This window comes from Ranitomeya imitator, chromosome 2, assembly GCF_032444005.1.
Source record: "Ranitomeya imitator isolate aRanImi1 chromosome 2, aRanImi1.pri, whole genome shotgun sequence".
Lineage (NCBI taxonomy): Eukaryota > Metazoa > Chordata > Amphibia > Anura > Dendrobatidae > Ranitomeya > Ranitomeya imitator.
The window spans coordinates 532,112,843-532,257,021 of record NC_091283.1 but is presented as its reverse complement, the minus strand read 5'-3'; the positions used below and the strand labels follow the sequence as shown (position 1 = coordinate 532,257,021).

General features: G+C 44.6%; 1 protein-coding gene across 1 annotated transcript; it reads right to left on the bottom strand.

Moving 5' to 3' along the window:
- Positions 1 to 30,278: 30,278 nt before the first annotated feature.
- On the bottom strand, positions 30,279 to 97,679 carry ETV4 (ETS variant transcription factor 4). Its single transcript, XM_069751861.1, has 13 exons — positions 97,468 to 97,679; positions 96,295 to 96,386; positions 96,021 to 96,111; positions 94,902 to 94,949; positions 69,970 to 70,023; positions 57,245 to 57,368; positions 56,976 to 57,134; positions 56,524 to 56,777; positions 49,584 to 49,640; positions 49,094 to 49,162; positions 48,299 to 48,471; positions 46,340 to 46,441; positions 30,279 to 31,033 (listed from the first exon to the last, which is right to left on the bottom strand). The coding sequence occupies exons 2-13, from the start codon at positions 96,349 to 96,351 to the stop codon at positions 30,812 to 30,814; spliced, it is 1,410 nt and encodes a 469-aa protein (XP_069607962.1). The 5' UTR covers positions 96,352 to 96,386; positions 97,468 to 97,679; the 3' UTR covers positions 30,279 to 30,811.
- Between the last annotated feature and the right edge of the window lie 46,500 nt (positions 97,680 to 144,179).

Sequence of the window (144,179 nt, the reverse complement as noted above, 5' to 3'; positions counted from 1 at the left end):
CACCGCCAGTTGGTGCCTGGAAGTGCTGTGTGCACAGTCAACAGTCGCTCCTCTGTTATTGGGGTTTAGTAACGTCAGCTGATCCCCAGCTGTGTGTGCGGCAATACCTCCAATCTGCTCCTCCTGCTGTCCCTGGGCTCTAACACCGCCAGTTGGTGCCTGGAAGTGCTGTGTGCACAGTCAACAGTCGCTCCTCTGTTATTGGGGTTCAGTAACGTCAGCTGATCCCCAGCTGTGTATCCGGCAACGTGTCATGCAACCGCCACGCTGGCACAACTAAAATGTAAGGGGACCTGTCCCCCCCCCCCTAGGCGTTTGTTACTGAAAGAGCCACCATGTGCAGCACTAATACTGCACAAGGGAAAGGTCGCTCTTGAAATTATGCTCCTTGCAAACGCTGAACTACACACTCATGTAATGTGTCCCCTCACACCGTCCAACCGTCCCGGAGGTGGGACTTTCCTTTGTAATGTGACGCAGCACAGCCGTCATTGCTACCCCCTTGGCACCGTGCGCTGCCTCCTTAGCGTTGTTTGATTCCGTCATGGACCCTGCGCTGTTATGTTATCCCTTGGCCATGCACAGTTTGCGCTGCCCGTCCTCTGACATCATTTGTTGTCGTCCTGGCTGCGCCTGTGCGTCCACGCTGCCCGAAATCACACCTCGCAGTGTCGTCTAATGTGATCCCACAGTGGGCCTGGTATCCATGGCCATGCGCAGTGCATATACTAGCCTCTCACTCCCCTTCTTCACGCTTCTTCAGACTAGGCGGCGTCAGCTGATCCCTAATAGCATGCCACGGCCGTGACGCCGCACAGTCTGAAGAAGCAGGAAGGAGGTGAGTGAGAGGCGATGATATGCACTGCGCATGCCCATGGATCCCTGGCCCGCAGTGGGACTACATTAGATTACACTGCGAGGTTGGATCTCGGGCAGCTTGGACGCACAGGCACTGCCAGCCTGACACCTACATGATGTCAGAAGACGGGCACCGCTAACTGTGCATGGCCAAGGGATAACATTACAGCGCGGGCTCCGTGACAGAACCAAACAACGTTGAGGAGGTGGCGCACGGCACCAAGGGGGTTGGAATGACGGCTGTGCTGTGTCACATTACAAAGGAAAGTCCCACTTCCGGGATGGTTTGACGGTGTGAGGGGACACATTATATGAGTGTGTACTTCAGCGTTTGCAAGGAGCATAATTTTCGGAGCCACCATTTTCCATGTGCAGTATTACTGCTGTACAAGATGGCTCTTTCAGCAACAAATGCCTGGGGGCGGGGGGTTAAAGGTTCCCTTTCAACTTGCTCCACTGCAGGCTTTGGCCTACACTCTGCTCCTCTTTGATTCCCTGGGTTTCAACACTGTCAGTTGCCACCTGGAAGTGTTGTCTACACAGAAAAAACACTAGGTGATGTGTCAGTGGGGTTCAGCACCGCCAGCTGTTCCCCTGCTGTGTAGTCGGCAACGTGTCCAGCACAAGCCACGCTGCCACAACAGAACAAAAGCTGCCACCAGTGCAGGCTTCGGACTACACTCTGCTCCTCTCCTCCTCCTGCTGACCCTGGGCTCAAACACCGCTAGTTTTTGCCCGGAAGTGCTAGCTGCACAGAGAAAAACACCAGCCAATGTGTTAGTGGGGTTCAGCAACGCCAGCTGTTCCCCTGCTGTGTAGCCGGCAACGTGACCTGCAAACGCCACGCAGGCACATGAACTAAAATTAAAGGGAACCTGGCCCCACCCCCCCAGGTGTTTCTATGTATAACAGCCACCTTGTACAGCAGTACTGCTGCATTTGTACAAGGTGGCTGTTTTTTTATCCTTGCCCACGTAGAATTAAACACGTAAAATATGTGTCTCATTACAGACCATTACAATGTCCCTGAGGTGTGACTTTCCTTTTTAATGACACGCACCACCCCCCTTGGTAGCGCTGCCCGTCTTCTGACATCATTGGTTGGCTGCCTGTGCCTGTGCGTCCGCCCTGCCCGACACAACCCCCCTCGTTTCATATATTTTGGCTGCGAGGGTGTGATTGATGGGCATGTGCAGTGCATATGTTCGCCTGTCTTAACTCATCTCCTTCCGCCTTCTTCAGACTGTGCGGCCTCCTGGCCGTGGTAGGCGATAAGGGATCAGCTGAGGCCGCCCAGTCTGAAGCAGGTGTAAGGACATGTGTGAGCGGCAAACATATTTACTGCACAAGGCCACGAATCCCAGTCACGCAGTGTGATTTTTTGAAAACACACTGTGGGCCTGGGATTCATATCCATTGCTAACCGCAACGGCCAACATGAAATGAGGTGAGAAGACAGGCAGCGCTCAAAGCGCATGGCCAAGGGATCACAATAGCGCAGACTCCTGTACAGCAAATACAACGCTCAGGAATCTGCCCCCACCACCTAGGTGTAAATTTTGACACCTGTGCTGCGTCTCCTTAAAAAGACAAGTCACGCCTCGACTACTGTTTGACAGTATAATGGGCTAAATAGTGTACGTGTTTTATTCAGCGTGTGCAAGGAGCAAACTAAATAGAGCAACCTTTTACTTGTGCAGCATTAATGCTGCACAAGGTGTGGCTCTTGTACCTTGCAACACCTGAGGGGGGTTAAAGGTTACCTTTGAAATTGGTTCAACTAGGCTTCGGCCTACACTCTGCTCCACTCCTCCTCCTGCTGATCCTGGGCTCTAACACCGCTAGTTTTTGCCCGGAAATGCGAGCTTCACAGAGAAAAACAACAGCCAATGTGTTAGTGGGGTTCAGCACAGCCAGCTGTTCCCCTGCTGTGTAGCCGGCATCGTGTCCAGCACAAGCCACGCTGGCACAACCGACCAAAAGCTGTCACCAGTGCAGGCTTCGGCCTACACTTTGCTCCTCTCCTCCTCCTGCTGACCCTGGGCTCTAACACCGCCAGTTTTTGCCCGGACATGCGAGCTGCACAGAGAAAAACACCAGTCAATGTGTTAGTGGGGTTCAGCAACGCCAGCAGTTCCCCTGCTGTGTAGCCAGCATCGTGTCCAGCACAAGCCACGCTGGGACAACCGACCAAAAGCTGCCACCAGTGCAGGCTTCGGCCTACACTTTGCTCCTCTCCTCCTCCTGCTGACCCTGGGCTCTAACACCGCCAGTTTTTGCCCGGACATGCGAGCTGCACAGAGAAAAACACCAGTCAATGTGTTAGTGGGGTTCAGCAACGCCAGCAGTTCCCCTGCTGTGTAGCCGGCATCGTGTCCAGCACAAGCCACGCTGGCACAACCGACCAAAGGCTGCCACGAGTGCAGGCTTCGGCCTACACTTTGCTCCTCTCCTCCTCCTGCTGACCCTGGGCTCTAACACCGCCAGTTTTTGCCCGGACATGCGAGCTGCACAGAGAAAAACACCAGTCAATGTGTCAGTGGGGTTCAGCAACGCCAGCTGTTCCCCTGCTGTGTAGCTGGCAACGTGTCCTGCAAACGCCACGCAGGCACATGAACTGAAATTGAAGGAAGCCTGCCCCCCACCCCCAGGTGTTTCTATGTATAACAGCCACCTTGTACAGCAGTACTGCTGCATTTGTACAAGGTGGCAGACTTTTTCTCCTTGCCCACGTTTAATTAAACACGTACTAAATGTGTCTCATTGAGACCATTCCACTGTCCCTGAGGTGTGACTTTCCTTTCTAATGATACGCAGCACCACCCTTGTTAGCGCTGCCCGTCATTTGACATCATTGGTTAGCTGGCTGCGCCTGTGCGTCTGCCCTGCTCGAAACAACGCCCCTCGGTGTCTTATTTTTTTGGACAACGAGGATGTGATTGATGGGCATGTGCAGTGCATATGTTTGCCTGTGTTCACTCATCTCCTTCCGCCTTCTTCAGACTGGGTGGCCTCATGACCGCGGCATGCGATAAGGGATCAGATGAGGCCGCCCAGTCTGAAGCAGGTGTAAGGACATGTGTGAGCGGCAAACATATTTACTGCACAAGGCCACGAATCCCAGCCATGCAGGAAGCGCTCACAGCGCATGGCCAAGGGATAACAAGAGCGCAGACTCCTGTACAGCAAATAACAACGCTCAGGAAGCTGCGCCCATGCACCAAGGTGTTATTTTCGACACCTGTGCTGCTTTTCTTTAAAAAGACAAGTCACGCCTCCACTACTGTTCTACAGTAGAATGGGCTAAATAGTGTACGTGTTTTATTCAGCGTGTGCAAGGAGCAAAATTAATAGAGCAACCTTTTACTTGTGCAGCATTAATGATGCACAAGGTGTGGCTCTTGTACCTTGCAACACCTGAGGGGGGGTTAAAGGTTACCTTTGAAATTGGTTCAACTAGGCTTCGGCCTACACTCTGCTCCTCTCCTCCTCCTGCTGACCCTGGGCTATAACACCGCCAGTTGTAGCCTGGAAGTGCTAGCTGCACAGAGAAAAACACCCGCCAATGTGATAGTGGGGTTCAGCACCGCCAGCTGTTCCCCTGCTGTGTAGCCTGCATCGTGTCCAGCACAAGCCACGCTGGCACAACTGACCAAAAGTTGCCACCAGTGCTGGCTTCGGCCTACACTCTGCTCCTCTCCTCCTCCTGCTGACCCTGGGCTCTAACAACGCTAGTTTTTGCCCGGAATTGCTAGCTGCACAGAGAAAAACACCAGCCAATGTGTTAGTGGGGTTCAGCACCGCCAGCTGTTCCCCTGCTGTGTAGCCGGCAACGTGACCTGCAAAAGCCACGCAGGCACATGAACTGAAATTGAAGTGAGCCTGCCCCCAACCCCCAGGTGTTTCTATGTATAACAGCCACCTTGTACAGCAGTACTGCTGCATTTGTACAAGGTGACTGACTTTTTCTCCTTGCCCACGTGGAACTCAACACGTACAAAATGTGTCTCATTAGAGACCATTACAATGTCCCTGAGGTGTGACTTTCCTTTTTAATGACACGCAGCACCCCCCTTGTTAGCGCTGCCCGTCTTCTGACATCTTTGGTTGGCTGGCTGCGGCTTTGCGTCCGCCCTGCCTGAAACCACGCTCCTCGTTGTCTTGCTTATTTTGACTGCAAGGGTGTGATTGATGGGCACGAGCAGTGAATATCTTCGCCTGTCTTTACTCATCTCCTTCCGCCTTCTTCAGAATGTGCGGCCTCATGGCCGCGGCATGCGAGAAGGGATCAGATGAGGCCGCCCAGTCTGATGCAGGTGTAAGGACATGAGGGACAGGCGACAAAATTTACTGCGCAAGGTCACGAATCCCAGCTCTGCAGTGTGACTATATTAAAAGACACTGCGGGTCTGGGTTTCATGGCCATCGCTAACCGCACCGGCCAACATGAAATGAGGTGAGAAGACAGGCATCGCTCACAGCGCATGGCCAAGGGATAACATGAGCGCAGACTCCTGTACAGCAAATAACTACGCTCAGGAATCTTCGCCCAGCACCTAGGTGTAAATTTTGACACCTGTGCTGCATCTCCTTAAAAAGACAAGTCACGCCTCGACTACTGTTTGACAGTATAATGGGCTAAATAGTGTACATGTTTTATTCAGCGTGTGCAAGGAGCAAACTAAATAGAGCAACCTTTTACTTGTGCAGCATTAATGCTGCACAAGGTGTGGCTCTTGTACCTTGCAACACCTGAGGGGGGGTTAAAGGTTACCTTTGAAATTGGTTCAACTAGGCTTCGGCCTACACTCTGCTCCTCTCCTCCTCCTGCTGACCCTGGGCTCATAACACCGCCAGTTTTAGCCTGGAAGTGCTAGCTGCACAGAGGAAAACACCAGCCAATGTGTTAGTGGGGTTCAGCACCGCCTGCTGTTCCCCCACTGTGTAGCCGGCAAAGTGTCCTGCAAACGCTACGCAGACACAAAGCTGACTCCAGTGCAGGCTTCGGCCTACACTCTGCTCCCCCTGCTTACCCTTTGCTCCAACACCGCTAGTTGGGGCTGTAGGAAGACAATGTTTGATAGGCAAAGCATCCGGGTTCCAGCACCGCCAGCTGGTTCTCGGCAGTGTTTTTGTCACAGGTACTCCCTCGTGCCAAACCTGGTTTCAGCACCGTCAGCTGTTTCCGGGTTGTGTCAAACTCGCTGAGACGCCTATGCTTGCCCCGTCGTGGTGCGGTCGGGTTGGCCAACTCCAGGGTGCCTCCAGTTTAGGAGCTTCCTATGTGGGCTGCGTGAACTGGTAGTCAAGGCTGGTTCTGTAGTGCCAGTAGGCCCAGCTCCCCCTGTAGGACTGTTGGGGTTCGGTAACTGCGGCTGCCTCGCGGCCTAGCTGTTCTCTCCTCTCCTGTGGGCCTTCGGGTCCACCACCTGGTTCCAGCACCGTCAGCTGGTTCCAGGCCGAGCCTTTGGCTTAGGTGCCTCCTCCTGGGTATCCGAGTTCCGCCAACGTCAGGCAGTCCTTGGTAGTGCTTTTAAGCGCGGGCACCTACAGCTTAGTAACCGGGTTCCAGCACCGCCAGCTGGTCCTCGGTGCCATTGGCTCTTGCACACTGGGGCAACGCATCTGGGTTCCAGCACCGCCAGCTGGTTCTCGGCAGTGTTCTTGTCACAGGTACTCCCTCGTGCCACGCCTGGTTTCAGCACCGTCAGCTGTTTTCGGGTTGTGTCAAGTTCACTGAGACGCCTATGCTTGCCCCGTCGTGTTGCGGTCGGGTTAGCAAACTCCAGGGTGCCTCCAGTTTAGGAGCTTCCTATGTGGGCTGCGTGAACTGGTAGTCAAGGCTGGTTCTGTAGTGACAGTAGGCCCAGCTCCCCCTGTAGGACTGTTGGGGTTCGGTAACTGCGGCTGCCTCGCGGCCTAGCTGTTCTCTCCTCTCCTGTGGGCCTTCGGGTCCACCACCTGGTTCCAGCACCGTCAGCTGGTTCCAGGCCGAGCCTTTGGCTTAGGTGCCTCCTCCTGGGTATCCGAGTTCCGCCAACGTCAGGCGGTCCTTGGTAGTGCTTTTAAGCGCGGGCACCTACAGCTTAGTAACCGGGTTCCAGCACCGCCAGCTGGTCCTCGGTCGTGCCATTGGCTCTTGCACACTGGGGCAACGCATCTGGGTTCCAGCACCGCCAGCTGGTTCTCGGCAGTGTTCTTGTCACAGGTACTCCCTCGTGCCAAGCCTGGTTTCAGCACCGTCAGCTGTTTCCGGGTTGTGTCAAGCTCACTGAGACGCCTATGCTTGCCCCGTCGTGGTGCTGTCGGGTTAGCCAACTCCAGGGTGCCTCCAGTTTAGGAGCTTCCTATGTGGGCTGCGTGAACTGGTAGTCAAGGCTGGTTCTGTAGTGCCAGTAGGCCCAGCTCCCCCTGTAGGACTGTTGGGGTTCGGTAACTGCGGCTGCCTCGCGGCCTAGCTGTTCTCTCCTCTCCTGTGGGCCTTCGGGTCCACCACCTGGTTCCAGCACCGTCAGCTGGTTCCAGGCCGAGCCTTTGGCTTAGGTGCCTCCTCCTGGGTATCCGAGTTCCGCCAACGTCAGGCGGTCCTTGGTAGTGCTTTTAAGCGCGGGCACCTACAGCTTAGTAACCGGGTTCCAGCACCGCCAGCTGGTCCTCGTTGCCATTGGCTCTTGCACACTGGGGCAACGCATCTGGGTTCCAGCACCGCCAGCTGGTTCTCGGCAGTGTTCTTGACACAGGTACTCCCTCGTGCCAAGCCTGGTTTCAGCACCGTCAGCTGTTTCCGGGTTGTGTCAAGCTCACTGAGACGCCTATGCTTGCCCCGTCGTGGTGCTGTCGGGTTAGCCAACTCCAGGGTGCCTCCAGTTTAGGAGCTTCCTATGTGGGCTGCGTGAACTGGTAGTCAAGGCTGGTTCTGTAGTGCCAGAAGGCCCAGCTCCCCCTGTAGGACTGTTGGGGTTCGGTAACTGCGGCTGCCTCGCGGCCTAGCTGTTCTCTCCTCTCCTGTGGACCTTCGGGTCCACCACCTGGTTCCAGCACCGTCAGTTGGTTCCGGGCCGAGCCTTTGGCTTAGGTGCCTCCTCCTGGGTATCCGAGTTCCGCCAACGCCAGGCGGTCCTTGGTAGTGCTTTTAAGCACGGGCACCTACAGCTTAGTAACCGGGTTCCAGCACCGCCAGCTGGTCCTCGGTCGTGCCATTGGCTCTTGCACACTGGGGCAACGCATCTGGGTTCCAGCAACGCCAGCTGGTTCTCGGCAGTGTTTTTGACACAGGTACTCCCTCGTGCCAAGCCTGGTTTCAGCACCGTCAGCTGTTTCCGGGTTGTGTCAAGCTCACTGAGATGCCTATGCTTGCCCCGTCGTGGTGCTGTCGGGTTAGCCAACTCCAGGGTGCCTCCAGTTTAGGAGCTTCCTATGTGGGCTGCGTGAACTGGTAGTCAAGGCTGGTTCTGTAGTGCCAGTAGGCCCAGCTCCCCCTGTAGGACTGTTGGGGTTCGGTAACTGCGGCTGCCTCGCGGCCTAGCTGTTCTCTCCTCTCCTGTGGGCCTTCAGGTCCACCACCTGGTTCCAGCACCGTCAGCTGGTTCTCGGCAGTGTCTTTTGCTCTTGTACCTTCTGCTCCCCATCCTGGTTCCAGTACCGTCAGCTGGTTCCGGGCAGAGCCTTTGGCTTAGGTGCCTCCTTCTGGGTATCCAAGTTCCACCAACGTCAGGTGGTCCTTGGTAGTGCTTTCAGGCACGGGTACCTCCTGCTTAGTAACCGGGTTCCAGTAACGTCAGCTGGTCCTCGGTAGTTCCATTGGCTCTTGGACCTTCGGCTACCCATCCGGGTTCCAGTACCGTCAGCTGGTTCTCGGCAGTGTCTTTTGCTCTTGTACCTTCTGCTCCCCATCCTGGTTCCAGTACCGTCAGCTGCTTCCGGGCAGAGCCTTTGGCTTAGGTGCCTCCTTCTGGGTATCCAAGTTCCGCCAACGTCAGGCGGTCCTTGGTAGTGCTTTTTAGCACGGGTACCTCCTGCTTAGTAACCGGGTTCCAGTAACGTCAGCTGGTCCTCGGTAGTTCCATAGGCTCTTGAACCTTCGGGTAGCCATCCGAGTTCCAGTTCCATCAGCTGGTTCTTGGCATTTTCTCAGCTTTCTTGTACCTTCTGCTACATTTCCAAGTTGAAGACCCTAAAGTCGACGACCCGGAAGACCACCCCGATGACGACGACGACGACCCGGAAGACCACCCCGATGACAACGACGACGACGGCGGAGACGACGACGGCGGAGACGACGACGGCTGAGACGACGACGGCGGAGATGACGACACTGGAGACGACGACCCTGGAGACGACGACATGGAAGACCGAGAAGCAGAAGAACAAGAGGCTGCAGAACAAAGAGCAGAAGAACATTAAGCATAAGACTTAATATCAGAGCAAAAGATATTATCTAAATTATATGCAGAAGAAGACTAAGCAGTGTATGGGGGTGAGTCCGTTCCTCCTCGTGGTGCCCCTGGATAAAGCCTGATGCTGCAGGCCAAACTGAACGTGGACAAATGTAACTTTTGTGACTGGCAGAACGGAAGGTGTAATCTTCCAACTTTTATAGATAACAACTACGGGAATGCCTGTCACAAATGAGAATATGATGAAGAAGTAGAATAGGAAGAATAATAACAGTGGAATAAAAAGAATATGTAGAATAGGAAGAATAATAATAGTTGAATAAAATGAATATGAAGAATGTAATAAAAAAAAAAAAAGGTAAAGGATGAAGAAGAAGATGAATAAGGTGAAGAAGAAGTTGATGTCAAAGATGCTGATGATGATGAAGATGAAAGTGTGGGAAAAGAAAAAAAAAAAAAGAAAAAAAAGAAGGGGAAGGGCGTGGAATAGTGAGACATCAATATCTGACAAAATAAAATAAAAAATTTACATAGTCAATATCTTTGTCACTCCGAACGTCTTAAAAAAAAACAAAAAACATGCTATTCTATTTGATTGGGATAAACCTCTATGACTTTAATGTCTCCGCCACCTCCCCAAATACATCCGGCATTATTCTTAGTTGTTTTCCTTCATGTAGAATGAACCTACAAGGCAAGAAAGGGTTTATTTTAATTCCGATATTTTGGTCCCATTGACTTGCATTGGGATCGGGTATCTGTATCGGCGATATCTGATATTTTTTGAATATCGGCCGATCCTATCCGATACCGATACTTTCCGATATCGGAAGGTATCGCTCAACACTAATCCTGACCTGTTTCACATGAGACTCCCAATCATTGGAAAAAATCAAAATATCATCCAAATATACAACCATGAATTTATCAAGATAACTCCAAAAGATATCATGCATGAAGGATTGGAACACAGATGGGGCATTAGAGAGTCCGAATGGCATCACAAGGTATTCAAAATGGCCTTCGGGCGTATTAAATGCAGTTTTCCATTCGTCACCCTGCTTGATACGAATAAGATTATATGCCCCTCGAAGGTCAATCTTAGTAAACCAGCTAGACCCCTTAATCCTAGCAAACAAATCAGTAAGGAAAGGCAAGGGGTATTGAAATTTAACCGTGATCTTATTCAAAAGGCGATAATCAATACAGGGTCTAAAGGAGCCATCCTTCTTGGCAACAAAAAAGAACCCCGCTCCCAACGGTGAAGAAGATGGCCGAATATGCCCTTTCTCCAAAGACTCCTTAATATAGCTCCGCATGGCGGTATGTTCAGGCACAGACAGGTTGAAAAGTCGGCCCTTAGGGAACTTACAACCTGGAATCAAATCAATAGCACAATCACAGTCCCTATGCGGTGGAAGGGAACTGGATTTGGGCTCATCGAATACATCCTGGAAGTCAGACAAAAACTCAGGAACTTCAGAAGAGGGGGAAGAGGAAATTGACATCAAAGGAACCTGATCATGAACCCCCTGACAACCCCAACTAGTCACCGACATGGATTTCCAATCTAACACCGGATTATGTAGCTGTAACCATGGAAAACCCAGCACAATATCATCATGCAAATTATGCAACACCAGAAAACGACAATCTTCCTGATGGGCTGGCGCCATGCGCATGGTCAGCTGTGTCCAAAACTGAGGTTTATTTTTAGCCAATGGTGTAGCATCAATGCCCCTCAAAGGAATAGGGTTCTGCAAAGGCTGCATGGGAAAACCACAATGTCTGGCAAATTCTAAGTCCATTAAGTTCAGAGCGGCGCCTGAATCCACAAATGCCATGACAGAAAATGATGATAATGAGCAGATCAAGGTCACAGATAACAGAAATTTAGGTTGTATAGTACTGATGGCACTGACTAAAGGATCCAGCAAAGCTATATACCCCAGTCAGTTTTGCAATTAGTAGATACACCTGTCCACTCCTGCAGTCCAGGCATAACTGCATTACCCTCTACAACCACCGGAGGGAGCCCAAAAGCTGAATTCACAACACACTTCATTGTACTATGAGGGACCCTGTGCCAGTGCCGTCGCCCGAGAGTGGGCGCACCCACCTGTCCAGGCAAACGGCACTCGCACGGGTGCTTGCGCCAGGTGGTGACCACGGCCCTGTGGGAGGAGTCAGCCCATTTAGGGAGGTATAAAAATGGCCTATGGTGGACATTCAGCAGCTGCAAATGGCGGAATTGGAGAAGTCAGTAAGAGGAGGCCAAAAGCAAGACATTTTTCAGGCAAGCTACGTGTCAGCAGGAGAAGGTGGGGCAAAGTAATTTGAAATCCATGATTGGTTCTTTTTATTGAAGGTTAGATCATCAACATTCTGGGTAGCCAGACGTGTCCTTTTTTTGGTCAGTATTGAACCAGCAGCACTGAAGACTCTTTCTGATAGCACACTAGAAGCAGGGCAAGCGAGCTCCTGTAATGCATATTCTGCCAATTCAGGCCAGGTGTCTATTTTAGATGCCCAGTAATCAAAGGGGAATGACCTGTGAGGGAGAACATCGATAAGGAAGGAAAAGTAGTTCGTAACTATACTGGACAAATTCTGTCTCCTGTCACTTTGAATCGATGCAGTGGCAGAAAGTGGCTGGAAGATATATGAAAAAATACAAGGACTGTAGTACAATTTCAATCTCCCTACAATGATCTCAGGAAAAGTATGGCAGCAATAAAAAGGACTGCTGCACACAAAAGTGTGGACAAATTAACAAGATAACTGTGCAGAAAGGAGCAACAGGATTTTTGCTTTTAAAAAAGCAGTTGGTTTGCACAGCGGAGTGCAAAGAGCAAAGCAGCTATCAGGGAGCCTTATAATGCAGCCTAATAAGCTACAGAGCTGATGCACAAAAATATAGCCTCCACTGTCCCTGCAAACAATTGGTGGTGTTGGACAGTGGAAATCGCTACAGCACAAGCAGTTTGGGGGTTAATCTTCCCTCCCTAACTATATCCCTTCATCTGATGAAGCTGCGGCAACCTCTCCCTATGCTATGATCGGCAGAAGTAAGATGGCGGTCGGCGTGCCCCTGTGACGCCGCAGAAAGCAAGCCAATCACTGTCATGCCCTTCTCTAAGATGGTGGGGACCGAGACCTATGTCATCACGCTGCCCACACTCTGCGTCCTCCTTCATTGGCTGAAAAATGGCACTGAAAGCGTCATACGAAACGCGACTTTGGCGTGAAGATCGCCGACCTCATGGCCGATCCCACCCTAGGATCGGGTTGGGTTTCATGAAACCCGACTTTGCCGAAAGTCAGCGATTTTTGAATTTGTCCGATCCGTTTCGCTCAACCCTAGTCCTGAGGCATGAAAACCACGGCCTTCTGGGCCAAAAGGGGGCAATTACTATAACTCTGGCCTTGTCCTTCCTGATTTTCCTCACCACCAGAGGAAGTAGAGACAGGGGAGGAAAAGGGTAAGCTAGCCTGAAGTTCCAGTCTATGAGGAGGGCGTCTACTGACAGAGGATTTTCTCTGGGGTTCAGAGAGCAGAATTGTGTCACTTTTCTGTTTTCTTTTGTGGCAAAAAGATCTACGTCCGGTTGACTCCATCTTTCCACAATGAGATTGAAGATAGCGTCGTTTAGTGACCATTCTCCCTGCCTCAAAGTGATGCGTCTTAAGTAATCCGCCATAGTATTTTCTGCTCCCCTTATGTGAAGAGCTGTCATCGAGAGAAAGTGCTGCTATGCTAGCTGGAATAGACGATTTGCCACGTTCATTAGGGAATTTGGAACGTGTTCCGCCTTAATGATTGATATATGCCACAGTGACTGTTGTGAGTTCTGTTTTTGGGCTCCCTCTGGTGGTTACTGATGGTACTGGGTGATTTGTGTTCTGCTGTCTCTGGTGTCCACCTGTTCTATTAGGATTTGGGAGTTTCCTATTTAACCGGGCTTTCTTGTCATTTCCCCGCCGGCTATCAAGGTTATCAGAGTGTTTTGTTACCTCAGCTTCTGGCTTCAGTAATCTTCAGGACAAGCTAAGTTTTGATTTTCTTGTTCCACGTTTTGCTTTATTTTTGTCTTGTCCAGCTTGCATATAATTGTCTCTTTGCTGCTGGTTGCTTTAGTGGGCTGTAATTGCTCCTCATGTTCCATGAGTTGGAACATGAGTTCAAGTAATTACAGGATGGTTTTTTGAAGGGTTTTTTGCTGACCGCGCAGTTTACTTTTGTATCCTCTGCTATCTAGTTTTAGCGGGCCTCATTTTGCTGAATCTGTTTTCATACTGTGTATGTGCCTTCCTCTCATTTCACCGTCATTATATGTGGGGGGATGCTATTTCTGTGGGGTATTTCTCTGGAGGCAAGAGAGGTCTGTGTTTCTTCTAATAGGGGAAGTTAGATCTTCGGCTGGTGCGAGACGTCTAGGATCAACGTAGGCACGTTCCCCGGCTATTGTTATTTGTGTGTTCAGGTTTAGGGTCGCGGTCAGCTCAGGTTCCATCACCCTAGAGCTCGTTGGTGCTTGTCCTTTTGTGATTCCCTGCCATTGGAATCATGACAGTATATCCGGCCAAAATGTTTGGGCTGAAGTAGGAGGAAAAGTAGTCTGAGGAAGTTTTTTTTTTTTCTCTCCTCTGAGGTTGCTGCCTAGCCTTAATTGCAGCCAGGATGATTTTTTTTTTTTTTTCCTCCTCTTAATCCTTGAATGGCTCTGACCTTAGCTGTTTATCATGGACGTCCAGAGTTTAGCTTCCAGCTTGAATAATCTTGCTGCTAAGGTTCAAAATAAACAAGATTTTGTTGTACATGCTCCTATGTCTGAACCTAGAATTCCTATTCCAGAGTTCTTTGCTGGAGATAGATCTAGTTTTCTGAATTTTAGGAACAATTGCAAGCTGTTCCTTTCTTTGAAATCTCTCTCTTCTGGTGACCCTGCTCAGCAGGTTAAGATTATTATATCTTTCCTGCGGGGTGACCCTCAAAATTGGGCATTTGCATTGGCACCAGGGGATCCTGCGTTGCTTAATGTGGATGCGTTTTTTCTGGCATTGGGTTTGCTCTATGAGGAACCTAACCAGGAGATTCAGGCTGAAAAAGCTTTATTAGCTCTCTCTCAGGGGCAAGATGAAGCAGAAATATATTGTCAAAAATTTCGGAAATGGTCAGTGCTTACTCAGTGGAATGAGTGCGCCCTGGCTGCAAAGTTCAGAGATGGCCTTTCTGAGGCCATTAAAGATGTTATGGTGGGGTTCCCTGCGCCTACGGGTCTGAATGAGTCTATGACTATGGCTATTCAGATTGATCGGCGTTTACGGGAGCGCAAACCTGTGCACCATTTGGCGGTGTCTTCTGAACAGGCACTTGAGACAATGCAATGTGATAGAGTTCAGTCTAGAAGTGAACGGCAAAACTATAGGCGGAAAAATGGGTTGTGCTTTTATTGTGGTGATTCAGCTCATGTTATATCAGCATGCTCTAAACGCACAAAAAAGGTTGATAAGTCTGTTGCCATTAGTACGTTACAGTCTAAGTTCATTCTGTCTGTGACTCTGATTTGCTCATTATCATCCATTTCCGTCGATGCCTATGTAGATTCAGGCGCTGCCCTGAGTCTTATGGATTGGTCATTTGCCAAGCGATGTGGGTTTAGTCTTGAGCCTCTGAAAGTCCCTATTCCTTTGAAAGGAATTGACTCTACACCTTTAGCTATGAATAAACCTCAGTACTGGACACAAGTGACCATGCGTATGACTCCCGTTCATCAGGAGGTGATTCGCTTCCTGGTATTGTATAATTTACATGATGTTCTAGTACTTGGTCTGCCATGGTTACAAACTCATAATCCAGTCCTTGACTGGAAAACAATGTCTGTGTTAAGCTGGGGATGTCAGGGGGTTCATGATGATGCACCTCCGATTTCTATCGCTTCATCTACTCCTTCTGAGGTTCCTGTATTTTTGTCGGATTATCGGGATGTTTTTGAGGAGCCTAAGCTCAGTTCGCTTCCTCCTCACAGGGATTGCGATTGTGCTATAGATTTAATTCCTGGTAGTAAATTTCCTAAAGGTCGTTTGTTCAATCTGTCAGTGCCAGAGCATACTGCTATGCGGGATTATGTTAAGGAGTCCTTGGAAAAGGGACATATCCGTCCATCTTCGTCCCCTTTGGGAGCAGGTTTTTTTTCGTGGCCAAAAAGGATGGGTCCTTGAGGCCTTGTATAGATTGTCGTCTTTTGAATATGATTACCGTAAAATATCAGTATCCTTTGCCTTTGTTGACTGATTTGTTTGCTCGCATTAAGGGGGCTAAATGGTTCACTAAGATTGATCTTCGGGGTGCGTATAATCTTATACGAATAAAGCAAGGTGATGAGTGGAAAACCGCATTTAATACGCCTGAGGGCCATTTTGAGTATTTGGTAATGCCTTTCGGACTTTCTAATGCTCCTTCAGTCTTCCAGTCCTTTATGCACGATATTTTCCGTGAATATCTGGATAAATTTATGATTGTGTATTTGGATGATATTTTGGTTTTTTCTGATGACTGGGAGTCTCATGTTCAGCAGGTCAGGAAGGTGTTTCAGGTCCTGCGGGCTAATTCCTTGTTTGTAAAGGGCTCAAAGTGTCTCTTTGGAGTCCAGAAGATTTCTTTCTTGGGGTATATTTTTTCCCCTTCTACTATTGAGATGGATCCCGTCAAGGTTCGGGCTATTTGTGACTGGACGCAGCCTGCATCTCTTAAGAGTCTGCAGAAGTTCTTAGGCTTTGCTAATTTCTATCGTCGTTTTATAACTAATTTTTCTAGTGTTGTTAAGCCTTTGACGGATTTGACTAAGAAGGGTGCTGATGTTGCTGATTGGTCTCCTGCGGCTGTGGAGGCCTTTCGGGAACTTAAGCGCCGGTTTTCTTCTGCTCCTGTGTTGCGTCAGCCTGATGTTTCGCTTCCTTTCCAAGTTGAGGTTGATGCTTCCGAGATTGGAGCGGGGGCGGTTTTGTCACAGAGAAGCTCCGATTGTTTGGTGATGAAGCCATGTGCGTTCTTTTCTAGAAAATTTTCACCCGCTGAGTGGAATTATGATGTGGGTAATCGGGAACTTTTGGCCATGAAGTGGGCATTTGAGGAGTGGTGTCATTGGCTGGAGGGTGCTAGACATCGTGTGGTGGTCTTGACTGATCACAAAAATCTGATTTACCTTGAGTCTGCCAGGCGTCTGAATCCTAGACAGGCTCGTTGGTCACTGTTTTTCTCTCGTTTCAATTTTGTGGTTTCATACCTGCCAGGTTCAAAGAATGTGAAAGCGGATGCTCTTTCTAGGAGTTTTGTGCCTGACTCCCCTGGAAATTCTGAGCCCACTGGTATCCTTAGGGATGGGGTGATTTTGTCGGCCGTCTTCCCAGACTTGCGACGTGCTTTGCAGGAGTTTCAGGCGGGTAAACCTGATCGTTGTCCGCCTGAGAGACTGTTTGTTCCGGATAGTTGGACCAGTAGAGTCATCTCCGAGGTCCATTCTTCTGCGTTGGCAGGTCATCCTGGAATATTTGGTACTAGAGACTTGGTGGCCAGGTCTTTTTGGTGGCCTTCCTTGTCGAGGGATGTGCGTTCTTTTGTGCAGTCTTGTGGGGTTTGTGCTCGGGCTAAGCCTTGCTGTTCTCGAGCCAGTGGATTGTTGTCACCTTTGCCTATCCCGAAGAGGCCTTGGACGCACATTTCCATGGACTTTATTTCGGATCTCCCTGTCTCTCAAAGAATGTCTGTCATCTGGGTTGTGTGTGACCGCTTTTCTAAAATGGTTCATCTTGTACCCTTGCCTAAGTTGCCTTCCTCCTCTGAGTTGGTCCCTCTGTTTTTCCAGAACGTGGTTCGTTTGCATGGGATTCCGGAGAACATCGTTTCTGACAGGGGATCCCAGTTTGTGTCTAGATTTTGGCGGACGTTCTGTGCTAAGATGGGCATTGATTTGTCCTTTTCGTCTGCATTCCATCCTCAGACGAATGGCCAGACGGAGCGAACTAATCAGACCTTGGAGACTTATTTGAGGTGTTTTGTTTCTGCTGATCAGGATGACTGGGTTACCTTTTTGCCGCTGGCCGAGTTTGCCCTTAATAATCGGGCTAGTTCTGCTACCTTGGTTTCTCCTTTCTTTTGTAATTCGGGGTTTCATCCTCGTTTTTCCTCTGGTCAGGTGGAGCCTTCTGATTATCCTGGAGTGGACATGGTGGTGGATGGGTTGCATCGGATTTGGAGTCATGTGGTGGACAATTTGAGGTTGTCCCAGGAGAGGGCTCAGCAGTTTGCTAATCGCCGTCGCCGCGTGGGTCCTCGACTTCGTGTTGGGGACTTGGTGTGGTTGTCTTCTCGTTTTGTTCCTATGAAGGTCTCTTCTCCTAAGTTCAAGCCTCGGTTCATCGGTCCTTATAGGATCTTGGAAATTCTTAACCCTGTGTCGTTTCGTTTGGATCTCCCGGCATCGTTTGCTATTCATAATGTGTTCCATCGGTCGTTGTTGCGGAGGTATGAGGTACCTGTTGTTCCTTCGCTTGAGCCTCCTGCTCCGGTGCTGGTGGAGGGAGAATTTTAGTATGTTGTGGAGAAGATCTTGGATTCTCGTGTTTCCAGACGGAAACTCCAATATTTGGTCAAGTGGAAGGGTTATGGTCAGGAGGATAATTCTTGGGTGGTTGCCTCTGATGTTCATGCTGATGATTTGGTCCGCGCTTTTCATAGGGCTCATCCTGGTCGCCCTGGTGGTTCTCGTGAGGGTTCGGTGACCCCTCCTCACGGGGGGGGGGTACTGTTGTGAGTTCTGTTTTTGGGCTCCCTCTGGTGGTTACTGATGGTACTGAGTGATTTGTGTTCTGCTGTCTCTGGTGTCCACCTGTTCTATTAGGATTTGGGAGTTTCCTATTTAACCGGGCTTTCTTGTCATTTCCCCGCCGGCTATCAAGGTTATCAGAGTGTTTTGTTACCTCAGCTTCTGGCTTCAGTAATCTTCAGGACAAGCTAAGTTTTGATTTTCTTGTTCCACGTTTTGCTTTATTTTTGTCTTGTCCAGCTTGCATATAATTGTCTCTTTGCTGCTGGTTGCTTTAGTGGGCTGTAATTGCTCCTCATGTTCCATGAGTTGGAACATGAGTTCAAGTAATTACAGGATGGTTTTTTGAAGGGTTTTTTGCTGACCGCGCAGTTTACTTTTGTATCCTCTGCTATCTAGTTTTAGCGGACCTCATTTTGCTGAATCTGTTTTCATACTGTGTATGTGCCTTCCTCTCATTTCACCGTCATTATATGTGGGGGGCTGCTATTTCTGTGGGGTATTTCTCTGGAGGCAAGAGAGGTCTGTGTTTCTTCTAATAGGGGAAGTTAGATCTTCGGCTGGTGCGAGACGTCTAGGATCAACGTAGGCACGTTCCCCGGCTATTGTTATTTGTGTGTTCAGGTTTAGGGTCGCGGTCAGCTCAGGTTCCATCACCCTAGAGCTCGTTGGTGCTTGTCCTTTTGTGATTCCCTGCCATTGGAATCATGACAGGTGACCCGATTGTCGGAGAATATCCGCACGTGGTGGCCCTGTAGACAGACCAGGAGTTTTTTAACTGCCCGCTCCACCGCCATTAACTCCTTCAAATTAGAGGACATTTCTATTTGAAGCTGGTCCCAAAGTCCCTGAATTATAATCTCACCCATGTGAGCCCCCCAACCAGAAGGGCTAGCATCTGTGGTGATTATACGGGTTACGTTGTATTCCCAGGGAACCCCGGTGGATAGATTATTTTGGTCTAGCCACCATTCGAGGGATACAATAATGTTTTGGGACAAGGTCAGCTGGCTCTCTAGTTGACACCCCCAATTTTTTTGTTCTAATAACACCTAGCTCTGAAGTATCCTTGTATGATACTGGGTCCATTGGACCGCTGAAATGCAGGAAGAGAGAAAACCTAACAGAGACATCTCTCTTCTAAGGGACATGGTAAGGTTTTTGGAGGCGTTTAGCACTTGAAGGTGCAGGCGATCTATTTTCTCGTGAGGCAAACGGCATTCCTGATCCTGGGAATCCAAGGTCAGGCCTAAAAATCGCTGCACCTTCATGGGCTGTACCCGGGACTTTTTGACATTTAGTAACCATCCCAGACGCTCCAGGGCAGACATTACTTTTTGTAGTTGTTCTAAACAGTGCTCCTCTGTTTTACCCACTGTGAGGAGATCGTCCAGGTAGGGGATTATCAGAATGTCAGACTCATGTAGGTGGGCCATTACCTCAGCCATGACCTTAGTAAATACAAGGGGGGCGACCGATATACCAAAGGGAAGAGCCCTATACTGGAAATGTCTGACCACCCCATCTAACCGGACCGCTACCCTCAGGAATCTTTGGTGTCCTGCATAAATTGGAATATGGTAATAGGCGTCCTTTAAATCCAACACCACCATAAAACAGTTTTTAAACAGTAGTTTTATTGCGGTATTAACGGTCACCATTTTAAACGGTTGTATGGTCAGAAAATTTTTAAGAGCCCTAAGGTTGATAATAGTTCTGAAGAGACCGTCTGGTTTACATATCAGGAATAGAGGAGAGTAGAATCCTCTGCCCCGTTCTCCTTCCGGAACCTCTGATAGGACTTTCTTACTGAGCAGGTCATGAATTTACGTTTCCAGGGCCATCTGTTCTGCTGCAGAGGACCTGAGCGGGGTAACCCTGAAGAAATTATGAAGGATAGAGGAGAACTCTAGCCGTAGACCCGTAGCTATTATTCCCAAAATTCAATTGCTACTGGAAATTTTGGACCAGGCTTGGTAGAAGGCAGATAGTCTACCTCCCACCGGGGCGACTAGTCATTGGGGTGGCTTTTTGATCTCATGGGATGGCTCCTGACGTCCCCCACCTCCAAACATGAATCCAGTACCTCTTTTCTTTTTATCGTCCCATCTGCCCTGGTCCCTGGCCGGCCTTCTGCGAAAGAATCTTTTCCCTGTGAAGGGACGCCTATAAGAAGTGGTCGGTAGACTGGGAAATTTCTTTTTCTCGTCACCGGCCTTCTCCAGTAGTTTGTCTAGAACCGGACCAAACAGGTATTCTCCTTTGCACGGGATAGAGCAAAGACGGGACCTGGCCTGAATGTCGCCGAGCCAACACTTCAGCCACAGGGCCCTGCGTGCCACATTTGATAACCCTGCAGCCCTAGCTGCCATCCTTGCAGAATCTGCGGATGCGTCTGCGAGAAAAGCAGCGGCATTCTGGATTGTTGGTAGGGATTTTAATATGGATTCCGTAGAGGCTCCATCTTCTAGATTAGACCCTAGTTGGTCCAGCCAGACCATCATTGATCTGGCTGCGCATGTCACAGCTACTGCAAGTCTTAGAGCACCAGCCGACATCTCCCAAGTCCCTTTAAGAAACGAGTCTGCTTTCTTATCAAGAGGATCTTTTAAGGAAGCTATGTCATCGAAGGGAATAGAGGATTTCTTAGAAGCTTTAGCCACCGCTGCATCTAATTTTGGTGCCTTATCTCACGTGTTCACCAAGGGGTCGTCAAAGGGATATCTCCGCTTAAAGGCCGGTGGTAGGGAGCCCTTTTTTCTGGCTTTTTCCACTGTCTTTTGACAAGGTTTTGAACCCTGTCATTAAGTGGAAATGATTTGTGTTTTCTTGGGTCTAGACCGCCGAACATTAGGTCTTGCGCCGAAAGTTGTTGTTTTTCGTCAGCCACCCCCATGGTGGATCTGACTGATTTAACCAGTCTGTCTATCTGGTCTAGTGGGAAACAGAATCGATTAGCATCCTCCTCTGAAGAGGATGCCGAGGAGACGGAGGCTTCCGAATCATATTCTTTCGAAGGGGCAGTAGACGAATCTGAATCTGAGATGCTAGACTCCCTTCTTCTCTTGGAAGGCTCCCTTTGGGACAAGGATTTTAAGGAATCTTTTACTTCTCTCCTGATAATTTCTCTAAGGTTTGAAGTAAAATCGGGAGACTCTTCCGCCACTTATGGGAGCGGAAAAAAACCCTATGTAATTTAACTACCACTACCGCTATACAATGTATATATATTTTTCCTTACTCCCTACCGTCTGTCGCACACACGACTGACATAGTCTTTTAGGGTAGGCGTCTGGCAAAGGGCAACCACATAGCGCTCACTCCTTATTCTTTGCTTTACCAGCGCACTTTTTCCCCTAAGGAAAAAACATAGGAAAAGACTGCATCAGGGCACGTTCACGAAGATCTCTTACCCAGGCAGCAGCGGTAGGTACTGGATTACTGGGGGAGCGAACCGGATCCTTAAATCTAGACAAAGTCCTGCGACTGGGCTGATCAGTGCGTTCGCGGGTCTTCGGCTGGGGGTTAGCACGGGACCTATCCGAGGCTCTGTCCTGCTCCTGCTCCAGCAGACCGACGGGAGCTTCTGGCTCATCCATTGCTGCAGATGGGCTCATTAGCAGCCCTGCAGCTTGCTGTGCGGCTATATATAGCCCTTCCCCCGGATCCGGATTGACAGCAGGTGTTTGGCCAGCGGTACCGCCCCCTCCCCGTGTGGCCGCCAGTCCCCCTATAGCCTCCGACCGCCCCCCACGCCGCTGCCATTGCTGCATGTGGCCACAGCAAAACGGCGTCTGCCGCAGAAGCCGGCCGACTTCCGGTTTAGGCCCCGTCCCCTGCCGCGTCACTTCCGGTATCTGAAAGAGCGCACAGGGACGTGCAGGGAAGCCTGGGCACGGCGCTTCCGGCCGACCCCGCCGCACACCACCACGCCAAGCCCCCCAGCAGGACGACCGATGGGACGCAGGAGCCGCAGAGGCTCCAGGAAGACCGCACGGACCCGGGGGGTGGAATACTCACCTCCATTGATGGCACTTGGAGACGGACATCCTCCGGACTCCGCTCCCCTGCTCCGCTCACTGTCATGGAGCCCTACCCGGACCCACCATGGCGCTTCCAGGGACCCGCACTGCCCGAGGTAGGAGACCCCCTTGCTACCGGAGTCGGACAGCCGGCCTGGGTATTCCAGATGAAATACGGATATATCTGTAGGGCATCCTGTCCTCCAGGAACAGAAAACCTACTGATGCGTGGGAGAGGTGCCTCCCTTATGTATCTGTAGGTTTCCTGTTCCTGAAGGACGGATCCCCTTTCTCCATGGTGCTGTCATGGACGACCGATAATTACACGTTTTCTTAGGCATATTATTACTGTCTGGATATCATTCTCTCCCATAAGAGGACATGTACTGGGAACAAGCTCAAGATGTGGAAGTTCCATTGGTGTACAAAGCAATGTCAAAGAACCGTTTTAAGGAAATTAAAAAATATATACACCTAAATGACAATTCTAAAATTGACAAGTCTGACAAGATGTACAAAGATATTTTATTCTTTGAAGTACTGGGAATTACTGAAATTTGGTGTATTTCACCAGGAACTTTCCTTAGATGAAATGAAGGTCCGCTACAATGGCAAACACCCTACAAAAATGTACATGCGAGGTAAGCCAATAAAATTCGGCTACAAAATTTGGTGTCTGTGCAGTTCCCACGGCTACCTCTGCAAATTTGTGCCATACTGTGGTAAGTCTGACAAAGAGGGCTTGAGAGTAATTTCACAACTTACAAATGTAATTCCTTATTCCCAGTCATTCAGTTACAAGTTATTTTTTGACAATTTCTTTACAAGTATTGATGCTCTGGTGATGCTAAAAAACAAAAACATCCAAGCTACTGGCACTATGAGAGAAAAATCGCACAAAACAGTGTCCTCTTATGCCAAGCAAGGAGATTGAAAATCAAAAGGAAAGAGGATTTTGTGATTACCGGTTTGATAAAGCAAATAACATTCTTGTGGTGAAATGGAAGGATAATAAGGTTGTCACGTTTGGCACGAACTTCGGCACAATAGAGCCTTTGTCCACAGCTCATAGGTACTCTTAAAAACAGAAAAAACATGTCCAAATCTCAATGCCGATGATGGTTCAGGAATATAATTCCCACATGGGGGGGTGGGGGAGTTGAATTAGTGGACAAACAAATCTCCCTTTATCATGTCAGAATCCGTTCCAAAAAGTGGAGGTGGCCCCTTTTCACTCAAATGATAGACATTGCCGTTGTCAACACCTGGTGGGAATATCAAAAGGCAAATCCAGAAGAAAGTGTGCCACTGCTAAGTGTAAGGAGAGGAGGAGGATTGCATTGGCCTATCTAAGCAAAAGAACACAATCAACCCCAAAGCGATGTGGACCTCAACGGACTAAACAATTACAGTAGGTGGCCGAGTTAGTGATGATGTCAGATTTGATCCTGGTAATCATTTGATAGAGCCAATTGCTACACAAAGAAGCTGTGCTTTATGTAAGCAAAAAACAACCAGAATTTGCAAACGGTGTGATGTTCCCCTTCATGCTAAGTTTTTTGCTGTATTCCATTCCCCTAAACGAGTTATTTTGAGAATTTTGTAATATAATATTTTGAAAAAAGTGCATAAACATATTGTTTGCATAATAGTTTGTAAGCAAAAAATGCAAAAAAAAATAAAGTTGAATAAGTTCTATCTTTTCTGAGTTTTTGCTATCACTTTCTGCCAATGTCCCAAAATTGGGACGCCCTTTTCTGAAAAATCCGTACTTGTAAAAATTTGGCAAATTATGTTTCTGATTCATTAGGACCCAAATCATTAAAAATCTGTCATTTAAAAAAAATAAATGAAAATTGCTAATTTGGCAAGTAATGAGTTAAGGGACTGTGGCAAACAAAAGGGGGAGGGGAGGAAACAGATGATGAGCGAGATCAGTTTTGACCGGGATCTGTATTGACCAGCAGATAGACACTTTCATGCCCCTGGATTAAGTGAGTTGATATTATATGGATTTAATCTGAAAGTGTATTTTTTAGGTGTGCATTCTTATCTTGCAGGTTTCATTATGGTCGAGGACAACCATGTTTAAAGAGGGGAGGAATGTAAGGGCGTGACCGACTGTTGTGTTCCTGTCACTAAAGACAACAATTGCGTAGTTCTAATAGTGTCATGTATTTTACGGTAAAATGAAATGTAAACAGTAGGGTGTAATGTAACTAATGTATTGTGTGATAGGTATGATGCTGATGCTGCTGTGTGGGTACTGCAAAAGTAATGCCTAAGGTAACTCTGGTACACAACTCAAGTATAGGGAAAGTATAGGATATAGTTTAGTGCTTTAGATAGAGATAGACAGTTACAGTCTATCTCATGGAAAAAAATTAAGCAAGTGATATTCCACATTCTGTACTTAAACTTCATGGGTGCCAATAACAATGAACAGGACTAGTTTGCACCAAAATCCGCTTGTAGCAGACCAGGGTAGATTTCACTTTTTCCATTGCAAAATGGGTAAAATCTGCACTGAATTACACAACTGACCCATTGTAGATTTTAACCCCTTCCCAACCTTTGACGTCACGTAGGCATCATGAAAGTCGGTGCCAATCCGACCTGTGATGCCTATGTGGCGTCATGGAAAGATCGTGTCCCTGCAGATTGGGTGAAAGGGTTAACTCCAATTTCACCCGATCTGCAGGGACAGGGGGAGTTGTACTTCAGCCCAGGGGGGTGGCTTCACCACCCCCCCCCCGTGGCTACGATCGCTCTGGCTGTTGAAAGTGAAACTGCCAATCAGAGCGATTTGTAATATTTCACCTAAAAAACTGGTGAAATATTACAATCCAGCCATGACCGATGCTGCAATATCATCGGCCATGGCTGGAAACACTGATGTACCCCCCCACCGCCGCCACCGATCTCCTCCCCGGTCCTCCGTCCAGTGCTCCTCTCCCCTCCGTCCTCCTGTCTGCTCCCCGCCCTCCTGTCCGCTCCCCCCATGCTCCGATGCCACCCCCCGTCCTCCGATCCGCCCCCCATGCTCAGATCTCCCCCCTCATACTTACCGGGCCTCCTGGTGTCCGTCCGTCTTCTCTATGGGTGCTGCCATCTTCCAAAATAGCGGGCGCATGCGTAGTGCGCCTGCCGAATCTGCCGGCCGGCAGATTCGTTCCAGGTATATTTTGATCACTGTGATATAACCTATCACAGTGATCAAAATAAAAAAAAAAGTAAATTACCCCCCCCCTTTATCACCCCCTTAGGTAGGGACAATAATAAAATAAAGAAAATATTTTTTTTTTCTTTTCCACTAGGGTTAGGGTTAGAACTAGGGTTAGGGCTAGGATTAGGGAATGTGCACACGGTGCGGATTTGGCTGCGGATTGGCCGCAGATCCGCAGCGGATTGGCAGCGGATCCACAGCGGATTGGCCGCTGCGAATTCGTAGCAGTTTTCCATCAGGTTTACAGTACCATGTAAACCTATGGAAAACCAAATCCGCTGTGCTCATGGTGTGGAAAATACCGTGCGGAAACGCTGCGTTGTATTTTCCGCAGCATGTCAATTTTGTGTGGATTCCGCAGCGTTTTACACCTGTTCTTCAAAAGGAATCTCCAGGTAAAATCCGCACAAAAAAACACTGGAAATCCGCTGTAAATCCGCAGGTAAAATGCAGTGCCTTTTACCTGCTGATTTTTCAAAAATCGTGTGGAAAAATCTCACGAATCCGCAACGTGGGCACATAGCCTTAGGGTTAGGGTTGGAATTAGAGTTCGGGTTGGAATTAGGGCTAGGGATGGAAATAGGGTTAAGATTAGGGTTAGAGTTATGGGTGTGTTGGGGTTAAAGTTGTGGTTAGGGTTAGGATTAGGGTTGGGATTAGGGTTACGATTAGGGTTAGGGTTGGGATTAGGGTTAGGGGTGTGCTGGGGTTAAAGTTGTGGTTAGGGTTGGGATTAGGGTTAGGGTTTGGATAAGGGTTAGGATTAGGGGTTGTGGTTAGGGGTGTGTTGGGGTTAGGGTTGTGATTAGGGTTATGGCTACAGTTGGGATAAGGGTTAGGGGTGTGTTGGGGTTAGTGTTGGAGGTAGAATTGAGGGGTTTCCACTGTTTAGGCACATCAGGGGTCTCCAAACGCAACATGGCGCCACCATTGATTCCAGCCAATCTTGCGTTCAAAAAGTCAAACGGTGCTCCCTCCCTTCCGAGCCCTGATGTGCGCCCAAACAGTGGTTTACCCCCACATATGGGGTACCAGCGTACTCAGGACAAACTGGGCAACAACTATTGGGGTCCAATTTTTCCTGTTACCTTTGCGAAAATAAAAAATTGCTTGCTAAAACATAATTTTTGAGGAAAGAAAAATTATTTTTTATTTTCACGGCTTTGCGTTGTAAACGTCTGTGAAGCAGTTGGGGGTTCAAAGTGCTCACCACATATCTAGATAAGTTCCTTGGGGGGTCTAGTTTCCAAAATGCAGTCACTTGTGGGGGGTTTCTACTGTTTAGGCACATCAGGGTCTCTGCAAACGCATCATGAAACCCGCAGACCATTCCATCAAAGTCTGCATTTCAAAAGTCACAACTTCCCTTCTGAGCCCCGACATGTGCCCAAACAGTGGTTCCCCCCACATATGGGGATCAGCGTACTCAGGACAAACTGGACAACAACTTTTGGGGTCCAATTTCTCCTGTTACTCTTGTGAAAATAAAAAATTGCAGGCTAAAAAATAATTTTTGAAGAAAGAAAAATGACTTTTTATTTTCATGGCTCTGCATTATAAACTTCTATGAAGCACTTGGGGGTTTAAAGTGGTTACTGCACATCTAGATTAGTTCCATGGGAGGTCTAGTTTCCAAAATGGGGTCACATGTGGGGGAGCTCCAATGTTTAGGCACACAGGGGCTCTCCAAACGCGACATGGTGTCCGCTAACGATTAGAGCTAATTTTTCATTCAAAAAGTCAAATGGCGCTCCTTCCCTTCAGAACCATGCCATGTGCCCAAACAGTGGTTTACCCCCACATGTGAGGTATCGGTGTACTCAGGAGAAATTGTCCAACACATTTTAGGATCCATTTTATCCTGTTGCCCATGTGGAAATCAACAAATTGAGGCCAAAATAAATTTTTTGTGAAAAAAAAGTACTTTTTCATTTTTACGGATCAATTTGTGAAGCACCTGGGGGTTCAAAGTGCTCACTATGCATCTAGATAAGCTCCTTGGGGGGTCTAGTTTCCAAAATGGGGTCACTTGTGGGGAGCTCCAATGTTTAGGCACACAGGGGCTCTCCAAACGAGACATGGTGTCCGCTAAAGATTGGAGCCAATTTTTCATTGAAAAAGTCAAATGGCGCGCCTTCCCTTCCGAGCCCTGTCGTGCGCCCAGACAGTGGTTCCCCCCTACATATGAGGTATCGGCGTACTCAGGACAAATTGAACAATAAAGTTTGGGGTCCAGTTTCTCTTTTTACCCTTGGGAAAATAAAAAAAAATTGTTGCTAAGGCATCATTTTTGTGACTAAAAAGTTAAATGTTCATTTTTTCCTTCCATGTTGCTTCTGCTGCTGTGAAGTACCTGAAGGGTTAATAAACTTCTTGAATGTGGTTTTGAGTACCTTGAGGGGTGCAGTTTTTAGAATGGTGTCACTTTTGGGTATTTTCAGCCATACAGACCCCACAAACTGACTTCAAATGTGAGGTGTTCCCTAAAAAAAATGATTTTGTAAATTTCGTTGTAAAAATGAGAAATCGCTGGTCAAATTTTAACCCTTATTACTTCCTAGCAAAAAAAAATTTTGTTTCCAAAATTGTGCTGATGTAAAGTAGACATGTGGGAAATGTTATTTATTAACTATTTTGTGTCACGTAACTCTCTGGTTTAACAGAATAAAAATTCAAAATTTGAAAATTGCAAAATTTTCAAAATTTTAGCCAAATTTCCATTTTTTCACAAATAAACGCAAAAATTATTGACCTAAATTTACCACTAACATGAAGCCTAATATGTCACGAAAAAACAATCTCAGAACAGTTAAGATCCATTGAAGCGTTCCCGAGTTATTACCTCATAAAAGGACACTGCTCAGAATTGCAAATAACGGCCAGTTCATTAAGGTCAAAATAGGCTGGGTCATGAAGGGGTTAAAAACCATGTTAAGGTTAAGTTCCATAATGAGCTTTTGACACCGGGTGTTTTCTCATAACAAAAGAGTGCAGTGTGTAAGAGTATGTTCACACTGGGCATATTTTATGCTAATTTTCAGCTACTTTTTAATGGTACCAGCAAAGCCTATGAGATTTCAGGAATCTCATATGCATTGTTTTTTTTGTCATCAGGATGTTGTGCTTTGCAGTGGTTTTTATTTTTTGACAGAGCATGTCACTTCTTTCAGCGTTTTTGCAGTGTTTTTCACCCATTGAATGGATGGTGAAAAAAATGCTGCAAATACGCAGTTTGACTTTTTTGCAGCAGTCAAGAAGTCAAGGATAGCCGGATGTGACCTCACAATCTGCTCCGATACATCTAGATGGCAGGCTGCATGGTGCGTCCATACAGCCTGTCATTCAGCAGAGTGGACCCAAACCCCATTCACTTGGATGGGGGCCCGACAATATGTCATATGCAAGATAGCGCGCAAAGACCGCTTCTGATCAGCGGGGAAATCATCCCCACCGATCAGAGCTGCAGCTCCCCGCTGTCAGAAGACAGCAGGGATCCCTCAGCTGTGATCGGAGTTATAAAGTTTACCTCCGGGCACTGGTGTCAGCTGATGGGACTACTTATCCCATCATCTGACACCTACAGCCACTAATAACAGCGAGAGCAGGAGCGGTGGATGAGAGTATTCATCTGCAGCTCCTGCACTATAAATAAATAATTTAAAAAAAAAGTGACGTGGGTTCCCCCTATTTTTCATAACCAGCCAGACAAAACTGAGGGCTGCAACCCTCAGCTGTCAGCAAGGTTGGTTATCAAGAATAGAGGGGTCCTGACGCTTTTTTTAAAATTTTTAACAAAATTTAAAAAAACAGCGTGGGTCCCCCCCATTTTTTTTACAACGAACCTTGCTGAAGCTCACAGCGGGGACTGGTATTCTCAAGCTGGTAAGGGGCCATGGATATTGGCCCACCCAGCCTAAAAATAGCAGCCCACAGTTGCCCAGAAAAGGCACATCTATTAGATGGGCCAATTCTGGTGCTCTTCCCACTTGCCCTGTGGCGGTGGCAAGTGGGGTAATATTTGTGGGGTTGATGTCACCTTTCAGTTGTGAGCGGATATTAATAACCTGGGAAGCTCCATGGGCATTACCCCTTTACCAGGCTATAAACATCTGCCCCCAGTCGCTGGCTTTCCCTCTGCTCGTTTTGAAAATTTTGCGGGAGCCCATACCATTTTTTCCCAAAAAAGAATCTTTAATTAAATACATGTACAGTAAGCTGCACACTGTACTAATTGTATTTGTCACAGACATCTATATATCTACCCATTCTATATGTATTTACTGTATGTAATTCATCTCTATCCTGTCGGCTCCTGCAGTGATTTTACACTACCGCGAGTGCTGAATTACCCGCTTTTCTTCTATCTATCTCTCTATGCAATATAAATACATATATACAGCTCTGACAAAATTTAACAGTTTTCCTATTTCAAACAAACATTGCAGCAAAGGATTACATTTAAAACATGTTATTGCAATCCAGCCTCATTTACTTTAATGCAGCAATATCAGCCCTTTAAATGTACAAATTACATTATGTGGGGGAAGGGGAATCCAAAACATTTTACAGCTGACAACTATGTGTACAGACATTTTTACATGCTGGACCAATATTGGAAAAGCAGGTCTGCTCTCCAAGAACAGCATAACATTTGTGCAGGGGATGGGTCTTGTATTGCAACTTCTGTGCATTCTGATTGGTACTGAAGATAAATGGGCTGAGCTGCAATACCAGTCACAAGCCATGGACAAGAGTGGCACTGTTTCTATGAAAAAAGCAGAGCCTTATGTATCCCGAGCAACCAAATCGTTTACAAAGATTAATAACGATCAAAAAACTTTAAAAAGAACAGATACTTTGTTGGCTTGTAGACAGGACAGAGGAAAAAAAAATCTAAACAAAAATAACAAAAACACATTCAATAAGGAATATAAGAAAATCAAGACAGGAGTTTCTTCAAACAGTTTAATTTCAAAAGGCAGAAAACAAAAGCATTGGTAGATTCCTGGATTATTGCACTGGTTTGATGGGGTCTTTGCTGAAATCCACTCAACAAAAATCCTTTCCAATATAAAAACACAAAAGAAATAAAAACCCACAAACACCCCAAAAACCTAAATGCCACTTTAAAAAAAAAAATAAAAAAAAAACTGAAGGAAAGGATTTTGCCTTCAATGCTCGATGCTAGAGAACATGCATTTCCTGAAATCAATCATTAATAAGCTTAGCCGTATTAAGAGAAATCGAAAACTTGGTGCTCAAATACACCACAGCCAAGGAGTGTATCTTGAAAAAGCCATGTTACAAACGCCCCAATATAACCTGGGTTTTAATAACTAACAGCGGTATCTTCAGCACCTACCCGCTAGAGTCCATGTTGCTTGAAAACACCAGGTTCTGGCAATAAAAACAAAAAAAGCATCTACATTCATATGATTCCTAACAAAATGTATCCATATATACAAGATTACATGGCGGCCACGGCTAGTAATTGTAGCTGCCTTTATAGTTTTGGGAAGGGACCGTTCCCACGTCTTGAAGGTACATGCCGCCTTCATCCAGGTGTGACAAGGGGACAGTATCTTCTTCGCTGATCTGTCGGTCAAACTCTGATTTCAAGGCAGGACGTTGATTGTCAGGAAAAGCCAAGGAAAATAGCGCTTCGGGTTCACACACAAATTTGTAGACATAACGCTCGCCAGCCACCTGAAATAAGACAAAAATACATTTGGTAAAATGTTTTGTACAGAAAAAAAAAAATTATTAAAAACCCTACTAAGCTATCAGACTGTAAGGCCGTGTTCACAAGCAGTGATGTTACAGCATTTTTAGAATAAAAGTACGGTAACTTTATTAAAAGCATGTACTGTAGACATCAGACATGTAACTCGCATCTAAAAATGCAGCTAAAAATCATCGCAAAAAAATGCATCAAAATCTGTGTGGAAAGCATTTACTGCCAGGTTTTAGCTATGCAAAAAAAAACCTACAAAAATGCTGCATGTGAATATAGCCTAATTAGAACACAATACCAAATATTATTTTAAGCATTTGAGCATATAATGAACCTTATCATTAATACAATATCTTAAAATGCAAAAAAAAAACATAATATAAAACCTAGCAATATGGATTTTTGTTTGTTTGCCATTTCAGATCAATAATGGAAATTGTGATCATCTTGGGCATATATCACAATATAAAAAACAAACTGTGGCACCCCTAGGGGTATTTGCCACAAAAATAGTTACTGACAGTAAGTACAAATACTAAAATAGCAAGACTGCTCTACCACCTCCGGCCAGAAGGGGGAGCTCCAGAGACTCCCCTTGATCCATTCTGGTCTGAGAGAAGAAATGGCAGTTGGGCCAAGGAGCTGATAGTGAGAGGTCATACAGTTGAATCTCTAACAGCCCTGTGACTGTTACCAGGCCTAAATCACCGGCCTGAGGAGAAGAGGGATAGAGAAAAAGGACATTGTGAGAACCGGGTAGCATTAATCACTACCCAGAACAGGCGCAAAGACGGATACCGGATCCGTGGCTGTATTCATTATATATAATACAGCAACCGGAAGAACGTGAGGTGATATCAGCTTCACTAGGGTCGGATGCAGCAACAGACACAGAGTTCAGCGGTACTCCCAGAGGGGGTAAACCGATAAAAGGACTCGGGTTGCCCGTCGAACCAGGACCCGGAGGGGACAGATTGGGCCGGCAGCCAGTTCACATACAGCAGCAGGGCCACACAGAAATTGCGCACAATAAGAGGCGAAGACCCCGGCAGGGTCAAAGTAACTCAGAGTTCCCATACAGACTCCGGTGACAGGACTGGTTGTAAATCCTTTTATGTTAACGTAAACTGGTTAAACGTTTCAGTGCCTCGGTCTTTCATTTGGACAATAGCCATCTATCCAGGATCGAGATCGTCACCGCTGGGAGAACCTGCTGCTGATCAAGTAAGTGCCTGTCCCCTCATGATACCCCTTACACTGTGCATTGCCTGAGGCCACAGCACCGGGTCAAGCCACCCGTGACATCCCCCTCAAGAGACAGACTCCATTGGTCCGGTGCTGGGTATCCCGGTCTCCTGGGCGTCACAATTGGCGTCACGAACAGGATCTAGCCAGCCCGTATACCGGGTATTGTGTGCCGTGATTGGAGCCCAAAACTGTGAAAACTGGGATGAAAAATCTTGAAAATTGACTTTATTAAAGAAAAATCCATTCCCCATTGAAAACTATTGAAAGTGACTTTTCCCCATTGGTTATAATGGAGTAAAGATGGCCGCCATCCCCTGAGGTAATCACTTCATAACCGTTAGGCACGAGACTGTTAATTGAGCTACGCCATCACCTGAGCCCCAGTCTAACTGAAAAACTTCAGAATCCGCCATTACAGAGCGCGGTGGGTGGGAGCAGCAGGGGGCGTGTCATTGTGGGCGGCACCAAGCTGAGCGCTCTGACATCAGAGCAAGGGGAAAATCGATCCTGCTGCACAGCGGAACGAATCTACACTATCCCGACGGAAGCGGAGGACCGGAAGGGTCCGGATTAACTAAGGGGGCACAGTATGTCGCAGCACGGAGACGCCGCAGCACTCGGCAACGCTAATGCAGCTGAAAGACAGAGTGTCAATAGAGAGTCCGGCAGCGCAGCGGTGCAAGGAGTGGCGCCCATCATGCCGGTGCTGATGCCATATACCCCGAGTGGCCCATGGCTTCCAATGTATGAAGGTGAGCCTAATACCCTTGACGATTTCAGAGAAAAGATGCTGGCCCATTTTGACATGTTCCCTGTGGGTGAAGTTCAGCGTGTTAGTCTCCTGATGATGCAGTTAAGTGGCCATGCTAAGCGAGAAGTCACAGCATGGGCAGCTGATCTAAAAGGCACTGTTGAACGCATATTTGCTGGATTAAAAGCTACGTTTGAAACCACGGCCAGCAGCAAAGCTAAAATACGATTCTTTAGTTGCAAACAAAAAGCTAATGAGGGCGTGAGAGACTTTGCCTTAAACCTGCAGGAAGCCCTTAAATCACTTACACTGGCTGAACCCATTTTTAACACCGGAGCGGATAAACTGCTAAGAGATCAATTTATTGAGGGACTCTACACCCCTTCTCACCGGGGGCATGTGAGCATGCTTGTTTTTAAGAACCCTGAATTGACATTTGCCCAATTAAAGGAGAGCGCTATACGTCTCCAGCTGGCAGAGGCACCTCGGGATCAGGATCCTGCGCAACCCATGGCAGAGGCACCTCAACAACAGGGAGTGCCAGTGACATCAGCTATGTCTGGGGCCATTGCTAAGCCCCTGGGGCCCAGTACTAATGAGGCTCTTCAACAAAAGCTTGACTCTTTAGCTGATGTTGTTGCTTCAATGGCTAAAACCATGCAGGAGATGAGAGGACACAAGATGGAGTTGGCAAACTGTAGAGAGGATGTTCCATGGATGAGACCCCGGAGATACCCGACATGGAGAGGACGACCTCGTGACCGCTACCAACCGGATGGACAGCCCATTTGCCGCCGTTGCCAGCAGCCAGGCCACTTTGCACGAGATTGTGATTTAAACGGGAATCCCCTGGGAATGCGGGCCGCTTCGCAGGAATGAACTTTCAAGGCCCAACACCCTGGCACGACAGGTACATCGGAGGACGACCCATTATCCCTATCGTGCTGGACGGAATTCCCCTCAACGCTTTGCTGGACACAGGTTCCCAGATTTCATCTATACCGTATATCCTTTATAAGAGGTACTGGGCTGATGCAGATATTGATAAAGGGCCCTCTGATGTTGAACTAGATATATGGGCCAGTAATGGTAAGTTGGTACCGAAACTAGGATTCAGGGAGATGACCATAAAGATTGGTAAAGTAGAACTGAAGAAACAGGGTATAATTGTTGTTGATGTTGACCGGCGGAACTGTGAACCAACTGTATTGATAGGAATGAATGTGTTAGAGAACTGCTTTTCCGAAGTCATTTCTGTCTTACAGCAAATTGCTGAAACTGCCCAATCCTGCCAGCAGAGAGTTCTCCGGAGGGAAATAAAAGTATTGATGTTAAGGCAACAGGTAGAAGTTGCAGGTGGAGAAATCGGCAGTGTGAGGGTAAGTGATCCAACGTCTATTGTAATCCCACTAAAAACAGAAATGCTGGTATGGTGTAGAGCAGCCATTGGTACTAAGGGACGAGATTATCAAGCCTTAATAGAACCAGTGTACACCGACAGCAGGCCCACTATACTCACAGCACGAGGGATAGTCGAGGTACACCGGGGACGAGTGCCGGTACGACTTTTGAACTGTGGAGAGGAAGAGGTCACTTTGCCAAGGTATGCTACAATGGCAAAGCTATATACTGTTGACAACAATGCCATCACAACCATTGAGCCCTTAGAACCAACCTGTCAGGTGGAAGGCAATGGCTCAGATGGAGAAATGGAGGATTGGTGCCAACAGCTACACGTGGGCATAAATTCAACACCTACCCATCAAAAACAAGGGGTGTATAGGCTAGTGACGGAATATGAACAAGTCTTCAGTAAACACCCATTGGACTTCGGACGGATAGAAGGGGTAGAACACACAATCCCCACAGGTGACCATCCCCCAATAAAAGAAAGATATAGACCCATACCGCCCGCTCACTATCAATGTGCAAAAGATATGCTGAGGGAAATGAAACAGGCCGGGGTAATAAGAGACAGCTGTAGCCCCTGGGCGGCCCCTCTAGTGATTGTCAAAAAAAAGGACGGAACCATGAGAATGTGCGTAGACTACCGGAAGATTAATAACATCACCCATAAAGACGCCTACCCCTTGCCTAGGATAGAAGAGTCCTTAACTGCTTTGAAATCTGCTAATTATTTTTCCACCTTAGACTTAACAAGCGGGTATTGGCAAGTCCCTGTGGCTGAGAGAGATAAGGAAAAGACGGCATTCACCACACCAATGGGTCTATGTGAATTTAATCGCATGCCGTTCGGACTCTGCAACGCATCCGGTACCTTCCAGCGGCTGATGGAATGCTGCCTCGGACACAAGAACTTCGAGACCGTCCTCCTGTACCTAGATGATGTGATCGTCTACTCAAAGACTTACGAACAACACTTAATAGACCTGGCAGAAGTGTTCGAAGCCTTATCCAGGTATGGCATGAAAGTCAAGCCATCCAAATGTCACCTTCTCAAGCCAAAGGTACAGTACCTGGGACACATCGTGAGTTCGGAGGGAGTAGCACCAGATCCCGAGAAAATAAGCGCCATAAGGGATTGGCCAAGACCTACCAGCGCAAAAGAAGTGAGACAATTCCTGGGATTGGTGGGTTACTATCGCAGATTTATAAAAGGATTTACCAAGTTGGCAGCACCCTTGCAAGACACCTTGGTAGGGCAGACGAAGAAACCTTCAAACCGAAACCCTCCTTTTCAGTGGAACGACGAAAGGGAAGACTCCTTTGAACAACTAAAGAAGGCACTAACCGGAGAAGAGGTTCTGGCATACCCAGATTACCATAAACCTTTCATCCTCTACACCGATGCCAGTAATGTGGGACTAGGAGCGGTGCTGTCACAAAAGCAAGAAGGTCGGGAGAAAGTCATCGCCTTTGCAAGTAGAAAGCTCCGGCCTACTGAAAGAAATTCAGAAAATTACAGCTCCTTCAAATTGGAACTACTGGCAGTAGTTTGGGCTGTGACGGAGCGTTTCAAACACTATCTGGCCGCTGCAGAATTTATTGTCTATACTGACAACAATCCGTTGACCCACCTGGACACAGCCAAATTAGGTGCGTTAGAACAGCGATGGATAGCCCGGTTATCTAATTACAACTTCATAATCAAGTATCGAGCAGGCCGCAAGAATGGAAATGCCGATGCCCTATCCCGGATGCCACACTTGAGAGATGTAGAAGAGGAAACGGGGGAGCTTGAAGAAATTGAACTACCAGCCTTCCATCGTCCCAAGGCAAAACATCATCAGTCAAGTACCTATCAGAAACAACAAGAGGTGAATTTTAATCCGTTAGCACACCATAGATGGGCTGACACCCAAGACAGCAATCCGGCTGTGAAGTTGGTGAAGGAACTGTTGACTGAGCAAAGTGCATATCCCTATGAGGATGCCCCAGAAGAGACGCATCAACTCTGGAAAGAGAGAGGCAAAATGTTCCTGTATCAAGGGAAGCTCTGTAGAAGATACACCAATCCGAAAACACATGAATTGGTTTGGCAGATTATTGTGCCTAAACAAGATGTGAAGATGGTCCTCGAAGCTTACCATAATGGTGCTGGTCACTTCGGTTGGAAAAAGTTAGAAGTACTTCTAAGAGAAAGATTTTATTGGGTCGGGATGAGAAAATCAATCGAACAGTGGTGCAGAAATTGTGGCCCGTGCAACCTCAGAAGAAACGATCAAAAGAACCAAAGAGCACCACTGCAGCCCATAATCACCAAACAACCACTTGAACTTGTAGCCATGGACCACGTGAAGTTGACACCAAGCCGGTCCGGCTATGTCTATGCCTTGACCATCGTGGACCATTATTCACGTTTCTTGGTAGTAGTACCCGTAAAAGATCTGACAGCAAAAACAGCAGCCAAAGCGTTCCAAACGTACTTTTGTAGACCCCATGGATATCCGGAACAGGTTCTCACCGACCAAGGTACAGCCTTTGAATCAGAGATCTTCAGAGAATTCTGTAATATGTATGGTTGCAAAAAGATCCGGACGACGGCCTATCATCCACAAACAAACGGCTTATGCGAGAAGATGAACCATATTGTAATAGACCTACTAAAGACTTTACCTGAGACAGAAAGGAATCAATGGCCAGAGAAATTGCCTGACTTGGTGGATCTGTATAATCATGTCCCGGTGAGCTCCACCAACTGCACCCCAGCTTACCTTATGCGTGCAAGACCCGGTCAATTACCAATCGATCTAGAAATGGGAATTCTGAAACCAGACGCAGAAGTTCAAGACTCCAATTGGGATATCATACGGCAAAAGCAGTATCGCCAAGTGCAAGAGAGTGTGGAAAGAAGCCTTCAGCAAACTAGAGAAAGACAAGAGCGAACTTTCAACCAGAATGCTCTAGCGACCCCATTAAGACCGGGTGACCAAGTGCTCAAGAGAAATCGTCGAACCAATAAACTGGACAATCAGTGGGAAGCCGTACCCTACACAGTTTTACCAACAAGAGTGGATAATCCTAAAATGTGTCTCATTAGCAAAAACGGAGGCTTAACATCTGTACTAGTGTCAAGAGACAATCTTAAATTATGTCCGGAAGCATTGAAAGAGCCAGACGTTGTCCAGCCAGAACCAGAAGTTATTCAACCCATACAGGTTCAACCAGTAAAGGAAAAAGAAGAGGAAGTGTATCACACCTGTATAGGAGACTTTCCCAAAACCCTACTAACATACCATGGTGCAGTAGTGGTTCCCATGGTGGCCTTTTACCCAACACCGAACCCAATACCAGAAGTCCCAAGACAGGAAGAGGCTGACCCCATACTACAGGAGGTTCCAGGCCAGGAAGAACAGATTCCTGGTCAGAGTAATCCCATTCACGGTGGACTTGCCAACTCCATAGTCGTGGAATTATCTTTAGCAGAGCGGGCAGATACTACATCCGCAGTAGACAGTAGTACACCACATGAAGAGACACCGCTATTACGTAGATCACAGCGTAGTACCCAGGGTCAATTACCGGCCAGGTATGCAGATTACCAACTATAAAGCTCATAATGTGAATTGTATATATGTTATGCCGTATATAGTTAAACAGAAAATGTAGTATAGTCATTGCTATCAGTCTGCAACGTTTAAGCCCAGTGCCTACAGAGACTTGTCTGTATGAACTTATTGCATATTCTTGAACTTTTTATCAGCCCGGAGGCACTAAATCAAAGCTCCGGAAAGACTGCTTTTTGAACTTTGCTTTTTGCTCTTTTTGAATTTTCTTTAGACTTTATATGGATAACTCCGTTGGAAAAATGGAACTAAATTCCTGGACACTAAGTACAGTGCCGTTCCTAATACCTTCAAGGATAGAACTGTATTAATGGACGCTATTTGAAGTGACTTTTTACAGAACTCTATTTTTGTTTCCTTGAGTGGTTTTTGTAACTTTTCATTTTTAAGACTCTGTACATATTAATTGTTATTTCAAAATGTTATTGTCCCACAGTCCCGGAGTACTGTTCTTAACTAAGGGGGAATGTGGCACCCCTAGGGGTATTTGCCACAAAAATAGTTACTGACAGTAAGTACAAATACTAAAATAGCAAGACTGCTCTACCACCTCCGGCCAGAAGGGGGAGCTCCAGAGACTCCCCTTGATCCATTCTGGTCTGAGAGAAGAAATGGCAGTTGGGCCAAGGAGCTGATAGTGAGAGGTCATACAGTTGAATCTCTAACAGCCCTGTGACTGTTACCAGGCCTAAATCACCGGCCTGAGGAGAAGAGGGATAGAGAAAAAGGACATTGTGAGAACCGGGTAGCATTAATCACTACCCAGAACAGGCGCAAAGACGGATACCGGATCCGTGGCTGTATTCATTATATATAATACAGCAACCGGAAGAACGTGAGGTGATATCAGCTTCACTAGGGTCGGATGCAGCAACAGACACAGAGTTCAGCGGTACTCCCAGAGGGGGTAAACCGATAAAAGGACTCGGGTTGCCCGTCGAACCAGGACCCGGAGGGGACAGATTGGGCCGGCAGCCAGTTCACATACAGCAGCAGGGCCACACAGAAATTGCGCACAATAAGAGGCGAAGACCCCGGCAGGGTCAAAGTAACTCAGAGTTCCCATACAGACTCCGGTGACAGGACTGGTTGTAAATCCTTTTATGTTAAAGTAAACTGGTTAAACGTTTCAGTGCCTCGGTCTTTCATTTGGACAATAGCCATCTATCCAGGATCGAGATCGTCACCGCTGGGAGAACCTCCTGCTGATCAAGTAAGTGCCTGTCCCCTCATGATACCCCTTACACTGTGCATTGCCTGAGGCCACAGCACCGGGTCAAGCCACCCGTGACATCCCCCTCAAGAGACAGACTCCATTGGTCCGGTGCTGGGTATCCCGGTCTCCTGGGCGTCACAAAACAAACACATTTCTATATTCTTATTTATTATCCAAAATGCCGTTAAAGGGATTATCCGGGACCATTTGAATTTTTTCTCAACAGGATAAGAACTGACCAGCAGGTAGTTGCCAACTACCTGCTAGTGCTGCCCGGTGTCGGCTCAGAGCGATCACAGACATACATAGTAACATAGTTATTAAGGTTGAAGGAAGACCTTAAGTCCATCTAGTTCAACCCATAGCCTAACCTAACATGCCCTAACATGTTGATCCAGAGGAAGGCAAAAAAAAACCCCATGTGGTAAGCTCCACATTGGGGAAAAAAATTCCTTCCCGACTCCACATACGGCAATCACACTAGTTCCCTGAATCAACGCCCTATCAAGGGATCTAGTATATACACCCTGTAACATTATACTTTTCAAGAAAGGTATCCAGTCCCCTCTTAAATTTAAGGCTATGTTCACACGTGGGAAGGGGGCTGCGGGTTCTCCCGCGGGTTTTCCCGCAGCGGATTTGATAAATCTGCAGGGCAAACCCGCTGCGGTTATCCCTGCAGATTTATCGCTGTTTGTGTTGCGGGTTTATCCTGCAGTGGTTTTACTATTGATGCTGCATATGCAGCATCAATAGTAATGTTAAAAATAATAAAAATAATGATATACTCACCCTCTGACGTCCCGATCTCCTCGGCGCTGCAGGCGGCGGTCCGGTTCCAGAGATGCTATGCGAGAAGGACCTTCGTGACGTTACGGTCATGTGACCGCGACATCACCGCAGGTCCTGCATGCATAGCAAACCTGAGACCGGATGGCCGCGTGCAGCGCTGAGACTTCAGAGGGGGAGTATAGCATTATTTTTTATTTTAATTCTTTTTTTTTATATACAAATATGGTTCCCGGGGGCTGGAGGAGAGTCTCCCCTCCTCCACCCCAGGTACTACCCGCACATTATCCGCTTACTTCCCGCATGGTGGGCACAGCCCCATGCGGGAAGTAAGCGGATCAATGCATTCCTATGGGTGCAGAACCACCATGATTCTGCACAAAGAAGTGACATGCTGCGGGTTGTAAACCGCTGCGTTCCTGCGCGGTTTTTCCCGCAGCATGTGCACTGCGGTTTGCGGTTTCCATAGGGTTTACATGTTACTGTAAATGCAATGGAAACTGCAGCGGACCCGCAGCTGCAAAATCGCCGCGGTTCCGCGGTAAAAACCGCAAAGTGTGAACATGGCCTAAGTAATGAATCACTCATTGCAACATCATACGGCAGAGAGTTCCATAGTCTCACTGCTCTTACAGTAAAGAATCCGCGTCTGCTATTATGCTTAAACCTTCTTCCCTCCCTTGTCCCTGTCTCAGGTCTATGATTAAAAAGATCAGAAAGGTCTTTGTCCTGTCCCCTCACATATTTATACATTAAAATAAGATCACTCCTTAGACTTCATTTTTCCAAACTAAATAGCCCCAAGTGTCATAACCTATCTTGGTATTGCAGACCCCCCAGTCCTCTAATAACCTTGGTCGCTCTTCTCTGCACCCGCTCCAGTTCAGCTATGTCTTTCTTATACACCGGAGACCAGAACTGTGCTCAGTATTCTAAGTGTGGTCGAACTAGTGACTTGTATAGAGGTAAAATTATGTTCTCCTCATGAGCATCTATGCCTCTTTTAACCCCTTTACCCCCAAGGGTGGTTTGCACGTTAATGACCAGGCCAATTTTTACAATTCTGACCACTGTCCCTTTATGAGGTTATAACTCCGAAACGCTTCAACGGATCCTGGTGATTCTGACATTGTTTTCTCGTGACATATTGTACTTCATGATAGTGGTAAAATTTCTTTGATAGTACCTGCGTTTATTTGTGAAAAAAACGGAAATTTGGCGAAAATTTTGAAAATTTCGCAATTTTCAAACTTTGAATTTTTATGCAATTAAATCACAGAGATATGTCACACAAAATACTTAATAAGTAACATTTCCCACATGTCTCCTTTACATCAGCATAATTTTGGAACCAATTTTTTTTTTTGTTAGGGAGTTATAAGGGTTAAAAGTTGACCAGCAATTTCTCATTTTTACAACACCATTTTTTTTTAGGGACCACGTCTCATTTGAAGTCATTTTGAGGGGTCTATATGATAGAAAATGCCCAAGTGTGACACCATTCTAAAAACTGCACCCCTCAAGGTGCTCAAAACCACATTCAAGAAGTTTATTAACCCTTCAGGTGTTTAATAGGAATTTTTGGAATGTTTAAATAAAAATGAACATTTAACTTTTTTACACAAAATATTTACTTCAGCTCCAATTTGTTTTATTTTACCAAGGGTAACAGGAGAAATTGGACCCAAAAAGTTGTTGTCCAATTTGTCCTGAGTACGCTGATACCCCATATGTGGCAGTAAACCACTGTTTGGGCGCATGGGAGAGCTCGGAAGGGAAGGAGCGCTATTTGACTTTTCAATGCAAAATTGACAGGAATTGAGATGGGACGCCATGTTGCGTTTGGAGAGCCACTGATGTGCCTAAACATTGAAACCCCCCACAAGTGACACCATTTTGGAAAGTAGACCCCCTAAGGAACTTATCTGGATGTGTGGTGAGCACTTTGACCCACCAAGTGCTTCACAGAAGTTTATAATGCAGAGCCATAAAAATAAAACAAAATTTTTTTCCCACAAAAATTATTTTTTAGCCCCCAGTTTTGTATTTTCCCTAGGGTAACAGGAGAAATTGGACCCCAAAAGTTGTTGTCCAATTTGTCCTGAGTACGCTGATACCCCATATGTGGGGGGGGAACCACCGTTTGGGCGCATGGGAGGGTTCGGAAGGGAAGGAGCGCCATTTGGAATGCAGACTTAGATGGAATGGTTTGCAGGCGTCACATTGCGTTTGCAGACCCCCTAATGTACCTAAACAGTAGAAACCCCCCACAAGTGACACCATTTTGGAAAGTAGACCCCCTAAGGAACTCATCTTGATGTGTTGTGAGAGCTTTGAACCCCCAAGTATTTCACTACAGTTTATAACGCAGAGCCGTGCAAATAAAAAATATTTTTTTTTCCACAAAAATTATATTTTAGCCCCCAGTTTTGTATTTTTCCAAGGTTAGCAGGAGAAATTGGACCCTAAATGTTGTTGTCCAATTTGTCCTGAGTACGCTGATACCCGATATGTGGGGGGGAACCACCGTTTGGGCGCATGGGAGGGCTCGGAAGGGAAGGAGCATCATTTGGAATGCAGACTTAGATGGATTGGTCTGCAGGCGTCACATTGCGTTTGCAGAGCCCCTAATGTACCTAAACAGTAGAAACCCCCCACAAGTGACCCCATATTGGAAACTAGACCCCTCAATGAACTTATCTAGATGTGTTGTGAGAACTTTGAACCCCCAAGTGTTTCACTACAGTTTATAACGCAGAGCCGTGAAAATAAAAAATCTTTTTGTTTTCCCACAAAAATTATTTTTTAGCCCCCAGTTTTGTATTTTCCCAAGGGTAACAGGAGAAATTGGACCCCATATGTTGGGGTAAACCCCTGTTTGGGCACACAGGAGAGCTCGGAAGGGAAGGAGCACTGTTTTACTTTTTCAACGCAGAATTGGCTGGAATTGAGATCGGACGCCATGTCGTGTTTGGAGAGCCCCTGATGTGCCGAAACAGTGGAAACCCCCCAATTATAACTGAAACCCTAATCTAAACACACCCCTAACCCTAATTCCAACGGTAACCCTAACCACACCTCTAACCCTGACACACCCCTAACCCTAATCCCAACCCTATTCCCAACTGTAAATGTAATCTAAACCCTAACCCTAACTTTAGCCCCAACCCTAACTGTAGCCCCAACCCTAACCCTAACCCTAGCCCTAACCCTAGCCCTAACCCTAGCCCTAACCCTAGCCCTAACCCTAACCCTAGCCCTAACCCTAGCCCTAACCCTAGCCCTAACCCTAGCCCTAGCCCTAACCCTAGCCCTAACCCTAGCCCTAACCCTAACCCTAATCCTAGCCCTAACCCTAGCCCTAATGGGAAAATGGAAATAAATACATTTTTTTTTATTTTTCCCTAACTAAGGGGGTGATGAAGGGGGGTTTGATTTACTTTTATAGCGGGTTTTTTAGCGGATTTTTATGATTGGCAGCCGTCACACACTGAAAGACCCTTTTTATTGCAAAAAATATTTTTTGCAATACCACATTTTGAGAGCTATAATTTTTCCATATTTTGGTCCACAGAGTCATGTGAGGTCTTGTTTTTTGCGGGACGAGTTGACGTTTTTATTGAAAACATTTTTGGGCACGTGACATTTTTTTATCGCTTTTTATTCCGATTTTTGTGAGGAAGAATGACCAAAAGCCAGCTATTCATGAATTTCTATTGGGGGAGGCGTTTATACCGTTCTGCGTTTGGTAAAATTGATAAATCAGTTTTATTCTTCGGGTCAGTACGATTACAGCGATACCTCATTTATATCATTTTTTTATGGTTTGGTGCTTTTATACGATAAAAACTATTTTACAGAAAAAATAATTATTTTTGCATCGCTTTATTCTCAGGACTATAACTTTTTTATTTTTTGCTGATGATGCTGTATGGCGGCTCTTTTTTTGCGGGACAATATGACGCTTTCAGCGGTACCATGGTTATTTATATCTGTCCTTTTGATCGCGTGTTATTCCACTTTTTGTTCGGCGGTATGATAATAAAGCGTTGTTTTTTACCTCGTTTTTTTTTTTTTTTCTTACGGTGTTTACTGAAGGGGTTAACTAGTGGGACAGTTTTATAGGTCGGGTCGTTACGGACGCGGCGATACTAAATATGTGTACTTTTATTGTTTTTTTTTTTTTATTTAGATGAAGAAATGTATTTATGGGAATAATATTTTTTTTTTTTTTTCATTATTTTGGAATATTTTTTTTTTTTTTTTTTACACATTTGGAAAATTTTTTTTTTACTTTTTTACTTTGTCCCAGGGGGGGACATCACAGATCAGTGATCTGACAGTTTGCACAGCACTCTGTCAGATCACTGATCTGACATGCAGCGCTGCAGCCTTCACAGTGCCTGCTCTAAGCAGGCTCTGTGAAGCCACCTCCCTCCCTGCAGGACCCGGATCCGCGGCCATCTTGGATCCGGGGCTCGAGCAGGGAGGGAGGTGAGGAGACCCTCGCAGCAACGCGATCACATCGCGTTGCTGCGGGGGGCTCAGGGAAGCCCGCAGGGAGCCCCCTCCCTGCGCGGTGCTTCCCTGCACCGCCGGCACATCGCGATCATCTTTGATCGCGGTGTGCCAGGGGTTAATGTGCCGGGGGCGGTCCGTGACCGCTCCTGGCACATAGTGCCGGATGTCAGCTGCGATAAGCAGCTGACACCCGGCCGCGATCGGCCGCGCTCCCCCCGTGAGCGCGGCCGATCGGCTATGACGTACTATCCCGTCCAGGGTCAGATAAGCCCAGGGCACCTCGACGGGATAGTACGTCTAAGGTCACAGAGGGGTTAATGCATCTTATTATTTTATTTGCCTTTGTAGCAGCTGACTGACACGGACCACTAAATGTGAGTTTGCCATCCACCCATACTCCCAGGTCTTTTTCATTGACGGTTTTGCCCAGAGTTTTAGAATTAAGCACATAGTTATATATCTTATTACTTCAACCCAAGTGCATTTATCAGCCCAAGCTTCTAGTTTACATAAATCATCCTGTAATATAAAATTATCCTCCTCTGTATTGATTACCCTGCAGAGTTTAGTGTCATCTGCAAATATTGAAATTCTACTCTGTATGCCCCCTACAAGGTCATTAATAAATATGCTAAAAGAGGGCCCAATATTGACCCCTGTGGTACCCCACTCATGCTTTGATTCTGCTGCTTCACCTCAACAGACCTGCTCTTCATCTTCCAGTCTCCTCTGTCGACATCTTGCGGATTCTCAGCTGGCTCCCTGCAGTTATACATCGGAGAGCTGGCAGCCACTCAGGAGTAGAGTTGAGCGAATTTCTTCAGGTCCCCGCTTATTCGGCAAGCCATAGCGCTTGCCGAATACGCTCCAGAGGGAACCCGGATACATGGAGCGCGCCAACTGATCAGTTCCACAGCTGCATATGTCACGGCTGTGTCACGGTGCACATGAATGGAGAGCCTGTTTGTTGGGCTCTCCATGTGCTGTGACAGTGACACAGCCGCGACACATGCAGCTGCGCACCGAACAGCTGGAGCGCTGCATGTATCCGGGTTCCCTCTGCAGCCTATTCGGCAAGAGCTATAGCTTGCCGAATAAGCAGGGACCCGAAGAAATTCGCTGAACTCTACTCAGCAGCACATCGGCAGAGATGCGCGTCAACAGAACAAAGTGGAAAACGTCACTGGAATCCGCAGAGTCGCTGGCAGGAGCGATCAATGACCGTTCTGGCCGGCGAAGATATCTGCCAGCTCAGAAAAGGCTTGTAGTTAGCAACTAAAAGCCTTTAATTTATTAGGCCCATGAGAAAAAAATAAAAAGTCCTGGTAAACCCCCTTTAACAACCAGCATCCTCTATCAGTATCTTTCTACATATACCATATTTCGTTTAGAACGTTAAATGCAAGGCAATTTAAGAAATATATAACTACAACATGTCTAGTGCTCATTTATGCAAGTACCATTATCTACTTCTGGAGAACCCTTTTAAAAAATGGTCCACAAGTCATCACCTATTCTTTGAAGAAGTTACATCTTTTACATTTTGGGAATAACTCTTTAATGGGGTTGTGTCTTACATTATATAACTGGATTAAATTAGAAGCCTTTTTTAAAGCAGGTTAAAAATGAGAAAAGGACGCTTTTTATTTTTATCTACTATTGTACCCAAAATAGACAAAGGGTAGAAAAAACAAAACAAAAAAAATGCTTCCTTTAATATACTCACTTTTTGCATAATTCCCTTCTCATAGTAATAGCGCAGTGACCGACTGAGCTTGTCATAGTTCATGGCTGGCCGGTTTTTCTGCATGCCCCAAAGTCTGGCAACCTGCAAAAATAGTTCACAAGTGTCAAAACAGACTCTAATAAGACTGAATAGCTAGAAAGAGGTTAACAATCATTTTCTTCCTCTCTTTCGTACTTTGTTTTCATTGCCTCTAGGCATACAAGACCTTTCAGCTTGCCCAGGCTGATACTGCAGAGACTCACCCAGCTGTGACATTCGAGAAAAGAACTAATCCAGTTGTATGGACAAGCTTGGGTGGAGGTAAAATAAAGGTTAGGATGGCTAGAATTTCTTAAGTTTTGAGGGAGATTTGACATTATCACAACTATAAGTCAAGAAATGACTAAGGCTATGTTCACATTAGCGTTGCGCGCCGGCGACGCAACGGCGACGCAACGCGCGACGCACCAAAAACGCGCGCAAAAACGCTGCGTTTTGCGACGCGTGCGTCGTTTTTTGACGAAAATCGGACGCACGAAAAATGCAACTTGTTGCATTTTCGTGCGTCCGACGCTAGCGTCGAAAACGACGCACATGTCGAAAAACGCTAACAAAAAAACGCACGCGTCCCCTATGTTAAACATAGGGGCGCGTCGCCGCTGCATCGCCGACGCAAAAGCGACGCACATTAGCGTAACGCTAATGTGAACGTAGCCTAACCTCACTACTAGGATAGTATGTCTACCTTTTACCTCAATGTAATTGGCCTGCTAGTAAATGCCTGGCTGCTTTAATTTTATTTTTTAAGAGGTTCTCCCTCACAAAGATACACATTTTAAGGCTAGTAGGGTCACAAGACCATATTTTCTCTCATCGAATAAAATCAGTCCGATTATGTTGATCACATGCTGATCATACCGTGTCATCCAATTATCTCTGCTGTGGAGAAGATGAGAGGGGGGGAAATTCTCCATTCTGTTTGAAAATTGGTCTGCACTCTGTTATCTGACTGTGGTTCGATTTTTATTAAAAAAAATTATTGTTTTTATGGACACAATGACTTGCATGTCAGAGTGTGATTCGATTTATGAATGCAAATCGTGCATGCTGCAATTTTTTTTTTCTCGGATATACTCCGCCCTCAGCAAAAAATCCAACGTGCACAGCCTCATAGAATAACATTGGTCCGAGTGTAACCCGATGTTTTGTTGGATCACTTGGACCGAAAATACGGTTGTCTACACGAACACTTAAGGTCCTGTATTAACTTGTCATATTGTATTAATGATGGCCCTGTGCCACTCTGCTTGCTTTAGCCCATGTAAAGGGGCGCTAAGTGCATGCCCGTCAAGAGTGCGTGAGAGTGTGTGTGTGATGGGACACACACACGGTCATTGACAACGGGCACTGGAAACCAAACCAGCCTATCCAATTAGTCTCCCATGCAGCTCCGTCCCTGGTAGCATCTCTGGTGTCTCCAGGCAGCGATGGCCTCGGAGGTCCCTGTGTGCCCTGACATCACAACATATGACGCAACCTTATAATGCGCATTGTCCTCTGAAGTCTGGTTGCGTCCAGAAGCTCCAGCCTAGAGTGAATTTTGATGAATTCGTACAGAGCCAATTACAAAAATCCATATTCTACAGAACATGGATTTTGGTTCTTGTAACATTTGAGTAGAATTTAGTGCCACTCAAGAATATTAGCCTTTTGCTCGGGAACAATACAGTTTTTTTTATGGCTCAAAACATAGTGCAATCACAAAGCAGCTGATTCTGCTATTAAAAAAACAACTGGTTTATATTAAAAAAGTAGACTTTGACACTAGGGGTAAAGTACACACTCTTATTAAAAATGTAAAAATAAGGAGAAGGGAGAAACTCAGTAAAAGTCTATAAAAATGTGTACATGGTGAAAAGCAAAGCACATTATTCAGAATGGGAATGCCTGCAGCCTTACCTCTTCTGGTTCTATCAGCTTGAACTCCATGCCCCGTCCTGTCCAGGCGATGAAATGAGAGTTTGCAGGATCATCCAGCAGAGCCACAAGGAACTGCCATAGCTGCAACGATCCACGTCTTTGGTATGGAGGTCCATCTCTATAGGTTCCAACTTCCTGTTTGATATCGCCTGCTGTAATCCCACAAAGATCAGGTCAACTCATACATCACCAACATATGATCCAGAACATGCTAGTTTTTTTTTGCAGAAGCAAATTTTATTTATTCCCTTTCAAACACAAATTATTCAAGGCCTCCTTTTTTAAAATTGTACTCCCAGATTTAACATTCCCTGTAGATAAGAACATATTCGAGATCTTTCCTGTCCACCATGGTAGACATGCTAAAGACAAGGAAGACAAGGAAAACAAGTAAGTCTACTACATGTGTATGTACAGGGTGGGCCATTTATATGGATCCAAAATGGTCGACTTCAAAATGGCCGCCATGGTCACCACCCATCTTGAAAAGTTTTTCCCCTCCCATATACTAATGTGTCACAAACAGAAAGTTGATATCACCAACCATTCCCATTTTATTTAGGTGTATCCATATACATGGCCCACCCAGGTGGATCCATATAAATGGCCCACCCTGTAGACACTTAGTCATTAGGCATCGGGAACCAACAAACAGCAAAGGAAATATGGACCCAAGAATAATTTGTAGCCACGTTTAAGACAAGAAGCTTGAATATACTTCCCATTTTATCACATCTACCAAAATTAGAACTTATGTGATATTAAGACACCAACCTTCAAACTTTTCTGGCACAACACAAGCATCATCAGGAAAACTTCTCATGGGCTTTTCATAACCATAACCTATAAGGAAAATTGAAAAGACAACTTAATATGATTGCATCATTAAAGATTCTAATCCTATAAACAACTTTGTTGATGACAATGGCAGAAGAACAGGAAAAAAGTGTATATGGTAAAAAAAAGGATTTTTTTATATTAGAAAAAAGTGATTTTCTATAGCCCATGAACTGTACTTCAATACAGATCTTATGAAATTGTAGTAGAAGCTCAAGCAGTTTAGGTCCAGGGATCTTTCTATAAAAAGGTGTTTTATGCGCAATGACCATTCTTGAACGTCATTTACCCTTTCAAAATCAGGTTCTGTGATATATCTGACATCTCTAACCTACAATCAGAGATTCTATTTTACGACTACGACCTCCCACTTCCAAAAAAAGAATAAATAAAAAAAGGACAAATATAATACACAAGTCATAATTACCATCCATGTTTGGGTAGCCTTCCACATTCCTGTACATGGACTGACAGCCAGGAACATCTGTCAAGAAAGAATGGAACAGAAAAGAAAAAAACCCGTTGATCAAAAGAAAAAAAGAAAAAAGTAAATGTAATCCAGAAATGTTCTTGCACTAAAAATCAGAAATCTGGTGCGAATCTAAATGTCCTAAAAATACACATGGCAAATAAGTTAATTAGCCAGATGTGCTGTAGGTTTATATTAGCCCAAATCAATGGAGAAGCGGATTGTAAACACATATGAAAAGCCTAATTGTGCTTCCGTTTCTGATACCTTTGGAGTTTACATTACCCCGGACCCCAGCTGTTTAGATGTTTTAGATACAATAAATAAAAAGAAATTAAATTCAGTGGCTTGTGACATAAGCCAAAATGTTAAATAAAGTTACATTACTATGCAAGTGCTTCATACAAGATTCTTCTAGAGGTGGACACCTGATTGTAGTGGTCAAAAATTGTAATGTACAGGGGGAGCTGTACATTAAAAACCATTAAACCATGTTCTGACCCTCGAATTTTGGATTTTTTGCAGCTTAAATAGAGTTAATGCAAGGCTTTTCCCTATAAAATCTACTTGAAATAAAAGTAGTATGCTACTTATTTCCAAAGCAACGGCCTCCCTAAAAAATTCAGAGCGGAATTTAGCTGCATGTGAATAGGGTTACGTAAAATCTATTTACATGTATGGGATGCAGACGGTAGGATTTCACAGAGTTTGGTAGGGACTCCGTGCCGAAATTATGTGTCAAATGTGATTTCTGTGACCATGGTCTATGTTTGTCAGACACTAGACAGACCAAGCTGGGAAAGCAGATGTGTAGTTAGCAGGGGCAGCTGTCGGCCTACAGTTATCTAGTGTAGGACAATTTGAGTTGACCTCAAAAAATGCGGCCTGCACCCATTATACACCCCCTTCTAATGACTCCCCCTTATACATGTTCACATTCAGCAGAGTGTGCATCTATATTTTAATGGGGAAAGGGGAATAAACTGTAGCCACGTACTTTCGACAGCCGATTAGATCTCTCAGTTGTCTAAAGTCAATACACACCTTCAAACATCTTTGGTTGCCAGAATTACTACCATTTCATGGGATATACCAATCTGTTCACATGTTCAAACATCCATTCACCATCGTGCGTGTCTGTGTGTGTGTATATATGTCCTACATACAGTGTCTTGCAAAAGTATTCGCCCCCTCGGCTTTTTACCCATTTTGTCATATTATAAAAATATTTAAACACAGATAGTAATCAGATATGTCTGATGCATCAGCACTAAAAAATGTTTAAATTGGTGAAGTGGAAAGAAAAATCTAGGCATGAATTAAATTTATGAGATCAAATAACTAAACATTGACATGTACATATACATTCACCCCTTTTGTGATGAAGCCCCTATATTTCTGGTGGAAGCAATTACCTTCATAAGTCACATGGTTAGTGAAAGGAAGACCACCTGCGTTCAATCTAAGTGTCACATGGTCTGTCCGTATATATACACACCTCTGAGAGGCCACAGAGGCTGCAACACCATTAAGCAAGAGGCACCACTAACCAAACACCATGAAGACCAAGGAGATCTCCAAACAAGTCAGGGACAAAGTTGTTGAGAAGTACAAGTCAAGGTTGGGTTCTAAAAAAAAATATCCCAATCACTGAAGAGCATCACCACAACAAACCTGCCAAGAGAAGGCAGCCCACCAAACCCTAGCCCGGGCAAGGAGGGCATTAAACAGAGGCAGCACAGAGACCAAACAGGTAACCCTGATAAAGCTGCAGAGTTCCCAAGCAGAGATAGGATGAAATGGATGAAGGTGCTGTGGTCATTAAACGTTTTGGCCACCAAGGTAAATTATCTGTCTGGCGCCAAACACAGCTCATCACCCCAAGAACACCATCCCAAAAGTGAAACATGGTGGTGGCAGCATCATGCTGTGGGGATGTTTTTCGACAGCAAGGTCAGTGAAAGTGGTCCAAGTCAAGGGAAATATGGATGGTGCAAAATACAGAGATATTCTTGAGCAAAATCTGTATCAGTACATCAGCGATTTGAGACTGGGAGGTTCACCTTCCAACAAGACAATGACCCAAAGCATACTGTCATAACACTTGAGTGGTTTAAAGGGAAACATGTAAATGTTTTGGAGTGGCCTAGTCAAAGCCCAGATTTTAATCCAATTGAGAATCTGTGGTCAGAATCGAAGATTACTGTTCACCAGATGAAACCATCTAATTTGAAGGAGCTGGAGAAGTTTTGCCTTGAGGAACGGTAAAAATCCCAGTGACAAGATGTGGAAAGCCCATAGAGACTTATTCAAAGAGACTTGCCGCTGTAATTGTTGCAAAAGGAGGCTCTACAAAGTACTGACTAAGGCTACTTTCACACTAGCGTCAGTACGGGGCAGTCGCCATGCGTCGGCCTGACGCAAACTGCAAAAAAAAAACAAGAACAACGGGGGCAGCGGATGCAGTTTTACAACGCATCCGCTGCCCCATTGTAAGGTCCAGGGAGGAGGGAGCGGAGTTCCTGCCACGCATGCGCGGTCGGAAATGGTGGACTCAACGCACACTGAAGTTTTCAGCTATTTTGTCCTATTTGTTGTTTGCATCACAATAAAAAGAAAACTAAAATGTTCACAGTTGTCAGCATGGGCATTACAGGAACTGATGCAAACCCTCAAAAAAATACAACAACAAAAAAACCATTGAAATTGCAGGTTATGAGGTAGCAAAACAAAAAATGCCAAGGGGTGGCAGCTGTGGGAGGTTGAATACTTTCGCAAGCCACTGTACAAAATGATTGCATTAATATTCTCTGGCTGGGTTCTTAAAAGCTCCAGGTCTTTGACCACAGTCGTTATAGATTAGTCATGCACGGCTAATATTTTGAAGCTAGAAGTGATGCAAACCCTGAGATCATTGATAAATATCCCCCAAACTGCATCTGTAGATTACACTCCTGGCTCAGGACTCCCAAAGACAGAACTTTCCACATAATGTCCTCCTTATTCCTGGAGCTTCTCCTTTAAATGTAGCTGCTCGGGCTGCAGTTTGGCTGTGTCAGTGGAGTATTTGTAACCTCCATAGCTGGGATGTTTTTTTTTCTCAGCGCCTTAATAGCCTTGGGCAGAAATACAGTAACAGATAGTGTTACCACAAGACAGCCCATATTTCTGGAATGATGTCAGCCGCCTATGAAAACGCAGCCGAGTTTTGTAAGCCGGCACCAGAACAGCCCTACGGGGACTTCTTGTCTTTCTCTTGTCCTCCATTTTGTGAATGAAATTCCTCAGACTCCATTCAGAAAGCGAGAAGCCCATGTATGAGTGTCAGTGACTAGCAGGCAGGTGGGAGGGAGCCAGCTACGATTCAAGGTCGTAATGCAATCCTGTTAAGAGGATGCAGAAAAATTGGAGCTAAAAAATGCAAGGTCAGGGGACAGTAAAGAAAGTGCAGCTGCACAACACACGGACCCTCTGCTGCAAAGTTATTGTTTAACTTTGGACAATTTGGGCCAGGTGTTTCCATTTCTAGACTCCTCTTGATAACGGCCTACACGAATCTATAGGGAAGCCAGATTCCTTAGCTATACATCTATCAGAGCTAGCTACTCCTGTAAAGTCTCCCCCTACAGAAACTATGGCAGATGCTTGTCTGAGAGCAAAATGAAAAACTATTCTATAGAAACAAGCATGCCTCCATCCCACATGTTGGTTTACCTCAAACGTTCTCCTAGATTTTTTTTTTTTTTTTTTTAAATTCTGTGATTTTGTACATGGATCTGCAGCAGACCGGGGAGAAAGTATCTAAGGTTTTATGGAGAGCAGAAAAGATGTTACAGATTTCTTGGGAGTAACACATTGGGTCACAGACATAAAGGCTTCATTTTAATCAACATCTTCTGCACCTGCGTGGCTATATAGATGGCTTGGGAGGGTTGATCCTATGGACAGATACCCTTTAACAAGATGCCACAAAAATGTTATACCTCTTGGGGCTACAAAAACAGAACAACGTATCTGACAGGTTTTGCTGGTCAGATCCTTTTTGGCCTTAGAAACAGAGATTCTTACATCTGCCTAGAGAGTGTTTGGCCCACAATTATTGCATGTATATGGCCAGTTTTAGTTTCATGCACATGGCAATTAACGGTAATCATAAAATCATTTAGACAATTAGTCATTAAAGTCCATAGTACATTCCTTTAGAGTTTGTATACTATTTCATTTCCCTTTGTACATCTTTAAGTATTGATCTACACCATAAAAGTCAATGATCTATTCCTTGCATGTGTGAAAAAGGGTCCTCTTGGACATTCCTTATAGTAAAGCAATGGTAATGGACCTGTAGGAAGTCCAAAAAGGTAGCATAAACCAGGAAGGTGATACTTTGGATTGATATAGCACTATGTGGTTTGAGTAGCAGTGCTGGAAAAATAATGCCAAAAAAATGCCTGTTACATTATGCAGAGAGAAGTCATGGATAGAAGAAGTGGTCGTGACAGTCAGGACCAGATGGACAAGAAAAAAAAAAAAACCTATATATATATATATATATATATATATATATATATATATATATATATATATATATATATATATATATATATATGTGACTGATCACAGAGAAGGCCACGGGTGAGTCACTGGAATTATCGGTACATTTTGCGCACGAGGTCTGCAGAGCGCCTGTGTAGAACTGGAATCTACCACTATACTGTCACTGTATGGTGGTAATAGCGTTACATAGGACTGCAGAGAACAGCTCTGTATTCAGCTGTGCTTTACCGCTGCTATTTCATGAGAAAGGGGCGCAAAATTGAATGTAGGTTGAAACAAAAGGTGTAACTTCATGGTCAGTTCTCAAAAGTTCAGAAGTATGAGTAAAACCCTTTAAATGAAATAAGACCTATTGGCAGATTTACCAGAACAGTCTCACAGTATTACCATCATCATTGTCTTGTAGCAACCAGTCACCTTACAGCTTTCATTTCTAACTCTCCATTTGAAAAAATAAAAGCTCTGCTGTAATTGGTTGCCAAGGACAAAGTTTCACGGTTTGACAGATCTGATAAATCTGCCATATTGTGTGAATGTGTATAAATAGCTCTATATACTCCGGCCGTTACATCACTAAATAAAAATGTAATATTTAGTCAAGGAGTCAAATGCCCCTCCAACTTCATAGATTAGCACTAGACTAAATTCAAAACCTCACATAAAAGTATCACTATACAGACAAGACCATTTATTCATCTATACATTACAGCTTTCCAGGAGCAGAGGAAACCAGAGGAAATTAAAACTCCATTTCTAACACAAACCAGGCTTCTGACAGGTCTAGCGGTGTCATTTCACGGCCAGCCATTCTTAGGAGTTTTAGAACACACTTTTCTGAATTCATATAGGTGCCTGAAACTAGCCGATTATTTACATTCTAATGTATGTGGCGACGCGATGTTGGATGGAGCAGACAGACATTAGCTCATTAGCGAGAAAGACAGACTGCATTGAGGCAACAGGAATACAGAGATTTACAGAGACCATGGCCTCCTCTTCCTCCATCTATATGGCCGACCAAATAATGACTCTAGACTTTCAGATGATACGATCAACATCTACCAGAGAATCGTCACTAAACACTAAATGAAAACTAACTTTATTCATGGGACAATCCCTTTAATGAGGCCAACAACCTAGTTTGTTGTTCTTAATTTAGAGGTCATTGACCTATCCAACAAACTTTAAAATTGGATTGTATTTTAACCAAAATCAGCCATGGCCAGTTCCAAGGACTGGAATAAAGCCTACAAAATGATTGTATGCAGGGGTCATGAAAACACAAAGGAGTTCTCCAGGACTTCTTATTCTCACGCATGGGGCCAAGAACCAAAAGGCAGGTAGTTGCTAACTATCCGATGTGCCCATGGCAGATTTCTGCTGACTTACAGCAGGCACAGATCGCTCCCGCCAGCAACCCATCTGCTGATGTCACGTTGACCGGGCAGCATCTTCTCTTCCAGTGTTGCATGGGTGTCTCTGCCGATGTCATGAAGATTGGAAGGCAGGCTTCCCGCTGCCCAACTGCGAGGAGTCAGCTGTCAGTCAGCAAGAGGTCTGCAACAACGCCCCATTAATAGAACTTACCGGAGTAGGAAGAACTGCTCCATTGACGAGAGGTGAAATGAAGCAAAGAAATCACCAGCTCAGCCGGTAGACGCTGCCCTGATGCAGAACAGGCAGGAGTTAGCAAGTTATCTGCCTGTTAGTTCTTAGCCCCATACATAGAGGGGTTATCCAGGGCTTATTAGTTTTAAGTGATTTCATGTGCCTTGCATATGATCGAATTGTGGGGTTTATTCCAGGGCCTACTTCGATCAGCTTTGGCAGTCTTTATGCGAATTTCCAGCCATCATCTAATGCAGGAATTTTTGCATGCTCATTTCCTGCAGGAAAAAAAAAAATTAAACAAAATCAAGTGTTACATGGAACCCATTCCACTGAATGGAGGACCATGTAATACTTGCTTCCACTGAGCCGATCAGATAGAGAGTGGGAAGAAGGTGTATGAAAAGGGTTTTCCGCTATGGGGCAATCCCCTAACTGCTGAAGTGTGCAAAAAATGAAGAAAAAAAAACCAAAAACAATAAAACTGCTTCCCGGACCAGCGCTGCTCATCATGATGGCTATATGTCTTCACAGCAATTGCTTAACAATAGCAAGGTCATAGGACTGCCAGAAAGAGCGCCGAAATCAGAGGTATATGATTATATATTATATTATATATGGAACACTTAGAACTGGTTCAGTAGTGCCCATGCAAGATGTGGAACATTTGGTTAAGAAATGGAAGAAGGCTTGGATGGTCAAGTTGTTCCAACAGGTCCAATTCACCATGTCTTACCTGAATCATATGCATAGTCTGTTTGCTCCTGCTTGACTATCACATTGGATTGGTACCGGTGAGGCCTGCTGGTTCCAGCATGGCTTGCCTGGTCATACATGGGATCATGGTACTCCTGTTTGAAGCTTTGCTGTGGATACTGGACACATGGCTCAGACATCTGGCGTTGGTAGTTAGCTGAAGATTCCCTATTCATGTTCTGTGTGGATGGAAAGGACTGGCACATCTCGGGTAGTTGCTGCTGGTATCGGGATCTGAATATTATAGTGGAGGCGTTAGAAGAAGGCAGCAATAAACACTTTTTTTTAGAGCTGGGGTAGATTTTTGGTGGTATGCGTTTGGGCTGTTCATGGCTAGAGTTTAAAAAGGACAACAGATCTTGTAATATGGGATCTCTCTACTGAAGAACACTTTTGAAGATGGTGCTTGCATTTCTGGTCAACTACACTTACCCATGTTCCATGAGATAGCCTCCAGACTGAGCAGACTGTGATGAGCTCTGTGGGTTGACATATCCTCGGTCCTGTCTGGGAAAGTGGGCGATTGGCGACACTTGAGCACCCTGATTTGGGGACTTGATGTTGACTTGTCTTGATGTTTGGTCATAGGCACTAGAGACAAAAGGAAAAATTTTAACTACAATGCCGAACCAGTACAACCAATCAGTAAATGTTGGTCCAACCTTACTTTAACGATGGAGCAAAGCAACCTCGATCCTCACCTGGCATAAAGGCACTGTTCCCCATTCCGATACTGAAACTGTTTTTGGCTGCATGAAAGACTGGGGTCCGAACAAGGGCTTGGCTGTTCCTTTTTGATTTTCACCGGTGGGCTGTGAAAAGCAACTTTTAAAGAAAAAGAAGACCTATGTAAATGGACTAAAAGAAACCAGTGTATATTAACAGTAATGGTTTGCAAATCCGCATTACTCATGTAGCTTTTTATGAGAAAATTTTAGGTCTTATTCAGCATCTCACTATGTAGTAAAAGACACTCCATGCAGTCAGCATAGCACTGCATTAGAGTTATTGCATTGCTTCCATGGGAGAAAATGATTTAGTTTCATGCCATGCCGAACTGTAGGTCACAATTCGGAGGCATATGTATATAGCACAGAGCCTTCTACATGTCTATTGTTGCCATGTTACAGTTCAGAAATACCCATGTGTGTATGAGGCTTTACAACAGGGATAAAGAGCCAAAAACCCACATTAAATGTGAGTTAAAGCGCTCAACAAACCTTGTCTAAAATATAAAAGTTGATACAGCAGTATTACGGTACTGCAGAATTATTTATTAAGCTCACTTATATGGCGCCATCATATTCCGCAGCGCTTTACAGATATTCTTGTCATCCTCGGGGCTCACAATCTAAAACTTTATTGGCAGCACATCATCCTGTATAAACATGGTCTAAAACCTAAAAATCAATTGGTAATGAACAATCATATTAATTTGGTTTGCACGTAACCAATCTTGAGTAGATGATCACAGGATGATGTGCTGCCAATAAAGAATTTTAAACATTTTTAAGCCAGGTTAAAAAGGAAAAAAATTTTTTTTACATTTTGCGCAGCTGATGAACGAGCGTTTTGCTCTGTCATTGGGCTATTGCAATCCTGTTTAGTTGGGCAGATAGTCGGGAACGAGCATTCCTACGAACTCTTGTTCTTTGAGTATTGTCTTGTCTAAGTGGGCCATTAACGATAGTTAACCATTTCATATTAATAGTTTACGCTAGTGCAGCCTATCCTCTTTTTTTTTCCCTACGAGGTTTAATCCTCAAAGCCATGAACTGCACTTCCTACTTCGCAATTAACAGCAATTATAAACACTCAAGTAGTCTGGCAATGCTTTACAAGACCCACCCAATATTTGAAAGTACAGGCCTGGAGGACATTTCAAGGTACTTTCAGGTAACACGACAAATGTTTTCCACTGGTAATAACTAATATTTCAATTAAGTCAGATTAATATTATGAAGAATTAGTTTTACTCTAGACATACCGGTTCCTTTCTTATGTTTAACACATGATTAATTTAGAATTTTGAGAAAGTTCTGGCTAAAACAGTATTTGTTTTTCTTGAAGTTTTTTTTTTTTTTTTTATTCTCCTAGGTTTGTTTTTTTCCCCTTTTCCAACTCTAACTTCCATGACGTAGTTTAAGTCTTGCCTGGTTACTGACCTCTTGATCCTCTGGATATAAAAACACATTTAGCCGCGTCATACCTCCTGTGCAGAAAACACTTCACATATTAAACGTTACAAGTTTTTGTAACATGTCCAACTAGGTAGGGGCGGAACTATGGGGGGTGCACAGGTTGCAGTTGTAGGGACTGAGCTGGCTAAAAGCAAATGCTATTAATTCCTTGCAATGTGATAGCACAGTTTATATACATCGCTGCACCAAAGTAGTTCCACCTTATAAAGGGGATGGCATAGAACACTAGGGTATGCCATCTTTCTAGAATATCCACTGACCACTGGAATTCCCACCAATTCTAAGATGAATTCATATGTTTACATATTATGGTTTAATTACTGACCGGGTCTTCTAGACTGATCACCTACACCTCAGTGAGACTATAGAAGTTCGGGTTAGGAGACTCATGGCCAAGTTTGAAGTCCCGCCCCTCACTTGAACCATTCTATACAGAAGTCTGAATTCGGCCTAAGGTGGTCATCACTGCGGTTCCCAGCCACACTGAGCTATTCAAATTTCTCTGGATGTGCCCAAGGGTTAATTTTCTCCTTGCAGAGAGTGACAGGTCAAGCCTGACATGCCAAGGTGAAGAGACATTTAAGCTCCTATGGGAAATATTTACCCTTTACCCCCGGATCCCGGTCAGATGATTCTCACCCAGCCAACCCAAATCTCACACTATGCTCTAATGAGTGGCAGTACCCAGAAACAGTGTCTACAAATTGAGGTTCTGGTTTTGGCTTTTATCCCAAGTCATGTGACCAGGCTCGTTAAGAGAGTCGATATTGACTTTTAGGATTGCTACTTCCTGTGGGTGGCACTACAATTCTAGTCCTCTTCCTTTCTGAAGAAACAATCTGGATCTGTGTTGATTCTAGAGGTCAAACCACCACCAATTAAAGTGATGGAAAACCTTTGCGATTTCACTGTACAGGGATATTTAATGGGTTCTTTCATTATATTACATTGTTCCTTAAATCTATACAGCGGCAAAATTATCTGTTTTGTATAATGTAGCAGTGGAATCAACAAATTAACCCTTTACTTTGCCCGATAAGCAAAGAAATACAAGGTTTGGCACTACTGAACATGATTGCTGCAGTAGAACATGGTAGTAATACAGCGGTTGTAGAGCACACAAGATGAACAGGTGCTTAGACCAAACCAGCAACAACGTAAATCCAAGCAACATTGAAGAACGTAGGTACTCACCAGATAGTAAAATTCATCTTATTTAGAGTGTCTACATTCTTCCCCATTGCTTGGATAACTCCTCTGACTTCAGTGTCTATTATCTGTATACTGTGACTTTGCTGTGTATATTATTCATGTTTTGTGAAATCAGTCAGTGCACTGTGCCTGAAAAGTGATGGGCTATGACCATGACCAAGGAGTTGATCATCTCTAAATTGACATTAACATGATGTATTAATATTTCTACCCTGTTACTTTGAACATTACATATGTGCCGTGAAATCACTGTGCTCATTCTCATCATTTCTTCAATAGTGGAAGATTATGTCCTGTGACATCAATAAGATTTTTTTCGTACTGCGATATCACTAAGCGCAAAAATTAGGAGTATTAACGGATAGGGGGTTTACTACAGATTTTAAAACGGGGCTTAGAAAATTCAGTTTCGGCCACTGTAACTAGAAAATAGACATTTCTGTTAAACTGAAAATAAGGCAATGCTAATCTTCAAATAAAGTGGTGTGGGAGAACCAAACAACATACCCATTAAACCTCCGCTCATCTTCTTGCTTTTATTTATGGCAGGGGGAGCAATGTGACCACTGCAGCCAATCAGAAGGCTCTGTTTTTTTATTGCTGATCTCTTATTTTCTGGCTCAGGCAGTACAGGACTCCTTCAACTAGTCTCCTAGCTCTCCTCCATCTCGGACCAATCTTGACCATGCAAATAATAACTGGCTGTTGACATCTCCATCCACTAAAAAGTGCAGAGACCATAATGGAGGAACGGACTGGCCATGTAAAAGGTATTGTTGGACTTGTTTTTGAAAGAGCTATATGTGCAAATACCGTAAATCATTTGGGCTATGCCCATATACCGTAAATATAAACCTACGACCCCACAGCACTGGTCACTACTGAGCATGTGGATAAAGTGCGGCACAGATTCATCTCAACTTAAAGCGGAGATCCTTAGAGCAGGAACAGAACAGACATTTATAGGATATTTCAGAACCTTCCCAAATTCTTTTTAAAAATTTTGTAGCAGATCCTGCACTGAACTACTGTACCCAATTATTATATATTTTCAGAGTCTGTCCATTTTATACCGACTCCACCAAAATGGACACCGATTATACCGACTCCACCAAAATGGACACCGACTCCACAGCCCTGTTTAGAAGTTAAACAATAATAATACAATACTACACACAATAAGCCAAGACACATTGAATGTCCAGCTACTAAATACCTAGTGAACAAAACAATCAATTTTATCTAAATGTAAAAATATGACTTTTTGCATCATGTTCCTGTGGGAGCCACGTGACAGTAGAGGAGCCCAGAGAAGCGTATTTAAAATAATTAGACACCAGGCAATGACGTCTTTATTGGTCCTTCTCGCACTACTCACTAGAAATTGCTTGTTTGCAGTTCCAGTGTAGCCATGTGACTAATGTCAGGGGATGGTGTAACATAGTTGCAAGGCCCTCACTGGGGATGCTACTTCCTTCTGGGGCAGACTGTGTGAATATTATTGCTGCCTGTAAACAGAATTATCCAGAATGAAGTTACAGGGAAATTCTGTGTGATGAAACAGAATCCAGACAACCGATGGCTCCCGATTTCTTTCTAGTGTTTCCCAAAGCAAAGACCTGAATATGGCCATAGAAACCCATATAGTAAAGGCAGAGATTACTAAACAATACATATGCTGTAAAATAACGGCTGTTGCAAAAAAAAGCAAAAACACAAAAAAGCCGAGCCATTGATCTGTTAATTGCAGCAAGAGCCACTTTGACCATACAATTTTCTGCCAGCAAGCAGGTCAGTGAATTGAATGGTCAACTAGAACCCTGATAATCTGTTGATGGGTCATAAATGTTTAAATAATAAATGAAGGAGCACAGGGGTAGGTAGGTGAGTGACCAGTGTCTTACTGCTAGGACCATGTCCGATCACAAAAATGGAGGTACCAAAGTGTGAATGGGGCAGCAGTGTGCATGCATAACTATGCTCCATTTACTATGGGTCTATGGAGACTGTAGTACCAAAGCACAAAGGAATCGGAGCCAGTCAACCATGCATACTACCTCTCCAGTCACACAAACCCAATTGATAATTATTTAGTGGGATGACCATTTCATCTCACATGATCTCCACCATCAGTAGAGATGGACAATATCGGACCAAGAAAGGTCTGCCCAAGACTGACAACCACTATGGATACCATAGCTACAGTTGTGGCCAAAAGTATTGACACCCCTGCAATTCTGTCAGATAATACTCATTTTCTTCCTGAAAATGATTGCAATCACAAATTCTTTGGTATTATTATCTTCATTTAATTTGTCTTAAATCAAAAAACACAAAAAGAGAATGAAGCAAAAAGCAAAACACTGATCATTTCACACAAAACTCCAAAAATGGGTCAGACAAAAGTATTGGCACCCTCAGCCTAATACTTGGTTGCACAACCTTTAGCCAAAATAACCGTGACCAACCGCTTCCAGTAACCATCAATGAGTTTCTTACAATGCTCTGCTGGAATTTTAGACCATTCTTCTTTGGCAAACTGCTCCAGGTCCCTGATATTTGAAGGGTGCCTTCTCCAAATTGCCATTTTTAGATCTCTCCACAGGTGTTCTATGGGATTCAGGTCTGGACTCATTGCTGGCCACCTTAGAAGTCTCCAGTGCTTTCTCTCAAACCATTTTCTAGTGCTTTTTGAAGTGTGTTTTGGGTCATTGTCCTGCTGGAAGACCCATGTCCTCTGAGGGAGACCCAGCTTTCTCACTCTGGGCCCTACATTATGCTGCAAAATTTGTTGGTAGTCTTCAGACTTCATAATGCTATGCACACGGTCAAGCAGTCCAGTGCCAGAGGCAGCAAAGCAACCCCAAAACATCAGGGAACCTCCGCCATGTTTGACTGTAGGGACCGTGTTCTTTTCTTTGAATGCCTCTTTTTTTCTCTTGTAAACTCTATGTTGATGCCTTTGCCCAAAAAGCTCTACTTTTGTCTCATCTTACCAGAGAACATTCTTCCAAAACATTTTAGGCTTTTTCAGGTAAGTTTTGGCAAACTCCAGCCTGGCTTTTTTATGTCTCGGGGTAAGAAGTAGGGTCTTCCTGGGTCTCCTACCATACAGTCCCTTTTCATTCAGACGCCAACGGATAGTACGGGTTGACACTGTTGTACCCTCGGACTGCAGGGCAGCTTGAACTTGTTTGGATGTTAGTTGAGGTTCTTTATCCAACATCCGCACAATCTTGCGTTGAAATCTCTTGTCAATTTTTCTTTTCCGTCCACATCTAGGGAGGCTAGCCACAGTGCCAAGGGCTTTAAACTTCTTGATGACACTGCGCACGGTAGACAAAGGAGCATTCAGGTCTTTGGAGATGGACTTGTAGCCTTGAGATTGCTCATGCTTCCTCACAATTTGGTTTCTCAAGTCCTCAGACAGTTCTTTGGTCGTCTTTCTTTTCTCCATGCTCAATGTGGTACACACAAGGACACAGGACAGAGGTTGAGTCAACTTTAATCCATGTCAACAGGCTGCAAGTGAGAGAAAACACCGTGTGCACAGCTATACTGTGGTGCTTAGACTAGGTTCCCAGACCTTCAATATAAATATAAAGAAGTCTAGCACTCAACTTAAGCGGCAATAGAGTTGATTTATTTGTAGCACTTGAAACGTTTCGGTCCATAAGGACTTTCATCAGTCACGTGCTGTTAGAAGCCCATAGGGCTGGGTTCAGAAAGAGCAGGGATGCACAGAATGTGCAAAAAGCGCCGCCACAGCTTGCGTTATAGAGAATGGAGGTAAAATAGAGCTTAATTAGAGTGCTGTAATGGTGGGGCAATGGCCGCACATCAGGATGTAGCGCCCACAGGCTGAAAGCGCTGGTGTTTGGGATGAGGGGCACTGCCTCCAGACACGGTATCCACCGCTAGTCCATAAGGACTTTCATCAGTCACGTGCTGTTAGAAGCCCATAGGGCTGGGTTCAGAAAGAGCAGGGAGTGACTAGCGGTGGATACCGTGTCTGGAGGCAGTGCCCCTCATCCCGAACACCAGCGCTTTCAGCCTGTGGGCGCTACATCCTGATGTGCGGCCATTGCCCCACCATTACAGCACTCTAATTAAGCTCTATTTTACCTCCATTCTCTAGAACGCAAGCTGTGGCGGCGCTTTTTGCACATTCTGTGCATCCCTGCTCTTTCTGAACCCAGCCCTATGGGCTTCTAACAGCACGTGACTGATGAAAGTCCTTATGGACTGAAACGTTTCAAGTGCTACAAATAAATCAAATCTATCGCCGCTTAAGTTGAGTGCTAGACTTCTTTATATTTAACTGGCTGCAAATGTGATTAAGTTATTGCCAACACCTGTTAGGTGCCACAGGTAAGTTACAGGTGCTGTTAATTACACAAATTATAGAAGCATCACATGATTTTTCAAACAGTGCCAACACTTTTGTCCACCCCCTTTTTTATGTTTGGTGTGGAATTATATCCACTTTTGGCTTTAGGACAATTCTTTTTGTGTTTTTTCATTTAAGACAAATTAAATGAAGATAATAATACCAAAGAATTTGTGTTTGCAATCATTTTCAGGAAAAAAATGAGTATTATCTGACAGAATTGCAGGGGTGTCAATACTTTTGGCCACAACTGTAAAGAGTTGTATCCTCCCTTATACAACATCACTACTTACGAGCACAATTCTATGAATGACCTATCAAGGCTATAAACTGTTTTCCAGTAAGAATACGTTTTAGGTCAGTCGAAGAAACCTTGAAATAATTTTTTATTTCAAGGTTTTAACTTAATAATTTTTTGTTATTCTTGTTTTTTGGACATTTAGAGAAGAACAAGATGGTAATGGTCCTGAATTAATATCTGCTAGTATGCAATACGTCAGCTCTACTTAGAAGGAGAATGCAGAGGTTTATCAGAAGAGATTTCACAAGACGACCATTAGTGAAGCCAAAGGAAGTGTTCCCCAGAGACATAGGATTGTGTTTCAAGTGTTTCCTCACAGAATACAGAGCTCCTGTCCACTTCTACCATCATGAATTGTGAAGAGCTGGCTGTGCTGTAAGCAATTATTCGTAAGTGACGTTTCCTAGTCCTGAAAACCAACATTTGCCCCAGGCTATATCGCAGAAAACGTCACTCCTAGATTCAGAAAACATCGGGGGCTTTCCCAGGTAAACCATTCTAAAATCATCACGGTACAGAAACCTTACCAAGCGTCTTCGGGCCTCCTCTACAAAACACAAACTAAAGAGAACAAACATACTGTAATGAAGTATTTAAGAGCCATTTCCTTTATTGCTGCATTAATATTTTATAAGCCCTTAAAGAGAATTAACTAAGTAACAAATGCAGATAAAGCAGTCAGGCAGATGGATTTGCCATTTCCCTTTATCTGTAAATGCACAGTAATCGCAGCATAGTGCTAAGAGGACATGGAGGACCAGCTCATTACTCTACTGTCCCCAGCAGCAGGATTATCACATCTCCACGTATTGTATAAGCCAGCCTCTCTTTACTAACCTACATAATGGAGGCTTATTAAAAAGAATGAAATGGGGTTAAAGATTACACAGTTTGTTCCAAAATATATTTTTCCATGCTAATGTGGTAAAAAAAAAAAAAGTGAGATTCAGGCAATAATGTTACCACTGTAGGGTTATATACCACAGACCAGACAAGGAACTTGCTATGGATTCTTTATAGTAATGTAAATCTACAAAATGCTACCAACTATAAGCAATAGGGAAAGGGGAAATCAGCCTAATGGTCACAGGTTCATTTTATCCTGCCAGAGATGGGCGGCAGGAGTTACAAGGCTGATCTTATCTCAGGATGGCATAATCCAGCTCTGCGAGAGGCTCCCCATTATAATTACTATATGGGAATCACTTCCCTGTATCTCCGCCCTTGGATGTTAGGCTTTTACTATACTAAATTATAAAATTACATAGAAATCTATATATATAATTGTCTAAGGGTTTTTCCGTCTGTCTGTCTTTCTGTCTGTCTGTCTGTCCTGGAAATCCCGCCTCTCTGATTGGTCGAGACCGCCAGGCCTCGACCAATCAGCAACGAGCACAGTATCGACGTAGATGTCATAATTGTTGCCATGGCGACGATGATGTCATAAAGGTTGCCTCGACCAATCAGCGACGGGCACAGTCTGCCGTGAATTCTGGAATCATCATTGTCCATATACTACGGGGACATGCATATTCTAGAATACCCGATGCGTTAGAATCGGGCCACAATCTAGTCATTAATAAAATGCTTGAATTAAAGTTAGGTATGCATTTTAATTTACATATAACCTGTGATGTATATTTTCACCATGAGTCAAGTGCGCATGTATGTAGCAGGCTCAGGACTTGAGCCAGCGTCATACATGGAAGGTGCCTGCTGCGTTACAACAGCCAGCACCTTTCTCCAACTTTAGCGAGCTACAATCACTGTTGTTTTACCATTCACTTTCAACTGGTAATCTATGATAACATCATTTAATGTTGCATCCCAGATGGGCACCCATTCTGGAGCCCCAAGTCCCCCCTATTTCCCTGCCTGCTGGGTGTAGCTGAACTATCATTGCAGAAAGGGGCTAACTGGCCCAATCACTGCTATATTTGTTATTGTACTTCTAAGAAGCCCAGACAGATGGTCTCGTCTGAAGCATTTGTAAAAGTGATCAAACGACTGCAGGATTAAATAATAAACAGTAATTAAAGTTTTAATCACCAATTCTTTAGCTTTCCCTCCCCAAAAAATAGTATTGCATTATCTGTAAAGAAAAGAAAAGGGGAAAAAAAAATCCTTGGAATGCCTGAATTGGCATTTCTCTTTTATCTTACATTCCCAAACTTCACGCCCAAAAAAAAAAAAAAAAAAAAATGTTATGCACCCCAAAGTGGTAATAGAAAAAAGGACACCTCGCCACCAAAAAAGAAAAACAAAACAAGCCATAGCACAGCTCCATTGATTGAAAAATGAGTAAATATGGTTTAGGTGGCTGCAACTTTAAATAACTATGCATTTTTTTAACCCCCCCCCAAAAAAAAAAACCATGCAAAAACACCTATGTAGACAAAGTAAAAAAAAAGGAAAGTTCTGACAACTAAAGCTAAAGAAAAAAAAACAAATTGCTCGGATTTACATTTTCCAAACCGTTTTTTTTTTTTTTTTTTTGCTGCTGTGGTACTAGGTTGCGTAGAATACTGTAATTATTCATTTAGGTTTTTTTTGTTTTGTTTTTTAAAGCGCATAATGTGACAAAAAAAAAAAAAAATCAACATCATGACCTTGCAGCTATAAAGGATATACACTTAACCATTACTCTGCCAGAGAGATAAGAAACGGGAGGGAGGACTGCCAGGCTGAAGGCATAGAAAATAAAATTGTGCAAGACTATGCCATAAAGGGGTTAAACTGAGGGCACCCACAGAGCAATGTACATTGTTCAGGGACAAGTCTAAGCGTGACGCTCCTACAGACCAGACATTTCCGAAACCGCTCTGCGCAATCTGTTATGGGAGAAACATAAACCCTGAGAAAAGCCGGCATCCATAACAGTGAAAGGCCAGGCCGCAGATGCCGTTTCACACTTTAAAAAAAAAATTCAAATGTAATAGCAACACACCTATAGCATTAACCCCTACATTGCACTGCTTTATTTTTTCCGGTTAATTCCATGTAGTTCCCGGAAACAACTTGCAACCAAGTTTTACATACGTGGGAGTTTGAAACCAGAGCCTTATAAACAATCTTTTCCTTTTATCAAATCAGCATGGCTAAAAGCCTGCCTGCTGTGCCTGGCGTGCAGCTGGTGTCCTATAACCAGTCAATACAGAGTCTTTGCCCTCCATCCACGTGAGGAGCGGGAACTCGGAGCACTAATGACCTCTAATGGAATCACATACATTAGCGTAGGGCAGGACCATGGTGCAAAGGGCTGGTGCATTTAGTGGGTAAGTGTAGCTACAAATCTCCAGCTCAACCATTAGAGGACTGCGTACAATTGGTCTCGGCACCTAAAGAGAATTTACCAGTTGTTTATAGCAATGGCAATTTCATTTCTTTCCCGCTCAACAGTTTATCCAAAAATCACAACCATTTTGATTTTTTTATACAGACCCACCGGAAAACCTTAAGGAATCATAAAAGACCGTAATAGATGCCAGACAGAAGGACCAGGGAATGGCGCTCTTTGCCACCAAGAGGTGTAGAAATTCCGGTTGCTTGTAGGTAACATTTTATTGACACTAAATAGACAACGCGTTTCGGCTATTTGAAGCCTTCTTCAGGTGTATGGTCTACCGTAATAGGTGTGAAAGATCGTAATAGGTGTCTACGGCCCAGAATATTAAAATGTTAGCCACAATTACTAGGATCTGTAAAACATGGCACATTGTACATAGTGCATTTTACAGTTGGGGTAGGCTCACAGTTTTTAAGGCGAGTTTGATGGGGATTTTGGAGCAGAATCCACATCAAGTACGGTATTTGAAGCAATTTTAGAGGTGGAGTTAGCAGCACAAGCCACTTCAAAATCCTTCTCTATGTTAACATACCCTTACACCTCCTGTCCTACAATAGGTCCTCTACACTAGGGGCGGTCAACCACCCATTTTAATTCCTGCCCCATGGCAATTTTTTGTCTCCAAATTTAAGAGGACATGGTAGGTTCAATAAGAGTCACTGCAGAGCGTATTACTTGGACACTTACTTAATGACTGGTTGCATTGCAATTCCCAAGGAGGTCATTTGCTTCAAATCCTTGATCTGATATCAGGGGCCAGTAGGATCACTCCTCCACTCAAGAAGCTAAGGCTATGTTCACGTGTCTGCTCGGACAATTTCATTTTAGGAATAGACAAGCAGAATAAGTGATCCGCGCCATAGGTCATGTAGCCGGAAGCAGAAAGGCTTCATCGGTTATTATGAGCTCTGAATAAATTCTGTTTTACAGAAAGGAAGTACAAGTCTTGCATGCTGGACTTTTTCCATACTACTAAATGGATCCCACAATAATCAGTGGGGCCTCTGCGCTTGTGTTTGTTTAGATAACTGATGCAACGGATCACTTATTCATTCCATTCGTCTGTTCCTATAAAGGGAAGAGACAGAACGGAAAGTCTGAGCGGACAAGTGAACAGAAGAGTCATTACTCCGGGAGATCCAGTGATATTACACAGCATCTTACATTACTACATCTACCTAGTCTACAGCATCACTGGTTTATATTGCATCAGATAAGCCCTTTTGTCAGATGGGCGCCATATTGGCCAGAGAGAAGGGACAATGCATGTAATGCAGACAACACTGACCAAAACAGACTATGACAATAAGGCTAGGGTCACACAACTTAATCTGACCTGAGAAAATTGGTTAGAATATAGTTATCGGAGAGTGATTTGATTTTCACAGATGTAGAGAATTAAAGAATTTAAAAAATTCTCATCTTCTCAAATCAGTCTGAAAATCGATCTGTACTCGAATGTCTTCCTTACCCACACACATGAATGGGCGAGAGTCATCAGATTATTGGAGGCCGCTTTTGCATGCAGCGATTTTTTTCCTCCGACCGAATAGGCCCAATGAAGAATAATCAGCATGTGCACAGCCCTATAGAATAATATGGGGATGATTGCGACCTGTCAAAACCACGGATGGCACTCATCTAATTTTTATGGTCGTGTTCACGAGTCCCATGTATGCATATTGTTCTGAATATCATAATCCAAAGAAAATTTTAAATGGCTTCCAATTGCCTAGTCAGGACAGGAGTTTGCCTCCATAAAGGGAATATCCAAACACCTACACAAATAGGAATATTGCAAATGGTTACAAGGAATGTCATCCGCAAACATTACATTCCACCACCTTCTCCATGGAAACTTTCCGCCGGCCTTGAAACTGTTAACCCCGTCTTCGTGACCCCATGTACAATCAAGTCTCTCATTTGTGTTTTTGTTGCCCACGACGATGGATGTGAAAACTACAATGGTTACTTACGATTCTCTGACTGCAGGTCCTGCAAGAACTGTTCATCACTGTCTGGTACTTGAGCTGCAGAGAAAAAAAAATTATAATTACTACTTTTTAGATCAAATCACGTTGCAAATTGATATTCACACATATATAAAAAAAATTCAAAAAAAAAAAAGTATGAGGGCTGAAAAGTAGTGATCTTGGGGGCAGGGTTTTCCTGCACTTCCTGCCCTTGATCCCATTATGGACAGTTAGAAATGAACGATAAAAGAAGTATATTGTCCCCTATCAAAGGGATATTCCTATATCCAAAATCCTATCCCAATATGTAGTAGGTGTAACAATATTCGCAAATACATCCAATTAGAAATGTAATATAGTTCTCCTGATTCGCGAGGTCACTAACCTCATGCAGGGCATTACAGTAACTTAGGTATGCATGGTTACGACCACTAAGAGCTAGCCAAATGTCAGTACACAAGTGGTCGTAACCATGGATATATAAAATGGTTTACATGTCATACATACACTAAAAAAAATCCAGTAAAAAAAAAAATTAAATCCAGGTACAATACAACTAAGATTCACACAATTTCATCTTTTACACGGACACCCAATGCATGAAACTATTGTGAAAGATGAACAATTATAGATTCCAATGCAATTTTCATTAGATGCATGTAACACTGGCATAAGTCCAGCTGTCTCCAAATGGGATTGCTGATAGACCCCACAATCTCCTGAATCATTTAAGCCAGTGAAAAAACAGTGAAGGAGAGGGAGGAAAGAAAAAAAAAAAAGTATTAACCCTTTGCAGTATTTTTGAAGTGAAAGAGTCGGGTATCAATTGAAAGTGTCATGTTGTTCTTGGTGCACTGTAAGCTGAAAAGTGAGGAACGGAAAGCTGATCCACTTAGTCCTTATTTACCTAGCCATAAACACGAACAAGATCATTCCTACAGGTCAATCACTGCACCCTGCACCGCTCCAGGAAAGGATCTATAACATCTAGTCAGAGACTCAAAGTACTGATACTACTACAGAACCTTAATAGATGGCATTTTTGGATAGAAAAGGTTCCCTTTCTACCATTTACCTGCAGCTATATGGTTAATCTGCAGGTTATATCCTCCCTGTAGCTGCTCACTTTCACCCATAATGCACTGCACGGAGCGATCACAGTCCCCACTCACTATACGTTGAGTGTGCTGTCACTCCAAGTTCATTTGGCCTCTATAGCTGCTGCTCCTTTAAGGCAGCAGGCAGGATTTTAACGCTATTTACTGGCAAATTAACCCTTTACCCACAGATTTGTTTTTGGGGGGGGTGGGGTTTAAGGAGTGGCAGGTTGACATGACCGGTTCTCTTTAAGAAAAGCATCTTAAGAAAGTCCCATATCTTGTCAAAAAGTGGCCAATATACACAATGGTCATATTTCAGGTCGGGCGCTTATCGAGAGATGTAGAGATTGGTCGGCGCTGTCTTGGGTACAACATTGATACATACTTTGAAAATATGTCCGTCAGGAGGCAGACCAGTTAGTTACTTTCACTAATATTTCCTACAAACTGCTACAATATATTAGGATAGCGGCTGTCAGAAATCTTCTAGCCCAGAACTGGTGAAAGCCTAATCTCTCTAAAGTGGGAGTCAAAGCCACATAAAACAAAATGTTTCTATAGGAAAAATGAATTGCAGATTGGGGCAATACTGGAGAAAGGTTTTAAAACATTTGGCTAAATTACTTGGGAGCCCCCAGCATGGCTTACTGCCCCTTTCCGTGAAGATCTAGTTGACTGTACTCGGTCTAATCTTACAGTGGGAATGGCGCTTTACACAAATTAACTGGAATAAAGGTTTACTACCTCGTCTAGATGGGATGGTGGCACCACGTTTATTGTCTGGTTCAATTGATTTTTTTAATCTTTATAGGATATTCATTATTCCAGTTGTCTTGTTTTTAGTTATATACTTCGTACCCTTTCATTATTTACACGGACAGATCCATCCATGCTTGGGTCAACTTCATCAGTATCTGAGAATTACATTCTTCTAGAGAACGATGTGATCAATACCATGGATGCGAAGAACAAAAATCCATTTTGGAACACATCAAGACAGACATGTCACTCGACGCAAAGATCACCAACCTACGACTTGTCTACTTTGGACACATGCAAATGAAGCAGTCACTGGAGAATGACATCATGGTCGGAAGAATAAAAGGAACAAGGCGAAGAAGAAGACCAGCAATCAGATGACTTGATATAATCCAAATAAGAGGCAGAGAAGACCCTGGTGGAACCATCTAGGCTTGCACAAGATCTTAGAAAGCCCATACACTTATTAGATCAAAGCCTATGCTATGCCAGATTTCAACTATAATGAGCGATATTTGGCTAGTCTAGTGAAATGAACCATGAATGATCATAAATGGTTAAAAAAAAAAAAAAAAAAAAAACATACGAGCAAAACAGGGTGTATACTCCCAGAGACAGGCCCTGGGAAACACAAGGATCTAACGAATTCCATTTGATACTAGATATCAAGAACCTATACGGACTGCCCTATTGATTAATGTATCGCTAGTGATGAGCGAACCTGCTCGGGTGTTCTCAGAGTATATCGGGTGTGCTCGAATATTATGTTCGAGGCCCTGCGGCTGCATCGGGTGTGCTCGTATATTATGTTCCAGGCCCTGCGGCTGCATCGGGTGTGCTCGTATATTATGTTCCAGGCCCTGCGGCTACATCGGGTGTGCTCGTATATTATGTTCCAGGCCCTGCAGCTGCTTTGGGTGTGCTCGTATATTATGTTTGAGGCCCTGCGGCTGCATCGGGTGTGCTCGTATATTATGTTCGAGGCCCTGCGGCTGCATCGGGTGTGCTCGTATATTATGTTCGAGGCCCTGCGGCTGCATCGGGTGTGCTCGTATATTATGTTCGAGGCCCTGCGGCTGCATCGGGTCCGCTCACATATTATGCTCGAGGCCCTGCGGCTGCATCGGGCGTGCTCATATATTATGTTCGAGGCCCTGCGGCTGCATCGGGTGTGCTCGTATATTATGTTCGAGGCCCTGCGGCTGCATCGGGTGTGCTTGTATATTATGTTCGAGGACCTGCGGCTGCATCGGGTGTGCTTGTATATTATGTTCGAGGCCCTGCGGCTGCATCGGGTGTGCTTGTATATTATGCTCGAGGCCCTGCGGCTGCATCGGGTGGGCTCGTATATTATGTTCGAGGCCCTGCGGCTGCATCGGGTGTGCTCGTATATTATGTTCCAGGCCCTGCGGCTGCATCGGGTGTGCTCGTATATTATGTTCGAGGCCCTGCGGCTGCATCGGCTGTGCTCGTATATTATGTTCGAGGCCCTGCGGCTGCATTGGGTCCGCTCACATATTATGCTCGAGGCCCTGCGGCTGCATCGGGCGTGCTCATATATTATGTTCGAGGCCCTGCGGCTGCATCGGGTGTGCTCGTATATTATGTTCGAGGCCCTGCGGCTGCATCGGGTGTGCTTGCATATTATGTTCGAGGACCTGCGGCTGCATCGGGTGTGCTTGTATATTATGCTCGAGGCCCTGCGGCTGCATCGGGTGTGCTTGTATATTATGTTCGAGGACCTGCGGCTGCATCGGGTGTGCCTGTATATTATGTTCGAGGCCCTGCGGCTGCATCGGGTGTGCTTGTATATTATGCTCGAGGCCCTGCGGCTGCATCGGGTGGGCTCGTATATTATGTTCGAGGCCCTGCGGCTGCATCGGGTGTGCTCGTATATTATGTTCCAGGCCCTGCGGCTGCATCGGGTGTGCTCGTATATTATGTTCGAGGCCCTGCGGCTGCATCGGGTGTGCTCGTATATTATGTTCGAGGCCCTGCGGCTGCATCGGGTGTGCTCGTATATTATGTTCGAGGCCCTGCGGCTGCATCGGGTCCGCTCACATATTATGCTCGAGGCCCTGCGGCTGCATCGGGCGTGCTCATATATTATGTTCGAGGCCCTGCGGCTGCATCGGGTGTGCTCGTATATTATGTTCGAGGCCCTGCGGCTGCATCGGGTCCGCTCACATATTATGCTCGAGGCCCTGCGGCTGCATCGGGCGTGCTCATATATTATGTTCGAGGCCCTGCGGCTGCATCGGGTGTGCTCGTATATTATGTTCGAGGCCCTGCGGCTGCATCGGGTGTGCTTGTATATTATGTTCGAGGCCCTGCGGCTGCATCGGGTGTGCTTGTATATTATGCTCGAGGCCCTGCGGCTGCATCGGGTGGGCTCGTATATTATGTTCGAGGCCCTGCGGCTGCATCGGGTGTGCTCGTATATTATGTTCCAGGCCCTGCGGCTGCATCGGGTGTGCTTGTATATTATGTTCGAGGACCTGCGGCTGCATCGGGTGTGCCTGTATATTATGTTCGAGGCCCTGCGGCTGCATCGGGTGTGCTTGTATATTATGTTCGAGGCCCTGCGGCTGCATCGGGTGTGCTCGTATATTATGTTCGAGGCCCTGCGGCTGCATCGGGTGTGCTTGTATATTATGTTCGAGGACCTGCGGCTGCATCGGGTGTGCTTGTATATTATGTTCGAGGCCCTGCGGCTGCATCGGGTGTGCTTGTATATTATGCTCGAGGCCCTGCGGCTGCATCGGGTGGGCTCGTATATTATGTTCGAGGCCCTGCGGCTGCATCGGGTGTGCTCGTATATTATGTTCCAGGCCCTGCGGCTGCATCGGGTGTGCTCGTATATTATGTTCGAGGCCCTGCGGCTGCATCGGCTGTGCTCGTATATTATGTTCGAGGCCCTGCGGCTGCATTGGGTCCGCTCACATATTATGCTCGAGGCCCTGCGGCTGCATCGGGCGTGCTCATATATTATGTTCGAGGCCCTGCGGCTGCATCGGGTGTGCTCGTATATTATGTTCGAGGCCCTGCGGCTGCATCGGGTGTGCTTGCATATTATGTTCGAGGACCTGCGGCTGCATCGGGTGTGCTTGTATATTATGCTCGAGGCCCTGCGGCTGCATCGGGTGTGCTTGTATATTATGTTCGAGGACCTGCGGCTGCATCGGGTGTGCCTGTATATTATGTTCGAGGCCCTGCGGCTGCATCGGGTGTGCTTGTATATTATGCTCGAGGCCCTGCGGCTGCATCGGGTGGGCTCGTATATTATGTTCGAGGCCCTGCGGCTGCATCGGGTGTGCTCGTATATTATGTTCCAGGCCCTGCGGCTGCATCGGGTGTGCTCGTATATTATGTTCGAGGCCCTGCGGCTGCATCGGGTGTGCTCGTATATTATGTTCGAGGCCCTGCGGCTGCATCGGGTGTGCTCGTATATTATGTTCGAGGCCCTGCGGCTGCATCGGGTCCGCTCACATATTATGCTCGAGGCCCTGCGGCTGCATCGGGCGTGCTCATATATTATGTTCGAGGCCCTGCGGCTGCATCGGGTGTGCTCGTATATTATGTTCGAGGCCCTGCGGCTGCATCGGGTCCGCTCACATATTATGCTCGAGGCCCTGCGGCTGCATCGGGCGTGCTCATATATTATGTTCGAGGCCCTGCGGCTGCATCGGGTGTGCTCGTATATTATGTTCGAGGCCCTGCGGCTGCATCGGGTGTGCTTGTATATTATGTTCGAGGCCCTGCGGCTGCATCGGGTGTGCTTGTATATTATGCTCGAGGCCCTGCGGCTGCATCGGGTGGGCTCGTATATTATGTTCGAGGCCCTGCGGCTGCATCGGGTGTGCTCGTATATTATGTTCCAGGCCCTGCGGCTGCATCGGGTGTGCTTGTATATTATGTTCGAGGACCTGCGGCTGCATCGGGTGTGCCTGTATATTATGTTCGAGGCCCTGCGGCTGCATCGGGTGTGCTTGTATATTATGCTCGAGGCCCTGCGGCTGCATCGGGTGGGCTCGTATATTATGTTCGAGGCCCTGCGGCTGCATCGGGTGTGCTCGTATATTATGTTCCAGGCCCTGCGGCTGCATCGGGTGTGCTCGTATATTATGTTCGAGGCCCTGCGGCTGCATCGGGTGTGCTCGTATATTATGTTCGAGGCCCTGCGGCTGCATCGGGTGTGCTCGTATATTATGTTCGAGGCCCTGCGGCTGCATCGGGTCCGCTCACATATTATGCTCGAGGCCCTGCGGCTGCATCGGGCGTGCTCATATATTATGTTCGAGGCCCTGCGGCTGCATCGGGTGTGCTCGTATATTATGTTCGAGGCCCTGCGGCTGCATCGGGTGTGCTTGTATATTATGTTCGAGGCCCTGCGGCTGCATCGGGTGTGCTTGTATATTATGCTCGAGGCCCTGCGGCTGCATCGGGTGGGCTCGTATATTATGTTCGAGGCCCTGCGGCTGCATCGGGTGTGCTCGTATATTATGTTCCAGGCCCTGCGGCTGCATCGGGTGTGCTCGTATATTATGTTCGAGGCCCTGCGGCTGCATCGGGTGTGCTCGTATATTATGTTTGAGGCCCTGCGGCTGCATCGGGTGTGCTCGTATATTATGTTTGAGGCCCTGCGGCTGCATCGGGTGTGCTCGTATATTATGTTCGAGGCCCTGCGGCTGCATCGGGTGTGCTCGTATATTATGTTCGAGGCCCTGCGGCTGCATCGGGTGTGCTCGTATATTATGTTCGAGGCCCTGCGGCTGCATCGGGTTTGCTCGTATATTATGCTCGAGGCCCTGCGGCTGCATCGGGTGTGCTCGTATATTATGTTCGAGGCCCTGCGGCTGCATCGGGTTTGCTCGTATATTATGCTCGAGGCCCTGCGGCTGCATCGGGTTTGCTCGTATATTATGCTCGAGGCCCTGCGGCTGCATCGGGTTTGCTCGTATATTATGCTCGAGGCCCTGCGGCTGCATATGTTGCGGCTGTTAGAGAATGGGGTTTGCCCGTTAGGCAGTGGAGCTCAGTGGCACCACTTCTGCATACCGTGCTGCCTCCATAGCCTATAACTTAGCTTATAACTATAGCTTATAACCATTATAGTTGGTTGTATTCAGCTTATAAATACAGTGAGGAGCACATCACCATTCTCAAGGACATACCTACTGAAAAGATCTCATTGGTGTAGGACATCACAGGGGGTTAATACTTCCTAAAGTGGGGAAAAATAAGACGCAGCACAAAGTTCGAGTCTAAAATTATCCCCTCCGTTAATAGGTTAGAGATTGCACTCTGACATTTGGGAAGGAAGTATTATATTGTCTGCTGGTCATTGAGTAACACTAGTAGAAGAGCCAGCACTAAACTGGCAGTGTTACTTCCGGTGCATTCCCAAGCCCCAGAATCAGATAGCAGAAACTATTTAAAGCTGGCACGTTGGCACAGACTTCTGTAAAGTGATCTAGGATGCAAAGGATCTGTGCGAAGTAAGACGTCTCCTGCAGCGGCTGGGCCAGCTTTAGAGGAGCAGAAGGGTTGCAGCAGAATATATTCATTTCCCACATGTTCACCGTCTGCTCTTCTCCGATAGTGGGGATATGTAAGCTACGGAAAGCTGGGTGACAATCCCTACCGGGTTATATAATGCTAAAATATAGCCGCCTCTATTGGATGGCAGGGGGCAATGCTTATGCAGACTTTCATAATGGTTGGAAGCCCTTCTGATCCACAGAAAGCTGGGTTACATCCCATATGGCTGGTATAACATTTTCCAGGTTTTGTCATGCTGCTTTGCCGAGATTTTAAGTCGGCTTATAAGGCTACGTTCACATTAGCGTTGCGCGCCGGTGCGTCGGCGACGCAACGCACGACGCACAAAAAACGCGTGCAAAACCCGCGCAAAAACGCTGCGTTTTGCGACGCGTGCGTCGTTTTTTGACGAAAATCGGACGCACGAAAAATGCAACTTGTTGCATTTTCTTGCGTCCGACGCTAGCGTTGGAAACGACGCACGTGTAGAAAAACGCACGCGTCCCCTATGTTAAACATAGGGGCGCGTCGCCGCTGCGTCGCCGCTGCGTCGCCGACGCAACAGCGACGCACATTAGCGGAACGCTAATGTGAACGTAGCCTTAGTTATTCACAGTTTTGCACAAATAGGCAGCTTTTGCCATTCAGCCGTTTAGGAAAGTTGGGTGGCATCAATTGCATCAGTTGAACTTGCAAAGGGAAAAGTAGTGCAGTTATTGTTTCGGCAACACGTGACCTATGGCTACTAGTGACATCAATACGATTTTTTGATCCCTCATTTGTAAGTAGGAAACGGGGTTTCCTGTATCTATTCACTTGGAAATCTAATGCATTTCCATTGTCTGCGGACCCGATCCACCCACTGTGCGCTTACAGTAGGATCATCCCCTTACAAAACAAAGCAGGCCTGTGATCTGCAGAAATTAACCCTTTGTGATGTAACCGACACCCGGGATCACAAGAGGTTAATCTTGCATTTCTTTCCCAGTAACTCCATAAACAAACATTACTGAGAAAACAATTAACCTGCTCTATAGGAACACGTGACACGGCATGCAACGGGTTTAGGCCTCATTAAGACGTCAGTATTTTATGTACATACGTTCTGTGTTTTTAAAGTCACATGCTTTAATGAGAAAAAAAAAAGGTTCAAGGTTTAAAAAAAAAAATTATAAAAAAGGGAAAAGAGCAATAACGGTAAACCCACCACTATTTAGCCCGCTGTTTTTCGTTAAGCAGACCTTTGCGGATCCTTCTACCATCATCACTTAGCTGCAGCGGTCACCTGGGGATTGATGGAAAACCTTCACTGGAGGATAGCGAGCCAAGACCAAACAGGCCCTCCAGAGAAATGGTGGAGGATTTACAGGGAAAAATAAAAACACATTACATTTTTTGCTGAGCTTTTTAATGCAAATTAAAAGCTGCGTTTTACAGGACTAGCAAAAGCCACGAGATTTCAGCAATCTCACACACTTTTTCCTGACGGAATTGGAAAACTGCTGCTTTTTTTTTTTTTTTTTAAAGCTGCAGCGTTTGTTCACCCATAAAAAGCAATGAGGAAGTGTAAAAAATGCAGGTATCCGGTTTTGCTGCGTTTTTTTGTGTGCAGAAAACTCAGGAACAACAGGCACTAAACTATCAGCATGAAAAACGCAGCAAAACCGGTTTTGTTTTTTTTTGGGGGGGGTTTTAAGCACCTTACTGCCAAGAGAGCAGGTTTGCCAGCAGAAAAAAAGCACCAAAAATGAAACGTGTGAACATAGCCCTGTTGTGTTACTTTAATGCATTTACTCCGTTCTGCTAATTTTTCAAAAAAACTTGAACAATTCCCTGACGGTAATCGGTCACCAGGTTTTTGCCACCTAATCTAAGAGCACCATAATGTTGAGACAAGGACCCCAATTCCAGCGATGCGTCACATACTGGGCTGCTTGCTGCCGTTTTGAGAATCTCCTGATAAAACAGTGTTCTCATCAATAGAACCAGTAAACCTGCTGCCAGGTAGTCCTCCATATTCACAAGCTCTATATAACCTGCTACTGATTAGCAGCTCTCTGCCTATGCACACTGTACACAGAAAGCTACCAATCAGTGGTGTGGGCGGAGTTATACAGAGCTCAGCATTTAGAGAGCTGCTGCATAAAAAAAGTGATTTTATCAAAACTGCAGGAGTTAGCCCAATATAGGATACATCTCTCCAGCGTCCCTGCCCCTACATCAATGTTGCTCTCAGATGTAGTAGCACAAATAAGGGACCAGTTTTCCTCTGAAAAGGCATTTACAGAACATGACTAAGGCACCAACTGAAAGGTAGCCAGTGTGCCAAATTTGAGCACGCACTGCATGCATATACCGCTGACCAGCCAAAATGCCCAGGAAATTTACAGCGCACGTGCAAAAAACTGCAACCCCCAAAAATTGAATGCTTCATAAAGATCTAGGGACACTCACATGGGTCTTTTTTTTTCTGGCTATCGGGTGGAGAGTTGGCAGAAAAGGTTATTCTGTCGACAATATATAGCTATAAACCTAGATAAGCAAAGTCAGAGAAAGAAAGGATTATAGGACTCGTCTAACATTTCCCAGCCAAGATTGTGTCTGTGGTTCCACAGTTATGTCGACCACCATAAAATAAGGAAATCCATTGAGGTCGGTTATCTCAATCCGTGGTGGTTATTAATGAGACTGCTGAATCATGGTAGTATCTGGAAGGCCAAGACAAATGACTCGAGAACAGTTCGGTCTTCGCTGGGTGTAGTTACATTTTTCCTTGATACCGCCATTTGTTACCTCAGATGTTCTGCCTTACAATGTAATTTGTCACGTTTATGGCCAAGTGGTTCTTTACACCAGAGCTGTAATTACATTTCGTCTAGTGCCTTAACGGCTAGATACAAATGAATCTGGAGAGGTTACAGTTAGAAGGAAGCACCTGGTTTTCTGCACCTAGGGGACGCCTCAAGGATACAGAGGGACGGCGGTGTACATGGGATCTGATTCACAGTTCTGGCATGGACAACAAGGTACAACTAGAACAAGAGGGCAGAGGATGGGTTACAGTGATCATAAAGTCCAGGGAATATTTCGATTACGCTGAATTTTAGGAGCACAGTGAATGCAGCCATGTTTGTTTTTTTTTTTGCACGATCAGGCCAGAGCTCCCCAATGCCTTTATTACTGGCAAACAGCTTCTCGCTGTCATTACAGAGCTCTCTATGGATTCAGTCAGACTGGCTCCTAGACTCTCATGCTTTTTGCCACGCCAGCTCTGAGGTTTCTTTTATAGCAGGTAGGAGGGCGGCGCAGACTGGGTGGGCCAAGGCACTTGAGAGATTTATATTTTACGTGCTGTTGAAAAGAAAGCCGTGCCTTTAGGGCTACTATTATTCCATAAAGATATAAAATGGCATAATCTGAAACGCAAATATTTCATTATCCAAAGGGACTCCAGAGAATTGTGCATGTTTTCTTCTCTTGGGTTATGATCAAGCTTCCAGTTTTGCAACTGAAAAAGTATAATGACGTATACATTATAATGATTCAATCCATAAATCTCTGCTTTAACTTACTAATATATCCCTTTTAAATTTGGTTCCCAAGTGGCACATAAGTGTCCAAACTCTGGTAGCTGATGCAGCCAGTCTACAGATGATGATTTTTGTAACCTGGCAGATCACATTTTCAGCAAACAAGTGTCTCATCATTGGAAATTTGCGTAAAATTTCCAATAATGTCCTTCACGGTTTCTTAAATATATAAAGCACATAACCAATTCACCTGCACAAACACAGGTACCGTATATTGATCTCTGGTCAGTCCACATAGATGACCCTATGAATGAGGGTCTAAGGGGTATCGTTTCTCCTTATGGAGTGACATACCATCTCTGGCTTGTCAAGGTAAGGAGGCTTATTCGCCGTGCAATGCTCCTCTGGGAAATATAATATGCAAATTGCCTCTTCTGAGAAAAAGAGGACTTAACTCTATAGCGCCACCTGTTGGAAGTAGCGATCCTACAAGTCACAATCAACTCTTTAACGAGTTGATTGTGACTTGTAGGATCGCTACTTCCAACAGGTGGCGCTATAGAGTTGAAGTCCTCTTTTTCTCAGAAGAGGCAATTTGCATATTATTTTTGTCTTTGAATGAGTGGATTTCTACTACAGCTTGTACAATGGAATCGGAGCATGGAACCAGCTTCTTGACCTCCATTTACCCTAATAAGTCACATATGTAAAGGAGTTTCTGTATGGGATAATACGTTTCAGGATAGTCTTATGTCGGAATCCTTTACATGTTTTAAAGATAACACCCCACATTAAACGTCTATAAAAAAACCTCAGTGAATGTGTGGCATCCCAGGTGTCCGGATGCCACAATGGCATTGCCTTCCTCACGAGTGAGGGTGGGTTGTCATGCCTGGAAGTAAGGAGAGATCCCCTTAGCAGGTAACACACATACAACACCTTCCCTAGCTTCCCTATAAGTTCTGGCCTGGAGGCAGGGTTAGAGAGTTACGTGAGACAGTGAAGGGAGAGGAAGCGTGTGAGGAGAGAGACTGGGAATGGAGCTGTGACTGAGCTCTTAGGATTAAGCGCACAAGAAACCGGACACCGAAGTCCGTGGTTGCATGGGGACTAAAGGCCTAGCAACCAGAACCCCTGCAGGTCTCCTGGCCCATCTAACACCTGGAGGCACCACAGCAGGTCAGGAGCCTGGGGCTGTCAGTGAGAAGACAGTGCCCATGAAAGGCTCATGCTGTCAACCATACGAGTTAAGAGTAACAGACACAGAGAGGAACTTGTGTAAAGCTTCAGGCAGCAAGGCACAGAGAATACAGCGCAAAGGGAAGGCCTCTGAACCCACCTGGCTAAATGGATCCCAAGTTGCTCCCAGACCGCCCGGACCCCATCAACACCTGTTACCTGTGCCCCGGACTTCACCTGAAAATCACCAGAAAAAAGGTAAAGGAAACTGCAATACCTATGTCCTCCAATCATTTCCTGCACCCCACCATCTATCATCCCTTACGAACTGCACCGGTAGCCCTGAGTACTAAGCTCTACCTGTGGGGAGCTATACCAACTCTGCTGCAACACCATCAGCCCCAGTGGTCCCCTTTAAGCAGCGTCGGCCATCCCTGGTCGAGTACCACAGGTGGCGTCAAACATTTCCCCATAGACTTAATTTTCCACTGCACTTCATCCCCTTTACTTGGACGCCCAGGGCCACGGACCAGGTCACTGCTGCCGTGACCTTCCCCTTTAAGAACTGTGTCTGGCCCGGTACCGAGTATCCCACGGCCCTATGGGGTGCTCCAAATGTAGCTCTATGGCATCTGACATTATAGAGAAAAAGTCTAGAAATATCTCAAAAGCATGCTATTCTGAAATCCAAAAGGCATGACATCCAGCTCTAAAATAATTTGTTCTCGCCATAAAATGTCTTGCTATATAAAAGGCAATAGGCATATTGTAAAGAAAGCACACACCACCACACTACTAAGAGCATTTGAAGAAATTAAATACCAGGAAGTCTATATACTCAATTGATGTGAAGTCTACAAGTCAATGGCGACCATGAAGTACAAGTTTATGAGATGCAGAGTTGGCCCAGAAATGGCATAAAATACCAGCAGACTAGCAACACCCTACGGGAGAGGTTATTCCATATAATCCAGCTTCCAGCTCTTTTTCTGCCACTACAGCCACAAGAAACATCGCAAAGCTCATAAAGTCCCAGGGAAAGAATCACAGATCATGTGTAAATTGAGCCAGGGGGTTGCAGAAAGTTGTTTAACATCCCTTAAAACTCCTTTCCAAATTGTCTTTTTCCATTCACAAATGCCAGAAATCCTTTTACTAGTAACTACAGCTTAATGTGTCCTGTTTTTCATAAATGCTGATGTTGGGCTTGCTTTTTTAACAAGTTGAACTGTATAAACAAGGCAATCCTGCCCAAAAACTTCCATTACTCCAATGTTTCCAAATAGGAAACTGAAAAATAAACGTCCAAACGTCTGCTAAGATCCTCAAAAAGCATATTAAAATGAGAGCACCTGCTTGGCTATCAATGTGCAAGGCTAAGGTTTACCGGTGTTTCCACTGTTTTGCTACCACTGCAAAGTGCTGATCCAAAACTTTCAATTCTGATTCCTGCAATAGGCTCCAGGAACCAAAACAAGTATCCTGGGCATTTAAGGTTCAGGTTTTTGTCCATTTGTATGCATATAATATATATATCTATGGTAGCATGTAAAAGTTTGGGTACCCCTGGTCAAAGTTACTGTTATTGTGAACAATTAAGCAAGTTAAAGAATTTTATGGTGAGGACAGAGGAGAGGTTTTCTTCTGATGACTCTTCCATGAATGCCATATTTGGGCAGGTGTCTCTGAACAGTATAATAATGTGCCACAACTCCAGAATCTGCTAAATCTTTGTGAAGGTTTTTTGCAGTCAAGCAGGGGTTCCGATTTGCCCCTATAGCAATCCTACGAGCATCGCTCACTGAAATTTTTCATGGTCTTACAGACCTTATCTTGATCTCCACTGTTCCTGTTACCTGCCATTTCTTAATTAGATTTCGAACTAAAGGTACCGTCACACTCAGCAACTTTGCAAAGAGAACAACAACGAACCGTGACGTTGCAGCGTCCTGGATAGCGATCTCGTTGTGTTTGACACGCAGCAGCGATCTGGATCCCGCTGTGCCATCGCTGGTCCGAGCTAGAAGTCCAGAACTTTATTTGGTCGTCAGGTCGGCGTGTATCGTCATGTTTGACATCAAAAGCAATGATGCCAGCAATGTTTTACATAGAGCTAACAACCAGCGAGAACGAGAAGTGAGTCGCCGTTACGTCACTGGATCGCTCCTGCATCGTTCTGGAGCTGCTGTGTTTGATGTCTCTACAGCGACCTAAACAGCGACGCTCCAGCGATCTAGTTTAGGTTGGCTCGTTGTCTATATCACTGCAGTGTCGCTGAGTGTGATGGTACCTTAAGGAAAGGGCAACTTGATAACGCCTTGCCATCTTCTTATAGCCTTCTTTTGCTTTGTGGGCCTAAATCATTTTCAGAGTGCTAGGCAGCTGCTTAGAAGAACCGATGGCTGCCGTTTTTTGAAACAAGGTTACAGGAGGATGGGTTTTTAAAAAGCTGTGAAATTTGCATCATCTGCTCTTTCCGAACAATCCGTGAACAAGCCATAATCATAAGCTAATTAATTAATTGAAATTTTGGTCAAAGGGTATCAGAGCACACAAATTTCCAAGAATGTCCAAACTTTTGCATCGGTCGGCCCAGTTTCCTTTTTGTAATTTAAAAAAAAAAAAAAGTAAACTTTTTTTTTACCTTTAGGCCTTTTAGAGCAGGGGACCCCAACTCCAGTCCTCAAGGCCCACCAACAGGTCATGTTTTCAGGATTTCCTTTGCATTGCACAGGCGATGCAATTATTACCTGGGCAAGATTAAGGAAATCCTGAAAACATGACATGTTGGTGGGCCTTGAGGACTGGAGTTGGGAACCCCTGTTTTAGAGATCATTTCAAATTGCTTAATTGTTCATAATAACAGTAATTTATTATATTTTAGGCAATAAAAAGACTATAAAAAAAGTTCAGTCAGTGTGCTTTTTATCAGAATGTGAGTTTGGTGGGTGTCTTCGTTTTTTTACCATCAGAAATTGGACAATTTCATCAGGTTCTCAGGAAAAGAAAAAAAAAAGCGCCATATTAGTTGGCGAAATTTATAATGAATTTTGGTGGCTTCCAACCCACCATTTGTTAAGGTACCTTCACACTGAACAACTTAACAACAATATCGCTAGCGATCCGTGACGTTGCAGCGTCCTGGATAGTGATATCGTTGTGTTTGACACGCAGCAGCGATCTGGATCCTGCTGTGACATCGTTGGTCGGAGCAGAAAGGCCAGAACTTTATTTCTTCGCTGGATCTCCCGCAGACATCGCTGAATCGGCGTGTGTGACGTCACCGCTCTGCTTTACGGCCGGCCGGCGCTCACAGTCAGTGCGGGAAGCTGAGGCCGGGGTACAGACACCGGAATGTAAGTATGTAGTGTTTGTTTTTTTCGTATATTTACAATGGTAACCAGGGTAAACATCGGGTTACTAAGCGCGGCCCTCCGCTTAGTAACCCGATGTTTACCCTGGTTACCAGGGGACTTCGGCATCGTTGGTCGCTGGAGAGCTGTCTGTGTGACAGCTCCCAAACGACCACACAGCGACGAAACAGTGACGCTGCAGCGATCGGCATCGTTGCCTATATCGCTGCAGCGTCGCTTAATGTGACGGTACCTTTACTCCTGACTCACCCCAGACAGATTGTGTTGGGGAAAGATAATGATTGGCACATTGGAATTCAAATAGCTGATACTTTTGTTCTCCCTGGAGATAAACTACTACCAGAAGAGCCTGGTAGGGACTATCAGAGATCATATTAGTGCTTGGCTGAGCGTTCCTGTGTATGGGGGAGTTGTTAAAGAGCAGCTGGCCCGAATGCGACTGATGGCCATCAAATGTGTATAGGGGTTTTAATTGTTGGAGACCGCTGGTATATAGTTTGCCAATGAGCTAGGCTCATCAATTTGGAGGTTAAAAACAATACTATCTAATACAAGTTCATTTGATGTATCAGCAATCAAAAAATAAAATGAAGCACAATAGACTTCATATGGAGAAATGCTACAGTGATTCTTCCCTGGACTAAAATTGTTTAGTTGCAATTTTAAATTTTCGTTATACCCAGTAGATGTAGAAGATAAGTCACGAAACCTGAGGTCTAATAGACACAATCACAATATAAAAATGTGTCACAGGATTCCCTGTTTTATAAAATAAGGCACAACTCTCTGCATTTGAAGCAATCTCCTGTTTAGAGGCAGGATGATGCAATCTTAGGATTTAGGCTGGCCTGTGCCAAGGAATAACATAAAAAACAGAACTCAGAATACACAGTTAGGGTCCCTGCCAACAAGTAACCACAAACATGTAGGCATTTCCATTTTAGCTCGACTTTCAAGAAAAAAAAAAATCCTGTAAAAAAAGGGAACATTCATACACAATATAAAAACACTGATGCAAAAAAAGATGATCTAAAACCGTTACAAAATAAATTTGACGTCACCAAGTCAGTGGAGGATGTATCGGATACTGCTCATTTTCTGAAAAGTAGCACCATGAAGGAAATTTTCATAAGAACCAAGGTTCCATCTGGAGAAATTAAGATTACATCATACCATGTTTTTATACACAGGCTTATAGGCTTCATTACGGCAGACATTTTGTCAAACCTTAACCTGTTAAAAAGATTTTTTTAGGAATCTCTCGAATTACTTACTCCTTTATTGGAAATTCAGATAAGCCCATATTAAATCTTGATTTAATAGAAGGTAAACTTACTGGTGACTGCAATTCTGAAGTGAATATAAAAAACGCTACTAATAGGAAATTGTGACACAAACATGTCAACCAGTCGTTTCTTCTTCCTCACAAACCCTCCACGGATCCAAAATGACAACTATTTTCAAATTTAACTCTACCACTTCATTAAGTGGGAAGACCCAACCAAAAGTGGAGCTTAACTTTAAAAACCGAGAAGTTGACAGTCTTCAACATGCAGAGAAGTGATCTCCAACCTGATGTTTTTTGAGCTTTTGCAAACTTACAATTCTAGGCAAGCCATTAAGTTATGCTCAGAGTTGTAGTTTTACAACATCGAGAGCACCAACATCAACACTTGTTTTCAAAACCAGTTGGTCAGAGTATAGAATCTGAAGACAGCTGTCAACGGGATTATCCTCTAATTGATTTATTAAATTTTAAGCTGGACTCTATGGTTTAATTTCCTTCGCTTTAGGCAGGAGTACGCTCAAACAAGCTTCGGGCCACTAACCACATAATTTAGCCACTTTCACTATTAACCAAATCAAACCACAACTGATCACCCTCACATGTAATAATGTTGGAAAGGGGAACCAAGGAAGTAAGGTTGGGTAAGCACAATTATTAGCACATCAAAGGGAATGTCATTTGTAGACCCAAGGAGTTAGTGTGCTATTGTCCCTTCATCACCTAGTTCTTCCTGTCCTCTGTAGCAGAGACCTCCACTACAGTCCTAAGGATTTGCTTAAGCTAGTACATACTCTAAAAGACCCAACCAAATGGTTAAGGAAAACAGATCAAAGGACTACATCAAATCACAGCAGCTAATCTAACTGATGGACAAAGTCTATGGCTTATTCTGAAGATATGATGCACACAGGATGTGGGGCATGTAAAGTATAGATTATATACAATGTAGACTCGCCACAGATGGACCTTACGTTGGGAAGCTGCAATTGGAATTAGGTTATACTCCGATCTAATGAGGTATATATATTCTGTAAGAGCAAAGGCTAACAGATATACATAAATTCATTTAAGAAAACTAACCAAATGTTTTATTAATATATGGGAAAATTTACATAGTACGGTAACCCAAACTCAGTTTCCAGTTCAAACTCCACAAACTTCCACAACAAAAGTAAATAAAGTAACCATAGGTAAAATCTGCAAAAATGTAAAATAACCATACCTAAATGATAAAAAAATACAAATATAGAAGCAAAAAAAAAAAATCTAAAAAAAAAGGCAAATTATTAAATATCAGCTGAACTTCACAGGAGATTGGTGCCGATTGAGAGGTTTCTAGACCTACAGACAAGATTTCGTAAAATGATGCAAGACTCAGCTGATCTAATGGCCTAGTGTCAAAAATTGTCAGTGAATAGCTGGAGTGATGGGATCCATCAGTGGGTCCTTTTATCTGCGTGGTGCCTGTAGTTACATGGGGACGTTGGGCAACCAGACAGGTCCCGACGCCTGAGGATTATGTATCTACTATCTCTTCTAGCTTATAAATAAAAAGTTAAAACAAAACATATCTCCATCACAACATTAATTCTATAGAAAAACCTCAATGGCTCCACCAGTAAATCATACATGAAAAGACAAAGCAAACCAGACAGATCCAAGCAAAAAATCCGCTCCAATGCAGTTCACCTGGATCCTCAACCCTGTTGCTACACACATATATATATATATATATATATATATATATATATATATATATATATATTATTTATATATATATATATATATATATATATATATATATATATATATATATATATATATATATATGTGTTATAAACTGGTATCCCAGCAATATCATAACAACGCAAAATCATGTGCTCCTCTATAGGCAAGGGCAATACAGATTTTTTAGCAGATAAGAGCAATCTTAAATCAACACTACAATCTATGAGTCCTGCCACTTCCCATATCTCGGCAGACACTTGTAAATGAAGATTTTCTGAACTGGAACTTCAAAGACTCCAATTAAAGACCAAATGCGCAAAAAAGAAAAAAAAACAGAGGAGACATTGAAATACTTAACAAGAAGTGTTACATCTGAACAGTTTCTGTGATTGTCAATCACATACAGAACCATTAAACTCTATTTGCCCTACATCACAGAAGCCCCGGACGTGACTTCCCAAAATGGATGACTGTGAAACACATTTGGAACCAAACTCAAAATGCTCAGCTTTTTCTCCAACTCAACTAACGAGAAGCTGGTCAACAATATATCTACTGTAACCTCATTACTTCTAAGAAATAAAATCATTTACCAGAAAGTTATAGTTTACCGGAAGTTTATAGTACATAAACTGTTGATATATTATCAAAATATCAGATTAAAATACCTTTTAACATTTGTTAGCTCGTAAGAGTGATGGAACCTGACAAGATAGCTTTTAGACCAGAAAATAGTTGTTCCTTTTTATCCTTTTTATTTTTTTTTTGTTCCATTTTTTTATGGAAACCTAATGCAATCATGACTACCCCAGTAACTGGTTTCTTGTTCATCATGCTCTTTATATGTTGAGGGAGAATCTGGTTTTATATTCAAGTCTTGTTCTTGAAGATTTTTTTTTTAATATCAAATTATGATTCACAATGGATTATCACTACCGTCGATACCAACGGAATGATAAAATCCAACTCAACACTGTTCAAGCCTGGCCTGATGCCCTCAAGCTGTCCAAGGTGGCCACCATGCATGGCTAGCTTGGCTCCAGTTTAACAGTGATGGATATATAAACAGAACCAGGATGCCATTACCAACAGAAATACTTCTAGCTTTAAAAATAATAATAAAAAAAAAAAGTGATACAAGTTCACTAGTCAAATATTTCTATTTTCTAAACACGTCCCTCAACAATGGATCAAAAGTAAGAAAAATGTTGATTTCTAGGAAATAGGAAAAATAGATTGTATGTCAAGCTGTGGCGTTAGCAGTCTTCGTAGTTTATTGAGGAAGGAAAAGATGAAGTCCATGCTTTGCAATGTCTGACTAAAGCAAAACAGAGGTATAACCTGTAGATACAAGTGGGAAACCTCTAGAAAATATGAAGCCTTATTTAATGCAAGCGTATAAAATTAATAGAAAACTAAAATAAAGAGGTCTATAAATCCTCATTGAACGAGTGGACTATTTATTGAAATAAACTTGCATAACAAGGGTTTATTGTATTTCCTTTCACACCTCGAGCCATAAAGTGAGCATGGGCTATAGGTTATACAGCATGGTAGGTCAATAGAGCACAGATAATGGAAAAACAAACAGAACGTGGCAAAGTTCAACATACATTATTGCTAATAGAAGTAGCAAAATACTGAAGACTCTGGTTAACTAATTCAATTAAAGGGTTAGAAATAGAAACCAGAAAAAGACCATTATAAAATTAAAAAAAAAAAAAAAAAAAACTTTACTAGTGACAATGTCAAATAAAACAGTATCCATTTGAAACTATTCAAAAAGGCAAAACAAAGAGACAAAAATCCTGTAGTGACTGGGATATCATCAGTCCTAAAAGCCGAACACAAAAAATGCTGCAGTGCTGGAAATATTTCAGTCTAGAAACTACTTCTAAAATGTCAATCAATATACCATCACTAAAGAAATTCTATAGACCTGATAGGTTTATTACTATATAATGAGGCAATTAGGTACCCGCCAGTCCCTATGTAACCTTAAAAGATAACAATGAAAAAAAAAAGACCATAAAAAAATAATCAGGATTATGACCCCAACATGTGACACCTACCTTGATAATACATCAACATATATGTCAATAGAATAAAACCACAATCACAAATGGTCAGATCAAAAGCAACAGATGATACAAGATATATCAAAAACCTACCAGTGATATCAAACCAGATGGAGACTGGGGCTCTAAGCGATTTTGTAATCCCAATATTAAAAAGCATAGCGTCGGTGTCATAAGGATGGGTCCTTTGAGGAAGACGCAGGAGGTTCATGTCCAAACGCATAGGAACTTGCAGTGCCAAACACCAGATCTTAAGTTATCCATTATTATAAGTGGTTCATAGAGACCTGCATGCTCACCTGCATTAGAATTGACAATCCAAGGTCTGACTGTATAACACCCGGAGCGACAGAAGAGAAAAAGCTCCTATCACTGAACCAATTATTTAAAAGGCAAGAATCATTAGTCCTGAATCTTCATTAGTCTTGTTAACCTCTTCATGGAAAACTTGAAGTCGTTAAAGGTTTCAGATGGTTATTGCCGTAAAAGGACAATGCATTAATTCAGGCTTCAGTAGCCAGGACAAGCTGGACAAGGACCAAAAGCCATTTTTATATATTATAGACCATTTCCGAGAGGGGCAAAACCACACATTCACCTGACAACTGGATTTAACCACCTAACCTGTCTGATCCAATAATCAACGTATAGGGAAAATAGAAAAAAACACAATTTTGAGTACTGAAAAATGGTGAGAATGACCAAGATCCAAAAACAGGTAAAATTAAGCGAATTTGTCGAAATATATCCTAATACCAACACGAAATTGCAAGACTCTTGGTTGACCACATAGTAGTTTTTGGAACGTTGGCCGACGAGGACTTAATTCATTGCTTACTATGGACAACATATGTAGGTTTCTACTGTCTTCTGGACATTAAAACCTTAATTACTTCCTAAGCATTTTTCACTATGTATACCAAGTGAGAACATAAATGAAGTGTTAACAAGTAGCCCACACTAGTAAAACAGCGTATAGCTTGGGGTTAATAGCTTACCGTAACTGGTTTTTAAGGAATATAGGCATTCTTTACAGTAAGGCCCTAAAAGTGGCAGGAGCTGCACAACGAACATGACAGCACAAACCCAAGTAGGCAAAGATCACACATCTGTTGCAACCAGCACTTATCTTATTGGCTACTTTTCCTTTGAGGTCTATGAACTTATAGTCCTAGTGACCCCCGAAACCTACAATATATTTGATACTACATTTTCAAATAAATCTTCTAAATTGTACCCCTTTTTTAATCTTGATGGCAAAAAGAGATAAAGAAAAACAAGAAGTTTTGATGTTGAGACCATATCAGTGTTCATGTGTGCAGGATCTGATGTTTGGGATCACTGGCTTCGAAACTGATCAAAATACTTCAAATGTCAATGGACAAAGCAAAAAAAAATGAATGAATGTATGTATGTATGTATGTATGTATGTATGTATGTATGTATGTATGTATGTATGTATGTATATATATATATATATATATATATATATATATATATATATTATGGAAAGAAAAAAGTATCTGATTTTATATTTTTGGGGGGTGAGGTATGGGGTCATGGAATCCAATTCACATTGCATGGTAGACTAGGGAACGTACCTGCCATTAATAGATTACGGAACATACCTCTGCCTGAAAATATTCAGATTCTAGTCATGTGCGACACTCACTGAAACCAAGTCATAAGGTCAAACTACCGTACACGGTATTTAAAAGTGCCAATATTCTGTGAACATGTACTACAGATTTACAGAGCCGGGTTAGTGGTGTAACTATGAAAGCAGAATAGATTGCGAGCATCAATACGGACAAGACCCTCTGCGATTCATACGGAGCCCATGATGATCACATAGTATAAAATGAGCACAACGGCCTGAGACAAATCTGTGTATCACTAGCATCGCAGAAACCTTATCCCATAAGGAATCCTATACAAGACATAGTACAGATGGGATGGTTCGCACACCACGTAACCACGCACCGTTACACAGAACGCACTTTAGGAAACGAGAGTCGCCTACATTTTTGCTATGCAAATCTGTTCTAGGGAAAAAAAAAATAAAGGTCAGCCTTTGTAGTGAAAACGATCAATGCACCAACAAGGCAGCTCGCTCCACGCCACAGCCCACATCACAATGCTCCAGCATTAATGTGCTATAGGCATGAACCCTCATGGTCATTTCCTGTGTTAATGTACACCATATGTTATTGTCCAATTGTCATCAACAATTCATTTACCATAGGAAAGCTGGCAAGGATCAAGATATCTAATATCTACTTTGCATTAATTCTTTAAACCTACACTTGGCTAATAGAGTACAAAAAATATTAGTCTTTATGATGTGGCAAACAATGGAAAGTTTCAGTGAGTGTCAGAAAGTGAAATTTACAAATCCACTGCGCTTTAGATGCACATGCCTATGCACCATTAATCTAGGATATCAATTTCTATGCTCTATGCTCCTTATCTCGAATGGAGCACTTTGCTATAGATCAGGAACTGGCAACCTTCGGCACTCCAGCTATTGTGAAACTACAACTCCCAACATTTGGAGACTATAGGGCATGTTGGGGGCGGTAGTGCCAATGGTTTCGATCCCTGCTCTACGTTTCAACCTCCTAGGCTCCATTATAATCGCTAACCTAGACTGCAAATGGCCATGATCTAGAGAGTGTAGGCTCCAATGTACCACTATCCTCAGTCAGTCCTAAACCAAATACTTCCCATTTATACAGATTACATCAAGATTCCTGCAGGGCAATGATCATATATTGTAGTCTTTATAAGGCTGCTTTCACACATCAGGTTTTTAGTTTCAGGCTAAATCCAGCTCTTTGGAGAAAAACCGGAACCGTTTTTTCCCTCATTGGACTTGTATTAGCGCCGGATGGCCCAGCGTTTCTTCCGTTTTTTTCCCGGATCCGGCGTACACTCGAATCCGGCATCTGGAAAAAACGTCTACTGTAATGTTTTTTGTCTGCGGCGAAAAAGCCGGATCCGTTCCTTCCAGCTTTTCACTACAATGCATGTCTATGGACGCCGGATAGCGCCGGATCCGGAAAAAGGCGGATCCAGCGGCCTGATCCGGCTTTTTACACTGAGCATGCTCAGAAACTATGGGACACATAGGACACATAGGGGGCGTTTTTAAAAACCGGATCCATCAAAAAAACGGATGGAAAAATGGATGAAACGGATGAAAACCGGAAGGAATGGATCCAGTTTACCGCCGGATCTGGCCATCGGATCAGGCAGAAAACCGGATCCGTTCCTTCCGGTTTTCACATATTACGCTGGATCCGGCATTGCGGCGTGACGCCGGAATTGGCATGGCGCCAAAAGACAGATGTGTGAAAGTAGCCTAAAGACCGTCATGGATCACCTGGCGTACACAACAGCAAGGCTTTAGGTTGCAAACGTCCATTTACCAGAACGATCTAGAATGTAAACTTGTCTGTGCCAGAACGGCCTAGAATGTAAACTTGTCTGTGCCAGAACGGCCTAGAATGTTAGCTCCTACGCACCAATACAATATAAGGCTACGTTCACACTAGCGTTGTGCGCCGCTGCGTCATTTTTTGCCGAAAATCGGACGCAAGAAAAATGCAACTTGTTGCGTTTTCTTGGTCCGACGCTTGCGGCAAAAAAGACGCATGCATCGCACAACGCAACAAACAAAAACGCATGCGTCCCCCATGTTAAATATAGGGGCGCATGACGCGTGTGTCGCCGCTGCGTCGCCCGACGCTAACCTGACGCACACTAGCATAACGCTAGTGTGAACGTAGCCTAACAAACACCACACCAATTGCTTTTTTTTCCCCAGACACTGCAGAATAGGTGGGTGCAAGATTAATAAATGATAATTCCTTTCAAGCTTGTACAGACGGCATAAAAATCTCCATCCAGTGTTCCATTTGCTTTCAGTCTAATTAGACTCCAAGGAATTGCTTTTCCTTTCAAACTCATGTTTGGAAAAAAAAACAAAAAAAAACAATAAATTGCAGATAGAGATTCAAAGTGAAATGCATGGAGAAGACCACACGGCAAATACTTCAACAAATTACTGCTTTAACTCTTGCAACACCAGTTTCAGTTAAGAAAAAAAAAAGGAAAAAAAAAAAATGTGGATTGGTGGGGGTGGGGGGGTACGGGCCGAGAGCCAGATCCTATTCATAAGCAAATACACAGCACAATTGTTTTATTCATAATCCTGAAGTTAAACAAGTCCCAAAACGTTGGCAGAAAAGAAAAATATCGCTCATCTGTGGAACGGGCTAAAATAAATACAGGGGAGGGGAGGAATAAATACAGATGTGCCGACCGTGCAATAATAATGCAGGGGGGGGACTTACCTTCTGTTAACCAGGTTTCTTGGAATTGGATTAAATCCTGGAAGAGATCTGAAAAGGAAAGGAAGAGGGTGAATCCAGAATCCGGGTTTCAGGAATTGTTCGCCTTTTATTACAGAAATCACAAGAGTTTACAGCCATTGTGTCTTAATATACTTAATTGTAAAAGGCTTCAGAATAGGAAGGCACTACATAAATAAGAACCATTACTCCGAGAATCCCAGGCGGTGATCATGACATCTACACAGACTCTAGACCCTGTACCAAAATAACCCCTCATAGCCCCCCATATACATACAAGGCATAAGAAAGGCGCAGCAGGCATTCACGTAACTCTAGCCATAGTCTAAATACAGATGTAGCAGAGCCAACACTTGTCATGTCATGGTGTTCGCCCATCGGGAGAAGCGTATACAATACATGGCAGCAAATTATTCATACCCCCATTATACATCTCTAATGACTTTCCATATAGATAATAAAGCAAAGTAAGCCTACATGTAGCTCTGCTATATGCCATGTACACAGACGAAGCAGAGCCGTGTTTGTCATGTAACGGTCTTTGTGCATCCGGATGGCTAAATATGGAGAAGCGCAGATGATACAGTTGGGGTAAATTATACACGACATTCCATATAGACATAGAGCATGGATACTTACATGTAACGTGCACAGATGTAGCAGAGACAAGTCTGTCATGTGTGATGGACAGGCAGACATGATCGGGGTAAGTAACGCTGCTCTGCAACATCTGGACATTTAGTAGAGGATGGCAGGTTTCATGACTGATCACTAACTAACAGTTGAGTATCAAAAATATACATACATACATACATATATATATATATATATAGATATATATATAATATATTTATAATAAATAACTAAAAAAAAAATATATATATATATATATATATATTTTAGTTATTTATTATAAATCTCTCTCAGGGATTCGCTCAATAAAACAAGAGAGCGGATGGAGAAATATTTCCCCGACAATGGAAAGCGATGTGAACATGTCCATTCTTATCACAAAAACTAACACATGACAATAAGTTGCTGCAGACATGTAAATATTTACCCTCTTTTGTGTTGGAGACAATAGCTAAATGTTGACATTACCTTCAGATTCTTGGGGCGGGAGATCTGCATCCATGAATTTTCTCCTGCCGGCCATACAGTATCGGTCTACGTCTCCATGCCCTTGTGGGTTCTGCCCCCCCGACGAATAAAAAAAAAAAGGAAAAAAAATCCAAGTGTCAAATGAAAATATTTCAGATGGCAGCGTGAGGTTACATAAGCAATCTGAGGAAGCGAGAGGATCTTGTGACCATTACAGGAAAGTTGTAGGGAGTAGATAGGAGGAGGAGCAGGAGGAGAAAGGCTCAAGACTCACATTTGTCAGGGTATAAGGCACTTGCTGATCCAGGTAACCTCTCATCCTATGGTCCATTTGTTAACTGTGTGTTGTCATGGAGGATCAGGGGTCTGCAAGGACAGGAAAGAGGAGGGGGAGAGAGGAGCATGAATGGAGAGCACAAACATGCATACATAATGAGACCCATTCACAAAAATGCATACAGGAGGGGGGAGGGGGAGGAGAAGGGGAGTGGGGGGGGTGTCTAGTCAAGAAAAGCTGTGGCCAATTAGCCATGGATTTATACCAATAGAGCAGGGGGTCAGGTCACAAGCCCACAACTCTAGATCTATGTACCCAGATGAAGTTTGGAGAACCAGAAACCCAAAGTTCCTGAATTACTTTAAAAAAAAAGCTGCCCATAGATGCCATTTTATAAGCATGCACAATCCAGACTGTTTTAGGCCATTGCAGTCTTATTTTGGGCACAGGTTTTTTCTTTCATAGAAGCTTTTCCAGTACACATATGGTCAGCGTTGCCTACAAGGAATTATTATACGCGACTCGGATTGTCCACGACTCGGATAGTCCACGACTCGGATAGTCCACGACTCGGATAGTCCACGACTCGGATTGTCCACGACTCGGATAGTCCACGACTCGGATTGTCCACGACTCGGATTGTCCAATACATGGTACAAGTAGGCCATAATCCTTGCAGTTTCCACTTTTTTTTCATAGAAAATCTAAGCATCTATCCCAGGTTTTTTAGTTGAACCTATCTTTGGCACAAGTAGGCAAATTGGCAACCAATCTGTTTGACCCCACAATACACATACGATTGATCAGGTCTGGGGCTCCCAGTGTGCCCAGACTGGTTTCCAGGACATTCCTCCTGAGCCCTGCATCTTCCATAACCCTCAGAGCTATTATTTCCTACTCGGTCCCAGCAGAACATATGGCTGCTGCCCCCGCACAACCTTCTCCAAGGAGCCGATCAGATCGATCCAGGAAGCGATCAGATCGATCCGAGGACTGGACCCTGCAGCTAAAAGTACCCGAAATCCCTGGATCGCGCCTTTCTGCCAGAATCTCTGCTCTAAAGCGCCAGATCCCCCTTCACATGGGCTGCCGGGGTGTGTGCGCCATGATCCTCCTCCTCTACACCCAGTAACACCACCGGATCGTGACTAAAGCGATCGGATCCCTCACCTCAGGGTTCTAGGAGCTGCAGGAAGGTCTCAGCGGACGGGATTTGCTTTGCAGGAGAGGAATCACCAGAGAGGGGAGGGAATGGAGCCCTGCAGCCCCAGATTTAAAGTGCTGATTTGAAAGGACTTGTTTTTCTCGCAGCTCAGACAGTTGTTTGCCCAGGGGAGGCCGCGATTGGTGAGTTTCCTCTTTCATGGTCTCACATTTCCCCTTCTCCTCTTTTGTTTCATTGAGTTTTTTTGTGAATGAAAGCCAGCCTGAGACGCGAGAGCCAATCAGAGCGCAGGCCGCCAGCCCCGCCCAGCCAATGGAAGGAGGGGAGGGAACGGCCAGCCAATCAGGGGCGGAGCTGGTCAGAGTTCCATTCAGAAGTCTGGCACTCATTCATAAAGTGGAGAACAGAGCGGACTTCATTCATGGAGGGAGGAGGGGAGGCAGCAGAGCAGGAGCGGGGCTGGGCCCGGAAAAAAGCCTCCATGTTTGCCCGTCATGTAAACATGTGGAGGAGCACAGCCATGTGCACGGCCGGCAGACACTTCACAGCACACTTTACACGGGCTGCTTGTGGAACAAAAACTTAGTGCAGTTATTACTGCTGCTTTATGCAGGGAGGAAGGAAAACAATTCTGCTACAGTCTATGCAGAAGGTTTTTTTTTGTTTGTTTTTTTTTGCGTAATCGCTGTGCTTTACAGAGCTCACAAGATGAAGGAGACTTATGAAGTCTGTCGCAGCTTTTTTTCCCCTCTGCATATTTTATCAATTTGCTTTTATTTTTTCTTCAAATCAACAGCATGTCAATAAATGCATGATAACATAAAAAAAAAAAAACCGCTCAAATTGAACGCTGCACATACCCTTTAAGGCTATGTGCACATGTTGCAGATAGGTGTGCGGATTTTTCTGCACCGTTTTTGCAAAATCCGCAGGTAAACAGCACTGGATTTACCGTGGTTTTTATGCGGATTCCTATTGAGCAGGTGTAAAACGCTGCGGAATCCGCACAAAGAATTGACATGCTGCGGAAAATACAACACAGCTGCGTTTCCGCACGTTTTTTCCCACAGCATGGGCACTGCGGATTTTGTTTTCCATACGTTAACATGGTACTGTACAACACATGGAAAACAGCTGCAGATTCGCAGCAAAATCCGCAACATGTGCACATAGCCTAAAGGTAACGCTTAGGCCACATTCACACAGTATTTTACATCAGTATTTGTAAGCCAAAACCAGGAGAGGAACAATCCAGAGGAAAAGTATAATAGAAACATATGCACCACTTCTGTATTTATCACCCACTCCTGGTTTTGGCTTACAAATACTGAGGTAAAATACTGACCAAATACTGAACGTGTGACCGTGGCCTAAAAGAAAACTAAACACTAAAAATGCACAAAGAATAAGGCCACATGTACACATTGAGTGTTCGGTGAGTTTTTTACCTCAGGATTTATAAGCCAAAAGTCAGTCAGAGGAAAACTTAATAGAAACACGTCAGCACGTCTGTATTTATCACCCACTCCTGGTTTTGGCTTACAACTACTGATGTAAAATACTGACTGACCGTGGCCTGACACTTTGGAGAAAAAAAAAATGTTGCGTTTCCGTGCGGTCGCCGCACACGTCAAATTGCTGCATGCGGACGCATCCGCATACAACGCATGTCCCTGCATACCCAATATTAAAGATAGGTACACAAAAGAAACGCAGGACACATGCGGCAGTAGGCAGAGCTTCAGGGAGGAAGAAGGGTGTAAGTACGCAGCCATCCGCAGCCCTCCTGAATGCAAACTCGAAACCAGCCATACAGACTGTTTGCAAATTTGCAACATGTGGATCATCTGCAGAAAATTTCTGCAGCAAAATCTGCTGAAATAACCCAAGGCAATGTTCCTGGAAAAAAAATGTTTTAAATTAATTTTATACAAGAGGAAACCACTTTAAAAAATGCCCATATGTTGCACGTTTGTCATGAAAGTTTACAAAACACTAAGAAAACGCTTTAATGCTAAAAGGTGTTGTCTAGACTTTGCATTTTAGTCTGCAGTCACTATGTAACTGCAGACTTGTGTATCCTCACAGCATGCACACTGCATGCTCTTAAGGGCGGTTTCACACGTCCAGATATTCCTGGTACCGGGGAAAAAAAAAATTGGTACCGGAGATATTCATATCGGTGCGCTCACGTGGTACATCAGTGTGGCACACGAGCGGCCGCCCGTGTGCTGCATCAGGACCACACAGACGGCCACCAGGAAGCAGCACTACAGTAAGCGCTGTTCCCCTGCGTGTGGTGCTTAAGCCGGCTGTCATCCGCTCTCCCCTGCTTGGCCGAAAGCAGCGCAACAGGGGAGAAGGGATGAAAGAAAACCAGATGACACAACACACAAAAAGAATTGTTCTAAAGCCAAATTGGATATAATTCCACACCAAACATAAAAAAGGGGGTGGACAAAAGTATTGGCACTGTTCGAAAAATCATGTGATGCTTCTCTAATTTGTGTAATTAACAGCACCTGTAACTTACCTGTGGCACCTAACAGGTGTTGACAATAACTAAATCACACTTGCAGCCAGTTGACATGGATTAAAGTTGACTCAACCTCTGTCCTGTGTCCTTGTGTGTACCACATTGAGCATGGAGAAAAGAAAGAAGACCAAAGAACTGTCTGAGGACTTGAGAAACCAAATTGTGAGGAAGCATGAGCAATCTCAAGGCTACAAGTCCATCTCCAAAGACCTGAATGTTCCTGTGTCTACCGTGCGCAGTGTCATCAAGAAGTTTAAAGCCCATGGCACTGTGGCTAACCTCCCTAGATGATAATAATAATAATAATCTTTATTTATATAGCGCCAACATATTCCGCAGCGCTTTACAGTTTATGTGGAGTAGATGTGGACGGAAAAGAAAAATTAACAAGAGATTTCAACGCAAGATTGTGCAGATGTTGGATAAAGAACCTCAACTAACATCCAAACAAGTTCAAGCTGCCCTGCAGTCCGAGGGTACAACAGTGTCAACCCATACTATCCGTTGGCGTCTGAATGAAAAGGGACTGTATGGTAGGAGACCCAGGAAGACCCCACTTCTTACCCAGAGACATAAAAAAGCCAGGCTGGAGCTTGCCAAAACTTACCTGAAAAAGCCTAAAACGTTTTGGAAGAATGTTCTCTGGTCAGATGAGACAAAAGTAGAGCTTTTTGGGCAAAGGCATCAACATAGATTTTACAAGAGAAAAAAAGAGGCATTCAAAGAAAAGAACACGGTCCCTACAGTCAAACATGGCGGAGGTTCCCTGATGTTTTGGGGTTGCTTTGCTGCCTCTGGCACTGGACTGCTTGACCGTGTGCATGGCATTATGAAGTCTGAAGACTACCAACAAATTTTGCAGCATAATGTAGGGCCCAGTGTGAGAAAGCTGGGTCTCCCTCAGAGGTCATGGGTCTTCCAGCAGGACAATGACCCAAAACACACTTCAAAAAGCACTAGGAAATGGTTTGAGAGAAAGCACTGGAGACTTCTAAGGTGGTCAGCAATGAGTCCAGACCTGAATCCCATAGAACACCTGTGGAGAGATCTAAAAATGGCAGTTTGGAGAAGGCACCCTTCAAATATCAAGGACCTGGAGCAGTTTGCCAAAGAAGAATGTTCTAAAATTCCAGCAGAGCATTGTAAGAAACTCATTGATGGTTACCGGAAGCGGTTGTTCACAGTTATTTTGGCTAAAGGTTGTGCAACCAAGTATTAGGTTGAGGGTGCCAATAGTTTTGTCTGGCCCATTTTTGGAGTTTTGTGTGAAATGATCAATGTTTTGCTTCATTCTCTTTTGTGTTTTTTCATTTAAGACAAATTAAATGAAGATAATAATACCAAAGAATTTGTGATTGCAATCATTTTCAGGAAGAAACTGAGTATTATCTGACAGAATTGCAGGGGTGTCAATACTTTTGGCCACAACTGTAAACAGTAAAAACCCCTTCTACAAAAATGATCTTTCACCCCCAAATTTTTACTTTCACAAGGGTAATAGGAGAAATTGGACCATGAAAGTTGTTGTGCAATTTGTCCTGAGTACGATGATATCCCATATGTGAGGAAAGACCACTGTTTGGGTGCATGGCAGAGCTCGGAAGGGAAGAAGCACAGTTTTGGAATGCAGACTTTGATAGAATGGTCTGCGGGCGTCATGTTGCATTTCCAGAGCCCTTGATGGCCTAAACAGTAGAAACCTCCCACAAGTGACCCCATTTTGGAAACGAGACCCTCCAAGAAACTTATCTAGATGTGTGGTGAAAACTATGAACCCCCAAGTGCTTCACAGAATTTTATAATGTAGAGCCGTGAAAATAAAAAAAATCTTTTTTTTTCTCAACAAAAATGATCTTTTAGCCCCCAATTTTTTTTATTTTCCCAAGGGTAGCAGGAGAAACTGGACCACAAACTTTATTGTCCAATTTGTCCTGAGTAAACTGAAGCCCCATATGTGGGGATAAACCACTGTTTGGGTGCACAGCAGAGCTCAGAAGGGAGGGAGCATGTTATGATACGGTGGTTTAGGAGCAACATGGAACGAGCTCTGAAGGAAGTGGTAACTGTACTGACCGCAGTCCCTAAGCTCAAAACAATACAAGAAGTAGCCGTGGAATGCTCCTAACTCTCCCTAGGCATCTCGTCACAGCCTAAGAGCTAACTACCCCTAAAGATAGAAGCAGGAAAGCTATCTTGCCTCAGAGAAATTTCCCAAAGGATAGATTAGCCCCCGACAAATAATGACTGTGAGTGGAGAGGGAAAAGACATACACAGGATGAAACCAGGATGAGCACAGGAGGCCAGTCTAGCTTGATAGATAGGACAGGATGGAATACTGTGCGGTCAGTATAAAACACTACAAAAATCCACACAGAGTTTACTAAAAATCTCCACACCTGACTAAAGGTGTGGAGGGTAAATCTGCTTCCCAGAGCTTCCAGCAAGACAGAATTAATTCATACTGATAACGCTGGACAAACATAGAAGCACAGAACGGATAAGTCCACAAACTGTGAACAGAAAAGAGCAAGCAAAAACTTAGCTTTGCAGAACTGGTCAGGATAACAGGGAACTCCAAAGAGATGTGAATCCAACCAGGAACATTTACAAGTGGCACTGGCTGAAGGACAGAACCAGGCATAAATAGCCGAGCAGAAAAGACGATCAGTGGAAGCAGCTGAAGACAGCTAACTCCAAGGAGCAGCCATACCACTTGAAACCACAAGAGGGAGCCCAAGAGCAGAACTCACAAAAGTGCCACTTACAACCACCGGAGGGAGCCCAAGAGCGGAATTCACAACAGAAGCACCATTTGACTTTTTCAACGCAAAATTGGCTGGAATCAATGTTGGAGCCATGTCACGTTTCGAGACCCCCTGATGTACCTAAACAGTGGAAACCCCCTATTCTAACTCCAACCCTAACCCCAACACACCCCTAATCCCAACCCTAACCATAACCCTAATCCCAAACCCAAGGCTTCTTTAACAATTGCCGTTTTTTTGCGGCCCGTTATTGCGAGTCTTTTTTGTGGGCTGTATTGCCGCAACTTTCATGGACTGCCGCAATAACAGACCGCAAAAAACTTGCGGATTGATTTTTTCAGGTTTGCAATACTATGGCAAAATATTGGAAAGAAAAGGCGGTCCGCAAAACCGGACGTCACGGTGCACCGCAAAAACAACCTACCGTTGTTTTTGCGACCCCATTGAATTACAATGGGGGCCTTGTCCATTAGCCATGAAAAACATAGAGCAGGTTCAATATTTTTTCACAGTTGTAAATACAGCCCTCACGGCCATACGGTGTACAGCGCTATGTAAAATTATTGTGGCCCGATTATGCGGCCCCATTGAAATCTATTGGAACTGCTAAAACGGGATGCAAAACCACAGTAAGTGTAAAAGCAGCCTTACCCTAACCCTAATTTTAGCCCCAACCGCAACCCTAATTTTAGCCCCAACCCTAATGGGAAAATAGAAATAAATACGTTTTCTTTGTTTTATTATTTTTTCTCAACTAAGGGGGTGATAAAGGGGGGGGATTATTTACTTTTTTTTTTTTCATTTTGATCACGGTGATAGGGTTTATCACAGTGACCAAAATAAACCAATAGGAAAATTCTTCCTATTTTTGCCGGGCAGATCTCGGCAGGCGCACTACGGAGGAAGCAGGAGTGCCAAGGAGCACCAAGAGACACTGATAAGTATAGGGGGGTAAATGGGGACCTTATTTCTCTCTCCTTTGATGTGCGATCACATCAGAGGACAGAGAAATAGCATGTGACTTTTTTTTTTTTGCGGCCGCCGCAACATTGTTTGTAGCGGAGGTCGCAAAACTAGGTCAGTAAAACCAACCCAAATTATGTTCTTTGGGGTCTCGGCTCCCCCCGGCAGCCGAGATCTGCCGAGTATCAGCTGGCAGATCTTGGCGGGAGCACTACACATGCGCCCGCCATTTTTTTCTGGTAAAAGATGGTGACACCCATGGGGGGAGGAAGCGGGAGGACCCACGGACATCGGGAGACACTGGTAAGTATCGGGGGGCGAACAGAGACCCTATTTCTCTCTCCTCTGATGTGCGATCACATCAGAGGAGAGAGAAATTAAATGGCAAATCGTGCTTTTTTTGTGGCCGCCGGTAAACGGTTAATTACCAGTGATCGCAACCCGGGAGTCGGTAAAAATTGACCCGAATCATGTTCTCTGGGGTCTCGGCTATCCCCGGAAGCCGAGACCCCAGAGAAAATCCAACTTTGGGGGGGCGCTATACGCTTTTTCCACAGCGCCGTTAATTAACGTTTAAGTACCCTTAACTACCACCGCTAGAAAACGCATTGGCGGTCGTTAAGGTGTTAAAGAATCCTTTTGCTAGATTTTGCTTCTCAGATCTTGCAATACTACAAGTCTCTGCAACTGGTATCCAAATTCTCCAGTTGATCTGACCTTTACCTCTTTAGGCTACTCATTCATTATTGCCCTGTATGATTGTGGCCCCATTCACTGCAATTTCCAGAGTCAAAGTCATCCTAAAACATAGGAAGTGTTAACCTTAAATACCAATCTTCCATTAAACTTCTCAAATGCACATTAGCCCAGAGGAAGGGCCAAATGACGGTGATCATCAATGGCATTTCCAAAGAACAAATATCACCCCATTAGAAGTCCTTATAAAAATTCAGTTCAGGCCGGTTTCACATTAGCGTTTTGAGGAGCTGCAGACTTCCTCCGTGAAGCCCCACCCTCGGCCGCACCTCTGACGCTCGCTCCGCCTATTGCATGCGGCCGGCATACCCATCTTTAACATTAGGTACGCAGGTCATGCCGCTGTATGCGGATGCTTCCGCATGCGTCGTTTTCACAATGTGGCGACCAGCGTAGGATGTAGCTTGTAGCAATTATTTTTTTCTCTGCATCATCAAAACGATGCATGCGGAAGCATCTGCATACAGTGGCAAGACCTGCGTACATAATGTTAAAGATAGGTACGCAGGCCGCATGCAGAAGTAGGTGGAGCTAGCGGCCGAGATCGGGGCTTCACGGAGAAAGTCCGCAGCCCTCCACAGCTCCTCAAAACGCTAGTGTGAAACTAGCCTTAGAGACTCATCTTGAAAAACCATGGATATACTAAAATAGTATTCTTAAAAATCAGTGGCTAATACACCCTACATTAGTCTGCAATCCACGCAACAAGGTCACTTGCCACATGAATCACATTCTCCATGCTCCTGAATAGAGATACGGTAATTCATTTCTAGAGGTATTGCGTAATTACTTTGACAGTAAAGTCTTAAAATAGAGCGCCACCTGTTATTAGAGGCCTGTGGTGCATTTCCAAGACATGAATGGCAAAGATTTAATGCTCACAAGAAATTGATTGCATGTTTCTTGATGAAAAGCTAATAAATCAAACGGACAAGATTTAGCATAAACTAACAAAACGAAAGGCACAATAACCAGTCAGTAACCAGCTATTCTTTGTCTTAGTATGTGGCAACCATTAAGAGGCTTCTATCTCCTGCTATGAATCCTAGCATGATAGGACAAGCCCCAAAAAGGGATACACAGGGGCTGATACAGAAGTAGGAACGCAGGGAATCTAAATTAAGTACCACCACACTGCGCTAGCATCTTGTGTACTTAACACTTGTGGAACCACCAGAAATGGAGTAAGCATAAACCACCTAACACCAATTAATACGTATATATTAAAGCAATTAAAAATACCAAAGTATAACATTCGTGGTCTAATAAGGAAACATGAATAGTCAGAGAAGCAACAGTCCAGTATGAAGTATGTAGAAAGCACATTTAAATCAAAGACTTATATTTGTGAAAAGTATGACATTAATAAAAATTTTTTGTGAAAAGTGATTATAATCGTTAAAAAAAAACAATGGGCCCTTACTTTCTTGAGTACATAGGTAGGAAAAGGGTGATAATGAAGTCATATTTAATGGTTATCAATTATATACTGCATCACTATCTGAAAGGAAAAAAAAAAGCAATTACGGCAAAATATGGTGGTGAACAAATCATGTCACATGGCAAGCAGAGAGGGATAGGGAAGAGGAGTAGAGCCATTCTGGAGGAGCAAGTGGAACGCCCCATTTACCATTTCTTTCTACCCAGCAGTGAGGAACATTCAGCAGATGCCTGAGACTGCAGGACGTAGACCCAAATCTGGGACTGTCTGCTGTATCCAGGAGTTTTGGGACTAGACATGAGCAGGTTGATGCAGGGGTTCAGCATCCAGGTCAGTGGTACCTGGCGGATGGACAGCAGGTCCGCAAATCTTTAACTTCACAGCGTGGCTTTTGATTAGTCAGGGTGGGCGCAATATCATCTGTGCATCAGTCTCATTTGTAGTTGAGGTCTATAAATTATATTTTTTGTTCATCGTCGTAGCAGCCAGATCACTCTTATGTCAGCTTCACTATGTGACGTCTTTTTTTTTTTCAGTCTATAAGGCTGTGTTCACAGGTTGCAAAAATAGTGTTTTCAGCAGGAGTCTACATCAAAACTACGCAATAACAATCTTCTCCAATTATTGCATTTGTACTGCATTTTTATGCCCTTTCCTTCTTATACAATGAAGCTGTAAAGCAGTGTTTATTACAGTACAGTGAATTCTTCACTTAAAAAAATTGCATTTTTTTCCATGCTGATTTGTAGGCTCCCAAAAAAAAAATTTAAAATAGCACCAAAACCGATTAAGCTGTGTTCTACACAGCAGAATTGAGGAGCCAAGAAAAAAAAATGCAGCATTTATACATGTGAACACAGCCTTAACCCCTCTGTGACCTTAGACGTACTATCCCGTCGAGGTGCCCTGGGCTTATCTGACCCTGGACGGGATAGTACGTCCAGCGCGATCGGCGGCGCTCACGGGGGGAGCGCCGCCGATCGCGGCCGGGTGTCAGCTGCTTATCCCAGCTGACATCCGGCACTATGTGCTAGGAGCGGTCACGGACCGCCCCCGGCACATTAACCCCTGGCACACCGCGATCAAACATGATCGCGATGTGCCGGCGGTGCAGGAAAGCACCGCGCAGGGAGGGGGCTCCCTGCGGGCTTCCCTGAGCCCCCTGCAGCAACGCGATGTGATCGCGTTGCTGCGAGGGTCTCCTCACCTCCCTCCCTGCTTGAGCCCCGGATCCAAGATGGCCGCGGATCCGGGTCCTGCAGGGAGGGAGGTGGCTTCACAGAGCCTGCTTAGAGCAGGCACTGTGAAGGCTGCAGCGCTGCATGTCAGATCAGTGATCTGACAGAGTGCTGTGCAAACTGTCAGATCACTGATCTGTGATGTCCCCCCCTGGGACAAAGTAAAAAAGTAAAAAAAAAAATTTCCAAATGTGTAAAAAAAAATAAAAAAAAATTCCAAAATAATGAAAAAAAAAAAAAATATTATTCCCATAAATACATTTCTTCATCTAAACTGGGGCTACAGTTAGGGTTGGGGCTAAAGTTAGGGTTAGGGTTTAGATTACATTTACAGTTGGGAATAGGGTTGGGATTAGGGTTAGGGGTGTGTCAGGGTTAGAGGTGTGGTTAGTGTTACCGTTGGAATTAGGGTTAGGGGTGTGTTTAGATTAGGGTTTCAGTTATAATTGGGGGGTTTCCACTGTTTCGGCACATCAGGGGCTCTCCAAACACGACACGGCGTCCAATCTCAATTCCAGCCAATTCTGCGTTGAAAAAGTAAAACAGTGCTCCTTCCCTTCCGAGCTCTCCTGTGTGCCCAAACAGGGGTTTACCCTCACATATGGGTATCAGCGTACTCAGGACAAATTGGACAACAACTTTTGTGGACCAATTTCTCCTGTTACCCTTGGGAAAATACAAAACTGGGTGTTGTGAATTCTGTGGCTGAATTCACTCCTGTGGTCACAAGTGGTACTGCAGCTTCTGAGCTTCCTCCCTCAGGTGTTCTGGTGAGCTCGTTAACTGCTTCATTACTTAACTCCGCCTGATGCTGCTATCCTTGCTCCTTGTCAATGTTTCAGTGTTGGATCTGAGCTTCTCCTGATTGTTCCTGTGACCTGCTGCTCTGTATAGCCAAGTTCTTTTTGCTTTTTTTGTTGCTTTTTTTCTGTCCAGCTTGTCTTTTGTTTTGCTGGAAGCTCTGAGACGCAAAGGGTGTACCGCCGTGCCGTTAGTTCGGCACGGTGGGTTTTTTTTGCCCCCTTTGCGTGGTTTTGCTTTAGGGTTTTTTGTAGACTGCAAAGTTCGCTTTACTGTCCTCGCTCTGTCCTAGAATATCGGGCCCCACTTTGCTGAATCTATTTCATCCCTACGTTTTGTCTTTTCATCTTACTCACAGTCATTATATGTGGGGGGCTGCCTTTTCCTTTGGGGAATTTCTCTGGGGCAAGTCAGGCCTATTTTTCTATCTTCAGGCTAGCTAGTTTCTTAGGCTGTGCCGAGTTGCCTAGGTAGTTGTTAGGCGCAATCCACAGCCGCTTTTAGTTGTGTTTAGGATAGGATCAGGTGTGCAGTCTACAGAGTTTCCACGTCTCAGAGCTCGTTCTTGTATTTTTGGGTATTTGTCAGATCACTGTGTGCGCTCTGATCGCTAAGCACACTGTGTTTCTGGATTGCCTTCATAACACCTGTCATTAGCAAACATAACAACTGGGGGCTAAAAAATAATTTTTGTGGGAAAACAAAAAGATTTTTTATTTTCACGGCTCTGCGTTATAAACTGTAGTGAAATACTTGGGAGTTCAAAGCTCTCACAACACATCAAGATGAGTTCCTTAGGGGGTCTACTTTCCAAAATGGTGTCACTTGTGGGGGGTTTCTACTGTTTAGGTACATTAGGGGCTCTGCAAACGCAATGTGACGCCTGCAGACCAATCCATCTAAGTCTGCATTCCAAATGATGCTCCTTCCCTTCTGAGCCCTCCCATGCGCCCAAACGGTGGTTCCCCCCCCCCCCACATATGGGGTATCAGCGTACTCAGGACAAATTGGACAACAACTTTTGAGGTCCAATTTCTTCTCTTGCCCTTGGAAAAATAAAAAATTGGGGGGAAAAATATAATTTTTGTGAAAAAATATGATTTTTTATTTTTACGGTTCTGCATTATAAACTTCTGTGAAGCACTTGGTGGGTCAAAGTGCTCACCACAAATCCAGATAAGTTCCATAGGGGGTCTACTTTCCAAAATGGTGTCACTTGTGGGGGGTTTCAATGTTTAGGCACATCAGTGGCTCTCCAAACGCAACATGGCGTCCCATCTCAATTCCTGTCAATTTTGCATTGAAAAGTCAAACGGCGCTCCTTCCCTTCTGAGCTCTCCCATGCGCCCAAACAGTGGTTTACTGCCACATATGGGGTATCAGCGTACTCAGGACAAATTGGACAACAACTTTTGGGGTCCATTTTCTCCTGTTACCCTTGGTAAAATAAAACAAATTGGAGCTGAAGTAATTTTTTTGTGTAAAAAAGTTAAATGTTCATTTTTATTTAAACATTCCAAAAATTCCTATTAAACACCTGAAGGGTTAATAAACTTCTTGAATGTGGTTTTGAGCACCTTGAGGGGTGCAGTTTTTAGAATGGTGTCACACTTGGGCATTTTCTATCATATAGACCCCTCAAAATGACTTCAAATGAGACGTGGTCCCTAAAAAAAAATGGTGTAAAAATGAGAAATTGCTGGTCAACTTTTAACCCTTATAACTCCCTAACCAAAAAAAAAATTTGGTTCCAAAATTATGCTGATGTAAAGGAGACATGTGGGAAATGTTACTTATTAAGTATTTTGTGTGACATATCTCTGTGATTTAATTGCATAAAAATTCAAAGTTTGAAAATTGCGAAATTTTCAAAATTTTCGCCAAATTTCCATTTTTTTCACAAATAAACGCAGGTACTATCAAAGAAATTTTACCACTATCATGAAGTACAATATGTCACGAGAAAACAATGTCAGAATCACCAGGATCCGTTGAAGCGTTCCAGAGTTATAACCTCATAAAGGGACAGTGGTCAGAATTGTAAAAATTGGCCTGGTCATTGACGTGCAAACCACCCTTGGGGGTAAAGGGGTTAATCTCCAAGCAAGCAATAGGATTTCATGAAAACTCCGCCCTTGGTGCATCTAGAGACACCGACACTGCTAAACTGCATTTTTGTGCCCCGCACCCCCTCCATAGGATACTACGTGGAGCTTCAAAATAAAAAAAATATGGTGGCATTTTTAAAGCACAGAATCATAGCTTTTCTGTACTATTAAAAATGCAACCCCCCCTCCCCCCCAAAAAAAAAAAAAAATGGTGGCAGTAGTGCAATGCATAGGTATGCACTCACACTGGGGCAATTTAGACAGAACCCAAGATAATAGAATTTGCTCATTTTTGTTTTTTATATACTCACTACAGGGTAATTGTATGTATGTTATATTTTTTTTCTAAAAATAAATCCATTTTTTTTTCACTTCGGGTACCTATTAACCCATTAAATCCGCAGCCCATTTTCATTTTTTGCTTTCCATTTTTTCCCCTCCTCTTAGAGCCATAACTCTTATATGTCTGTCCCCATAGACATATGCGAGTTGTACTTTTGAATGACACCATTCATTTTGCCACATAGTGTACGCAAACTCAACAAAAAAAAATCAATTCTGAAGTTTTTTTTTTTAATGGTGTACATTTTGTGATTAAAAATGACCGTGCAATATGATTCTCTTCCTCAATAAGATTACGATGACACCAAAACATGTCCAGTGTTTGTTTTTTTTTCACCACCAAAATAAAGAAACCTGAAGTTTGCAAAAAAAATGTTTGGAGTGGTGTCGCCATTTTACAAGACCTGTAACATTTTTCTTTTTCATCCAATGGAGTTGCATGATAACTTATTGTTTGCAAAGAGAGACAACGTCTAATTTGGAGATAGATGTGACTTTTCGATTGCTTGTTTCAGCATTTTTTCTGGAATTGCGGCAACCAAAAAAAGCGTAATTTTGGTGTCCTTGAAATTTTTCCATTTACGATGTTTACCGATTGTGTTAATGGTTTTAAATATTTTCATAGATCTGACTTTTCTCAATGCACAAATACCAAATATGTATATATTTTTAATTTTTTAAATATCTATTTTCACTGGGGAGAAAGGTGGGGGTAATTCGAAATTCTATTTTCATATTTTTTTTTTTTTTACTGATTGTTAGCACCCATAGGGGGTTTGAAGATGCAATCATCCAATTTCTTGATTTCTTGTGCTATATGCAGCAATGCTTCGACATCGCTTCATATAGCAGAAATAAGTCTCCTTTGAACCTCTGCCACAGGCATAGTTTCAAAGGGGTACCATAATGACAGTCACGGAGGTCATCACCTGACCCCCAGCTGTCAAGACAACCCATCGGCGACCCACAGTCACGTTACAAGTGCACCAATGGGCAGAAGTAAGCACGTGTGCACTTGTTGGCACGTGTGCTCTTGTTGGCACATGTGCTCTTGTTGGCACGTGTTTAATGCCGCTGTTAGATCGACAGTGGCATTTAACAGATTAAGCATCGTGGACAGAGCAAGCTCTGCTCCACCCTCAATTGTTAGCGACAGGTCCTTGCAATAATACACAGCCATCATTTGCTGGGTATGGGGTCGGCTCGCTACGCGAGTCCGCTCCATACACCTGCTTCCAACTTGCTCCATTTCTATGTGGCACATAAGAAAGGGTTAAACTTTTTTTTTTTTTTTTGGGGGGGGGGGGTCAAAATAAACACGTAAAAGCCGTTCCATTACAACAAATCTTACCTCAATTGGGACAGTACCCAGCTGTTGTAGTTCATCTCACTAAGTGTCAGCAGACGCACAAGATTGCCTTGTGCAGGCATGTACTACAGAGGACAGAGAATGAACTTCAATCCAATATTGCAGCCAGCATGCAGCCAGCAGGTAAGGAAAGGGTGAATCAAACACCCGAAAACCCCGCCTCCATGGCTGAAGATTGTTCCCTCCAAATTCAGGTGACAGTGTCCCTTTAAGGGAAGAGCAGGACCAAATCCTGACTGTTCAGACACCTGACTGTGGAAAGCTATATAGACAAAATGAACAGTCAGAAAAACAAAAAAGGGGAGCCATGCTTCAATTGATACCATCCAGATTGGGGTACACCGTGTCACAGTGGGATGGGTTTTACTTTTGATCAAAACAATGTTAACCAAAGGACCCCATGTTCTGTACATGTACCATTAGGTTTTAACTTACTACAGGGAATTTATTATTAAAAACGTTGCTTTAAGTCTGAACCAAAAATTAATTAACAATAAACATAGCAAAAAGCACAATAATCAGAGGAAAGTTATTGCGTTGTGTGGTGCGGACGCGTGCAGGAAAAAAAAATGCAACACTTACGCTACCTCAGTATTGCATTTTTTAAGGGTTTAATGCATGAAAAAAATTTTTTTTTTGTTGTTGTTTTGTTTTGTTTTTTTAAACACAGCTTACCGCTCACCATAAAGGCCCCTTTCCACTTGTGAGGAAAACGGACGAGTGCAATCCGATAAAAAATCGGATTGCACTCGGACCAATGTTAATCAATATGTGACACTCCATTTGCGATTTTTTTCCCAGCCGAAATCGGACTGAGAAAAATCTGTGTCGGCTGAGAAAAAAATCGCAGCATGCTGCGTATTGCTGAGATTCTCGGACGAGACTCGCCAATGCAAGTCAATGGGTGCGAGAAAAAAAACGCACAGCACTCGCACCATGCGAGTGCTGTCCGATTTTTACGCACCCGTGTCCTTAGAAAAGCCGGCAATTCAGCGCAGAGTACAGTAAAATCACACTGACAGGTTAGATGAGAGTAGATATATACACATACAATAGGTATATATACATATATATATGTCAGGGAGACACCTATATATATATATATATATATTTATATTTAATGCAGCGCGAAATAGCTTTAAAGCTGGTAATTCAATTACCGGCTTTTGCTTTCTCCTTCACAAACCCGACATGATATGAGACCTGGTTTACATACAGTAAACCATCTCATATCACCATTTTTTTTGCATATTCCACACTACTAATGTTAGTAGTGTGTATATGCAAAATTTGGGCGTTCTAGCTATTATATTTAAGGGTTAAATGGCGGAAAAAATTGGCGTGGGCTCCCGCACAATTTTCTCCGCCAGAGTAGTAAAGCCAGTGACTGAGGGCAGATCTTAATAGCCTGGAGAGGGTCCATGGTTATTGGCCCCCACCTGGCTAAAAACACCTGCCCCCAGCCACCCCAGAAAAGGCACATCTGGAAGATGCGCCTATTCTGGCACTTGGCCACTCTCTTCCCATTCCCGTGTAGCGGTGGGATATGGGGTAATGAAGGGTTAATGCCACCTTGCAATTGTAAGGTGACATTAAGCCTAATTAATAATGGAGAGGCGTCAATTATGACACCTATCCATTATTAATCCAATTGAAAGAAAGGGTTAAAAAAATACACACACATTATTAAAAATTATTTTAATGAAATAAAAACAAAGGTTGTTGTAATATTTTATTTAACGCCCAATCCACTCAGTGAAGACCCTCGTTCTGTGACAAAAAAAAAATAATAAACCAACAATATACTTACCTTCCACAGATCTGTAAAGTCCAACGATGTAAATCCTTCTGAAGGGGTTAAAACATTTTGCAGCCAGGAGCTTTGCTAATGCAATGCTACTCCTCGCTGCAAAACCCCGGGGAATGAGTCTAAATATAGATCAATGAGCTATGTTTAGCTTCATTTGCGGTGAGGCGCCCTCTGCTGGCTGTTCATAGATCGTGGGAACTTTCCTAGAAAGCCTGGGAGCTTTCAAGGAAAGTTCCCACGATCTATGAACAGCCAGCAGAGGGCGCCTCACCGCAAATGAAGCTAAATATAGCTCATTGATCTATATTTAGACTCATTCCCCGGGGTTTTGCAGCGAGGAGTAGCATTGCATTAGCAAAGCTCCTGGCTGCAAAATGTTTTAACCCCTTCAGAAGGATTTACATCGTTGGACTTTACAGATCTGTGGAAGGTAAGTATATTGTTGGTTTATTATTTTTTTTTGTCTCAGAACGAGGGTCTTCACTGAGTGGATTGGGCGTTAAATAAAAAATTACAACAACCTTTGTTTTTATTTCATTAAAATAATTTTTAATAATGTGTGTGTGTATTTTTTTTAACCCTTTCTTTCAATTGGATTAATAATGGATAGGTGTCATAATTGACGCCTCTCCATTATTAATTAGGCTTAATGTCACCTTACAATTGCAAGGTGGCATTAACCCTTCATTACCCCATATCCCACCGCTACACGGGAATGGGAAGAGAGTGGCCAAGTGCCAGAATAGGCGCATCTTCCAGATGTGCCTTTTCTGGGGTGGCTGGGGGCAGGTGTTTTTAGCCAGGGGGGGCCAATAACCATGGACCCTCTCCAGGCTATTAATATCTGCCCTCAGTCACTGGCTTTACTACTCTGGCGGAGAAAATTGTGCGGGAGCCCACGCCAATTTTTTCCGCCATTTAACCCTTAAATATAATAGCTAGAACACCCAAATTTTGCATATACACACTACTAACATTAGTAGTGTGGAATATGCAAAAAAAATGGTGATATGAGATGGTTTACTATATGTAAACCAGGTCTCATATCATGTCGGGTTTGTGAAGGAGAAAGCAAAAGCCGGTAATTGAATTACCAGCTTTAAAGCTATCTAGCGCTGCATTAAATATAAATATATATATATATATAGGTGTCTCCCTGACATATATATATATATGTATATACAGTGGGGCAAAAAAGTATTTAGTCAGTCAGCAATAGTGCAAGTTCCACCACTTAAAAAGATGAGAGGCGTCTGTAATTTACATCATAGGTAGACCTCAACTATGGGAGACAAACTGAGAAAAAAAAATCCAGAAAATCACATTGTCTGATTTTTAACATTTTATTTGCATATTATGGTGGAAAATAAGTATTTGGTCAGAAACAAAATTTCATCTCAATACTTTGTAATATATCCTTTGTTGGCAATGACAGAGGTCAAACTTTTTCTGTAAGTCTTCACAAGGTTGCCACACACTGTTGTTGGTATGTTGGCCCATTCCTCCATGCAGATCTCCTCTAGAGCAGTGATGTTTTTGGCTTTTCGCTTGGCAACACGGACTTTCAACTCCTTCCAAAGGTTTTCTATAGGGTTGAGATCTGGAGACTGGCTAGGCCACTCCAGGACCTTGAAATGCTTTTTACGAAGCCACTCCTTCGTTGCCCTGGCAGTGTGCTTTGGATCATTGTCATGTTGAAAGACCCAGCCACGTTTCATCTTCAATGCCCTTGCTGATGGAAGGAGGTTTGCACTCAAAATCTCACGATACATGGCCCCATTCATTCTTTCATGTACCCGGATCAGTCGTCCTGGCCCCTTTGCAGAGAAACAGCCCCAAAGCATGATGTTTCCACCACCATGCTTTACAGTAGGTATGGTGTTTGATGGATGCAACTCAGTATTCTTTTTCCTCCAAACACGACAAGTTGTGTTTCTACCAAACAGTTCCAGTTTGGTTTCATCAGACCATAGGACATTCTCCCAAAACTCCTCTGGATCATCCAAATGCTCTCTAGCAAACTTCAGACGGGCCCGGACATGTACTGGCTTAAGCAGTGGGACACGTCTGGCACTGCAGGATCTCAGTCCATGGTGGCGTAGTGTGTTACTTATGGTAGGCCTTGTTACATTGGTCCCAGCTCTCTGCAGTTCATTCACTAGGTCCCCCCGCGTGGTTCTGGGATTTTTGCTCACCGTTCTTGTGATCATTCTGACCCCACGGGGTGGGATTTTGCGTGGAGCCCCAGATCGAGGGAGATTATCAGTGGTCTTGTATGTCTTCCATTTTCTAATTATTGCTCCCACTGTTGATTTCTTCACTCCAAGCTGGTTGGCTATTGCAGATTCAGTCTTCCCAGCCTGGTGCAGGGCTACAATTTTGTTTCTGGTGTCCTTTGACAGCTCTTTGGTCTTCACCATAGTGGAGTTTGGAGTCAGACTGTTTGAGGGTGTGCACAGGTGTCTTTTTATACTGATAACAAGTTTAAACAGGTACCATTACTACAGGCAATGAGTGGAGGAAAGAGGAGACTCTTAAAGAAGAAGTTACAGGTCTGTGAGAGCCAGAAATCTTGATTGTTTGTTTCTGACCAAATACTTATTTTCCACCATAATATGCAAAAAAAAATGATAAAAAAATAGACAATGTGATTTTCTGGATTTTTTTTTCTCAGTTTGTCTCCCATAGTTGAGGTCTACCTATGATGTAAATTACAGACGCCTCTCATCTTTTTAAGTGGTGGAACTTGCACTATTGCTGACTGACTAAATACTTTTTTGCCCCACTGTATACCTATTCTATGTGTATATATCTACTCTAATCTAACCTGTCACTGTGATTTTACTGTACTCTGCGCTGAATTACCGGCTTTTCAAAGGAGACCCGTGCGTAAAAATCGGACAGCAATACGGATGTCATACGGATGTTGCGATAAAAAAATCGCATGACACTCGCATGACACTCGCAGACGTTACATCAGTTTTTTCGGTCCGTAAATCGGACCGTTTTTTTCTCACACAAGTGGAGATGAGCCCTAAATAATGTGATGACAGTGTTGTGCTGGTTTTTACAATTATAGGGACACCAAATATGGCAATTTTATTTGTGGATATATAAGGTTTTTTTTTTATATATATATATATATATATATATATATATATATATATATATATATATATATATATATATATATATATATATTTTATTTATTTTTTTTTTTTTTTAAGTGCACTCTGAAGACCTACTGATTGTGGCTCACAATCAAGAATCCCTATGGGGACAGTGCCAAAAATGTTTGTAAAACGCTGTGGAATTAATGGCGCTATATGAGTAATATAAATACAAATAAAATGACATTGTAATTGTAATGGTTTTGTTTTTTCATTTTTATTAATTTTATAGGAAGAAAAAAAATCTCTTTAGCTACAGCCTTCAAAGAGGGATGCTGTGGGTTTTGTTAGCAGGAAGACCAAATCTCAAGAAGAGAATAGATTATTTAATTGAATGTAAGTGTGTGCAGAGTAGAGACACACTGGCCCCATCCCCGAGGAGGAGCTACGGAGCAATGAAGACAGAAGACCCTGCACAGAGTGAATGGAGGTAGGGAGAAAGCCCTGACGTGCCAGGACAGCCATACAATCCCCCTCAAATCTAGAGAGACCCACTGAATCTGGTACAGTTGGGAGCAGTAGCGTAGCTACCGGGGGGGGGGGGGGCAGAGGGGAAGGTCGCCCAGGGCCCGGAGCTCAGAGGGGGCCCACCCGAAGCTACGCTACTGTAACTGTACTGCAGCGCGCCGATACAGTTACATTCTGCGTAAGAGCAAGGAGAATCGATCTCCCTGCTCTGCCGCCCGGCCACTATGGGGCCCCTGAGCAGGCGGGGGGCCCCCGATGCCGGCAGTGGAAGATCAGCTGTACCGGCATTTACCCGATACAGCTGATCGCATTGATGGGAGAAGGAGCACTACGCTCCCTTCTCCCATCATCTCCCTCTCAGCATCTGACGTCACCGACGCAGACACTGACGGGGGGCGCGATTATGTCACTAGCCGGCGCCCGCTATTGGGAGATGAGCGGGCGCCCAGAGCTGCAGAGGAAGAGAGGTGAGTATTTGTTTTTTTTACAGGTGCTGCCTTATACAACAGAATCTGCCTATAGGGGGGCTGCCGTATACTAAAGGATCTGCCTATAGGGGGCTGCCTTATACTACAGGATCTGCCTATAGGGTGATAGAGGTCTAGGGAAAAAACCCGAAAGCGGACCCGCTGGGTCGCGGCTCCAGAGCCCCCCAAGGATGAGCGGACCAGATGGATCCACCCCCTACACAGGGAGTGTTTGGAGTAGGCCCAAGGGGGATAAATCACAACTGCTGGAGCTAAAGGGATGACTGGGGAAAAAACAAGGAGAAGAGAAATCAGGTACCAAGAAAGAAAAGGAACGAAGACGGAATCAGGAGGATCTGGAACAAACAATGGCTGGAAGCTGCAAAGGAAGGCAAAAACCAAATAGTAAAAAGTGGAGCCGTTAAAAGACTAGGACAAACAAAAGGCACAAGGAAGTTTAGGAGAAGAGGGCAGCTGAGACACAAAGCAGACAATAGGATAGGACACGACAGAACTGATGAGTATGGCTGGGAACAGGACAACCTGGGAACCGACAAACCAAACACAGGCAGAGGAGCACCAGAATAAAGCAGGTGCCACAGCAACACAGATACACAGGCATCTTACCAGAGTAGACACCGGATAGAAATACCCGGTGTGCGTCGCCATGTTGGGGCGGAGCCACCGAGTCACAACCTCTCAGGCACCCTAGCGGCAGAAGAAGCGCATCTGTGCATACGCGAGCCACGGAAGCGCCGTGAGCCTAAGAATCTGGGTGGAAAATAGTGAGGGATATTGTCTTGGGTGTGCCGGCTGGACAGGCAAGTATCTGAAGATGGGACATAGGGGTACAGCCTTATACTACAGGATCTGCCTATGGGGGGCTGCCTTCTACTACAGGATCTGCAAACACAAAAAAGCACAGTAAAACCAAAAACACTCTGTTGCAAACAAATCACAGTGGACAGCAAGTGCTAGTAAAAAGATGGAAAAACAGAGTATTTGGTTGACACGTTTTTTGCAAAAAATGTATATTAAACCGCTCTACCAAATGTCAAGGTATACCCCATATCAGAGCAGTCCTAACTAATGTATGTAATCCCTATCTGATATATTTAAAGCCTGGTCATATGTACAATACCTGTATGAGCAGGATTCAGAAAAGGAATGTCCATGTGGACACGCTGGACAGAACGGCTCCTGTGCGCACAACTCAAAAAAAGAGGGGTGGAGACCTCCCCAGTTTTGTGGACACAAGAAAACAATTATGTAAAACCAGAGCACATGAGCTGCGCGCACAGTGAACAAGCCCGTAGAGACATGTTCACACCACCAATAGACTTGAAAACACAAAAAAGCACAGTAAAACCAAAAACACTCTGTTGCAAAAAAAATCACAGTTGACAGCAAGTGCTAGTAAAAAGATGGAAAAAAAAAATCGGGACACTGGACAGAAATACCCAGTGTGTGCCGCCATGTTGGGGCGGAGCCACCGAGTCACGACCTCCCAGGCACCCTAGCGGCAGAAGAAGCGCATCTGCGCATGCGCGAGCCACCAAAGCGCCTTGAGCCCAAGAATCTGGGTGGAAAATAGCGAGGGATATTGTCTTGGGCGTGTCGGCTGGACAGGTAAGTATCTGAAGACATGACATAGGGGTACTGCCTTATACTACAGGATCTGCTTATGGGGGGCTGCCTTCTACTACAGGATCTGCCTATAGGGTGCCGTTTTATACTACAGGATCTGCCTATTGGGGTGCTGTTTTATACTACAGGATCTGTCTATGGGGGTGCTGCATTATACTACAGAGTCTGCTTATGGGTGCTGCCTTGTGCTATAGACTATGCCTATGGGGGGTGAATTATACAATATATAGTAGGCCTATGGGGAGTGCATAATACTATATGGAGGCTTATGGTGAGTGCATTATACTACATTTAGGACTGTCTGGTGCATTATACAATATGAAGGCTATCTAGGAGGCCATCATACAGTGTGGAGATTACAGTGAGGGGGCCATCGTACAGTGTGGGGATTTCAGTGAGGTAGCATTATACTGTGTTGGAGCCATCGAACAGTTTGGAGGCTACTAAGAGGTCAGTATACTGTGTGGGTGGTACTATACAGTGACTGGCATTATACTGTGTATAAGAGCATCATACTGTGTATAGGGGAGCTGTATAGGGGAGAGACTTAGGACATTATTAAATGTAAAGTGGGCACTTATTGTTATTGGGGAACTTGGGTTACTGTGACTTTCAAATGGGCACATGGCATTATTACTTTCTAGGGGGCAAAATATGGGCAGTGTTTTCTAGGGCACTTGCACCCGGCATTACTATATTATAGAGGGGTGCTTTAGAATTTAGAGGGCACAGAGAACCACACAGCAGGTGCAGTAATAGGGACACATACGGCAGTAGCGGCTCAGTATTCGGGTACCAGTAGGATGAGGAGTTTGTGCAGGTTGGGAATAGATGGTGATGGGGCTGGAATATGAGAAGTGAAACGTGTCTTTGTTGTATTCTCTGCAGCCGAGTCCTGGGTGGAGGAGTTGTCATGTCGGTCTGGGCCAGATGGAAAAGTGAACGATTCCATCAGAAATGACGTCAGCGGTAAGTCACTATCTGTAACTCTGCTGTGATCTCTTATATGTTCTGTAGGGCTGGTATTTACCACTGACCATATGGCGGTAATATCCATGTTGGTCTTTATATAGAGATTATCTTCAGTAAAAGCGTGATCATCTGTTGAGGTTCTCCTACATCCACTCTTAGGATGCGTCACCCAGCTGTATTCAAGGTTACCTGGTTATGGGCCCACTCAGAAGCTTCACCCCCCTGAACCAAAACCCTAGCTACGCCTCTGGTTGGGAGCCATGAGTGTGCCCACCTACGACCAAGTTATGTTTTATCATAGTGAGAATTCCAGTGGGGAAAAACCATTCTACAGATTAAAAATTTGTTGTGCTTTTTGATTCATTCAGAGTGTAGTTCTATATCAAATCTAGTGGAATTAGTTGCTTTGAGGCTGCCGTTAGTAGACTAAGTTATGTTTGGAAGGCCAATAATTGGAAAATTGTTTAGATAGAAGAACTTCCTCAGGGAATAACAGGACACTAAGAAAAACCAAGTCAAATAAATTGTAGAATACCCCTCAACAATGGCTTGATCACCGCACAAAACAACCACAAATGGGCAAGTGTTCCCACTTTTTGTGAGCATCAACATATTAACGGCCAGACCAAGATGGTGTAGAAAACTCAGGTCCTATACCAGCGAGATAAGAGCTTACAAGAACTTAATTGCTAAAGTACAAATCAGGATAAACCATGTGAATGTAATGCAATGTCATTGCAGTAAATACGTTTGTTTTGATATCTTATGGGGTGCCAGTAAGTTGTTGTAAAGCTTAGAGAGCAATCTAGGCTTTGGATCCTTTAAGAGTTTTTACATCCAGGGTCAGTTTCTTTTTGGCAAGGATTTGAGAGATTATTGTCTCTGTAGGAAATGGTTTGTGATTAGTCAAGGGAGAATATACATACCCAAAGGTGCAGTTTTTGGTAAATCGTAAAATTAGAGAGATGACCAGAGTATCAAAATTGTTGGAGATTTAGATAATACAGATTGGTGGAGGGTGGTACCAAGGAAAGAGTCAGGAAGGGACGGAAGAAATACATCCCATTCATTAACCATGAATTGCTTTTAATACCTAAAACTGCAGGACTCTAGCGCCATCATATTCCTCAGCATTTTACAGACATCATCATTACTGTCCCCATTGGGACTCAAAATCTAAATTCACCATCAGTAAGTCTTTGGAGTGTGGGAGGAAACTGGAGAACCCAGGAAAAACCCACACAAACATGGGGAGAACATACCAACTCCTTACAGATGCAAGCAGTAAGGCCGGATTTAACCCATCACCCCATCGCTGCAAAGCAAAAGTATCAATTCATTCAAAAGAGGATTTGTTAGATTAGACACTGGTTTTAGGTTTGCAATGTTCATTTTAGTTTACCCCAAAAGCATTCCATGGGGTTGAGATCACAGTTCTATGTGGCCAGTTGATCTACGCCAAACTCACCCAACTATGCTTTTATTGGTCTTGCTTTGTGTAGAGGGGCACATGAAAGTGTAAAGGAACTTCCTGAAACAGTTCCCACAAAGTTAGAAGCAGACAATAGTTCAAAATGTCTTGCCATGACAATTCATTAAAATTTGCCATGGGTTCTGGGCCAACCATTAAAAAATAACCCCATATCATATTTCTCTCTTTCACACTTCACAGTTGGCACAATGCCATCAGGCAATGTTCTCCTGACATTCACCAAACCCAGACTTTTATATATCAGACTGCCAGATGGAGAAGCATCAATATTCACTCCATAATACACGTTTCCTCTGCACCCGATACCAGTTGCAGCACGCTTCACAACACTCCATCCAACGCTTGGCATTATGCTTGCTGATGTATAGCTTGCATGCAGCCATGGCAACTCATGCCCTGAAATCCTAGCACATATTTTGTTTTTTATGTCAATGCCACAGAAGGCAACTATGCACAATGTGCCTTAGCACTGAGCGACCAGCTCTAACTTTTCATAGTGCGAGTCTTAGCGGCAGTATTGTTGTGGTCCCTGAACACTTATTTTCCATAATACTGACACCAGCCAGCCAGCAGTCTCCAAGCTCCTGGTCCTTACTTCATCCTTTGGACTCACTCAGTGGTCCTCCACAGCCACCCACACAGACGGACATACACTAGACCTCATCTTCACCCGCCTCTGTTCCTTATCTAATCTCACAACCTCTCCCTTCCCCCTATCTGACCACCATCTACTCACCTTCTCATCCTTGTCCTCCTCACCTGCCCCCCATGTCCAGCCATTACCACATCCTCACAGAAACCTCGCACACCTAGACATTCACAGACTCTCAGACTCTCTCCTACCCCTGTCCTCCATATCGTCACTCCATGACACGGACAGTGCCACCGCTTTCTATAACTCCACCCTCACATCAGCCATAGACTCAATCGCCCCTCTCATGCATGGCTCAGTGCGACGAACCAATAGGCAACCTTGGCATAACAATATCACAAAAAAACTGCAACAAGCATCCAGGGTGGCGGAGCGGCGTTGGAAGAAAACACGCCTGCCAGACGACTTCACTACTTTCAAACAAGCTACATTTGACTTCAAGTCTGCCCTCACCTCTGCTAAACAGACCTATTTCACCAACCTTGTATCGTCACTATCCTACAACCCAAAACAACTATTCAGCACATTTACCTCCCTCCTCCGCCCACCACTGCCACCTCCAACTCCCCTCATCTCCTCCGAGGACTTTGCCACCTACTTCAAAAACAAGATCGACCAAACAAGACTAACCTTTACAGCTCCATCACCCCAACCACTCCATATACCCTTCCCTAATAACCTCCCTCTCCAACATCACTGAAGGAGAGCTTACTTGCCTCTTCTCCAAATCGCACCTCACCACCTGTGCACTTGACCCCATCCCCTCCCACCTGCTCCCCAACGTCACCAACATGCTCATTCCAGCCCTAACCCATCTCTTCAACCTATCGCTCTCTTCTGGTACCTTCCCCTCGGCCTTCAAACATGCCACCATCACACCCATCCTCAAAAAAACTATCCTTGACCCAACTGCTATGCCCAGCTACCGCCCCATATCACTGCTCCCGTTTGCTTCAAAACTCCTTGAGCAGCATGTCCATGCTCAAATTTCCTCCCACCTCTCATCTAACTCTCTCGTTGACAACCTCTAATCTGGCTTCCGCCCCCACCACTCCACCGAAACTGCCCTGACAAAAATTACTAATGACTAGTGTTGAGCATTCCGATACCGCAAGTATCGGGTATCGGCCGATACTTGCGGTATCGGAATTCCGATACCGAGATCCGATACTTTTGTGGTATCGGGTATCGGTATCGGATCCATAGGGATGTGTAAAATAAAGAATTAAAATAAAAAATATTGATATATTCACCTCTCCGGCGGCCCCTGGACATCACGCTGGTAACCGGCAGGCTTCTTTGTTTAAAATGAGCGCGTTTAGGACCTGCGAATGACTCATTCACTAAACTCCTAATTCTAGGAATTTAGGACCTGCGAATGACGTCGTGGCTTCTGATTGGTCGCGTGGCGGTCACATGAGCGGCACGCGACCAATCAGAAGCCGCGACGTCATTCGCAGGTCCTAAAGGCGCTCATTTTAAACAAAGAAGCCTGCCGGTTACCAGCGTGATGTCCAGGGGCCGCCGGAGAGGTGAATATATCAATATTTTTTATTTTAATTCTTTATTTTACACCTTAATATGGATCCCAGGGCCTGAAGGAGAGTTTCCTCTCCTTCAGACCCTGGGAACCATCAGGATACCTTCCGATACTTGGTGTCCCATTGACTTGTATTGGTATCGGATATCGGTATCGGCGATATCCGATATTTTTCGGGTATCGGCCGATACTATCCGATACCGATACTTTCAAGTATCGGACGGTATCGCTCAACACTACTAATGACTTAGTCACAGCCAAAGCTAACAGACAGTTCTCCATCCTCCTCCTTTTTGACCTGTCCTCTGCTTTCGACACAGTCGATCACTGCCTACTGCTACAGATTCTTCCTTCCCTTGGCATCAAAGACCTTGCCCTGTCCTGGATTGCTTCATACCTTTCCGACCACACATTTAGCATTTCCCACTCCCACACCACCTCCTCATCCCGCCCTCTCTCTGTTGGAGTCCCTCAGGGCTCTGTCCTAGGGCCCCTACTATTTTCCATCTATACTCTTGGCGTAGGACAACTCAAAGTCCCATGGCTTCCAGTACCACCTGTATGCGGACGACACTCAGATCTACCTCTCTGGCCCAGATGTCACCTCTCTGCTGTCCAGAATCACGAAGTGGCTGTCAGCCATATCCTCCTTCTTCACCTCTCGCTTCCTAAAACTCAATGTAGACAAAACTGAACTCATCATCTTTCCCCCATCTCACGTATCCCCCCTACCTGACCTATCTATTTTGGTAAACAGCATCACGCTCTCTCCCGCACCTGAAATCCGCTGCCTCGGGGTAACTCTCGACTCTGCCCTGTCCTTCAATACGCACGTCCAAACTCTTGCCACATCCTGTCGCCTCCAACTCAAAAATATTGCCAGAATCCGTTCCTTCCTCAGCCCACAATCTACCAAAACTCTTGTGCATGTCCTCATCATCTCCCGCCTCGACTACTGCAACACCCTCCTCTGTGGCCTCCCTGCTAACTCTCTTGCACCACTCCAGTCTGTCCTCAACTCTGCTGCCCGGCTAATCCACCTCTCTCTTCGCTACTCCCCTGCTTCTCCCCTCTGCAAATCCCTCCACTGGCTCCCAATTCCACAACGAATCCAGTTCAAACTGCTAACACTGATCTACAAAGCCGTCCCCTCCCTATATCTCTGAACTAATCTCCCAATATCTTCCCTCACGTAATCTCCGATCCTCCCAAGACCTCCTCCTCTCCTCAACACTTACTCGTTCCTCACACAACCGCCTCCAAGATTTCTCCCGAATATCCCCCATCCTCTGGAATTCCATGCCTCAACACGTCCGACTATCCACCACCCTCGGCTCCTTCAGACGGAACCTGAAAACCCATCTCTTCAAGAAAGCCTACAGCCTGCAATAACCATTCTGCCGCCTCACCATCGCCAGAGCCACCGCCTCGCCCCTACCTTCTGTCTCTCCCCACTATCCCATAGAATGTAAGTCCGCAAGGACAGGGTCCTCTCCCCTCTGTACCAGTCTGTCAATGTAAACCTGCTTACTGTAATCGATATCTATAACCCTGTATGTAACTCCTTTCTCATGTACAGCACCATGGAATTAATGGTGCTATATAAATAAATAATAACACCATTGAAAGTGGGGGAATTTCATTACACAGTGTTCCAAATAATTATGCAAATTAGATTTAAGTGTCAAAGATTACATTTTTTTGTTTTTCAAATAAACTCATGGAAGGTATTGTGTCTCGGGGCTCAATGGATCACTGAAATCAATCTTAACCACATGTGATAATTAGTTTTCCAGGTGATTCTAATTAAAAGAAAACTACTTAAAAATGATGTTCCACATTATTAAGCAGGCCACAGTTTTCAAGTAACATGGGAAAGAAAAAGGGAAATTGTGTGTAAATGGGTTAGTAACTGGCTTAGTGATAGAAAGCAGAGGGTGGTTATAAATGGTATAGTCTCTAACTGGGTCGCTGTGACCAGTGGGGTACCGCAGGGGTCAGTATTGGGACCTGTTCTCTTCAACATATTCATTAATGATCTGGTAGAAGGTTTACACAGTAAAATATCGATATTTGCAGATGATACAAAACTATGTAAAGCAGTTAATACAAGAGAAGATAGTATTCTGCTACAGATGGATCTGGATAAGTTGGAAACTTGGGCTGAAAGGTGGCAGATGAGGTTTAACAATGATAAATGTAAGGTTATACACATGGGAAGAAGGAATCAATGTCACCATTACACACTGAATGGGAAACCACTGGGCAAATCTGACAGGGAGAAGGACTTGGGGATCCTAGTTAATGATAAACTTACCTGGAGCAGCCAGTGCCAGGCAGCAGCTGCCAAGGCAAACAGGATCATGGGGTGCATTAAAAGAGGTCTGGATACACATGATGAGAGCATTATACTGCCTCTGTACAAATCCCTAGTTAGACCGCACATGGAGTACTGTGTCCAGTTTTGGGCACCGGTGCTCAGGAAGGATATAATGGAACTAGAGAGAGTACAAAGGAGGGCAACAAAATTAATAAAGGGGATGGGAGAACTACAATACCCAGATAGATTAGCGAAATTAGGATTATTTAGTCTAGAAAAAAGACGACTGAGGGGCGATCTAATAACCATGTATAAGTATATAAGGGGACAATACAAATATCTCGCTGAGGATCTGTTTATACCAAGGAAGGTGACGGGCACAAGGGGGCATTCTTTGCGTCTGGAGGAGAGAAGGTTTTTCCACCAACATAGAAGAGGATTCTTTACTGTTAGGGCAGTGAGAATCTGGAATTGCTTGCCTGAGGAGGTGGTGATGGTGAACTCAGTCGAGGGGTTCAAGAGAGGCCTGGATGTCTTCCTGGAGCAGAACAATATTGTATCATACAATTATTAGGTTCTGTAGAAGGACGTAGATCTGGGTATTTATTATGATGGAATATAGGCTGAACTGGATGGACAAATGTCTTTTTTCGGCCTTACTAACTATGTTACTATGATCTCTCTGCTGCCAAAAAGCATCAAATAGTGCAATGCCTTGGTCAAGGGATGAAAACATTAGATATTTCCCAAAAATTTAAGAGTGATCATCCTACTGTTAAGAGATTTGTGGCTGATTCTGAGCACAGACGTGTTCGTGCTGATAAAGGCAGAATGAGGAAGGTTTCTGCCAGGCAAGTTCATCGGATTAAGAGAGCAGCTGCTAAAAAGTCATTTCAAACCAGCAAACATATTTGAAGCTGCTGGTGCCTCTGGAGTCCCTCGAACCTCAAGGTGTAGGATCCTTCAAAGGCTTGCTGTGATGCATAAACCTACTATTCGGCCACCCCTAAACAGTGTTCACAAGCAGAAACGGTTGCAGTGGACCCAGGCATGCATAAAGACTAATTTTCAAACAGTCTTGTTTACTGATGAGTGTTGAGCAACCCTGGATGGTCCAGATGGATGGAGTAATGGATGGTTGGTGGATGGCCAACATGTCCCAACAAGGCTGCAACGTCAGCAAGGAGGTGGAGAAGTCATGTTTTGGGCTGGAATCATGGGGAAACCGCTGGTAGGGCGGCCCTTTAACCCCTTCATGACCCAGCCATTTTTTGCAATTCTGACCAGTGTCCCTTTATGAGGTAATAACTCAGGATCCTAGCGATTCTGAGATTGTTTTTTCGTGACATATTGGGCTTCATGTTCATGGTTAATTTAGGTCGATAATTTCTGCGTTTATTTGTGAAAAAAACAGAAATTTGGCGAAAATGTTGAAAATTTTGCAATTTTCACGTTTTTAATTTTTATTCTGTTAAACCAGAAAGTTAAGTGACACAAAATAGTTAATAAATAACATTTCCCACATGTCTACTTTACATCAGCACAATTTTGGAAACAAAATTTTTTTTTGCTAGGAAGTTATAAGGGTTAAAATTTGACCAGTGATTTCTCATTTTTACAACAAAATTTACAAAACCATTTTATTTTTAGGGACCACCTCACATTTGAAGTCAGTTTGAGGGTTCTATATGGCTGAAAATACCCAAAAGTGACACCATTCTAAAAACTGCACCCCTCAAGGTACTCAAAACCACATTCAAGAAGTTTATTAACCTTTCAGGTGTTTTACAGCAGCAGAAGCAACAAGGAAGGAAAAAATGAACATTTAACTTTTTAGTCACAAAAATCATATTTAGCAACAATTTTTTTATTTTCCCATGGGTAAAAGGAGAAAATGGACCACGAAAGTTGTTGTCCAATTTGTTCTGAGTACACTGATACCTCATATGTGGGGGTAAACCACTGTTTGGGCACACGGCAAGGCTCGGAAGGGAACGAGCACCATTTAACTTTTTTAATGAAAAATTGGCTCCAATCTTTAGCGGACACCATGTCGCGTTTGGAGAGCCCCCGTGTGCCTAAACATTGGAGCTCCTCCTCAAGTGACCCCATTTTGGAAACTAGACCCCCCAAGGAACTTATCTAGATTCATAGTGAGCACTTTATAAACCCCCAGGTGCTTCACAAATTGATCCGTAAAAATGAAAAAGTACTTTTTTTTTTTCACAAAAAATTTCTTTGAGCCTCAATTTGTTCATTTCCACATGGGCAACAGGATGAAATGGATCCTAAAATTTGTTGGGCAATTTCTCCTGAGTACGCCGATACCTCATATGCGGGGGTAAACCACTGTTTGGGCACACGGCAAGGCTCTGAAGGGAAGGTGCGCCATTTAACTTTTTGAATGGAAAATTAGCTCCAATCGTTTTTAGCCCGGAATTTTTTATTTTCCCAAGGGTAACAGGAGAAATTGGACCCCAAATGTTGTTGTCCAGTTTGTCCTGAGTACGCTGATACCCCATATGTGGGGGTAAACCTGTTGTGAATTCCGCTCTTGGGCTCCCTCCGGTGGTTGTAAGTGGCACTTTTGTGAGTTCTGCTCTTGGGCTCCCTCTTGTGGTTTCTAGTGGTATGGCTGCTCCTTGGAGTTAGCTGTCATCAGCTGCCTCCACTTATCTTCTTTTCTGCTCGGCTATTTAGGTCTGGCTCTGTCTTCAGCCAGTGCCACTTGGAAATGGTTCCTGGTTGGATTCACATCTCTTTGGAGTTCCCTGTTATCCTGACCAGTTCAGCTAAGCTAAGTTTTTGCTTGCTCTTTTCTGTCCATAGATTGTGGACTTATCCATTCTGTGCTTTCTATGTTTGTCGTTCTTATCAGTGTGTATTAATTCTGTCTTGCTGGAAGCTCTGGGAGGCAGATTTGCCCTCCACACCTTTAGTCAGGTGTGGAGTTTTTTTGTAAACTGTGTGGATTTTTGTAGTGTTTTATACTGACCGCACAGTATTCCATCCTGTCCTATCTATTTAGCTAGACTGGCCTCCTGTGCTAAACCTGGTTTCATTCTGTGTATGTCTTTTGCCTCTCCACTCACAGTCATTATTTGTGGGGGGCTGTTATGAACAGGTAATTCAGAACCACAATGGACATTGAAATTCAGAGCACACAAAGTGACCTGACATTTACCAAAAACATAGGACGAGCTCTGAGACGTGGAAACTCTGCTGACCGCAATCCCTAATCCTATCACACCACACTAGAGGTAGCCGTGGATTGCGCCTAACGCTCCCTATGCAACTCGGCACAGCCTGAGAAACTAACTAGCCCTGAAGATAGAAAAATAAGCCTACCTTGCCTCAGAGAAATTCCCCAAAGGAAAAGGCAGCCCCCCACATATAATGACTGTGAGTAAAGATGAAATACAAACACAGAGATGAAATAGATTTAGCAAAGTGAGGCCCGACTTACTGAATAGACCGAGGATAGGAAAGATAGCTTTGCGGTCAACACAAAAACCTACAAACAACCACGCAGAGGGGCAAAAAGACCCTCCGCACCGACTAACAGTACGGAGGTGCTCCCTCTGCGTCTCAGAGCTTCCAGCAAGCAAGAAAAAACCAATATAGCAAGCTGGACAGAAAATATAGCAAACAAAAATAACATAAGCAGAACTTAGCTTATGCAGGATAGACAGGCCACAGGAACGATCCAGGAGGAAGCAAGACCAATACTAGAACATTGACTGGAGGCCAGGATCAAAGCACCAGGTGGAGTTAAGTAGAGCAGCACCTAACGACTTAACCTCGTCACCTGAGGAAGGAAACTCAGAAGCCGCAGTACCACTCTCATCCACCAAAGGAAGCTTATAGACAGAACCAGCCGCAGTACCACTCACGACCACAGGAGGGAGCTTGGCCACAGAATTCACAACAGGGGGCTAATCTATCCTTTGGGGATTTTCTCTGAGGCAAAATAGTTTTCCTGCTCCTTTCTTTAGGGGTAGTTAGCTCTTAGGCTGTGACGAGATGCCTAGGGAGAGTTAGGAGCATTCCACGGCTACTTCTAGTGTTGTGTTGAGCTTAGGGACTGCGGTCAGTAGTTACCACGTCCTTCAGAGCTCGTTCCATGTTGCTCCTAGACCACCGTATCAACAGTACAAGTGGCCAAAAATGAATTAAATGCATCTCAAAAGAAGGAAAAGAAAGTTCTGAACCATTTTTTTTTCTGTGCTTTGGTTTGTCTTTTTTTTCCTCTTGATATCTGGGTGGTTCAGGATATATGCTTTGGCATGGATGTTCAGGGTTTGTTTTCTCGTGTGGATCAACTTGCTGCAAGAGTACAGAGTATCCAGGACTATGTTGTCCAGACTCCGGCTTTAGAGCCCAGAATTCCTACTCCGGATTTGTTTTTTGGGGACAGATCCAAGTTTTTGAACTTTAAAAATAACTGCAAATTGTTTTTGCTTTGAAACCCCGTTCTTCTGGTGATCCCATTCAGCAAGTAAAAATCATCATGTCCTTGCTGCGTGGTGACCCTCAAGACTGGGCTTTTTCTCTTGAAACAAGGGATCCGGCATTATTGAATGTAGATGCATTTTTTCAAACGCTCGGATTATTGTATGACGAACCTAATTCTGTGGATCATGCATAAAAAACCCTGTTGGCCTTGTGTCAAGGTCAGGAAGCGGCAGAGTTATACTGCCATAAATTTAGAAAATGGTCTGTGCTCACTAAATGGAATGAAGAGGCTCTGGCTGCTATTTTCAGAAAAGGTCTTTCTGAAACCCTTAAAGATGTTATGGTGGGCTTTCCTACGCCTGCCGGTTTGAGCGAATCTATGTCTCTAGCCATTCAGATTGATCGGCGTCTGCACGAGCGCAAAGCTGTGCACCATATGGCAGTATCCTCTGAGCAAAGTCCTGAACCTATGCAATGTGATAGGATTTTGACTAGAATAGAACGGCAGGAATTCAGACATCAGAATAGGCTGTGTTTTTACTGTGGTGATCCGGCCCATGTTATCTCTGATTGCCCTACGCGTACTAAGAGTCGCTATGTCTGTTACCATTAGTACTATACAGTCATGGCCAAAAATTTTGAGAATGAGACAAATATTAATTTTTCCAAAGTCTACTGCTTAATTTTTTCTAATGGCAATTTGCATATACTCCTGAATGTCAGAGTGATCAGTTTAACAGCAATTACTGTACTTGCAAAGTCAATATTTGCCCAGAAAATGAACTTTAACCCCCAAAACACATTTCAACATCATTGCAGTCCTGCCTTAAAAGTAGCAGCTAACATCGTTTTAGTGATTGATCCATTAACACAGGTGTGGGTGTTGATGAGGACAGGGCTGGCGATCAGTCATGATTAAGTAAGAATGACATCACTGGACACTTTAAAAGGAGGATGGTGCTTGGTATCATTGTTTCTCTTCAGTTAACCATGGTTATCTCTAAAGAAACACGTGCAGCCATCATCGCACTGCACAAAAATGGCCTAACAGGGAAGAGTATCGCAGCTACAAAAATTGCACCTCAGTCAACAATCTATCGCATCATCAAGAACTTCAAGGAGAGAGCTTCCATTGTTGTCAAAAAGGCTCCAGGGCACCCAAGAAAGACCAGCAAGCGCCAAGACCGTATCTTAAAACTGTTTCAGCTGCGGGATCGTACTACCAGCAGTGCCGAGCTTGCTCAGGAATGGCAGCAGGCTGGTGTGAGTGCTTCTGCACGCACTGTGAGGCGGAGACTCTTTGAGCAAGGCCTGGTTTCAAGGAGGGCAGCAAAGAAGCCACTTCTCTCCAGAAAAAACATCAGGGACCGACTGATATTCTGCAAAAGGTACAGGGAGTGGACTGCTGAGGACTGGGGCAAAGTCATTTTTTCTGATGAATCCTCTTTTCGATTGTTTGGGACATCTGGAAAACAGCTTATTCGGAGAAGAGGTGAGCGATACCACCAGTCTTGTCTCATGCCAACTGTAAAGCATCCTGAAACCATTCATGTGTGGAATTGCTTCTCAGCCAAGGGAATCAGCTCACTCACAGTCTTGCCTAAAAACACAGCCATGAATAAAGAATGGTACCAGAATGTCCTCCAAGAGCAACTTCTCCCAACCGCCTCCAAGAGCAGTTTGGCGCCCAACAATGCCTTTTCCAGCATGATGGAGCACCTTGCCATAAAGCAAAGGTGATAACTAAATGGCTCATGGAACAAAACATAGAGATTTTGGGTCCATGGCCTGGAAACTCCCCAGATCTTAATCCCATTGAGAACTTGTGGTCAATCATCAAGAGACGGGTGGACAAACAAAAACCAACAAATTCTGGCAAAATGCAAGCATTGATTATGCAATAATGGACTGCCATCAGTCAGGATTTGGTCCAGAAGTTGATTGAGAGCATGCCAGGGAGAATTGCTGAGGTCTTGAAGAAGAAGGGTCAACACTGCAAATATTGACTTGCTGCATTAACTCATTCTAACTGTCAATATAACCTATTGGTACTCATAATATGATTGCAATTATATTTCTGTATGTGATATAAACATCAGACAAAAACTAATAAAAACCAGAGGGCAGCAGATCATGTGAAAATATAATTTTGGTGTCATTCTCAAAACTTTTGGCCATGACTATACAGCCTAAATTTCTCTTATCTGTGACCCTGATTTGCTCATTGTCGTCCTTTTCTGTCATGACATTTGTGGATTCAGGCGCTGCCCTGAACTTAATGGACTTAGAATTCGCCAGGCGCTGTGGTTTTTCCTTGCAGCCTTTGCAGAGCCCTATTCCTTTGAGGGGCATTGATGCTACACCCTTGGCCAAGGATAAACCTCAGTACTGGACACAGATGACTATGTACATGACTCCTGCACATCAGGAAGATTGCCGTTTTCTGGTGTTGCATAACCTGCATGATGTTGTTGTACTGGGATTTCCATGGTTACTGGAACATAATCCGGTGCTGGATTGGAAAACTATGTCGGTGACTAGTTGGGGTTGTCAAGGAGTCAATTTCCTCTTCCCCCTCTTCTGAGGTCCCTGAGTTTTTGTCAGATTTCCAGGATGTATTTGATGAGCCCAAGTCCAGTTCTCTTCCGCCACATAGGGACTGTGATTGTGCTATTAACTTGATTCCTGGTTGTAAGTTCCCTAAGGGCCGACTTTTCAATCTGTCCGTGCCAGAGCATGCCGCCATGCGGAGCTATGTTAAGGAATCTTTGGAGAAGGGGCATATTCGGCCGTCTTCGTCACCATTGGGAGCGGGTTTCTTCTTTGTTGCTAAGAAGGATGGCTCCTTGAGACCATGTATATACATTGCACATGTATATTACCGACCTGCTGCTGTCATGCGTGGAAGAGGAGGCCCCGACGCGCGTTTCGCAATAGTTGCTTCCTCTTCCACGCATGACAGCAGCAGGTCGGTAATATATCTATCTTCTATCGGCTCAGTCTTCCCCTTTTGCATGGGACTTCCTGGGACTATGTGCAATGTTCGGCTTAATGAGCCACTAGGGGTAATCAGACCATAACGCCAAATTTCTCTGATCTGATAGATGCTATTTCGCCATGTGGGTTATGTCTATTTGCACTATGCTCTAATGTGACACCCATACATCTGGTTATATACTTACGTTATCTTCCTGTTGTCCGCTCAGTATCTTGGAGCCTTATCTCTTATGTAGCTGCCATTCTTTTGGTATTAGGAATTATAGCGAATATTGGGATTATACTTTTTTCATCACCTTGATTACATTTATATGCTCCCATATATGGCTTCTTGACCTTATAGCTACTATCGGATTTGCCTGTTGTTGTATTTGCGTATTTGTGCGTGGCACTAGGCTCTCCTCTGCTTTTATCTTTTGTATCTTACATATATGGTGTCTTTTACGCATTTATTGTTATTACATATTTTTTTATCTGTCTCTAATAAAGCTGTTAATATTGTTATTTTGAGCTCTTGTGTCCATTGTTTCTTTGATTTTCTTGCTTCTGAGATTGGGGCAGGGGCCGTTTTGTCTCAGAGGGAGTCTGATGGTTCTTTGGTGAAACCGTGTGCTTTTTTTTCCAGAAAGTTTTCGCCTGCGGAACGCATTTATGATGTCGGCAATCGGGAGTTGTTGGCTATGAAGTGGGCGTTTGAGGAGTGGCGACATTGGCTTGAGGGAGCTAAACACCGTGTTGTGGTCCTGACCGATCATAAGAATCTGATTTACCTCGAGTCGGCCAAGCGGCCAAATCCTAGACAGGCTCGATGGTCCCTGTTTTTCTCCCGTTTTGATTTTGTGGTCTCGTATCTTCCGGGATCTAAGAATGTTAAGGCTGATGCCCTCTCTAGGACTTTTTCGCCCGATTCTCCTGGAGTCCTTGAGCCGGGTGGCATTCTTACGGAGGGGGTGATTCTTTCTGCTATCTCCCCTGATTTGCGGCGGGTGCTTCAGGAATTTCAGGCTGATAGGCCTGACCGCTGTCCAGTGGGGAAGCTGTTTGTTCCTGATAGATGGACAAGTAAGGTAATTTCTGAGGTTCATTGTTCAGTGTTGGCTGGTCATCCTGGGATTTTTGGTACCAGAGATTTGGTTGCTAGGTCCTTTTTGTGGCCTTCCTTGTCGCGCGATGTGCGTGCTTTTGTGCAGTCCTGTGGGACTTGCGCCCGGGCCAAGCCTTGCTGTTCCCGCGCTAGTGGGTTGCTTTGGCCTTTGCCGGTCCCTGAGAGGCCCTGGACGCATATTTCCATGGATTTTATTTTGGATCTTCCTGTTTCCCAGAAGATGTCTGTTATCTGGGTTGTTTGTGACCGGTTCTCTAAAATGGTCCATCTGGTACCTTTGCCTAAGTTGCCTTCCTCCTCAGATCTGGTTCCATTATTTTTTCAGCATGTGGTTCGTTTGCATGGCATTCCGGAGAATATTGTGTCTGACAGAGGTTCTCAGTTTGTCTCTAGATTTTGGCGGGTCTTTTGTGCTAGGATGGGCATTGATTTGTCTTTTTCTTCGGCGTTTCATCCTCAGACAAATGGCCAAACTGAGCGAACTAATTAGACCTTGGAGACCTATTTGAGATGCTTTGTGTCTGCTGATCAGGATGATTGGGTGTCTTTCTTGCCGTTGGCAGAGTTTGCCCTTAATAATCGGGCTAATTCGGCTACTTTGGTTTCACCTTTCTTTTGTAATTTTGGTTTTCATCCTCGTTTTTCTTCTGGGCAGGTTGAGCCTTCTGATTGTCCTGGTTAGAGTTGAGCGACCTTGACCTTTTTAGAGTCGAGCCGTGTTTCGCGAAACCCGACTATCTCAAAAGTCGAGTCGAGTGGAATCGGTCGATTATCGCGAAAAGTCGGGGATCGACCGAAACACGAAACCCAATGCAAGTCAATGGGGAGCATAGTCGGCAGTGAGTAGAGGCCAGGAAAACATGTACAGAGCCCATAGTATTGGCAAAAACATCCATTCTTGCTACTGAAGCTTGTCAATCGTAATTTAGCTTATAATAATTGGAAGGCATTTGAAATTGGGGGTAATTTGGCTAAAGCTGGTTCAAGTAATTAGTGTGCCCAGTAAATCTGGACCACGTCACGGCAGTGGAGCAGGGAGAGGTAAGTATTTCAACTTTGCAAGTGCTGTGATCCTGAGCAAGCAGGGGGGGCCCACTCGTTGGCATTGGCACTGGCACAGGGCCCCTCAAAGTACAGCGGTGTGTTTGCACGGCGGGGGCGCCTCCCACCGGCAGCAACACTTTTGCGTACTATGAGGGGCCCTGTGCCAGTGACGTCGCCAACGAGTATTCCTCCCCCCACCTGATGAAGGAACCTGCACCTTCATCTGCACCTTCCTCTTTGTCCCCGTGTAATGTGGTATGGTATGCGGGAAGGGGGACCTGACTTTCAGCAGGGTCACAATCTTGCAGTGTAGCGTGCACGGGGAATGTTGCATTATGGGTCAATGTACCAGCAGACTCATCTATCACTGGCTGGGCAATGGGCAGGATGAGGGGGAAACAGATATGGGCCCAAAGAATAAAGTGGGCTAAATGCAGTTCAAAATTGGTAACAGGACTAACCAGGGGGCATTGTTTTGTTCAGTGGAGGACAACTGGAATGAGAGGCTGAGACAGAGAGTAGGCCCAAATCAGTAAGTATTCTAAATGCAGTTCAAAATTGGCAACAGTAGTAAACTGGCGGCACAGCTTTGTTCACTGGAGGAGAACAGCAAGGAGCGGCAGACACAGATAGAAGGCCCCAACCCAACTAGTAGGCCTAATGCAGTGTTGTTTTCAACAACTACTAAACGAGAGCCAGAAGATCGAAGCAATGGAGAGGAAACCTGGGGAACACCTTGGAGTGGAAGACACCGTCTCTACACCCCAGACCCAACTTGTAGGCCGAATGCAGTGTTTTCAACAGCTACTAAACAAGAGCTTTAAGATTGAAGCAATGGAGAGGAAACCTGAAAAACACCTTGGAGCGGAAGACACCGTCTTTACAACCCAGACCCAACTTGTAGGCCTAATGCAGTGTAGTTTTCAACAACTACTAAACGAGAGTCGGAAGATCGAAGCAATGTGGACGAAACCTGGGGAACACCTTGGAGTGGAACATACCGTCTCTACACCCCATACCCAATTTGTAGGCCTAATGCAGTGTAGTTTTCAACAACTACTAAACGAGAGTCGGAAGACCCAAGCAATGGAGAGGAAACCTGGGGAACACCTTGGAGTGGAACACACCGTCTCTACACCCCATACCCAATTTGTAGGCCTAATGCAGTGTAGTTTTCAACAACTACTAAACGAGAGTTGGAAGACCCAAGCAATAGAGAGGAAACCTGGGGCACACCTTGGAGCGGCAGACACCGTTATTAGGCCCTACCAAAGTAGTAGCCCCAATGCAGTTTTCAAATTCCTAGAGGCTGAAAACAAAACTATTGACGCTCTGCTTTTTTCAAAGGAGGACAGCTGTATTGAGTGGCACAGACAGACACAGGTAGTAGGCCTTAAACCAAAAATGTGGCTCAATGCAGTTTAAAAAAGGTTACAGGGGTACACAGGCAGCATTGCTCTGGTCATTGGAGGACAATTTCAATAGTGGACCGCAGACAGACTTTGTACGCCTACTATTAAAAAAAGGATGCTCTATGCAATTAAAAATAGGTTCCAGGGGTCCACGGGCAGCAGTGGTGTGGTCAGTGGACGAGTATTGGAAGGAGGGACCGCAGACAGGCGTAGTAGGCCTAACATAACAAAATTAGGTTGTAGGCACTTTAAAATTGGTTCCAGGGGTACACGGGCAGCAGTGGTGTGGTCAGCGGAGGACAATTTGAATTAGGGACTGCAGACAGAATTTGTAGGCTGTCCCCTGTGGACCATGCAATCCAACACATTAACCCAGTGCGCCGTAATGGACACGTAACTTTTTGTGGACATGCCTACTGGTCCATGCGTCTCTTGTCAAGTGCACCTTTCTGCTGTTTGATTGCCTGAGTGCTATGACAATGCAGACTTTTTCATGCCGGTGGAGGGCTGGGATGGCTTTTCTCGCAAAAGAAATGTCGACTGGGTAGCTTGAACCGTGGTACAGCGTAGTTCATCTGGGCTTTCTAAATATAAAACAAAGAAAAAAAAGGAGGCTCCATGCACTATCAGCTGGGTTCCAGGGGTACACGGCCAGCATTGGTCTGGTCAGTGGAGAACTATTGGAAGGAGGGACCGCAGACAGGCTTCGAAGGCCTAACATAATAAATTAGGGCTGTAGGCACTTTAAAATTGGTTCCAGGGGAACACGGGCAGCAGTAGACAGGTCAGTGGAGGACTAGTGGAAGGAGGGACCGCAGACAGGCTTCGAAGGCCTAACATAATAAATTAGGGCTGTAGGCACTTTAAAATTGGTTCCAGGGGAACACGGGCAGCAGTAGACACGTCAGTGGAGGACTAGTGGAAGGAGGGACCGCAGACAGGCTTCGAAGGCCTAACATAATAAATTAGGGCTGTAGGCACTTTAAAATTGGTTCCAGGGGAACACGGGCAGCAGTAGACAGGTCAGTGGAGGCCTAGTGGAAGGAGGAACCGCAGACAGGCTTCGAAGGCCTAACATAATAAATTTGGGCTGTAGGCACTTTGAATTCTCTTGCAGGGGTACACAGGCAGTGGGCACCATTGGTGTTGTCAGCGGCAGCCGATTGTAATGAGTGTCTGCCAGTTAGTAGTCCCAAAAAATCAATACATGTTAATGTCTCGCATTACAACAAAAAGAAAAACCAAAAGGGTGTAATCATTAGGTACAGGTGTGGGCTCCTCTGCGTAGTTTCAGACCTAGTAATTTGGCACAAAGTATTTACTTGGGTAAATATAGGACACTGCCCCTGACTATGTTAAGTACCATCATACATGTCAACACAATGGTATTGTCAGTGGCAGGAATTTACGGATGTCAGCACATAGACTAAACATAGGTGGAACTGTGAGAGATAATTGTGCAAGTGGTAGAGCAATGTTTGAGCTGGGGGTGGGGAAACTCTCTTTTGGCCGGCGGTACATGCCCAGGGCCCCTCATGTTACAACAGTGTGTCTGACGTTGGGTCCGCACCACCACCGCCAGAGACACTTTATTGTACTATGAGGGACCCAGTGGCAGTGCCGTAGACCAAATGCGGGCACTCCCACCTCTTCAGACAAACAGCACTCTCACGGGTGCTTGCGCCAAGTGGCGATACCACGGCCCTGTGTGGGGAGTTTGGCCATTTAGGGAGGTGTAAACATGTCGTATGCTGGACAATCAGCTGCTGCAAATTACGAGATTGGTAAAGTCATTCAGAGTAGTCCACAGGCAATACCTTTTCATAGGAAAGCTAGGTGTCGGCCGGGCAAGGTGGGGCTAAAGAATTCGAAATCCAGTTGTGGTTCATTTTAATGAAGGTTAGATCATCAACATTTTGGGTAGCCAGACGAGTCCTTTTTTCAGTTAATATTGAACCTGCAGCACTGAATACTCTTTCTGATAGGACACTAGCTGCCGGGCAAGCAAGCTCCTGCAATGCATATTCTGCCAATTCTGGCCAGGTGTCTAATTTGAATGCCCAGTAATCAAATGGGAATGACGGTTGAGGTAGAACATCGATAAGGGATGAAAAATAGTTAGTAACCATACTGGACAAATGTTGTCTCCTGTCACTTTGAATTGATGCAGCAGTACCTGTCCTGTCTGCGGTCATAGCAAAATCACTCCACAACCTGGTCAGAAAACCCCTCTGTCCAATGCCACTTCGGATTTCTGCACCTCTAACTCCTCTGGTCTGCTGCCCCCTGCTGCTCGTGTGAGAACGATCACGGGCGCTGTGTGCTGGGAATGCCTGAAGCAAACGGTCAACAAGAGTTGATTGTTTGGTTGCTAATATTAGTTCCAAGTTCTCATGTGGCATAATATTTTGCAATTTGCCTTTATAGCGAGGATCAAGGAGGCAGGCCAACCAGTAATCGTCATCGTTCATCATTTTCGTAATGCGTGTGTCCCTTTTGAGGATACGTAAGGCATAATCCACCATGTGTGCCAAAGTTCCAGTTGTCAAATCTGCGGTTGTGCTTGGTTGAGGGGCAGTTTCAGGCAAATCTACGTCACTTGTGTCCCTCAGAAACCCAGAACCCGGCCTTGCCACGCCACCAATTTCCAGTGGCCCCGGAGAAGCTTCCTCATTAAAAAAATACTCATCCCCATCATCCTCCTCCTCCTCCTGTTCGCCCGCTACCTCGTCCTGTACACTGCCCTGACCAGACAATGGCTGACTGTCGTCAAGGCTTTCCTCTTCCTCGGCTGCAGATGCCTGCTCCTTTATGTGCGTCAAACTTTGCATCAGCAGACGCATTAGGGGGATGCTCATGCTTATTATGGCATTGTCTGCACTAACCAGCCGTGTAAATTCCTCAAAACAATGAAGGACTTGACACATGTCTTGTATCTTCGACCACTGCACACCTGACAACTCCATGTCTGCCATCCTACTGCCTGCCCGTGTATGTGTATCCTCCCACAAAAACATAACAGCCCACCTCTGTTCGCACAGTCTCTGAAGCATGTGCAGTGTTGAGTTCCACCTTGTTGCAACGTCTATGATTAGGCAATGCTGGGGAAGGTTCAAAGAACGCTGATAGGTCTGCATACGGCTGGAGTGTACGGGCGAACAGCGGATATGTGAGCAAAGTCCGCGCACTTTGAGGAGCAGGTCGGAAAACCCCGGATAACTTTTCAGGAAGCACTGCACCACCAGGTTTAAGGTGTGAGCCAGGCAAGGAATGTGTTTCAGTTGGGAAAGGGAGATGGCAGCCATGAAATTCCTTCCATTATCACTCACTACCTTGTCTGCCTCAAGATCTACTGTGCCCAGCCATGACTGCGTTTCTCTCTGCAAGAACTCGGACAGAACTTCCACGGTGTGTTTGTTGTCGCCCAAACACTTCATAGCCAATACAGCCTGCTGACGCTTGCCAGTAGCTGCCCCATAATGGGACACCTGGTGTGCAACAGTGGCAGCTGCGGATGGAGTGGTTGTGCGACTGCGGTCTGTGGACGAGCTCTCGCTTCTGCAGGAGGACGAGGAGGAGGAGGAGGGGGTGCGAACGGTTACAGCCAACTGTTTCCTAGACCGTGGGCTAGGCAGAACTGTCCCAAAATTGCTGTCCCCTGTGAACCCTGCATCCACCACATTCACCCAGTGTGCCGTGATGGACACGTAACGTCCCTGGCCATGCCTACTGGTCCATGCATCTGTTGTCAGGTGCACCTTTGTGCTCACAGATTGCCTGAGTGCATGGACGATGCGCTCTTTAACATGCTGGTGGAGGGCTGGGATGGCTTTTCTCGAAAAGAAGTGTCGACTGGGTAGCTCGTAGCGTGGTACAGCGTGGTCCATCAGGGCTTTGAAAGCTTCACTTTCAACTAACCGGTAGGGCATCATCTCTAACGAGATTAGTCTAGCTATGTGGACGTTCAAACCCTGTGTACGCGGATGCGAGGATAAGTACTTCCTTTTTCTAACCAGAGTCTCATGTAGGGTGAGCTGGACTGGAGAGCTGGAGATCGTGGAACTAGCGGGTGTGCCGGTGGACATGGCAGACAGAGACGGTTGGAGACGGTATTGTTTCCGCCTGTGACCTAGATGCAGTGTTTCCTACTACGAAACTGGTGATTCCCAGACCCTGACTGCTTTGGCCTGGCAAAGAAACCTGCACAGATACTGCAGGTGATGTGGAAAATGGTGGCCTTACAGTGACGGCAGGGATGTAGCGTTGCTGACTAGCTTCATTGGCCGAGGGTGCTACAACCTCAAGGGACGTTTGGTAGTTAGTCCAGGCTTGCAAATGCATGGTGGTTAAATGTCTATGCATGCAACTTGTATTGAGACTTTTCAGATTCTGACCTCTGCTTAAGGTAGTTGAACATTTTTGACAGATGACTTTGCGCTGATCAATTGGATGTTGTTTAAAAAAATTTCAGACTGCACTCTTTCGAGCCTCGGATCCCTTTTCAGGCATTGCAGACTGAGCTTTAACCGGATGGCCATGCTGTCCTCCAACAGTTTTTGGCTTTGCCACGCGTGTTGTCCCATCTACGGGCCCGGCAGATGGAACCTGTTGCGATGTGGATGCCTGCTGCGGCCCCTCCTCCTCCGCTTCAGAACTACTGCCGCCTGCACCCTGTTCCCCCAATGGCTGCCAATCGGGGTCAACAACTGGGTCATCTATAACCTCCTCTTCTAGCTTGTGCGCAACTTCGTCTGTGTCACCGTGTAAGTCGGTGGTAGAGCGTTCGTGACTGGGCAACATAGTCTCATCAGGGTCTGATTCTGGATCAGTACCCTGCGAGGGCAATGTTGTGGTCTGAGTCAAAGGACCAGCATAGTAGTCTGGCTGTGGCTGTGCATCAGTGCACTCCATGTCAGATTCAACTTGTAATGGGCATGGCCTGTTAACTGCTTCACTTTCTAAGCCAGGGACGGTATATGTAAAGAGCTCCATGGAGTAACCCGTTGTGTCGCCTGCTGCATCCTTCTCTGTTGTTGTTTTTGCTGAAGAGGACAAGGAAGCAACTTGTCCCTGACCGTGAACATCCACTAACGACGCGCTGCTTTTACATTTACCAGTTTCAAAAGAGGAGGCAAAAGAGCTAGAGGCTGAGTCTGCAAGGTAAGCCAAAACTTGCTGTTGCTGCTCCGGCTTTAAAAGCGGTTTTCCTACTCCCAGAATAGGGAGCGTTCGAGGCCTTCTGTAGCCAGACGACGAACCTGGCTCCACAGCTCCAGACTTAGGTGCAATATTTTTTTTCCCACGACCACCTGATGCTCCACTACCACCATTACCAGCTGACAATGAACGCCCACGGCCACGACCTCTTCCACCAGACTTCCTCATTGTAACCAAAGTAACGGTATTTGTTGCTGTAAAGCAACTTACACGGTGAGCTATAACTTCAGTATGATTTAGATATCCCTTTACAGGTGGGTGAGACCGCAAGGAAAATCAGGCACAATGTTACACACTCTGTTTTCGGTGGCACCAAATGAGAGAGATGCCACACACGCAGGACTGTCACTCAAGCACAAATGTCAATATTGATCTCCCACTTTTTTTTTTTTTTTTTTTCAGGGAGAATTTAGAAACCAAATAAAAAAAAAAAAAATAGGCTTTCTATGGCCCACTATTTGAGAGAGAGAGATGGCACACCCAGGAGTCAGGAGTGGCACACAAGCAGAAAGGGCAATATTAATCTCCCACTGATTTTTTTTTATTTTTTCAGGGAGAATTTAGAAACCCAATAAAAAAAATAAATAGGCTTTCTATGGCCCACTATTTGAGAGAGAGAGATGGCACACCCAGGAGTCAGGAGTGGCACACAAGCAGAAAGGGCAATATTAATCTCCCACTGATTTTTTTTCAGGGAGAATTTAGAAACCCAATAAAAAATAAAAAAAAAAGGCTTTCTATGGCCCACTATTTGAGAGAGAGATGGCACACTCAGGACTGGCACACAAGCCCAAAGGCCAATATTAATCTCCCACTGTTTTTTTTTTTTTCAGGGAGAATTTATAAACCCCACAAAAAAAAAACAGAAAAATAAAAAGGCTTTCTATGGCCCACTATGTGAGAGAGATGGCACACACAGGGATGGCACTCTAGCAGAAATGCCAATCTTAATCTCCCACAACTTATTTTTTTAGGGAGAATTAAAAAAAAAAAAAAAAAAAAAACAGGACTGTCCTACAATTACTATCTCCCTGCAGTAATCTCAGCCAGGTATGGCAGGCAGCAATAAGGAGTGGACTGATGCACAAATAAAATAAAAAGTGTGGACAAACAAACAAGATAGCTGTGCAGAAAGGAAGGAACAACAGGATTTGTGCTTTGAAAAAAAAGCAGTTGGTTTGCACAGCGGCGTACACACAGCAATGCAGCTATCAGGGAGCCTTCTAGGGCAGCCCAATGAGCTACAGCGCTGAGGCAAAAAAAATGTAGCTTCCACTGTCCCTGCAAACAAAAGGTGGTGTTGGACAGTGGAAATCGCTACAGCACAAGCGGTTTGGTGGTTAATGGACCCTGCCCAACGCTATCCCTGCTTCTGACGAAGCGGCAGCAACCTCTCCCTAGGCTCAGATCAGCAGCAGTAACATGGCGGTCGGCGGGAATGCCTCTTTATAGCCCCTGTGACGCCGCAGACAGCAAGCCAATCACTGCAATGCCCTTCTGTAAGATGGTGGGGACCAGGACCTATGTCATCACGCTGCCCACACTCTGCGTTCACCTTCTTTGGCTGAGAAATGGCGCTTTTAGCGTCATTGAAACGCGACTTTGGCGCGAAAGTCGCGTACCGCATGG

Excerpts from the sequence above, each read along its gene's own strand:
- ETV4 (XM_069751861.1), bottom strand. The coding sequence starts at position 96,351 with ATGGACCATAGGATGAGAGGTTACCTGGATCAGCAAGTGCCTTATACC. Across the intron at positions 49,163-49,583 it reads AGGCTACCCAAACATGGATG|GTTATGGTTATGAAAAGCCC; the intron begins GTAATTATGACT and ends TTTTCCTTATAG. Across the intron at positions 31,034-46,339 it reads AGAAGGGAATTATGCAAAAA|GTGGCTGGCGAGCGTTATGT; the intron begins GTGAGTATATTA and ends GTCTTATTTCAG.